We start from the raw sequence: 144,179 nt of genomic DNA, 5'->3' as shown, positions 1-144,179 counted from the left end.
AGCATCTGCAGTTGTCACTTTCTCCAAACTTACTAACTTGCGCATCTACATTTTCATCTAAGTAATTGATCAATCACAAATGTGATGATGCTTCTCCTTTACAAGGTTAGACTGTCCTTGCTCTTTCTCTCAGAGGGTCGTAAATGCATAGATTCTGAAATATCTGGGTGTACCTACTTGAAGAAGCTTTAAAGTTTTTAAGCAAACACTTGTACAATGTAAGGGAAGTGGCTAGTTCTTCCAGCTCAGCTTTTCTCCAGTTTGGTTTGGTTTTATCGAGCAGGCAGTTTTTGAGGCTGTTGTTCAAAGAAACAGCTACATGGAAGAAGGTGTTCCACGCTGAGTCCCTTTGCCATCTCTCTGTCTGTCTGCCTGTCTGTCTGTCTCTCTGTCTGTCTGTCTGTCTCTGTCTCTCTCCTGTAAATCAAACACCAAGGCGTGTTTATGGTGATTGTTTAAGGAAATTGGAACAGCATCATTAAATTGGGATAGACTGTTGTGTTTTGAATAGGTTAAGTTAATCTGAATTCTGTTCTCTTTTGTTTGTGTTTCATTCAGTAATCTGTAAATAAATTCTGTTTTTGTTTAAAACCAGGGGATTTTGACCAGCTGCATCACTCCTAGCATATCCTGCTCAAGCAACTAGAAAAACTAGGGTTTGGGCTACCTTCTTGAAACATTTTGAAGGGGTCTGGCCGGGTCCATAACCCAAACAGCAGAGGTACGGATCCCTGCAGAACACCACTAGTAATGAACCTCCAACCTGGAAAACACTCTTCCACCACTACCCTTTTATGGATCCCGTGCATTTTAATCTTCTGCATGAGTCTACCATGGCAGACCTTGTCAGAAGTCTTACTAAAATTCATGTCAACAACATCCATTGTTCTATCCTCATTGATTCCCTTTGTCACCTCCTTGGAAATTCAATCAAGTTAGTAAGACATGACCTGCCCTGCACAAAGCCATGTTGACTGTCCCTAACCAGGCCATCCTTTTCCAAATCTGTGTAAATCCTATCCATAAGAATTCTCTTCCATAGTTTCCTAACCACTGATCGACTATAGTTTTCTGGATTGTCTGCATTTCCCTCTTGAACAGAAGACCAGTCCTTTGGGGCCTCTCCTGTGTCTAGCGAGGATACAAAGATCTTGTTCAAGGCCACAGCAATCTCCTCTCTTGCCTCTCTCAATAATCGGGGTAGATACTATCACGCCCTGGGGACTTAGCCACCTTAATGCTCTTCAAGAGACCCAACAACACTCCTTTCTTGATCTCAAAAAGTCATAGCATTTTAGCTGCACACAAATCTCACTATACTCCATATCCTTTTCCTGGGTGAATACTGATGCAAAGTACTCAGTTAGGATCTCACCTGGATTTTCTGCCATCAAGCACAAGTGCTCTCCTTTATCCTTGAGTGCTCTTACCTTCTCCCGAGTTTTTTTTACAAAAACATCTTTTTAGAATGCCTTGGGGGTCATCTCAGGGCCCCTTGTTACTGTCCTAATTCCCAGCTTGGGTACTTTCTTGCTTTCTTTATATTCCTCACAGGGTCTGTCGGATTTTAGCTTCCTAAAATTTACATATGCTTCTTTTTACCTTTTGACTAAATTCAGAACCTCCCTCCAAAGGTCTCTTACTTTGCCATCCTTGTCCTTCCTCCTTACCAGAACATGCCAGTCCTGAATTCTTACTAGCAGGTCTTTAAATAATCCCTCCATGCTAGCCAGTTACATCCAGCATGAGGTTTGTGTACTGAAGAAGTGTCAATCAGACTTTCTGGCATCTTGATTGCCTGAGAATGTGCACTATACACCTTCAGCATGGCAACAGTGAATTGTGCTGGCGCAACTGCATTGGATGAATGGAATCCAGCTCATGACCCCATTGGTCAAAGACCACAGAACATTCTGGAAGGGCAGGGGGTGAGGCAAGGATAAGAACACATGCCTTGAACCCACCTTCTCAGTGAAGACTCTGGGGATGGCTTAGCAGCAACACTCTGACCATCTGGAGAGAGAGAGAGAGAGAGAGAGAGTAGAGAGAGAGTAGAGAGAGAGAGAGAGACGAGAGAGAGAGTAGAGAGAGAGAGAGAGAGAGAGAGAGAGACGAGAGAGCGTAGAGAGAGAGAGAGAGGAGAGAGACAGACAGGGAGAGATGAGATCTGTCGGGACCTGTGAGACTCACCTTTGTGGAAGAGGAGCAGAAGGAGATTCCAACAGTCCTGCTCAAACACATGGGTCATTGCAGATAATGTCCTTTCTCAGACAGACAGTGCTAGATAAAAGGCAAACATTATGGCAATGTAGAAAATGCTGACATGATTCTTTTTAATCATGAATATTTTGTTAATAAAATTGAGTTGAACTGTAAACGAACTTGCTGCCTTTGTTTGTCTCACTGACAAGGGCACTCAGTTAAAGTGTTTTCAATAATAAACTGGGCAAAGTGTCCAAAGCACACTGAGGATTCAGGGGTCAGGGAGGTATCCATCAGCCTGGGGCCTCTCCTGAGTTGTGCTACCTTGCCCTGTAATGTGGGAAAGCAAAGGGTGGTGTGTAAAAGCAAGGTGGACATGAGCGCTCATGGAATGTGCATGATACTGCTGGATGCTCAGCCCTCCCCAGTGGGGGAGCAGGCAGCACAGTGCCTGGGACATGTGGTAAGGTTGGCAGTGTGAGGTAGGTGTAGCCTTTCAGAGCACATGCTGAGGTGGGCACGGCCACAGAATTTGACTGAGCGATGGTCCAATGAGTGTTGAGGTTGCAGGAGGAGGATGGTGTCCCTATCCCTGCTGAGGCCAGGCAACCATCCACCTGTTTCCTATCCTGGGCCCTGGTGTTTATCCACTGTACAGAGTGCCCATGTCAGATGGGAGCCATCCCTTCACCCTTCAGAGAGGTTAAGGAACTCCTGTGTGGCCTGAAACATTCAGCAAGTCATCTTGAAGCCACTGGGACATCCCTATAGGGCTGACGTCACCTATATTGAAGGATCATGGTTGGGGAGTGCCCACTGCTTATTTCAGTTGGTGAGGCATATGTTTGACCCAGGAAGCTGCCAATGGGACCTTCAGCCACACAGGATTGGCACGTTAAACAACATTTGTACACGAAGAAATCGGGAATGTGGAAAATTGCTCTGGAAGACACGACATGGGTGGAATGTCAAAGTGTGGAATTGTCAAAGATACCCAGTGTCATACCTCAGCTCCGTGTCATAGTGCAACCAAGTGAGCCCTCACTTCATTGATAACTGAGGAGCGAGACTGTTCAGTTCTGAGCTTAGATTGAAGACATTGGGACAGAAAAACCTGACAGGAGAATTGATAGTTTTCAAAATCATGAGCAGGTTGGATAGTGTAGGTGGAGAGAAAATGTTCCCACTCATAAAAGAAAGAAGGAGAGAGAGAGCAAAGATTTAAAGTAAGGTGGAAATGAACAAGGGTGAGGTGTTTTTTTTGGTATACAATGTGTAGTCAGGATCTGGAATGCACTACTTGGAAATGTATGGAGGCAGGTTCAGTTCAAGAGAGGTACTGGATAGTTATTTATATTGACATGATGTGCAGAAAAATGGGGACAAGGTGCAGGTAATAGATGAGCCATGATGGGCCAAATGGCCTCCTTTGGTGATGTAATCATTCTGTGATTCTCTCTCAATTTCCAGGAACTGCCTGAGAAACATCCTCCAGTGAGTGGGGAATTTGTCCAGAATCGAATTCCTCTGCATCTACCACACACACACACACACACACACACACACACACACACACACACACACACACACACACACACACACACACACACACACACACCCTTTAGACATCTCGATAAGCCTTGAGCAGTTGGATCACTGAGTACAGGAAAATCTGAAAAAATTCCTGATCTGAGGAACAGAGGCGACCAGATCCACAATTAACTGGCCAAAGGCCATGGAAATGTCTACAGATAATGTCTGATGGGGCCTGTCACATAAAGCAGTATTTCATCTCTAAAAGAGACGATGAGGGAGTAGGGAGGTGATGGAAAAGTATTATCATCTGACTGAAATAACAGCAGAAAGTGCCAGAAACACACAGCAGTTTAGGTAGAACCATCATTGAAAGAGAACTAGTGTTAACTGCAGGTCAGTGACCCACCTCATACAGAGCTGAAGCTGCTGGAGTCATTTGTCAGTTCCCATTGCTGGAAGGTTTCTGGGTCTGGAATGTCAGAATGAAATCTGAGAAGGACACAGCACTTTTCCTTGGGTTAATCCTCCCTCCCAGGCTCCTCAGAATGATGATGTTTTTGTCTTTGTTGTTAATAGCTGTGGGACAGCTCCCTATTGATGTGCCCACAGTATTGAGAAGGATCATGGTCTTGTGTTTGTCAGGGGGTGGGTGTATTACATTAAGCCTGATCTTCTTATATATCCGACAGCCTTTACTCTCTCAGTGACTGTGCCCCTGGGATGTGCAGCAGACCTTCCCACATGACGATGCAAGTGAACAGCCATTTGGGGTCTCAGAGAAATGATGTGTAGGAATACAGAGAATGTCAAATCCCTGTGAATTTGTGACCACATGCAAATGTCAGAGTTCTCACAATCAGCTTGTCTCAGTCTCAGCAGTAAATCTCTGGAGAGGAACGCAGAGCAGCACAATACAATCACTGCCTTAACTCTGTGGGAGCAGCTCCACATCTGGATTACAGAAACGCAAAAGCTTTATTTCAGTTGTACACAGTAAGGCTGAAGCCACTCCTGGAGTGCTATGTACAGGTGCTGGTCTCTTTATTTAGGGAAGGGTATAATTGTATTCATACAAGTTCAGAGAATCATTGAATTGTAGAATCCCTACAGTGTGGAAGCAGGCCATTTGGCCCATCGAGTTCACACCAACCCTCCAAAGAGCATCCCACCCAGACCCAATCCCTGTAATCCTGCACATCCCTGCACACTATGGACAATTTAGCACAACTAATCCACCTAATCTCACATCTTTGGACTGATTCTGAGGATTGCGCAGTTATTCTATGAGGAAAGGTTGGGCAGGCTGGACCTGTGTCTGTTGGAGGTGAACGAATTGAGAGGTGATGACATTGGAACAAAGAAGATGTTGAGGTGACTTGACAAAGTGGATGCTGAGAGTATGTTCCTCCTGCTGAGAGAGACTAGAACTAGGGGTACAGATTATGGACATCCAGGGAATAAGGTCAGGGTGCTCAGCCTTTCACACCTGCTCTGCCCCTCAATAAGATTCGATTTGACCCTCAATGTTACATTCCTGTGTATCCCCAGTAATCTTACACCTCCTTGGAAATTACAAACCTATCTCCCTCTGCCTTAAAAATATTCTTGATTGTCTTTTGAGGAAGGGAATACCAGAAACACTCTAACAGAAAAAATATTCCCTTATCTCTGTTTTAAATGGGCACAGTTTTATCTCAGTTTTAAGTTATAACTGACTCCGAGTTCTAAATTCTCCCATCCTTTCTACGTCCTTATGGCCAAGTCCCCTCAGGATCTTGTATGTTTTAATTAAGTGACCTCTGACTATTCCAAACTCCAGAGGATTCAGGTCCCACCTGACTAGCCTTTCCTCATAAGGCAATCCCCTCATTCCAGGTATCAGTCTAGTAAACAAAAACTGAAAAAACTGCAGATACTGTAAATCAGAAACAAAAACAGAAATTGCTGAAAAAGCTCAGCAGGTATGGCAGCATCAGTGATGAGAAATCAGAGTTAACGTTTCAGGTTGAATGACCCCTCCTCAGAACTGCGTTGCCATCCTTCTGTAAGTACTGTGCACAGACCTCCAGATGTCATGTCACTAATGTCCTGTATAACTGAAAACGTAACCTCCCTAGTCAGACCTTTAAGTCCCTTCACAGCATTTTGTTAGTTTTCTGGAGTATTTGCTGTAGCTGCATCCTAACCATCTGTGATTCATGCACTAGGACACCCAGATTCCACTGCATCTCAGATGCTGCAACCCCTTATCATTTCGATAATACGGTTTTTTAAAATATTTCTGATAAAATGGACAATTTCACAGTTTCCTACATTATACTTCATGTACTGGATGTTTGCCCACTCTTTTAACCAAGCTCTATCCTTTTGCAGGCTCCTTATATCCTCTTCAAAAATCACGTTCCTATCTAGCTTTGCGTCTTTTTTTTTAAAATAGAGGGTTCTGCTATTTAAAATTGATTGGAGGAGATTTTGTTTCTCTCTGAGAGAGTTATCTGTGATTTCTCTAGAGAGTTGCTGATGTGAAGTCCCTGACTATAGTTACAGCAGTGATTGATGGATTCTTGACTAGTGAGGGAGACTGACATGATCAGGGAGATAGGCAGCAAAGCAGAGATAGGGCTACAATCGTATTGAATGACAGAGCAGGCTTGAGGGGCTGAATGGCCTACTCCTGCTCCTACTTTGTATGAACCTGAAGACTTTGGTTGAAGCTGAAGTACTTCAAGCCTCAATTGCTGAGTCCAGATCTCACTGTTGTGCAGAAGGAGAGCTGCATTGTAAGAGGTGCAGTTATTTTTGATGAAATATGGAACTATTTTGCTCTCTCTGGCTATCATAACAGATTTTGTTGTAAAGAGCAGGAAAATTCTCACAGTGGGTGCCCTTTATGAAAGTCAGGCAGTCTTTTATTCATTAATGGAATGAGGGTGTCTTTGGCTAGACGAGCATTTATTGTCTATCCCACAGTTAAGAGCAAGCCCACATTACTGCGGGTATGGAATCACATGGAAGATAGACCTAGTAAGGACAGCAGTTTCCGTCTCTAAAAGACATTAGTGGATCAGACATGTTTTTCCAACAATCGTCAATGAATTCATGTTTCATTCAAAGTTAAAAGCTAATTCCAGTTTTTTTAAAAATTGAATTTGATTGTCTGCTATGGCAGGATTTAAACCCCGGTCCCCAGAGCATTATCGGCCTCTGCAGATTAAAAGTCCAGTAATAATATCACTAGGCCACTGTCTTCCCTTACTGTCAGGCCTGAGTATAGATCTTGCTGCTGTTGCATCTGTCTGCACAACTTCAAAGGGCTTCAGGCTCCTAAGGGGGTGGAAGCAGTTTTCATAACTTCCCAAAGTGCCTCACAGGCACTTAAACACTTCAGAAGTGTAGTCACTACAATGTGGCAAAGCAAACTCCGAATGATTCCAGGAAAAGTAATGTCATCAGATTAGCCTTTGCTTGTTTTTTAGTATTGGTTGAGAATGAACATTGGCCAGCACAATGAGGTGGCCTATCCCCACGGAACTGATCTCTACTTTGCACAAAACCTCCCTGGGGTACAATGGAACCTGTAGCCTTACACACGCATCCAGGGAGAGTGGTGCTAGTATCGGTTCAGGGTTGATATGCTTTGTAAATACCTGGTCCTGCTTTAAGAGTTGTTCCACATCGATCCAAGAATTATGAAGGTCGCTCTCACTGGCAATGGCAGCATTCTATTCATTCCATTCAACAGCTTGTGTCCCCCCAAAAAACTTCCCCCAGCCCCTTGAAGCCCAGCCCCCGAACCAGCTTTTTTGTCACTTCTTCTCTTTACTCAGCGAGCCGTGAGTTCATGGGATGCCCTGCCAGTGACAGTGGTGGACTCTCCCTTTTTATGGGCATTTAAACGGGCATTGGATAGGCGTATGGAGGATAGTGGACTAGTGTAGGTTAGGTGGGCTTGGATCGGCGCAACATCGAGGGCCGAAGGGCCTGTACTGTGCTGTATTTTTCTATGTTCTATGTTCTATGTTCTAGGCAACCATTCTAATGCCCCCCATGACCGCACCCCCCTCCCCGAGGGGCAGTTCACCAGGGTTCCCTTCTTGAGATCTCTGCTTTCAGGCAGGTCCAACCCAGACAGCTGTTGGCAAAGCAGGTGCCCACTCCACCCTGGGAGGAAAGGCGCATTGGACGCTATGTCATTAGCACCAATCTGACTCTCACCAGTCGATGGAGCCAACCAGACCCGCTCCCCAACATTTGCTGTGGCAACAGACACTTCCACAGGCATGTTGCAGTCTCCTGTCCTCCTCAGCATCCTCTACCTTCCTATAATGTGGATTCCAGAACACAGTACTTCTTGGAGTCTTGGAGAAACTCAGCAGGTCAGTAGAGAGAGGAAACAGGGTTAATTGTGGGACAGTTTTGAACATGAGTGATTGATATAGAGTGAAAGGAGGTCAGTTCAAAACAGATGAAGAGAAATGACGTCTCTCAGAGGATTGTGAATCTGTAGAAGTCACTGCCTCAGAATGCAGTAGAGGCAGAACCATTCAAGAGACTCAAGAAAGAAATAGATATGTTTCTGATGAAAAGCGTGATAAATGGTGATGGAGAGCAGGCAGGAAAGTGGAGTTGAGACCAGGATAAGATCATGTTAAATGACAGAGTTGACCCCAAGGGCTAACTGCCCTATTTCCACTCCTACATTCTTATATTTATGCTTTGAGTCCAAGAATTCTTCATTTAAATAAATCATATCAATGATTTGGATGAGAATTTAGGAAGATTAGTTGGTAAGTTGTGGATGAGACCAAGATTAGTGGGAAAGTGGCCAGTGAAGGATATTATCTGGGAATGCAGAAAGATATTGATCAACTGGGCCCAATGAGCTGAGGAATGGCAGATGGAGTTTAATTTAGTTCACTGCAAGGTGTTGCAGTCTGGGTGGGTCAAACCAGAACAGGACCGACACAGTCGATCGTTGGACCCTAGAGAGTGTTATAGAACAAAGACGTCAAGGGGTAGACGTTCATAGCTCCTTGTAAGTGGAGTTACAGGTAGACAAGGTGGTGAAGAGGGCTTTCGGCATGCTTGCTTTCATTGGTCAGAGTGTTGAGTATAGCTCGTTGCAGATGGTAAGACCACATTTGGAGTACTGCAAGTGGTTCTGGTGCCATTTATGGAAAAAGTAATTATGAAACTAGAAAAAGCACAGAAAAGATTTACTAGGTTGCTACCCGGAAAGTTTGAGTTATAGAGAGGTTAGATAGACTGGGCCTTCTTTTCCCTGAAATGTAGGAGACTGATCGGTGATTCAGGTTTGTTCAATCTTTCATTTGAATGACACGACACTGTAAACTTTTGCTATAAATTCTGTGTCTTACGTTCTTACTCCACAACCACCCGATGAAGGGGCAGCACTCTGAAAGCTAGTGCTTCCAAATAAACCTGTTGCTCTATAACCTGGTGTTGTGTGAATTTTTTTAAAATTATAAAGTCATGAGAGGGATGGAAAAGGTACATAGACAATATCTTTTCCCTATGGTAGGAGATTCTAAAATTTGAAGGTATAGGTTTAGAGTGAGAGGGGAGAGATACAAAAGGCGTCCAGAAGGGAATCTTTTTCACACACAGTGTGATCAGTGTCTGGATGAGGTGACTGACTCTCTCCTCTGAATATTAGATTTCTAAAGTGAACACTGGGGAGTTTCTGAAAGATGACTTCTGCTGTGACTGAAAGAGTTCAGTTCCCCTCTCAACGCAGTGATTAGTATTCTCAGCTGAAATGCCTCCAATGTTTGACTGTCCTCCTCATGTCAGAGTTAGTCTTCAGATGAAAGCAAAATATTGCAGAGGCTGGAGAACTCAAATGAAGACAGAAAGTGTTGCAAACATTCAGCAGGTCTGGCAGCATCTGTGGAGAGAGAAAACAGAGTTGTCATAGGTAGTGGTGGAAGCCAATACAATTTAGCCATTTAATTAGCCATCAACAGCTGTATACGTGGATGGGCCAGATATGGAGGGATATAGACTAAACACAGATAAATGGGACTAGATTAATTCTGAAAACTGGTCAGCATGGACAAGCTGGTCCGAAGGGCCTGTTTCCATGTTGTAAACCTCTCTGTTAGAGTCATCCCAGACTTGAAACACTAACTCTGTTTTCTCTCTCCACAGATGCTGCCAGACCTGCTGAATGTTTGCAACACTTTCTGTTTTCATTTGAGTTCTCCAGCCTCTGCAATATTTTGCTTTCATCTGAAGACTAACTCTGACATGAGGAGGACAGTCAAACATTGGAGGCATTTCAGCTGAGAATACTAATCACTGCGTTGAGAGGGGAACTGAACTCTTTCAGTCACAGCAGAAGTCATCTTTCAGAAACTCCCCAGTGTTCACTTTAGAAATCTAATATTCAGAGGAGAGAGTCAGTCACCTCATTCAAAAGCAATATTCCTCCCATCATATATTGAAATCTGTCAAGATTATAATATTTTATTAAACATCACAAAGCCCAAAGCAATGCAGTGATTGGAGAGAGATGCCAAATGATATTAATGTTCATATTTAATGTTCATAACTCCAAACCTATACAAAATCCTATCAGAAGAACAGAATCTCATTGAAACAAAGAACAATCCCATGGCACTCGCTCAGTATTTTTCTTTAAGGGCAACCTTCATTTTGTGAAAACCACTCTCCATCACTCCAGTCTGAGGGGGATAGGGATACTAAAGTATCTCAATGTCAAAAAGCTAGTGGAAGTTGGTGGTTTGAGGCCTATTTTCCTGGTGTTCCTTTCGAAGCCTCCCTGGGCCAATACTGATTTTGTACTGCAACGATGCCTCTGCCTTTTTACAGCTCATTTCTGGAGCCTTCTTTGCTTCGCCATGTCCTTGTGATATTGCTGCGCAGGAGAGAGTCCGGCAAAGAAAAAGCTGCAGATGTGGAAAGTCAGAAACCTCAACAGAAATTGTTGGAAAAGTTCAGCAGGTTTGGTAGCATCTATGGAGAGAAAAACAGAGTTAATGTCCTTCTTCAGAACATCCTTTTTCCTTTTGATTTTTGGAGGTGCCATCATTACCTCCCAGGAAAGTGTATGTGGTTGGGCTTGTTGATAGTGGATTAGTGGGCGGCACGGTGGCACAGTGGTTAGCACTGCTGCCTCACAGCGCCAGAGACCGGGTTCAATTCCCGCCTCAGCCGACTGACTGTGTGGAGTTTGCACGTTCTCCCCGTGTCTGCGTGGGTTTCCTCCGGGTGCTCTGGTTTCCTCCCACAGTCCAAAGATGTGCGGGTCAGGTGAATTGGCCATGCTAAATTGCCCGTAGTGTTAGGTAAGGGGTAAATGTAGGGGTATGGGTGGGTTGCGCTTCGATGGGTCGGTGTGGACTTGTTGGGCCGAAGGGTCTGTTTCCACGCTGTAAGTAATCTAATCTAATCTCTCATCCTCGTTGGATCACTGAGCAATTTTATTGTTACAGTTTGGGGTGGATTTTAACTTTTTGGCTAGTGTTAAGGGAAGGCTGGAGGCTGTTGCTCCATGTATAATCCAATGCCTGGGACTGGCCACCAACACTCTATTGGTCAGTGATGCAAGTGAAGCCTGGACTGAATGTGGTAAGGTTCAAAAGTTACTGACTGGCCCTGGAAGAAGGTCATTGCTGGCCACTATGACAGATATCAGGAGGGTTAGTGGACAAATTTGGCTACAAATCTGTGACATCTGATATCTAGAAGAACAGGGAGCCAATATGTGGGAACACCACACTCTGCAAGGTCCTCTCCAATCCACGCACCATCCTGACTTGAAAATACATTTTAAAAAAACAAACAACTGTGAATGTTGGAAATCGGAAACAAAAACGGAAATCGCTGGGAGAAACTCAGCGTGCCTGGCAGTTACTGTGTAGAGACAAAGCAGAACAAACATTTTGGGTCCAATGACCTTTCTTCACAACTGATGGTAGCTATGAAAAGGTTGGTATGTATGAAGAAGATGGGGTGAGTTGGGGGTGGGGTGGGGAGTGGGGGAGCAGTAAATGATAAGTGGAGATAGAGCTCAAAGGGAGAAAAACAGTTGGGCAGACAAAGGAATGGGTAATGGTCAGTCTGGGAGAGTGAATAGCTGCTATGAGTTGCTGACAATACATTGTGTGTGGCAGCAGCCCATGTGATGGCGTGCAGGGGTTAGGGGAAAGATACAGGAGACGATGGCTCAAGCCCCAAAATTATAAACTTGATATTGAATCCAGAAGGCTGTAGGGTTCCCAAGCAGAAAATGTAGTGCTGTTCTTCCACTGCATCAGGTCCAACACTGAGATGTTGGCCAGAGAGCACAGTGATGTGTTAAAGTGGCTGGAAACTGAAAGCGCAGGGTTATTTTTGTGGACAGAATGTAAGCGTTTTGCAAAACGGTCACCCAGTCTGCACTTCATCTCTCCAGGAGAGGAAATCTGTTGCTGTTATTTCAATGTCGCTGGGTCAGAATGCTGAAATTGCCTTCCACGCAGATTGTGGGTCCACCGACAGCACACAGACTGCGGCAGTTATAGAAGTTCAAGTGTGTCTGTTCCCTCGGTTAGATGTGAGATGGTTTATGCCCCTGAACAAGTAACACCGTTTCTTTCTCTATGCTGTTGCTATCTGAGCAGCTAAATGTTTCCGGCACTTTCTGTTGTTAGTTTAGTGAGATGTTAATTCTTTTCCAACACCTCCCCACCCCCTCATCCTCTCTCTTTGAGATAAAATGCAGCTGTTTGACAGACTCCTTCCGACATTGTCTGTGGACGATTTCATGACCCAGGTCCCAGCTAATTGTGGATCTCGCTGTCTCCGTTCCTCAGATAAGGAGCTCTCTCAGATTTTCCAGTATTGAGTAATCCAACTGCTTGAGACTTATTTACATGTCTAAAGGGCATGTGTGTGTCTGTGTGTGTGTGCGCACATGTGTGCACACTTGTGTGTGCGCATGTGTGTGCATGTGTGTGCGTATGTGCATGTGCACATGTGTGTGTGTGTACCTGTGTGTGTGTGTATGTGCATGTGCGTGTGTGTTTGTGCATGCGCGTGTGTGCATGTGTGTGTATGTGCATGTGTGCATGTGTGTGTACGTGTACCTGTGTGTGTGCGCGTGTGTGTGTGCATGTGTGTGTATGTGCATGTGTGCATGTGTGTGTGTATGCCTGTGTGTGTGTACGTGTGTGCATGTGTGTGTACCTGTGTGTGTGTGTGTACCTGTGATGTGCGTGTATACCTGTGTATCTGTGAGTGTGTGTGTGTATCTGTGAGTGTGTGTGTATGTACCTATGTGTGTGTGTGTGTACCTGTGATGTGTGTGTGTGTGTACCTGTGATGTGTGTGTTTGTGTGTGTACCTCTGATATATGTGTGTGTGTGTGTGTGTGTGTGTGTGTGTGTGTATGTGTGTACCTGTGTGTGTGTGTATGTGCAGAGTGGAAGAAGATTCTGGCCAAATTCCCTGCCCATTGGAGTATGTATATGAGACATTCCTTGTATCATGTCAATCTGTGTCACCTTTGAAGTCATGCCAGGGCATCAAGCGAGACCAAGATCTGAGTCACGTGTGGGGTCCCTGCTTGGGCTCACAAATGTGCTGGCTGCAGTGTTGGCCTGTCTCATGGCTGCTTTTATTGTGGGGATGTGTTGTTTGAAAGGTTCAGGCCACATCATCTGATGCTACAGTGGTCAGCTGTGTGACTCCCTTCCAATCCACTTGAACAAGAACATCTTGGGTCACAGGGCACAGCGATGAAAGATTGAAGAGAAAGGAAGACTCACTGGGGGAAAATCCTCTCTCGGTTAGAATCATACCTGACTTGGAAGATGGTTGTGGTTGTTGGAGGTCAATCAGCTCAGCTCCAGGACATCTCTGCAGAAGTGCCTCAGGATAAGCACAACCATCTTCAGCTGCTTCATCAATGACCTTGCCTCCATCAGAAGTTCAGAAGTGGAAATGTTCGCTGATGTTTGCACAATGTTCAGCACCATTCACAACTCCTCAGATACTGAAGCAGGCCATGTTCAAATGGAACATGATCTGGATAATATCCAGGCTTGGACTGACAAGTGGCAACTAACCTTCCCACCACACAAATGCCAGACAATGAGCCAAGACAGAATCTAACCATTATTCAATGGCATTACCATCGCTGAGACCCCCACTAATAACATCCTGGGGTTACCATTGACCTGAAACTGAACTGGTTCAGAAGCTAGAAATGTTTTTTTTAATCCTTTCACAGGGTGTAGGTATAGGCCAGTATTTGTTTTTCATTCTAATTGTCCTTGGGAAGGTGTTGCGTCTTCAACTCAACTCCTGATTCCTCAAAGTCTGTCCACCATCTACAAAGCACCATTCAGGAGTGTGATGGAATACTCCCCATTTGCCTGGATGGGTGAAGCTCCAACAACACGATCCAGGACAAAGCAGCTGGCTTGACTGACGCCACATACCCAAGCATCCACTCTCTTCATCATCAATGCTCAGTAGCAGCAATGCATACTATCTACAAAATGCAATGCAGAAATTCACCAGTGATCCTTCCAAACCCAAGACCACTTCCATCTCGAAGAACAAAGGTAGCACTTACATGGGAACACCACCACATTTTCAAGTTCCCCTCCAAGCTACTCACAATCCTGGCTTGGAAATATATTGTCATTCCTTCATGTCATCCAGTTAAAATCCTGAAATTCCCTCCCTGCCGAACCAGAGGACACAGCTTAAAAATACGGGTAGACCATTTAGGACAGAGATGATGAGAAACTTCTTCATCCAGAGAGTGGTGGCTGTGTGGAATGCCCTGCCCCAGATGGCAGTGGAGGCCCAGTCTCTGGATTCATTTAAGAAAGTGCTCTCAAGGATTGTGGAATCAAGGGTTATCGAGATAAGGCAGGAACAGGATACTGATTGAGGATGATCAGCCTGCACCACCATATTGAATGGTGGTGCAGGCTCGAAGGGCAGAATGGCCTACTCCTGCACCTATTGTCTATTGTCCCTCATGATATTTTGGTCAACTTGCAATATATGGACTGAGGTTGTTCAAAAAGGCAGCTTACCACTACTTTCTCAAGGGCAGCTAGGGACCAGCAGTAAATACTGTCTCACCCGCATCCTGTGAAAGAAATAAAGAAAGCACTTTTGTCCTTCCTTGTCCCACACACTTCACTTCAAGCAGCGCCTTTTGCTTCTTGAGAACCACAGATCATTCGGCTCTTCCGGGACTCGGTGAGTAAAGAAAACCAGGCTCGCAGTTTCATCAAAAGCTGAGTGTTCCACTCATTCCAGGAGTATTCTCAGACACTGACTGCTGAGAGTGGTTAAAGTGGTGGCCAGTGTGCATCAGGTTAATTAATTATTCACAGCAGAAACAGGCCATTCAGCCCAACACCTGTATGCTAGCGCTCAGACTCCACTCAAGCTTCCTAGCAATTTCCAAACAGAATTTCTTAACCACTTCATATTCCCTTTATCATCCTCTCCTATATATTTTAATAGGTTACATTTTATTGGGATACATTTAATGGACTCCATTGCTTTTAAATATTTTCATTGTAGTTTAACTCCATATTTCACAACCACTGTATCACAAAACCTACACAGACCCATGATACACTTAATGTCCCTTCAATCTTCACCTTGATTGTTAGTGCCTGGATATTCTATCACTTACACTGCTCTTCTCTGCCTCCACTTGTAGTTGGTTGTTAAGCTGGCTAAGAAAAGGGTCCTGCACACATCACAAAAAGCTCCGTTCAGTGTTGCCATGTTACCTCTTAACAATTTGTGTTTGGACCAATAAGGTCTCCCTGCTTATTCATCTTGGTTGACATATTGTTATGGTGCTTCTCTTTCTGCTTCCTTTCTGCTGCCTGCAGTGTAGCCCCACTCGCACATTCCCATCTTCACTTTATTCTCTAGTTATACTGAGGGGTGGAATTTGTCTAGCAATGTACATGCAGGTTTTGAAGGTCCTGTAAGATTTACTGAACGCTTGCAATTTACAGCCTGAAAAGACACCCTTCACCCTCATAGTGCAGTGTCCTCCCCCTCTGTCTCTGTGAACCTGTCACAATGTTAGTTAACAAATATTAACTCAATATTAACCCAGACTTAGAGAAAAGAGGATCTGAGGCAACAACTGGGAAATGTCTTTTATTTCATAATGTTTATTAAATTGCAATCTATCTAAAGTACACACCTTTTTTGGAGTTAATGCAGAGCTTTATGATAGAGTCCATTTAATTTGAAGGCTCCTTCCTCGTGTTCATTCTTTAGGCAAGGGTATGACCTTCAAGTCTCTGTTTCCTCAGCTCAGATTTAGCTGGTCTCCTGTCAAGTAGGAATTTAAGCCTCATTTGTTCACCTCAAAGTTTTTCCAACCAGGCCAATTCTTATCTGCTATTTAGGTGCCAATCAACCCTATTTCAACAAGGGAGATACAGCTTAAGTCTGACATTCCTTGCTAATTTATTTTTTCTTTGCTGCCATGTTATTATTCTGAACAATTTTTGATCACATCAGGACTGCCAGTTTTCTGTTTCCACCTGGCGGCTGAAAGTTATTAATCATTATTTTGCAGTTATCCCACAAAAGAGCAATCCCTCGTTCTGACCAATTCACAACTACCACTTTCTGAAATACCACTATTTCAAGGGCATTTAAAGCACAATTGAATGCCTTGTGTGTCAAAAAGACAGCCAATTAAACTTATAGCCCTTCAAGGCTTTCCTTTACCAGTATTGATCCAACCCTCATCTCACAACCTACCTGAAGCTCTTTGCACTGTCCTTTTAGTCAGTGAGGTGCAGAACCTGATGTTCAAAGAGGAAGGCATTGGAACTGGAAGGGAATATTAGATTACAAAGCACAGAATCACACACACACACACACACACACACACACACACACACACACACACACACACACACACTCTCTCTCTCGCTCTCTCTCTCTCTATATATAACTGCCATTCACACTTCAGAATCAGAAACATCCAACTCTCCACTTCTAAGGCACTGATGGCATTTATTATTCAACGTTGATGATATAACCATTCGGCCAGTTAAAAGGTTCTGCTACTGCTTTGCTTAACATATTGACCTTTTTTTAGACCCTGCAAACAAGTTTAGTCAATGATATTTTGGAGATGGCCTCACAATTTTGTGAGGTTTTTATGATTCCCAAGATCTACTGTTGTCCCGCAACAGGATTTCCTTTTAAAGCACTGACTGTTTAAAAGATCATCTTGCAGTCAGCCAGACTAGTCACATTGCTGTAAGAGTGTGTGTGTGTGTGTGAGAGAGTGTGCACACTACAGTCACGCTGTTCTGAGTGTGTGTGTGTGTGTGTGTATGAGAGAGTGTGTACAGGTCTGTGTGTGTTCGTGTGAGAGAGCATGTGTACACTACAATCACACTGCTCTCAGTGTGTGTTTGAGTGAGACAGTGTGTATGTATCTGTGAGTGTGAGAGAATGTATATGTGTGTCTGTGTTTGCATGTGTATTTGAATGAGAATTGTGTGTCAATGTGTGTAGGTGTGTGTGTGAGAGAGAATGTGTGTGTCTGTGTATGTCTGTCTGTGAGAAAGTGTGTTCATGTGCCTGTATGTGTAAGACAGTGTGCATGTGTCTGTGTGTGTGAGAAAGTGTGTTTGTGCGTTCTGTGTGCATGAGAGTATTTGTGTGTATGTATGTGTAAGAGTAAGACAGACTGCGTGTATGTGTGTCTGTGTGTATATGAGAGAATATGTGTGTGTCTGTATGTGTGACAGAGAATGTATGTGGGCGTCTGTGAGTGTACGTGCATTTGTATGTGTGAGCATATGTATAGTGTACACGTGACAGTGTGTAATTGTCTATGTGCCTGCATGTGTGTGTGCGTGTCAGGATGTTTGCATGTGAGTTGTCTGTATATGAATACGTGTTGTAACTGTGTGTGGATGAATATGTGTGTGTATCTGTGTGTGTGTGTGTTTGATTCTGTGCCTGTATGTTTGTGTGCATGTGTGACTAAAAGTGGCAAGTGACTACTCCAGACGCTGGAAATCTCCCGCCCAACTTGGGATCAGAGACTTTCAGCTGGTCAGCCAATTGTGCACATGCACACATTGAACGACCATCCCTCAAGGTCAGACACTGCTGTACCTCCCCCTCCAGGGTCAGGCACTGTCTCCCCACCACCGCCACCCCCCCCCCCAACCTCCACCCTGGGATCAGACACTGCCCACCACCAAACGTCAGACACAATTCCCCCTCTGGATCAGACACTTGCCCACCCCCACCAGAGTCAAACATCGCTCCCTCCCCAAGGGTCAAACAGTGATCCCCTTCACCATCCTTCAGATCCCCAAATTCTCAGTCATGCGTGTGTTGGACACTTCAAGGAGTGGGAGGGGGGTGGTTATGTGGTTTGTTGCAGAGTGACCACTCACAGCACCACCCCATACCCCAGTGTACCCAGGAATACCCTCACACACAGCACCACCACATACCCCAGTGTACCCAGGAATACCCTCTCACACAGCACCACCACATACCCCAGTGTACCCAGGAATACCCTCACACACAGCACCATCACATACCCCAGTGTACCCAGGAATACCCTCTCACACAGCACCACCCCATACCCCAGTGTACCCAGGAATACCCTCACACACAGCACCAACCCGTACCCCAGTGTACCCAGGAATACCCTCTCACACAGCACCACCCCATACCCCAGTGTACCCAGGAATACCCTCACACAGCACCACCCCGTACCCCAGTGTACCCAGGAATACCCTCACACAGCACCACCCCGTACCCCAGTGTACCCAGGAATACTCTCACACAGCACCACCCCATACCCCAGTGTACCCAGGAATACCCTCTCACACAGCACCACCCCGTACCCCAGTGTACCCAGGAATACCCTCACACAGCACCATCCCATACCCCAGTGTACCCAGGAATACCCCCTCACACAGCACCACCCCAAACCCCAGTGTATCCAGGAATACCCTCTCACACAGCACCACCCCATACCCCAGTGTACCCAGGAATACCCTCACACACAGCACCAACCCGTACCCCAGTGTACCCAGGAATACCCTCTCACACAGCACCACCACATACCCCAGTGTACCCAGGAATACCCTCACACACAGCACCAACCCGTACCCCAGTGTACCCAGGAATACCCTCTCACACAGCACCACCACATACCCCAGTGTACCCAGGAATACCCTCACACACAGCACCACCACATACCCCAGTGTACCCAGGAATACCCTCTCACACAGCACCACCCCATACCCCAGTGTACCCAGGAATACCCTCACACACAGCACCAACCCGTACCCCAGTGTACCCAGGAATACCCTCTCACACAGCACCACCCCATACCCCAGTGTACCCAGGAATACCCTCACACAGCACCACCCCGTACGCAAGTGTACCCAGGAATACCCTCACACAGCACCACCCCGTACCCCAGTGTACCCAGGAATACTCTCACACAGCACCACCCCATACCCCAGTGTACCCAGGAATACCCTCTCACACAGCACCACCCCGTACCCCAGTGTACCCAGGAATACCCTCACACAGCACCATCCCATACCCCAGTGTACCCAGGAATACCCCCTCACACAGCACCACCCCAAACCCCAGTGTATCCAGGAATACCCTCTCACACAGCACCACCCCTTACCCCAGTGTACCCAGGAATAGCCTCACAAACAGCATCACCCCGTACCCCAGTGTACCCAGGAATACCCTCTCACACAGCACCACCCTGTACCCCAGTGTACCCAGGAATACCCTCACACAGCACCATCCCATACCCCAGTGTACTCAGGAATACCCTCACACACAGCACCATCCCATACCCCAGTGTACCCAGGAATACCCCCTCACACAGCACCACCCCAAACCCCAGTGTATCCAGGAATACCCTCTCACACAGCACCACCCCATACCCCAGTGTACCCAGGAATACCCTCACACAGCACCACCCCATACCCCAGTGTACCCAGGAATACCCTCACACAGCACCACCCCATACCCCAGTGTACTCAGGAATACCCTCACACAGCACCACCCCATACCCCAGTGTACCCAGGAATACCCTCACACAGCACCACCCCATACCCCAGTGTACCCAGGAATACCCCCTCACACAGCACCACCCTGTACCCCAATGTACCCAGGAATACCCTCACACACAGCACCACCCCATACCCCAGTGTACCCAGGAATACCCTCACACAGCACCACCCTATACCCCAGTGTACCCAGGAATACCCTCTCACACAGCAACACCCCAAACCTCAGTGTACCCAGGAATACCCTCACACAGCACCACCCCATACCCCAGTGTACCCAGGAATACCCTCACACAGCACCACCCCATACGCCAGTGTACCCAGGAATAACCTCACACAGCACCACCCTGTACCCCAGTGTACCCAGGAATACCCTCACACACAGCACCACCCCATACCCAAGTGTACCCAGGAATACCCTCACACAGCACCACCCCATACCCCAGTGTACCCAGGAATACCCCCTCACACAGCACCACCCTGTACCCCAATGTACACAGGAATATCCTCTCACACCGCACCACCCTGTACACCAGTGTACCCAGGAATACCCTCTCACACAGCACCACCCCATACCCCAGTGTACCCATGAATACCCTCTCACACAGCACCACCCCATACCCCAGTGTACCCAGGAAGACCTCCTCACACAGCACCGCCCTGTACCCCAGTGTACCCAGGAATACCCTCTCAACCAGCACCACCCCATACCCCAGTGTACCCAGGAATACCCTCTCACACAGCACCACCCCATACCCCAGTGTACCCAGGAATAGCCTCACAAACAGCATCACCCCGTACCCCAGTGTACCCAGGAATACCTTCACACAGCACCACCCCATACCCCAGTGTACCCAGGAATACCCTCTCACACAGCACCACCCTGTACCCCAGTGTACCCAGGAATACCCTCACACAGCACCATCCCATACCCCAGTGTACTCAGGAATACCCTCACACACAGCACCACCCCATACCCCAGTGTACCCAGGAATACCCCCTCACACAGCACCACCCCAAACCCCAGTGTATCCAGGAATACCCTCTCACACAGCACCACCCCATACCCCAGTGTACCCAGGAATACCCTCACACAGCACCACCCCATACCCCAGTGTACCCAGGAATACCCTCACACAGCACCACCCCATACCCCAGTGTACTCAGGAATACCCTCACACAGCACCACCCCATACCCCAGTGTACCCAGGAATACCCTCACACAGCACCACCCCATACCCCAGTGTACCCAGGAATACCCTCACACAGCACCACCCTATACCCCAGTGTACCCAGGAATACCCTCTCACACAGCAACACCCCAAACCTCAGTGTACCCAGGAATACCCTCACACAGCACCACCCCATACCCCAGTGTACCCAGGAATACCCTCACACAGCACCACCCCATACGCCAGTGTACCCAGGAATAACCTCACACAGCACCACCCTGTACCCCAGTGTACCCAGGAATACCCTCACACACAGCACCACCCCATACCCAAGTGTACCCAGGAATACCCTCACACAGCACCACCCCATACCCCAGTGTACCCAGGAATACCCCCTCACACAGCACCACCCTGTACCCCAATGTACACAGGAATATCCTCTCACACCGCACCACCCTGTACACCAGTGTACCCAGGAATACCCTCTCACACAGCACCACCCCATACCCCAGTGTACCCAGGAATACCCTCTCACACAGCACCACCCCATACCCCAGTGTACCCAGGAAGACCTCCTCACACAGCACCGCCCTGTACCCCAGTGTACCCAGGAATACCCTCTCAACCAGCACCACCCCATACCCCAGTGTACCCAGGAATACCCTCTCACACAGCACCACCCCATACCCCAGTGTACCCAGGAATACCCTCACACAGCACCACCCCATACCCCAGTGTACCCAGGAATACCCTCACACAGCACCATCCCATACCCAGTGTACCCAGGAATACCCCCTCACACAGCACCACCCCGTACCCCAATGTACCCAGGAATACCCTCTCACACAGCACCACCCTGTAAACCAGTGTACCCAGGAATCCCCTCTCACACAGCACCACGCCATACCCCAGTGTACCCAGGAATACCCTCTCACACAGCACCACCCCATACCCCAGTGTACCCAGCAATACCCCCTCACACAGCACCACCCTGTACCCCAGTGTACCCAGGAAGACCTCCTCACACAGCACCGCCCTGTACCCCAGTGTACCCAGGAATACCCTCTCAACCAGCACCACCCCATACCCCAGTGTACCCAGGAATACCCTCTCACACAGCACCACCCCATACCCCAGTGTACGCAGGAAGACCTCCTCACACAGCACCGCCCTGTACCCCAGTGTACCCTGGAATACCCTCACACACAGTACCACCCCATACCCCAGTGTATCCAGGAATACCCTCTCAACCAGCACCACCCCATACCCCAGTGTACCCAGGAATACCCTCACACAGCACCACCCCATACCCCAGTGTACCCAGGAATACCCTCTCACACAGCACCACCCCATACCCCAGAGTACTCAGGAATACCCCCTCACACCACCTCCCCATATGCCAGTGTACCCAGGAATACCCTCTCACACAGCACTATCCCATACCCCAGTGTACCCAGGAACACCCCCTCACACAGCACCACCCCGTACCACAGTGTACCCAGGAACACCCCCTCACACAGCACCACCCCATACCCCAGAGTACCCAGGAATACCCTCACACAGCACCACCCTGTACCCCAGTGTACCCAGGAATACACTCACACTGCACCACCCTGTAAACCAGTGTACCCAGGAATACCCTCACACACAGCACCACCCCGTACCCCAGTGTACCCAGGAATACCCTCTCACACAGCACCACCCCGTACCCCAGTGTACCCAGGAATACCCTCACACAGCACCACCCCATACCCCAGTGTACCCAGGAATACCCTCTCACACAGCACCATCCCATACCCCAGTGTACCCAGGAATACCCTCACACACAGCACCATCCCATACCCCAGTGTACCCAGGAATACCCTCACACAGCACCACCCCATACCCCAGTGTAACCAGGAATACCCTCTCACACAGCACCACCCTGTAAACCAGTGTACCCAGGAATCCCCTCTCACACAGCACCACGCCATACCCCAGTGTACCCAGGAATACCCTCTCACACAGCACCACCCCATACCCCAGTGTACCCAGCAATACCCCCTCACACAGCACCACCCTGTACCCCAGTGTATCCAGGAAGACCTCCTCACACAGCAGCGCCCTGTACCCCAGTGTACCCAGGAATACCCTCTCAACCAGCACCACCCCATACCCCAGTGTACCCAGGAATACCCTCTCACACAGCACCACCCCATACCCCAGTGTACCCAGGAATACCCCCTCACACAGCACCACCCTGTACCCCAGTGTACCCAGGAAGACCTCCTCACACAGCACTGCCCCATACCCCAGTGTACCCTGGAATAACCTCACACACAGTACCACCCCATACCCCAGTGTATCCAGGGATACCCTCTCAACCAGCACCACCCCATACCCAAGTGTACCCAGGAATACCCTCACACAGCACCACCCCATACCCCAGTGTACCCAGGAATTCCCTCACACAGCATCACCCTGTACCCCAGTGTACCCAGGAATACCCTCTCAACCAGCACCACCCCATACCCCAGTGTACCCAGGAATACCCTCTCACACAGCACCACCCCATACCCCAGTGTAGGGCGGCACGGTGGCACAGTGGTTAGCACTGCTGCCTCACAGCGCCGGAGACTCGGGTTCAATTCCTGACTCAGGCGACTGACTGTGTGGAGTTTGCACGTTCTCCCCGTGTCAGCGTGGGTTTCCTCCGGGTGCTCCGGTTTCCTCCCACAGTCCAAAGATGTGCGGGTTAGGTGAATTGACCATGCTAAATTGCCCATAGTGTTAGGTAAGGGGTAAATGTAGGGGTAAGGGTGGGTTTCGCTTCGGTGGGTCGGTGTGGACTTGTTGGGCCGAAGGGCCTGTTTCCACACTGTAATTCTAATCTAATCTAATCACACACAGCACCACCCCGTACCCCAGTGTACCCAGGAATACCCTCTCACACAGCACCACCCCGTACCCCAGTGTACCCAGGAATACCCTCACACAGCACCACCCCATACCCCAGTGTAGACAGGAATACCCTCTCACACAGCACCATCCCATACCCCAGTGTACTCAGGAATACCCTCTCACACAGCACCATCCCATACCCCAGTGTACCCAGGAATACCCTCACACAGCACCACCCCACACCCCAGTGTAACCAGGAATACCCTCTCACACAGCACCACCCCGTACCCCAGTGTACCCAGGAATAGCCTCACACAGCACCACCCCATACCCCAGTGTACCCAGGAATACCCTCACACCGCACCACCCCATACCCCAGTGTACCCAGGAATACCCTCACACAGCACCACCCCATACCCCAGTGTACCCAGGAATACCCTCACACAGCACCACCCTATACCCCAGTGTACCCAGGAATACCCTCTCACACAGCACCACCCCGTACCACAGTGTACCCAAGAATACCCTCTCACACAGCACCACCCCGTACCCCAGTGTACCCAGGAATACCCTCTCACACAGCAACATCCCATACCCCAGTGTACCCAGGAATACCCCCTCACACAGCACCACCCCATACCCCAGTGTACCCAGGAATACCCCCTCACGCAGCACCACCCCATACCCCAGTGTACCCAGGAATACCCTCTCACACAGCACCACCCCGGAGCCCAGTGTACCCAGGAATACCCTCACACAGCACCACCCCATACCCCAGTGTACCCAGGAATACCCTCACACAGCACCACCCCATACCGCAGTGTACCCAGGAATACCCTCACACAGCACCACTCCATACCCCAGTGTACCCAGGAATGCCCTCACACAGCACCACCCCATACCGCAGTGTACCCAGGAATACCCCCTCATACAGCACCACCCCATACCCCAGTGTACCCAGGAATACCCCCTCACACAGCACCACCCCATACCCCAGTGTACCCAGGAAGACCCCCTCACACAGCACCACCCCATACCGCAGTGTACCCAGGAATACCCCCTCATGCAGCACCACCCCATACCGAGTCTACCCAGGAATACCCCCTCACACAGCACCACCCCGCACGCCAGTGTATGCAGGAATACCCTCACACACCTTCATCAGACTATTTCCCCCTCTCTCCCCTGTGAGGTGGTGGGAAGTGTATGGTGAAAGTGTTTGCTCTCTCCTTGTTGGTCTGTGAGTGTAGAAGACAGCAACAGTTGAAATATAGTTTGCTCATTTCATGAGTAAGGCTTTATTTTAATTATTTCCAATATACAGGGAGAACACTTATAAACCACTGATATTCCTCAGGTCAACGGCTTGCTCATTGATGGGATCTGGTCACTCCCACCAACACTTTACTGCTCAGCCACAGAATGTCTCTGGAGAAGGTGTTGAGGAGTTGCCTCTGAAACCCAGCTTCGGTGTGGACAAGGGTTTGGGACAGTTGGGATGAAAGTGTGTGACTCCCCCACCATCTCACAGGGCAGTTACAAGTTAACCATATTTCTGTGGGTCAGGAATGATGTTATGTCAGACTCGGTAAGGATGGCAACTTCCCTTCCTAGAGGAAGAGCATTCGCAGATGTACTGGGTTTTTAAAATAAATATGATAAATCATCATTTTATTAGCCACCATTACCAAGACCAGCTTTTTATTCCCAATTTAATGATCTACATTTAAAATTTCCCAGCTTTCTTGAGGAGGCTTTGACTATGTGGGTTACTGGCCCAGAAACATTCCCATTAGGGACCAATTGCATGAGCTGATATCAAGCCTGTGTGCACTCGCCCTCACTATAATTGACAAGCTGAAGGTGGCAAGCTTTAACCATTAAGGGTGATTTAGCCAAGGTTGACCAATGCCTCACCAGGCCAACACCCTCCTGCAATGTCACTCCCCATGCCAACACCCCTGCCCACCCCTGCCCACCCCTGCCCACCCCCTGACGGTCACTGCTTCTTCCTTTGTTCTTCAGAACCAAAGAAGTTCATGTGTTCACAAAGTCACCTTCTTCTCAGTATACCCTGTCCATCCTCTTCAGAATCTTGTACGTTTCAGCAAGATCTCTCCTCATTCTTCTAAACTCTAATAAATAAAAGACCAACCTGTGTTAAAAAGTCAACCCCTTTAGCAGAGAATTCAGCCGAGTGAACCTGCGTTGAACTGTTCAGTGCCAGTACATTCCTTTCAAATTCCTTTCAAATTAGAGAAGATCTCATCCAGTTGTAACTAGACTGTCCATTCCAGTGTCCTCCTCAATCCAACAGCCCCAAGCCTGTGACATCACTTGTCCCCCCTCCCCTCCCCATGGCATCACTGGATCCTCTCAATGATGTCACTGACCCAACCAATGTTATCCCTGCCCAAAACCATGACATAATTGTCTCAGCCTTAATGACATTACTGTTCCTTCCCATTCCATCATGGCCCGTTTCCCTCCAATGTGTCTGATTTACTCCCTCTCTGTCAGATTTGTAAATATAATGGAATGAAACTCCCATAGCAAGGTATAGCCTGGGTTGAGCGGAAACCTCCACATGAAGCTGATCCAGCTAGCTTACAATTTACTTCCTGAATGCTATCGAGTATGTCAGGGCCTCGAGGAAGCAGGCGTGATGTGAGTGAGCTGGTCATTTCCTGTGCACAGTCAGTGTCTCAGACTGCAATCCCCCCGAACCACATGGGTTCATGTAAACACCACACAAAACTTTACAGCTAATAGCTTACAGACAGGAATACACAACACAACAAGTACACACACAGCATTGCTGCCAAGGGGCACAATCCTCCATCCCTATACCCACCTCCACTTCCCCACTAGCTATGCCACCAATGTAGGCAGGTAAGAGGCAGTAGCCTGGCATTGCACAGGAAGCTAGACAAATACACAAGGCATTCAGGTAATGTAAGCTTCACACTGAGCTGCTATCAAATCTCTCACCCACTCCGTGACCTCCACACCTGAGCCCTTTATATCCTGTCGGCATGTTGTCACTCTCTTTCTCTCTCTCTTTCTGTGCATCCATTCCTCCCTCCTCTCTCTCTCTCTCTCTCTCTCCCCCTCTCATTTCTTTTACTTGTTGCCACTGGAACCCTTCACCTTGTTGTTGGAACAAGTTAGAGCCTCGTTGAGCTGAGGATCAGGAGACTTTGGTGAGAGTTGAGCAGGGAGTCTGTTGCGCGGAGACAGTGGGGAGCTGACCCTCGGTGTTGTCCTCTCCCTCTGGTTGTTGCTCCCCTGGGTCCCCGCGGAGCCGCAAGTCTGGGACATGTCCGTTCTGCTGGGGATCTTTCTCCAACACGTCTTGGGAGCAGGCGTTCACCAGATCAAAAACTCCCCCATTGAGTTGAGTCCCCCCACCGCCTCCATGGGTGGAGCTTCGTGTACTAGGCGTTTGCAGCACCTGGTCTGGCTTCCTCAGGATGTGCTTCCTCAGAATCTTGCGGAATGTCTGGCGGAACTCTCGGATGCGGTACGCGTAAATGAGAGGGTTGACCACAGAGTTGGCATGGGACAGGATGATGGCAAAGTACATGATCCAGGCTGGGGGGCGACAGTTCTCACAGAAGAGGTTGACGCAGTTAATGATGTGAAGGGGCAACCAGCAGACAGCGAAGAGACCCACGATGATGGCCAAGGACTTGGCAGCGTGCACCTCCTTCTGAAGGGTGGACCTGCTCTTCTCAACGGCTGTGATCTTAAACTCCATCTGCTGGAGCTGATGGCGGGCGGCCATGAAGATTCTCAAGTAAATGCCAAACATGATGAGCAAGGGCATCAAGACACAGGCAAAGAAGTTATAATACACCATGTAGTCCATGGTGACCACCTCCTCGAACAGGCAGGAGACCATGCCATCCCTGCAGCCTTCCGTCCCGTTCAGCTTCATGGTGAGCTCGCAGTTGGACTGATTCCAGCCCAGCATCGGGGTCAAGCCGATCATGACGGACAGGATCCAGCAGACACAGATGATTGCCCTGGCCCGCTGGCCAGTCACCAGGCTGTTGTACCTGCAACGACAAGCGATTGGGTAGCTTAGCATCGAGTCTGCTTGGAAACCGGTGCAACTGAGAAGTGAGATCAACCGCGGTTTCTTAACAAGTGAAAATGGAATGTTTTGTACCTTGCTGTTGAGAGCTCTCCTTCACAGTGGATTGATAACTCTTTGAATGGTGCTGCCCCATTGTTGGATGGAGTCAAAGCCACCACAATGTACCCAACACCCCTTACCATAGCTGTTTCCTGGCCTGGGGGGATGGGCTGGGAGGTAGGGAAAGGTGAAGGCAGGGTCCAGATAGCTTTGAAGGAAGGAGAGATGTTTGACAAGGACAGGGAGCTGAAGGGTACTGTTCCCTTGCTGCTCCATGCTATCTGTCAGGTGACAGGGTAACTGTCCCACCAGCTTCCTGGGTTCAGAAAGGGATGACCATCCCAAATGGCACTCTGTGGATCATTGAGGACACCTCCCCCTGCCCTCTATGCCAGGGTTTGCTTGACTGACCTTGGCCAACTCCAGACTTCACTGACCTGGTTGAGAGGACAAGCACCTTCTCAGTTAGCCGCAATCCCAGCAGTGACCACTGTTCTTGGAGAGAACTGTGCTGCCTCTCTCTGATAGGAAGCAACTCTTCGAGATGGGAACCCACTGTTAAAAGGGACAGGAATTCAGCAACAGGAAAATGTGGAACCATTACCCCTGCTGATTGGATCAGGATTCGAATCTTTCACAAACTTCTTCTGGGACTTGGATATTAGAACGCAAATTTGAAAACTCCCCAAGGATACCAAATGGGGAGGTAGGGGAAAACAGTGAGGATTGTAAGAATCAGGACACAGAGAGGCTAGCAGACTTGTGGGAGAAGAACTAAGACAAAAGAGTGAAGTGGTCCAGTTTGGCATAACTGACAGGGAAATCCGACATAGACTTAACAACACGGTTCAAAGGTGTGTGCAGGGTCAGAGGGATCTGGGTGCAGATCTTTGCAGGGAGCAGGGCAGAGAGGGAAAGTGGATAGCAAAGCATATGGGATCTTCAGCCTCATAAATATAGACATAAAAGCAGATATGTTACATTGAATCTTCATAAAGCTCTGGTTGGACCACATCTATAGGATTTTAAAAACCTTTATTCATGGGATGAGAATGTCACTGGCGACGCCAACATTTATTGCCAATCCCAAATCACCCAGAGGGCAGTTAAAGAGCCAATGAATCATAGAGATGTACAATTCATCCATGCTGACCAGATATCCCAACCTAATCTAATACTATTTGCCAGCACTTGGCCCATATCCCTCCAAACCCTTCCTATTCATATACACATCCAGATGCCTTTTAAATATAATAATTGTACCAGCCTCCACCACATCCTCTGGCAGCTCATTCCATACACGTACCACCCTCTGTGTGAAAAAGTTGCCCCTTAGGTCCTTTTTATATCTTTCTCCTCTCACCCTAAACCAATGCCCTCTAGACCTGGACGTTCCCAACCCAGGGAAAGGACCTCGTCTATTTACCCTATCTATGCTCCTCAGGATTTTATAAACCTCCACAAGGCCTCCGATGTTCCTGGGAAAACAGCCCCAAACTACTCGGCCTCTCCCTATTGCTGTGGGCCTGGAATCACATTTAGGCCAAACTGGGCAATGACGGCAGTTTCCTTCCCTATAGGACATTACAATCATAGAATCCCACAGTTTGGAGCAGGCCTTTTGGCCAATCAAGTCCATGCTGACCACCCTAAGAGCATCCCACCAAGACCCACCCCATTCTTGTAACCCTGCATTTTCGGTGGCTAATCCACTTATCCCTGAACACTATGGGGCAGTTTAGCGTGGCCAATCCATCTAACTCATGAATCTTTGGACTGTGGGAGGAAACCGGAGCATCCAGAGGAAACCCAAGTAGACACAGGGAGAATGTGCAAACTCCACACAGACAGTTGACTGAGACTGGAATCAAACCCGGGTCTCTGGTGCTGTGTGGCTAACCACTGAGCCACCATGTTATCTCATGAGTGAACCACACGGGTTTTCTGACAATTGCCAATGGATTCATGCTCATCATTATGCTCTTAATTCTAGATTTTTAAAAATGAATACTAATTCCACCATCTGCTGTAGCACGATTCGAACCCAGGTCTGTAGGATAGTACCCAGGTTTCTGGATCAACAGTTTGGTGATAATAGCACTCAGCCGTTGCCTCCACTAATTATACTTTTTATATTAAATAAGTATTATATCCATTATCAGCATCTTTAGGGTTACTATTGACCAGGAACGCAACTGAACTAGCCCTATAAATACAATGGCTACAACAGCAGGCCAGAGGCTAGGAACACTGCAGCAACATTTATTCTAAAAGGACTGGATAATAAAAATGAGAAGTGTTGCTACCATTATATAAGGCACTGGTGAGACCACACTGGGAGCAGTGTCCAGTTTTGGTCTTCTTACTTGAGGAAGGACGTGATGGCACTGGAAGCAGTTCAGAGGAAGGTCACCACATTGATCCCAGGGATGGAAGGGCTGGTGGGTGAGGAGGGGTTGAACAGCTCAGGCCTATACTCACTGGAGTTCAGGAGAATGGGGAGGGGTGGGGGGGTGGGAGGTGATTGAGGGGTATAAAATACAAAAGGGAACTGGCAAGGGGGTTCTTGAACAGATGTTGTGGGACAGTCTTGAACATGAGGTCATGGATATCGAGTGAGAGGAGGGATGTTCAACACTGAAAGGAGGAGGGGTGGGAATCTATGGAGCTCACTGTCCCAGGGTGGGGTGCAGGAAGAATCAATCCACAGATTCAAGAGAGAAATCGACATGGGGAGTAGGCAGGAGAGAGGAATTCAGTTCAGCCATGATCACATGACGTGGCAGAGTGGCTCAAAGGGCTGCATTACCTACTCTCGCTCCTAATTTCTATGTTGCCAAGAGTAACTCCCTTCCTGTCTCCCCAAAGCCTGTCCACTATCTAAAAGGCACAGGTCAGGGTGTGTTGGACCACGCCCCAGGATGGGGGCAGCTCCAACTGTACTCAAGAAACACGACACCATCCAGGAGAAAGCAGTCACCTCAACTGGCATCACAGCCACAAATACCGTTATCGCCATCACCAGCTCAGTAGCAGCATTGTGTACTGTCCATAAGGTAATTCAGCATCTTCCAAACCCATGACCACTTCCATCCAGAAGGATAAATGTTGGGAGTGGGTTCTAGTGTAATGGGCAGTCTGGGGAGTGGGCTGTAGTGTAAGGGGTGGTGCGTACTCTGGGGAGTGGGATATAGTGTAAGGGGTGGTGTGTACTCTGGGGAGTGGGTTGTAGTGTAAGGGGTGGTGTGTATCTGGGCAGTGGGCTGTAGTGTAAGGGGCAGTGTGTAGTCTGGGCAGGGAGCTGTAGTGTAAGGGGTGGTGCGCAGTTTGGGGAGTGGGCTGTAGTGTAAGGGGCGGTGTGTAGTCTGTGGAGTGGGCTGTAGTCTAAGGAATAGTGCGTACTCTGGGGAGAGGGCTGTAGTGTAACGGGTATATTGTACTGTGGAGAGTGGCTGTAGTGTAAGGAGTGGTGTGTACTCTGGGGAGTGGGCTGTAGTGTAAGGAGTGGTGTGTACTCTGGGGAGGGGGCTGTAGTGTAAGGGGCGGTGTGTAGTCTGGGGAGTGGGCTGTAGTGTAAGGGGTGGTGCGCAGTTTGGGGAGTGGGTTGTAGTGTAAGGGGTGGTGTGTATCTGGGCAGTGGGCTGTAGTATAAGGGGTGGTGCGCAGTTTGGGGAGTGGGCTGTAGTGTAAGGGGTGGTGTGTATCTGGGCAGTGGGCTGTAGTGTAAGGGGTGGTGCGCAGTTTGGGGAGTGGGCTGTAGTGTAAGGGGTGATGTGTACTCTGGGGAGGGGGCTGTAGTGTAAGGGGCGGTGTGTAGTCTGTGGAGTGGGCTGTAGAGTAAGGGGTGGTGTGTACTCTGGGGTGTGGGCTGTAGTGTAAGGGGTGGTCTGTACTCTGGGGAGGGGGCTGTAGTGTAAGGGGTGGTGTGTACTCTGGGGAGTGGGCTGTAGTGTAAGGGGTGGTGTGTACTCTGGGGAGTGGGCTGTAGTGTGGGTGACAATGTTCCTCTGCTCTTGCTCTGGCAGATTGATGTGAGGGGGTGAGTCAGTGAGCTGTGACGTTCTGTCCTTCACTGTCTGTATGATCTTGTGCTGGTCATTGTTTGATTGACGAATTTGAACTGTGACCTCCACTTGTCCGTCTCTCACACTGAAAGCTAATTCCATTCAATTGGAGACAGCTGCAGGTACCTGAACATGCAGAGCACTGGCTCAGTGAGAAAGACCCTCACAATTCTCTATAACAGTCTGCACAGGACCAAACTGGCTACATTGCTTTAAACAACCATCGAGAAACCACTTCCTGTTAAACCTCACTGTTCAAAGCCATGAGCTCACTGGTTATTTGCAACTGAAATAGATGCTGCTTGAGCTGTTGTCAGGTTCTAATTATGATTCTAATTCAGCTTCTAATTTTAAATCATCAAGAAAATCCATTAACACTGAAGACATCCTGAACAGTATAAATAACGAACAGTCAAAAACGATTTCACATCTTTGGACAATCGTATCTGAAAAAACACTGTCGTTTCTTCCAGATTTAAACAATTCCACATGGAGAAATTTGATTCAGTTCCCATCAGAAATAAGATTGGCTCATCTGACCAGACCAATGTGTTCACCAGGCTGATCATCTTCACACCAATAACCCCCAAAAAACAAATTCTTCACACCAGCAATGAGTAATTTCTCAAGTGTCACACACTGTTTCTCATTACCATATTGCAGTGTCCTTTCTCCCTAACTTTCTCGAGCTCACCTCATGTAAGTACTGGGGAGGCCATTCAGCTCATTGAGCTTGCTCTGTTCCACAATGCATTCATGGCTGATTGAACACTACAATGTGTGTCAGCCCATAACCCTGTACCTCACTGATAATCAGCAATCTACCAATCCCTCCCTTACACGTACTCAAAGACTCCCACCCTTCTGTGGTAGAGAATTCCAAAGGTTCACAAATCTCTGAATAAAATCACTTCTTTGCATCTTGGACCCAAGTGGCATTGCCCTTTTTTTAAAGATTTGTACCCGCTGGTCTGAGATTTAGCCAACTGGGGGAACATCTTACCTGCATCTACCCCATCTATCCCTTTAAGCATTTTGTAGGTTTTCGCAAGATCACCTTTCATTCTTTAAAACGCTAGGGAATACACTCTCAGTTTGTCCCTCTGTAGGACAGTCCTCCTACCATCCCTGGGACAAGTCTGGTAAATCTTTGTTGTACTCCCTTTCTGGCAATAATATATTTCCTGATGGAAAGTGATCAGAACTGCACAGTCTGACCAAGCTCCGATACATTTAAAGCAAGACTTCACTACGTGTGACTCAAATATTCTTGCCATAAATACTAATATTCTGCCAACCTTCCTAACAGCTTACTGCTTCTGTATGTTAGCCTTCAAGGATTAATTCCTTCGTCTCCACCGCATCTGCTCCCAGGCGGACCAGTTCCAACACCGTACAGCCCAGATGGCCTCCTTCTTCAAAGACCGCAGATTCCCCCCAGACGTGATCGACGATGCCCTCCACCGCATCTCCTCCACTTCCCGCTCCTCCGCCCTTGAGCCCCACTCCTCCAACCGCCACCAAGACAGAACCCCACTGGTTCTCACCTACCACCCCACCAACCTCTGTATACAGCGTATCATCCGCCGTCATTTCCGCCAACTCCAAACGGACCCCACCACCAGGGATATATTTCCCTCCCCTCCCCTATCAGCGTTCCGCAAAGACCACTCCCTTCGTGACTCCCTCGTCAGGTCCACACCCCCCACCAACCCAACCTCCACTCCCGGCACCTTCCCCTGCAACCGCAGGAAATGCAAAACTTGCACCCACACCTCCTCCCTCACTTCTCTCCAAGGCCCCAAGGGATCCTTCCATATCCGCCACAAATTCACCTGCACCTCCACACACATCATCTATTGCATCCGCTGCACCCGATGTGGCCTCCTCTATATTGGGGAGACGGGCCGCCTACTTGCGGAACGCTTCAGAGAACACCTCTGGGACGCCCGAACCAACCAACCCAACCACCCCGTGGCTCAACACTTTAACTCTCCCTCCCACTCCACCAAAGACATGCAGGTCCTTGGACTCCTCCATCGCCAGAACATAACAACACGACGGCTGGAGGAAGAACGCCTCATCTTCCGCCTGGGAACCCGCCAACCACAAGAGATGAACTCAGATTTCTCCAGTTTCCTCATTTCCCCTCCCCCACCTTGTCTCAGTCGATTCCCTTGGACTCAGCACCGCCCTCCTAACCTGCAATCCTCTTCCTGACCTCTCCGCCCCCACCCCCTCTTCGGCCTATCACCCTCACCTTGACCTCCTTCCACCTATCACATCTCCATCGCCCCTCCCCCAAGTCCCTCCCCACTACCTTTTATCTTAGCCTGCCTGGCACCCTCTCCTCATTCCTGATGAAGGGCTCTGGCCCGAAACATCGAATTTCCTGTTCCTTGGATGCTGCCTGACCTGCTGCGCTTTAACCAGCAACACATTTTCAGCTTCAAGGATTAATTGACAAGAACTTCTACGTCCCTTTGTACATCTATCCTGCATCATTTAAACCATTTTACAATAACTCTGTGCACCTGTTCTCCTGACGAAAGTGGATCACCTAGCGTCGCTCCATGATATTATTCCATCTGTCACCTTCCTGCCCGTTCATTAACCCTGTCCAAATTCTCCTGAAACTGCTTTACACCTTCCTCACAACACAAATTTCCACGTAGCTTTGTTCCGTTCACCAATTCGGAAATTTTAGGTTCGATCTTCATCTCCGAATCATTTTGACAGAATGTATAGCTGGGGTGAGGGTGCTGATCTTTACAGTGCCCCCCTACATAGTCACTGCCTGCCAACACGAAAATGATCCATTTACAGGCAGTTCCTGATTTATGAATGTCTGAATCCTATATTAAAATTACTTTTAAAGATCTGACGTGAATGTTTGCTTGTATTTCCAAATTGCTATTTTATACTGGACTGCATTGTGTCCCGACTTGTGTATAAAATGACTTACAAATATACTCAGGAATGGAACTCATAGATAATCCGAGGAATGCCTGCATTCCGAATGTTTTCTGTCCATTAGCCAATCATTACTCCATGCTGTGAAGCTGAATAGGCTGGGGCTGTTTTCCCTGGAATGTCAGAGGCTGAGGGGTGATCTTATAGAGGTTTATAATATCATGAGGGGCATAGATTGGGTAAATAGACAAGGTCTTTTCCCTGGGGTGGGGGAGTTCAGAATGAGAGTGAGAGGTGAGTGGGTTTAGGGTGAATGGGGGAAAGATAGAAAAGGGACCTGAGGGGCAACATCTTCACACAGAGGGTGGTACGTGTATGGAATGAGCTGCCAGAGGAACTGATGGAGGCCGGTACAATTACAATATTTAAAAGGCATCTGGATGGGTATATGAATAGGAAGGGTATCGGCCAAACGCTGGCAAATGGGACGAGGTTGGAATATCTGGTCAGCATGGATGAGTTGGACTGAAGGCTGTGTTTTCAGGCTGTACATCTCTAAGACTCAGTACATTATCTCTTGTCCAATGTTCTTTAATATTTCTAACCAGCCACCTGTTGGGAACTTTATCTGGAAATCTACAATATCCATTGGCTCTCCTTTATCAGTTTTGTTAATAACATCTTCAGACACCTCCAGCAGGTTTATCAGACATGAGTTTCTATTTGCATGCTATGCTGACCATATCTAATCAGATCATTATCAACCAGGTAACTATTGATGCCACCCTTTGTTTTCTCTAATACTGATGTGAATAGTGGGTGACATTTGTTACCTTCCAATCTGCAGGAATCATTCCAGAATTTACGGAGAGTAGCTCCAGGGGTATTAGAGAGGAGTTACAGGGAGGTAATCTCACCTCAGGTACAGGAAAAAGGTTACAATCAGGGGACGAATAGGGAACAGGCAGATAGTGCAGGGATCCCCTGCGACCATTCCCGTCAATAATACCGTTTTGGTTACTGTTGTGGGGGGCCGTGGGGGGTTGGGGGCGATCTACCAGGAGCTAGCCACAGCAGCCAGGTCTCTAGCACTGGTTCAGAAGGGAAGCAGGGAGAATAGAAAAGTGGTAGTGGGAGTAGACTCAATAGTTAGAGGAACAGAAAGGAGATTCCGTGGTCGCAAATAGGACTCCCGGAAGGCGTGTTGCTTCCCAGGTGCTAGAATCTGGGATGTCTCTGATCGAGTCTACAGGATTCTGAAGGGGGAGGATGAGAAGCCAAAAGTTGGAGTATACATTGGCACCGATGACACCGATGAAAAGGGGTGAGGATCTAACAAGTGATTTCAGGGAGTTAGAGTGAAAGCTAAAAAGCAGGACAAGCAGAATAGTAATCTCAAGATTACTACTGGTGCCACGTGATACTGAGGGAGGAACAGGGAGTGAGTGCAGCTAAACATGTGGCTACAGGGCTGGTGCAGGAGGGAGGGCTTCAGATACGTAGATCATTGGGGAAGGTAGGACCTGTAAGTGAAGGACAGGTTGCACCTAAACCGTACGGGCACCAATGTCCTGGGTGGGGGATTTGCTAGAGCACTTTGGGAGGGTTTAAACTAGTTTGGCAGGGGGAATGGGAACCAGAGCCAGAGATCAGAGGAGAGAATAATTGTTGAATGGGTAGAAATAGAATGCAGGGAGTCTGTCAGGAAGGATACACAGTTGATAGGGCAAAGGGATGGGTTAACATGTGTCTGTTTTAATGCAAGGAGTGTCAGGAATAAGAATGATGAACTTAGAGCATGGATCAGTACTTGGAACTACGATGTTGTGGCCATAACGAGACATAGATTTCACAGGGGCAAGAACGGTTGCTGGATGTTCTAGGGTTTAGATCTCTTAAAAACAAAGCGTGCGGGAGGATGGGGGGTTGGGGGGAGTGGTGGGGAAGTGGGTAAAAGGGGAGGGGGGAGGAGGGTATTGAGGAGGGTTGTCTATTGAGTCAGTGAGGGTGGAAGTCAGTATCAGGAAAGGAGCAGTCACATTATTGGGTCTTTTCTATAGACACCCCAGTAGCAGCAGAGATAGAAGAATGGATTGGACAGCAGATCTCGGAAAGGTGCAGATGTAACAGAGTTGTTGTTATGGGTGACTTCAACTTCCCCAATATTGATTGGAACCTCCTTAGTGCAGATGGTCTGGATGGAGCCGATTTTGTCAGGTGTTTCCAGGAAGGATTCCTGACTCAATACATAGATAGGCCGACTAGGGGGAGGCCATATTGGATTTGGTGGTAGGCAATGAGCCAGGCCAGGTGTCGGACCTCTCGGTGGTAGAGCATTTTGGAGACAGTGACCACAACTGCCTCATCTTTACCATAGTTACAGGAAGGGATAGGAACAGACAGTATGGGAAGGTATTTAATTGGGGGAGGGGAAATTAACCACTATTAGGCAGAAGCTATGGAATATAAATTGGGAACAATTGTTCTACGAGAAATGCATGACAGAAATGTGGAGGCTGTTTTAAGGAGCACTTGTTGCGAGTGTTGGATAACTTTGTCCCACTGAGACAGGCAAGGAATGGTAAGGTGAAGGAGCCTTAGATGACAAGAGAAGAGGAGCCTCTCGTCAAGAGGAAGTAGGAAGCAAGGCTCTGGCACAGCTTTAGAGAATTACAAGGTGATTACAAGGAAAGAACTCAAAAATGGAAAATTGACTGAGGAGTGCGAGGAGGGGGCATGAAAAAGCCTTGGCAGGAAGGATTAGGGAAAAACCAAAGGCTTTCTACACTTATGTGAGGAATAGGAGCCTGATCAGAGAGAGGGTAGGACCGATCAGGGATAGTGGAGGGAACCTGTGCCTGGAATCTGAAGAGGTAGGAGAGGCCCTAAATGAGTTTTGTGCTTCAGTATTCACTAGAGAGAGGGACCTTGTTGATAGTGAGAACACTGTGGACCAGGTTAATAGGCTTGAACAGATTGGTATTTAGAAACCGGATGTGTTGAAAATTCTGGGAAGCATCAAAGTAGATAAGTCTCAAGTCTGGACCAGATATATCCAAGGTTATTATGGGAAGTGAGGAATGAGATTGCTGCACCTCTGGCGATGATCTTTGTATCCTCGCTCTCCACGAGAGTAGTACTGGATGATTGGAGGGAGGTGAATGTTGTTCCTCTGTTCAAGAAAGGGAATAGGGAAATGTGTCAGAGAATTGGCTGGCTGCAGGAAGACAGTGAGTGGGAGTGGATGGAACGCATTCTGCCTTAAGATCGGTGATCAGTGGTGTCCCGCAGAGATCTGTTTTTGGGCCCCTGCTCTTTGCAGTTTTTATAAATGACTTGGATAGAGAAGTGGAAAGGTAGGTTAGTAAGTTTTTCGATGACACAAAGGCGTTGTAGATAGTGTCGAGGGCTGTTGCAGGCGACAACAAGACATTGACAGGATACAGAGATGGGCTGAGAAGTGGCAGATTGAGTTCAACCTGGATAAACGTGAAGTGATTCAATTTGGAAGGTTGAATTTGAATACTGAATGCAGAGTTACCAGATTCGTAGCAGTGTGGAGGAATAGTGGGATCTTGGGGTCCCTCAAAGTTGCCATCCAAGTTGATAGAGTTCAGAAGTGTTTTGACTTTCATTAACAGGGGAAGTGAGCTTCAGAGCTGCAAGGTTTTGCTGCAGCTCTATAAAAACCTGGTTAGACCACATTTGGAATATTGTGTCCAGTTCTGGTCACCTCATTATTGGAAGGATGTAGATAATTTAGAGAGATTTACCAGGATGCTGCCTGGATTGGAGGGTCTGTCTTATGAAGAGAGATTCAGTGAGCTCGGGCTTTTCACACTGGAGGAGGAGGAGGAAGAGAGGCGACTTGATAGAGGTGTACACGGTAATGAAAGGCATAGATAGAGTAGATAGCCAGAGACCTTTCCCCAGGGCAGAAATGACTGTCACGAGGGGTCATAATTACAAGATGATTGGACGAAGGTTTATGGGACATATCGGAGGAAGGTTCTTTATTCAGAGAGTGGTGGGTGCGTGGAATACACAGCTAGTGGTGGTAGTAGACTCAGATACATTAGAGACATTTAAGCAACTACTGAACAAGCACATGGACAGCAGTAAGTTGAGGGGTGTGTGGGTTAGGTTGATCTTAGATTAAGGTAAATGCTCGGCAAAACATTGTGGGCCAAAGGGCGGTACTGTGTTGTACTGTTCTATGTCCTATGTATAGAATTTGGAAGATAAACACCAATGCATTGACTATTTCTATAGGTAATTCCTTGAGCATTCAGGGATGTAGACCATCAGGTGTTAGGGTTACAAACATAGAAGATAGGAACAGGTGGAGGCCATTCGGCCCTTTGAGCCTGCTCCACCATTCAATATGATCGCGGCTGATCATCCAACTCAATAGTCTAATCCTGCTTTCTCCCCATAATCTTTGTTCCCGTTTACCTCAAGCCCTATAGCTAACTGTCTCTTGAATACATTCAATGTTTTGGCATCAACCACTTCCTGTGGGGCTGAATTCTACAGGCTCACCAGTCTTTGGGTGAAGAAATGTCTCCTCCCCCTGTCCTAACTGAGCCACCCTGAATCCTCGGGCTGTGACCCCTGGTTCTAGATGCACCCAACGTTGCAAACATCTTCCCTGCATCTACCCTGTCTGGTCCTGTTAGAATTTTATAAGGCTCTATGAGATTCCCCCCTCATTCCTCTGGGAACCCCAGAGAAATCACTTTCCGCCCATTAATTTCCCCAGTACAATTTTTGCAGTGATGTTAATTTCCTTCAATCCCTCATTCTCCCTAATGACTTGGATTTCTAGTTCTGGGAGATTTTTATATCTTCCTCAATGTAAAAAAAGACAACCTAAGCATCTCGCTTCTCTTACCATTTTTCTTGGTTGACCCAAAGTTGACTCAAAACATTGACTTCTCCACCTCCTGACGCTGCCTGGCTGTCTGTGTACTTTCAGCCTCCTGCTCATCTACCTTGATTCCCAGCATCTGCGTTTTTATTTGTCTCTTCATCATTATCCTGTCAACCTGTGACTCCACTTACAAGGAACAGTGAAAATGCACACCGAGGTCTCTTTGTCCATCAGCACTGGCTGTATATGACAGGATCAGTGCTGAGGCCATCATTATTGACAGTATATATCAATGTCTTGAATGAGGAAAATGAATATACTATAGCCATTGCAGATGGCACAACAATACAGAGGAAGGAAAGTGGTGAGGATTACACAATGAATCAGTAGAGGGATACAGACAGGTTAAGTGAGTGGGCAAAAATGTGACAAATGAAATATAATGGGGATATAATGTGCCCACAACACTTTTCCATGTAAGTAAGGAGGTGAATACCTATTCTTTTGCCTTCTGTTTGCTCACTACCAAAGGCCCTAAAGCCCCCTTCAAATTGAAATTGAAATTTGCTCATACTTTCAATTTTATATTTTCTGCTCATGATAATGATGACAAGAGTGTTTTAAGCTTCTGGTTTCCAGTGTTCTGAATTCTCCACCCCCTGCACTCTCTCTTCAGCTTCCTATACCGACCTCATTAAGTTCAATGCAAGTTTGAGGAACAATGCTTTTATCTTTTGTTTAAATATCAACCTCTAGAAATCAATTTCAGATCATCACAGTTGCTCAATGATTTTGCAGTAAGATGATTTGTTGATGATTTTGCTTTTTAAAGTTTACTCTTTTATTTCTTTACTTGCCCGTTGTCATCTCTGGCTGCCTTGCATTGTTGTGCTGTTTGTCATTGTCGTGCTGTTCTTCTCCACCCTGTTACTGAGTAGCCCTCTGTCCGTTACCTGCTGTAAACCCAGTCCATTGTGGAGTTTCCTGTTCTGAGCCAACCTGATACTATCTGCTCAGTTTCTCTCTCCACATGTCCAGCTCATGAATCACAGAATCCCTACAGCAGGTCATTCCAACCATCGAGTCTCCAAACAGCATCCCACCCAGACCCACCACATCCCTCTAACCCTGTGGCTAAACCACCTAAATTGCCCGTAGTGTTAGGTGCGCTAGTCAGGGGCAAATGTAGGGGAATGGGTCTGGGTGTGTTGCTGTTCAGAGGGTCAGTGTGGACCTGTTGGGCCGAAGGGCCTGTTTCCACACTGTAGGGAATTTAATCTAATCTAATCTACACATCCCAGGACACTATGGGCAATTTAGCCTGGCCAATCCACCTATCCTGCACATCTTTGGACTATGGGAAGAAACTGAACCACCCAGAGGAATCCCACGCACACATGGGGAGAATGTGCAAACTCCACATAGCGAATTGCCCAAGGGTAGAATTGAACCTGAGTCCCTGGAGCTGTGAGGCAGCAGTGCTAACCACTGAGCCACCGTGCCACCTCCAGGACTTGTGGTAAATCCAGTAAACAGCTGGTGGATCTGTCTGCCCTGCCTGTAAGAGATTGTTTGAAGGCAGCCAGTCCCTGCCTTCCGATCCCAGTTCTAAACCCTGTCACTGTTAGGTGGAAAATTAATGTGCTCCCTAACACAAGTTGCCATTAATGATGCGGGGCCCTTGGGAAATATGACTGAATATCAGTGTGCACTAGCTGAGTTAACTGTATGCCCTTGCTCTCAAAGCAAGCTCAGACCAAAGCCATCCTGCAGCAAAGCCATCCTGATCAAGACTCAGTCTACTGGTTCATTCTGGTAGGTTAAACAAACACAATTTCATTCTAATAATCTAATCGGAATCCTTGCGAGAGTGTCCCTGTCCTGTGCCTCATAATGTTCTGCAGAGTCAGTGACAGTACAGCCGGTACAAACAGAAATCAATAAGGAACACAATCAGCCCCAAGCAGCAAGTTGCAGACTTTGATCACAGAGGCAATCACTACTCAGCTTTGGTGGAATCAATCATTAACCACAGACTGGCCTCAATTAACAGTTCCTCAAACAAACTGATCCAGGTGAAGTCTGGGAGAATCAGACACAGTGTGAAGTGAAGCCCACCTCATTCCTGTTCAATAACCATCAGATCAAAGCTTTGTCAGCTCCTGACCCTGATCCAGCCAGTGACAGCTGCATAATCCAGTCACAACATCTCTCCCCCAACCTTCCCCAACTTCATTCCATTCCTGCTGACATTTATGAATGAGATGTGGGCTTCACTTACATGGCCAGCCCGCATCACCCATCTGGAACTACCCTTGAGTCACTCATCCAGGCAAGAGGGGAGTATTCCATCACACTCCTAACATGTGTCTTGTAGATGGTTACAGGCTTTGGGAGTCAGGAGGTGTGTTGTCATTTTCGGATTGATAGTCTCTGATCTGCTCTTTTAGCCACTGTATTTATACAGCAAATCTAGTTCACCAAGGCTAGTTCACCAAGGCTAGTTCTGCCAAGGCTAGTTCACCAAGTCTAGTTCACCAAGTCTCGTTCAGCCAAATCTAGTTCAGCCAAGGCTAGTTCAACCAAGGCTAGTTCACCAAGTCTAGTTCACCAAGTCTAGTTCTGCCAAGGCTAGTTCTGCCAAGGCTAGTTCAGCCAAGGCTAGTTCACCAAGTCTTGTTCAGCCAAGTCTAGTTCAGCCAAGGCTAGTTCAGCCAAGTCTAGTTCACCAAGTCAGTTCTGCCAAGGCTAGTTCAGCCAAGGCTAGTTCACCAAGTCCAGTTCACCAAGTCTCTTCAGCCAAGTCTAGTTCAGTCAAGGCTAGTTCAACCAAGGCTAGTTCACCAAGTCTAGTTCACCAAGTCTAGTTCTGCCAAGGCTAGTTCAGCCAAGGCTAGTTCAGCCAAGGCTAGTTCACCAAATCTCGTTCAGCCAAGGCTAGTTCAATTGCTGGTCAATGGTAACCCTGAGGATGTTGATTGTGCAGGGGACTCAGAGATGGAACTGACCCTGAAATGTCATGAGGTGGTGGTTAGATTGTCTCTTGCTGGTGATGGTCATTTCCTGGCACTTGTGTGGCACAAATGTTACTTGCCAATTATCAGCCCAGACCTGGATATTGTCCACATCTTATTGCATTTGAACATGATCTGCTTCAGTACCTGAGGTGTCGCGAATGTAGCTGAACATTGTGGAATCATCAGTGAGTATCCCCATTGCTGAACTTATGATGGAGAGGAGGTCATTGATAAAGCAGCTGAAGATGTTTGGGCCTAGGACACTACTCAGAGATGTCCTTGACTGACCTCCAGCAACCACAAACACCTTCCGATGTGTCAGGTCTGATTTCAACTAGCGGAGAGTTTGTCCCTTGGTTCCCACTGACTCCAGTTTTGTAGGGACTTCTTGACACTACACTCAGTTACAAGTGATTTTGATGTTAAAGACAGTCATTGTCAACTCCCCTTTGGAATTCAGCTCTTTTGTCCATGTTTGAGCCAAGGCCAAACATGAGGTCAGCAGCTGAGTGACCCTGGTCGAATTCAAATTGAGCGTCACTGAGCAGGTTATCGCTGAGCAGGTTATCGCTGAGCAGGTTAGCGCTGAGTAGGTTGTTACTGAGCAGGTTATCGCTGAGTAGGTTATCACTGAGCAGGTTAGCGCTGAGTAGGTTATTGCTGAGTAGGTTATTGCTGAGCAGGTTATCGCTGAGCAGGTTATTGGTGAGCAGGTTATTACTGAGCAGGTTATTACTGAGCAGGTTATTGGTGGGCAGGTTATCGCTGAGCAGGTTATTGGTGAGCAGGTTATTGCTGAGCAGGTTATTGGTGGGCAGGTTATCGCTGAGCAGGTTATTGGTGAGCAGGTTATTGGTGAGCAGGTTATCGGTGAGCAGGTTATTGGTGAGCAGGTTATTGGTGAGCAGGTTATCGCTGAGCAGGTTATTGGTGGGCAGGTTATCGCTGAGCAGGTTATTGGTGAGCAGGTTATTGGTGAGCAGGTTATTGGTGAGCAGGTTATCGCTGAGCAGGTTATTGGTGAGCAGGTTATTGGTGAGCAGGTTATTGCTGAGCAGGTTATTGGTGGGCAGGTTATCGCTGAGCAGGTTATTGGTGAGCAGGTTATTGCTGAGCAGGTTATTGGTGGGCAGGTTATCGCTGAGCAGGTTATTGGTGAGCAGGTTATTGGTGAGCAGGTTATCGGTGAGCAGGTTATTGGTGAGCAGGTTATTGGTGGGCAGGTTATCGCTGAGCAGGTTATCGCTGAGCAGGTTATTGGTGAGCAGGTTATTGCTGAGCAGGTTATTGGTGGGCAGGTTATCGCTGAGCAGGTTATTGGTGAGCAGGTTATTGGTGAGCAGGTTATCGCTGAGCAGGTTATTGGTGGGCAGGTTATCGCTGAGCAGGTTATTGGTGAGCAGGTTATTGGTGAGCAGGTTATCGCTGAGCAGGTTATCGCTGAGCAGGTGCTGTTTGATAGCACTGTTGATAATACCTTCCATCACTTTCCTGATGATTGAGAGGGGACTGATGGGGGTGGTAATTGGCTGGGTTGAATTTGTCCTGCTTTTTGTGTACAGGACATACCTAGGCAATTTTCCACATTGTTGGGTAGATGCCAGTGTTGTAACTGTATAAGAACAGCTTGGCTAGGAGTGTGTGGCAATTTTAGGAGCACAAGTTTGCAGTGGTTGTGCCAACATAGTCTCAGTGCCCATAATCTTTGTAGTGTCCAATTTCTCCAGCCGTTTCTTGCTATCACATGGAGTGAATCAAATTGGCTGAAGACCAGTATCTGTAACGGTGGAGACCACTGCAGGAGGATGAGATGGTTGATCCGCTCAGCACGTCTTGGTTAATGATTGATGCCAATGCTTCCGCTGTATCTTTTGCACTGTTGTGTTGAGCACTTTCATTATTGACAATGCAGATATGTGTGGAGCCTTGTATTCCAGTGAGTTGCTGAATTGTCCACCACCATTCACAACTGGATGTGGCAGAACCGCAGAGCTTTGGTCTGAAGTGTTGCTTGTGGGCTCGCTTACCTCTGTCTATGACTTGCTGCTTATGCTGTTTGGCAGGTGGTAGACCACACGTCTCGAGAAAGGTCCGCCAACATGTGGCCCTTGACCTGTCACACACGTGCAGCGCTCGACCTATCAGTATCCAGCCAGAGATGGATGGTTCATAGAACGTAGAACATAGAACATTACAGCTCAGTACAGGCCCTTCAGCCCTCAAAGTTGCGCCGACCTGTCATACCAATCTGACGCCCATCTAACCTACACTATTCCATGTACGTCCATATGCTTTTCCTGCTCGTCATGGATATCTCCCTATCCTGTTGGCGCTGGATATTTCACTATTTGACTGTCCTGTCGGAGATTGATATCTCACTGTCCTGCTGGAGAGTGATATCCCACTATCCTGCCGGAAATTGTTATCCTACTGTCCTGGAGATTGCGATCCCACTGTCCTGGAGATTGTTATCCCAGTATCCTTCCCGAGATTGATATCACACTATCCTGCCGGATATTGCTATCCCACTGTCCTGTTGGAGATTGCTATCCCACTGTCCTACTGGAAAGTGATATCCCACAGTCCAGCCGGAGATTGCTATCCCACTGTCCTGGAGATAGATATCCCAGTGGAGGGAGGAAGAGCGGATGTAGTAAATGATGTGTGTGGAGGCGCAGGTGAATTTGTGGCGGATATGGAAGGATCCCTTGGGGCCTTGGAGAGAAGTAAGGGAGGAGGTGTGGGCGCAAGTTTTACATTTCCTGCGGTTGCAGGGGAAGGTGCCGGGAGTGGAGGTTGGGTTGGTGGGGGGTGTGGACCTGACGAGGGAGTCACAGAGGGAGTGGTCTTTTCGGAACGCTGATAGGGGAGGGGAGGGAAATATATCCCTGGTGGTGGGGTTCGTTCGGAGGTGGCGGAAATGACGGCGGATGATACGCTGTATACGGAGGTTGGTGGGGTGGTTGGTGAGAACCAGTGGGGTTCTGTCTTGGTGGCGGTTGGAGGGGCAGGGCTCAAGGACGGAGGAGCGGGAAGTGGAGGAGATGCGGTGGAGGGCATCGTCGATCACGTCTGGGGGGAATCTGCGGTCCTTGAAGAAGGAGGCCATCTGGGCTGTGCGGTGTTGGAACTGGTCCTCCTGGGAGCAGATGCGGCGGAGACGAAGGAATTCGGAATATGGGATGGAGTTTTTACAGGGGGCAGGGTGGGAGGAGGTGTAGTCCAGGTAGCTGTGGGAGTCAGCCGGTTTATAGTAGATGTCTGTGTTGATTCGGTCGCCCGAGATAGAAATGGAAAGGTCTAGGAAGGGGAGGGTGAGACAGTCCAGGTGAATTTGAGGTCGGGGTGGAAGGTGTTAGTAAAGTGGATAAACTGTTCAACCTCCTCATGGGAGCACGAGGCAGCGGTAATACAGTCAGCGATGTAGCGGAGGAAAAGGTGGGGGGTGGTGCGACTGATGCAATAGATGATGTGTGTGGAGGTGTAGGTGAGCGGATGCAATAGATTGCTATCCCACTGTCCTGTCGGAGATTGCTATCCCACTGTCTGACCGGAGATTGCTATCCCACTGTCCTGTCGGAGATTGCTATCCCACTGTCCTGGAGATTGCTATCCCACTGTCCTACTGGAGATTGTTATCCCAAGGTACTGTCGGAGATTGCTATCTCACTCTCCTGTCGGAGATTGCTATCCCACAATCCTACTGGAGATTGTTATCCCAGTGACCTGTCAGAGAATGATATCCCATTGTCCTGGAGATTGCTATCCCACTGTCCTGCTGGAGAATGCGATCCTACTGTCCTGTCGGAGATTGATATCCCACTGTCCTGTCGGAGATTGATATTCCACTGTCCTGGAGATTGTTATCCCACTGTCCTAGAGATTGCGATCCCACTGTTCTACTGGAGAGTGATATCCCACTGTCCTGCAGGCGATTGTAATCCCACTGTCCTGGAGATTGTGATCCCACTGTCCTGGACATTGCTATCCCACTGTCCAGCAGAGATTGCTATCCCACTGTCCTGTCAGAGATTGCTATCCCACTGTCCTGTCAGAGATTGCTATTCCACTGTCCTACCGGAAAGAGATATCCCACTATCCTGTCAGAGATGGCTATCCCTCTGTCGGGTCGGAGATTGCTATCCCACTGTTCTACCGGAGATTGATATTCCACTGTCCTGGAGATTGTTATCCCACTGTCCTAGAGATTGCTATCCCACTGTTCTACTGGAGAGTGATATCCCACTGTCCTGTCAGAGATTGCTATTCCACTGTCCTACCGGAAAGAGATATCCCACTATCCTGTCGGAGATTGCTATCCCACTGTCCTGTCGGAGATTGCTATCCCAGTGTCCTGCCGGAGATTGCTATCCCACTGTCCTGTCGGAGATTGTTATCCCACTGTACTACTGGAAAGTGATATCCCACTGTCCTGTCAGAGATTGCTATCCCAGTGTCCTGTCGGAGATTGCTATCCCACTGTCCTGTCGGAGATTGCTATCCCAGTGTCCTGTTGGAGATTGCTATCCCACTGTCCTGTTGGATATTGCTATCCCACTGTGCTACCGGAGATTGCTATCCCACTGTCCTGGAGATTGCTATCCCACTGTTCTACCAGAAATTGCTATCCCACTGTCCAGCCGGAGATTGTTATCCCAGTGGCCTGTCAGAGAATGATATCCCATTGTCCTGGAGATTGCTATCCCACTGTCCCACCGCTGATTGCTATCCCACTGTCCTGCTGGAGAATGCGATCCCACTGTTCTGTCGGAGATTGATATCCCACTGTCCTGGAGATTGTTATCCCGCGGTCCTGGAGATTGCTATCCCACTGTTCTACCGGAGAGTGATATCCCACTGTCCTGCCGGAAATTGTTATCCTACTGTCCTGCAGGAGATTGCTATCCCACTGTCCTGTCGGAGATTGCTATCCCACTGTCCTGTCGGAGATTGCTATTCCACTGTCCTACCGGAGAGTGATATCCCACTGTCCTGGAGTTTGCTATCCCACTGTTCTTCTGGAGATTACTATCCCACTATCCTGTCGGAGATTGTTATCCCACTGTCCTGCCGGAGATTGCTATCCCATTGTCCTGTCGGAGATTGCTATCCCACTGTCCTGCCGGAGATTGCTATCCCAATCTCCTGGAGATTGCTATCCCAAGGTACTGTTGGAGATTGCTATCTCACAATCCTGCCAGAGATTGTTATCCTACTGTCCCACTGCTGACTGCTATCCCACTGTCCTGTCGGAGATTGCTATCTCACTGTCCTGTCGGAGATGAAAATCCTACTGTCTTGCCGAAGATTGCTATCCCATTGTCCTGTCGGAGAGTGATATCCCACAGTCCTACCAGAGATTGTCATCCCACTGACCTGCCGGATATTGCTATCCCATTGTCCTGTCGGAGATTGCTATCCCACTGTCCTGGAGATTGCTATCCTACTGACCAGCCGGAGATTGCTATCCCACTGTCCTGGAGATTGCTATCCCACTGTCCTGGAGATTATTATCCCACTGTCCTGTCGGAGATTGCTTTCCCAATATCCTGCCAGAGATTGTTATCCCAGGATCCTTCCAGAGATTGATATCACACTATCCTGGAGATTTCTATCCCACTGTCCTGCTGGAGAATGCGATCCTACTGTCCTGTCAGAGATTGTTATCCCACTGTCCTAGAGATTGCTATCCCACTGTTCTACTGGAGAGTGATATCCCACTGTCCTGTCGGAGATTGTTATCCTACTGTCCTGCAGGCGATTGTAATCCCACTGTCCTGGACATTGCTATCCCACTGTCCAGCGGAGATTGCTATCCCACTGTCCTGGAGATTATTATCCCACTGTCCTGTCGGAGATTGCTTTCCCAATATCCTGCCAGAGATTGTTATCCCAGGATCCTTCCAGAGATTGATATCACACTATCCTGGAGATTTCTATCCCACTGTCCTGCTGGAGAATGCGATCCTACTGTCCTGTCAGAGATTGTTATCCCACTGTCCTAGAGATTGCTATCCCACTGTTCTACTGGAGAGTGATATCCCACTGTCCTGTCGGAGATTGTTATCCTACTGTCCTGCAGGCGATTGTAATCCCACTGTCCTGGACGTTGCTATCCCACTGTCCAGCGGAGATTGCTATCCCACTTTCCTGTCAGAGATTGCTATTCCACTGTCCTACCGGAAAGAGATATCCCACTATCCTGTCGGAGATTGCTATCCCACTGTCCTGTCGCAGATTGCTATCTCACAGGGGGCAGGGTGGGAGGAGGTGTAGTCTAGGTAGCTGTGGGAGTCAGTTTATAGTAGATGTCTGTGTTGATTCGGTCGCCCAAGATAGAAATGGAAAGGTCTAGGAAGGGGAGGGAGGAGTCTGAGACGGTCCAGGTGAATTTGAGGTCGGGGTGGAAGGTGTTAGTAAAGTGGATAAACTGTTCAACCTCCTCATGGGAGCACGAGGCAGCGGTAATACAGTCAGCGATGTAGCGGAGGAAAAGGTGGGGGGTGGTGCGACTGATGCAATAGATGATGTGTGTGGAGGTGTAGGTGAGCGGATGCAATAGATTGCTATCCCACTGTCCTGTTGGAGATTGCTATCCCACTGTCCTGTGGGAGATTGATTTCCCACTGTCCTGTCGGAGATTGCTATCCCACTGTCCTGTCGGAGATTGCTATCCCACTGTCCTGTCGGAGATTGCTATCCCAAGGTACTGTCGGAGATTGCTATCTCACTTTCCTGTCGGAGATTGCAATCCCACAATCCTACCGGAGATTGTTATCCCAGTGGCCTGTCAGAGAATGATATCCCATTGTCCTGGAGATTGCTATCCCACTGTCCTGCTGGAGAATGCTATCCCACTGTCCTGTCGGAGATTGCTATCCCACTATCCTGCCGGAGATTGATTTTCCACTGTCCTGTCAGAGAATGATATCCCATTGCCCTGGAGATTGCTATCCCACTGTGCTGTCGGAGATTGCAATTCCACTGTCTGGTCGGAGATGTAAATCCTACTGTCTTGCCGGAGAGTGATATCCCACTGTCCTGTTAGAGATTGAAATCCCACTGTCCTGTCGGAGATTGCTATCCCACTGACCAGCTGGAGATTGCTATCCCACGGTCCTGTCGGAGATGAAAATCCTACTGTCTTGCCGGAGATTGCTATCCCACTGTCCTGTCAGAGATTGCTATCCCACTATCCTGTCGGAGATTGCTTTCCCAATATCCTGCCAGAGAATGTTATCCCAGTATTCTTCCGGAGATTGATATCACACTCTCCTGCCAGAGATTGCTATCCCACTGTCCTGGAGATTGCTATCCCACTGTCCTGTCGGAGATTGCTTTCCCACTGTCCTGGAGATTGCTATCCCACTGTCCTGCCAGAGATTGTTATCCCAGGATCCTTCCAGAGATTGATATCCCACTGTCCTGGAGATTGCTATCCCACTGTCCTACTGGAGATTGTTATCCCAAGGTACTGTCGGAGATTGCTATCCCACAATCCTACTGGAGATTGTTATCCCAGTGACCTGTCAGAGAATGATATCCCATTGTCCTGGAGATTGCTATCCCACTGTCCTGCTGGAGAATGCGATCCTACTGTCCTGTCGGAGATTGATATCCCACTGTCCTGTCGGAGATTGATATTCCACTGTCCTGGAGATTGTTATCCCACTGTCCTAGAGATTGCTATCCCACTGTTCTACTGGAGAGTGATATCCCACTGTCCTGCAGGCGATTGTAATCCCACTGTCCTGGAGATTGTGATCCCACTGTCCTGGACATTGCTATCCCACTGTCCAGCAGAGATTGCTATCCCACTGTCCTGTCAGAGATTGCTATCCCACTGTCCTGTCAGAGATTGCTATTCCACTGTCCTACCGGAAAGAGATATCCCACTATCCTGTCGGAGATTGCTATCCCTCTGTCGGGTCGGAGATTGCTATCCCACTGTCCTGGAGATTGCTATCCCACTGTTCTACCAGAGATTGATATTCCACTGTCCTGGAGATTGTTATCCCACTGTCCTAGAGATTGCTATCCCACTGTTCTACTGGAGAGTGATATCCCACTGTCCTGCAGGCGATTGTAATCCCACTGTCCTGGAGATTGTGATCCCACTGTCCTGGACATTGCTATCCCACTGTCCAGCGGAGATTGCTATCCCACTGTCCTGTCAGAGATTGCTATCCCACTGTCCTGTCAGAGATTGCTATTCCACTGTCCTACCGGAAAGAGATATCCCACTGTCCTGTCGGAGATTGCTATCCCACTGTCCTGTCGGAGATTGCTATCCCAGTGTCCTGCCGGAGATTGCTATCCCACTGTCCTGTCGGAGATTGTTATCCCACTGTCCTGTCGGAGAATGTTATCCCACTGTACTACTGGAAAGTGATATCCCACTGTCCTGTCAGAGATTGCTATCCCAGTGTCCTGTCGGAGATTGCTATCCCAGTGTCCTGTTGGAGATTGCTATCCCACTGTCCTGTTGGATATTGCTATCCCACTGTGCTACCGGAGATTGCTATCCCACTGTCCTGGAGATTGCTATCCCACTGTTCTACCAGAAATTGCTATCCCACTGTCCAGCCGGAGATTGTTATCCCAGTGGCCTGTCAGAGAATGATATCCCATTGTCCTGGAGATTGCTATCCCACTGTCCCACCTCTGATTGCTATCCCACTGTCCTGCTGGAGAATGCGATCCCACTGTTCTGTCGGAGATTGATATCCCACTGTCCTGGAGATTGTTATCCCGCGGTCCTGGAGATTGCTATCCCACTGTTCTACCGGAGAGTGATATCCCACTGTCCTGCCGGAAATTGTTATCCTACTGTCCTGCAGGAGATTGCTATCCCACTGTCCTGTCGGAGATTGCTATTCCACTGTCCTGCCGGAGAGTGATATCCCACTGTCCTGGAGTTTGCTATCCCACTGTTCTTCTGGAGATTACTATCCCACTATCCTGTCGGAGATTGTTATCCCACTGTCCTGCCGGAGATTGCTATCCCATTGTCCTGTCGGAGATTGCTATCCCACTGTCCTGCCGGAGATTGCTATCCCAATCTCTTGGAGATTGCTATCCCAAGGTACTGTTGGAGATTGCTATCTCACAATCCTGCCGGAGATTGTTATCCTACTGTCCCACTGCTGACTGCTATCCCACTGTCCTGTCGGAGATTGCTATCTCACTGTCCTGTCGGAGATGAAAATCCTACTGTCTTGCCGAAGATTGCTATCCCATTGTCCTGTCGGAGAGTGATATCCCACAGTCCTACCAGAGATTGTCATCCCACTGACCTGCCGGATATTGCTATCCCATTGTCCTGTCGGAGATTGCTATCCCACTGTCCTGGAGATTGCTATCCTACTGACCAGCCGGAGATTGCTATCCCACTGTCCTGGAGATTGCTATCCCACTGTCCTGGAGATTATCATCCCACTGTCCTGTCGGAGATTGCTTTCCCAATATCCTGCCAGAGATTGTTATCCCAGGATCCTTCCAGAGATTGATATCACACTATCCTGGAGATTTCTATCCCACTGTCCTGCTGGAGAATGCGATCCCACTGTTCTGTCGGAGATTGATATCCCACTGTCCTGGAGATTGTTATCCCGCGGTCCTGGAGATTGCTATCCCACTGTTCTACCGGAGAGTGATATCCCACTGTCCTGCCGGAAATTGTTATCCTACTGTCCTGCAGGAGATTGCTATCCCACTGTCCTGTCGGAGATTGCTATCCCACTGTCCTGTCGGAGATTGCTATTCCACTGTCCTGCCGGAGAGTGATATCCCACTGTCCTGGAGTTTGCTATCCCACTGTTCTTCTGGAGATTACTATCCCACTATCCTGTCGGAGATTGTTATCCCACTGTCCTGCCGGAGATTGCTATCCCATTGTCCTGTCGGAGATTGCTATCCCACTGTCCTGCCGGAGATTGCTATCCCAATCTCTTGGAGATTGCTATCCCAAGGTACTGTTGGAGATTGCTATCTCACAATCCTGCCGGAGATTGTTATCCTACTGTCCCACTGCTGACTGCTATCCCACTGTCCTGTCGGAGATTGCTATCTCACTGTCCTGTCGGAGATGAAAATCCTACTGTCTTGCCGAAGATTGCTATCCCATTGTCCTGTCGGAGAGTGATATCCCACAGTCCTACCAGAGATTGTCATCCCACTGACCTGCCGGATATTGCTATCCCATTGTCCTGTCGGAGATTGCTATCCCACTGTCCTGGAGATTGCTATCCTACTGACCAGCCGGAGATTGCTATCCCACTGTCCTGGAGATTGCTATCCCACTGTCCTGGAGATTATCATCCCACTGTCCTGTCGGAGATTGCTTTCCCAATATCCTGCCAGAGATTGTTATCCCAGGATCCTTCCAGAGATTGATATCACACTATCCTGGAGATTTCTATCCCACTGTCCTGCTGGAGAATGCGATCCTACTGTCCTGTCAGAGATTGTTATCCCACTGTCCTAGAGATTGCTATCCCACTGTTCTACTGGAGAGTGATATCCCACTGTCCTGTCGGAGATTGTTATCCTACTGTCCTGCAGGCGATTGTAATCCCACTGTCCAGCGGAGATTGCTATCCCACTGTCCTGTCAGAGATTGCTATCCCACTGTCCTGTCAGAGATTGCTATTCCACTGTCCTACCGGAAAGAGATATCCCACTATCCTGTCGGAGATTGCTATCCCACTGTCCTGGAGGTTGCTATCCCACTGTCCTGTCGCAGATTGCTATCTCACAGGGGGCAGGGTGGGAGGAGGTGTAGTCTAGGTAGCTGTGGGAGTCAGTTTATAGTAGATGTCTGTGTTGATTCGGTCGCCCAAGATAGAAATGGAAAGGTCTAGGAAGGGGAGGGAGGAGTCTGAGACGGTCCAGGTGAATTTGAGGTCGGGGTGGAAGGTGTTAGTAAAGTGGATAAACTGTTCAACCTCCTCATGGGAGCACGAGGCAGCGGTAATACAGTCAGCGATGTAGCGGCGGAAAAGGTGGGGGGTGGTGCGACTGATGCAATAGATGATGTGTGTGGAGGTGTAGGTGAGCAGATGCAATAGATTGCTATCCCACTGTCCTGTCGGAGATTGCGATCCCACTGTCCTGTCGGAGAATGATATCCCACTGTCCTGGAGATTGCTATCCCACTGTCCTTGAGATTGCTATCCCACTGTCCTGCTGGAGATTGCTATCCCACTGTCCTGTCGGAGAATGATATCCCACTGTCCTGGAGATTGCTATCCCACTGTCCTGGAGATTGCTATCCCACTGTCCTGTCAGAGATTGCTATCCTACTGTCCTGCTGGAGATTGCTATCTCACTATCCTGTCGGAGATTGATATCCCTCTGTCCGGCCGGGGAGTGATATCCCACTGTCCTGCAGGAGATTGCGATCCCACTGCCCTGGATATTGCTGTCCCACTGTCCTGGAGATTGCTATCCCACTGTTATACCGGAGAGTGATATCCCACTGTCCTGTCGGAGATTGATATCCCACTGTGCTGTCGGAGATGAAAATCCTACTGTCTTGCCGGAGATTGCTATCACACTGTCCTCTCAGAGATTGCTTTCCCAATATCCTGCCAGAGATTGATATCACACTATCCTGCCGGACAGTGATATCCCACTGTTCTACCGGAGATTGCTATCCCACTGTCCTGTTGGAGATTGATATCCCACTGTCCTGTCAGAGATTGATATCCCACTGTCCTGGAGATTGCTATCCCACTGTTCTACCGGAGAGTGATATCCCACTGTCCTGTCGGAGATTGCTATCCCAGTGTCCTGCCGGAGATTGCTATCCCACTGTCCTGTCGGAGATTGTTATCCCACTGTCCTACCGGAAAGTGATATCCCACTGTCCTGTCGGAGGTTGCTATCCCAGTGTCCTGTCGGAGATTGCTATCCCACTGTCCTGTTGGATATTGCTATCCCACTGTGCTACCGGAGATTGCTATCCCACTGTTCTACCAGAGAGTGATATCCAACTGTCCGGCTGGAGATTGCTACCCCACTATCCTCTCGGAGATTGCTTTCCCAATATACTGCCAGAGATTGTTATCCCAGTATCCTTCTGGAGGTTGATATCCCACTGTCCTGTCGGAGATTGCTATCCCACATTCCTGCCGGAGATTGTTATCCCAGTGACCTGTCAGAGAATGATATCCCATTGTCCTGGAGATTGCTATCCCACTGTCCCACCGCTGATTGCTATCCCACTGTCCTGCTGGAGAATGCGATCCCACTGTCCTGTTGGAGATTGATATTCCACTGTCCTGGAGATTGTTATCTCACTGTCCTGGAGATTGCTATCCCACTGTTCTACCGGAGAGTGATATCCCACTGTCCTGTCGGAGATTGTTATCCCACCGTCCAGCCGGAGATTGCTATCCCACTGTTCTACCGGAGAGTGATATCCCACTGTCCTGCCAGAAATTGTTATCCTAATGTACTGCAGGAGATTGCTATCCCAATGTCCTGTTGGAGATTGATATCCCTCTGTCCTACCGGAGATTGCTATCCCACAGTCGTGTCGGAGATTGTTATCGCACTGTCCTGTCGGAGATGAAAATCCCACTGTCTTGCCGGAGATTGCTATCTCACCGTCCAGCCGGAGATTGCTATCCCACTGTCCTGTCGGAGATTGCTATCCCACTGTCCAGCCAGAGATTGCTATCCCACTGTCCTGTCAGAGATTGCTATCCCACTGTCCTGGAGATTGCTATCCCACAATCCTGCCGGAGATTGTTATCCCAGTGGCTTGTCAGAGAGTGATATCCCACTGTCCTGTCGGAGATTGATATCCCACTGTCCTGTCGGAGATTGCTATCCCAATGTCCTAGAGATTGCTATCCCACTGTCCTGTCGGATGTTGTTATCCCACTGTACTGTCGGAGATTGCTATCCCACTGTCCTACCGGAGATTGTTATCCCACTGTTCTGCCGGAGAGTGATATCCCACTGTCCTGGAAATTGTTATCCTACTGTCCTGCAGTAGATTGCTATCCCACTGTTTGTCGGAGAGTGATATCCCACCGTCCTGCAGGACATTGCGATCCCACTGTCCTGGAGATTGTGTTCCCACTGTCCTGGAGATTGCTATCCCACTGTTCTTCCGGAGAGTGTTATCCCACTGTCCTACCGGAGATTGATATCGCACTGTCCCGTCAGAGAATGATATCGCATTGTCCTGGAGATTGCTATCCCACTGTCCTGTTGGAGATTGTTATCCCACAGTCGTGTCTGAGATTGATATCCAACTGTCCTACCGGAGAGTGATATCCCACTGTTTTGCAGGAGATTGCTATCCCACTGTTCTACTGGAAAGTGATATCCCACTGTCCTGCCGGAAATTGTTATCCCACTGCCCTGCAGGAGATTGATATCCCACTGTCCTGCCGGAGATTGCTTTCCCAATATCCTGCCGGAGATTGTTATCCCAGTATCCTTCCAGAGATTGATATCCCACTGTCCTGTTGGAAATTGCTATCCCATGGTACTGTCGGAGATTGCTTTCCCACTATCCTGCCGGAGATTGTTATCCCACTGTCCTGAGAATTGCTATCCCACTATCCTGTCGGAGATTGCTATCCCACTGTCCTGCCAGAGATTGATATCCCATTTCCTGTCGGAGATTGCTATAAGACCATAAGACCATAAGACATAGGAGTGGAAGTAAGGCCATTCGGCCCATCGAGTCCAATCCGCCATTCAATCATGGCTGATTGGCATTTCAACTCCACTTACCAGCGTTCTCCCCATAGCCCTTAATTCCTCGAGACAACAAGAATCGATCAATCAATCTATCCCACTGTCCTGTCGGAGAGTGATATCCCACTGTCCTGCCGGAAATTGTTATCCTACTGTCCAGCCGGAGAGTGATATCCCACTGTCCTGTTGGAGATTGCGATCCCACTGCCCTGGAGATTGCGATCCCACTGTCCTGCTGGAGAGTGATATCCCACTGTCCTGTCGGAGATTGCTATCCCACTGTCTTGCTGGAGATTGCGATCCCACTGTCCTGGAGATTGCTATCCCACCGTCCTGCCGGGGAGTGATATCCCACTGTCCAGGAGTTTGCTATCCCACTGTCCTACTGGAGATTATTATCCCAATGTCCTGCCGGAGATTGCTTTCCCAATATCCTGCTGGAGATTGTTATCCCAGTATCCTTCCAGAGATTGATATCCCACTGTCCTGTCGGAGATTGCTATCCCACGGTCCTGGAGATTGCTATCACACTGTTCTACCGGAGAGTGATATCCCACTGTCCTGCCAGAAATTGTTATCCTACTGTCCGGCCGGAGAGTGATATCCCACTGTCCTCTTAGAGATTGCGATCCACTCTCCTGGAGATTGATATCCAAATGTCCTGTCGGAGAGTGATATCCCACTGTCCTGCAGGAGATTGTGATCCCACTGTCCTGTCGGAGATTGTTGTCCCACTGTCCTGTCGGAGATTGATATCCACTGTCCTGTCAGAGAATGGTATCCCATTGTCCTGGGGATTGCTATCCCACTATCCTGTCGGAGATTATTATCCCACTGTCCTGCCGGAGATTGCTTTCCAACTATACTGCCGGAGATTGTTACCCCAGTAGCCTACCGGAGATTGCTATCCCACTGTCCTGTCAGAGATTGTTGTCCCACTGTCCTGTCGGACATTGATATCCCATTGTCCTGGAGATTGCTATCCCATTGTCCTGTCGGAGATTGCTATCCCACTGTCCTGCTGGAGAATGTAATCTCCGGCACGACAGTGGAATTGCAATCTCCAGGACGGTGGGATAGCAATCTGCGGCAGGACGGTGGGATAGCAATCTTCAGGACAATGGGATAGCAATCTGCGGCAGGACGGTGGGATATCACTCTCCGGCAGGACAATGGGATAGCAATCTCCAAGACAGTGGGATATCACTCTCCAGGACACTGGGATTTCAATCTCCAGCAGGACAGTGGGATAGCAATCTGCGGTAGTGCAGTGGGATTGCAATCTCCAGGACAGTGGGATAGCAATCTCTGACAGTACAGTGCGATAGCAATCTCCGGTAGGACAGTGGGATAGCAATCTCCGGTAGGACAGTGGGATATCACTCTCTGGTAGAACAATGGGATAGCAATCTTCAGGACAATGGGATAGCAATCTCCGACAGGACAGTGGGATAGCTGTCTCCGACAGGACAGTGGGATAGCATTCTCCAAGACAGTGGGATAGCAATCTCCAATAGGCCAGTGGGATAGCAATCACCGACAGGATAGTGGGATAGCAATCTCCAGGACAGTGGGATAGCAATCTCCGTCGCGACAGTGGGATAGCAATCTCCGGCTGGACTTTGGGATAGCAATCGCCGACCGGACAATGGGATATCACTTTCTGGTAGGACAGTGGGATAGCAATCTCTGACAGGACAGTGGGATAGCAATCTCCGACAGGACAGTGGGATATCATTTTCCAGGACAATGGGATATCAATCTCCGACAGGACAGTGGGGTAGCAATCTCCAGCAGGACAGTGGGATATCACTCTGCAAAAGGACTGTGGGATAGCAATCTCCAGGACAGTGGGAGAGCAATCTCCGACAGGACTGTGGGATAGCAACCTCCGGTAGAAAAGTGGGATATCAATCTCCTGCAGGACAGTGGGATATCACTCTGCGGCAGGACAGTGGGATAACAATCTCCAGTAGGACAGTGGGATATCACTCTCCGATAGGACAGCAGAATTGCTATCCCACAGTCGTGTCGGAGATTGCGATCCCACTGTCCTGGAGATTGCTATCCCACTGTTCTACCGGAGAGTGATATCCCACTGTCCTGCCAGAAATTGTTATCCCACTGTCCTGTCGGAGATTGGTATCCCACTGTCCTGTCGGAGATTGCTATCCCACTGTCCCACTGGAAGTTGCTATCCCACTGTCCCACTGGAAATTGCTATCCCACTGTCCTGCTGGAGATTGCTATCTCACTGTCTGACCGGAGATTGCTATCCCACTGTCCTGTCGGAGAGTGATATCCCACTGTCCTACTGGAGATTGCCATCCCATTGTCCTGTCAGAGATTGCTATCCCACTGTCCTGCCAGAGATTGATATCCCATTGTCCTGTCGGAGTTTGTTAACCCAATGTACTGCTGAAGATTGTTATCCCAATGTTCTGTCGGAGATTGATATCCCACTGTCCTACCGGAAATTGCTATCCCACTGTCCTGGAGATTGCTATCCCACTGGCCTGTCGGAGATTGTTTTCCCAATATCCTGCCCTGGAGATTGCTATCCCAGTATCCTTCCGGAGATTGATATCACACTATCCTGCTGGAGATTGCTATCCCACTGTCCTGCCGGAGATTACTATCCCACTGTCCTGTTGGATATTGAGATCCCACTGTCCTACCGGAGAGTGATATCCCACTGTCCTGTCAGAGACTGATATCCCACTATCCTGTCGGAGATTGATATCCCACTGTCCTGTCGGAGATTACTATCCCACTGTCCTGATAGTGAGTGATATCCCACTGTCCATCGGAGATCGATATCCCACTATCCTGCTGGAGATTGATTTCCCACTATCCCGTCGGAGATTGATATCTCATCATCCTGGAGATTGATATCCCACTGTCCTTCAGAGTTTGATTTCCCATTATCCTGGAGATTGATATCCCACTATCCTGTCGGAGTTTGCTATCCCACTGTCCTGCTGGAGAGTGTTATCCCACTATCCTGACAGAGATTGCTATCCTTCAGTCCTGCCGGAGAATGTCGTCCCACGGAGATTGCTATCCCACTCTCCTGCTGGCGATTTCTATCCTACTGTCCTCCTGGAGATTGATATCCCATTATCCTGCCAGAGATTGATATCCCACTATCCTGCCGGAGATTGATATCACACTATCCTGCTGGAGATTGCTATCCCACTGTCCTGCCGGAGAATGACGTCCCACTATCCTCTCGGAGCTTGCTATCTTACTGTCCTTCCGGAGAATGATATCCCACTGTCCTCCTGGAGATTGATATCCCACTGTCCTGTCGGAGATTGCTATCCCACTGTCCTGTCGGAGATTGATATCCCACTGTCCTGTCGGAGAGTGATATCCCACTATCCTGTCGGAGATTGCTATCCCACTATCCTGTCGGAGATTGATATCCCACTGTCCTGTCGGAGATTACTATCCCACTGTCCTGATAGTGAGTGATATCCCACTGTCCATCGGAGATCGATATCCCACTATCCTGCTGGAGATTGATTTCCCACTATCCCGTCGGAGATTGATATCTCATCATCCTGGAGATTGATATCCCACTGTCCTTCAGAGTTTGATTTCCCATTATCCTGGAGATTGATATCCCACTATCCTGTCGGAGTTTGCTATCCCACTGTCCTGCTGGAGAGTGTTATCCCACTATCATGACAGAGATTGCTATCCTTCAGTCCTGCCGGAGAATGTCGTCCCACGGAGATTGATATCCCACTCTCCTGCTGGCGATTTCTATCCTACTGTCCTCCTGGAGATTGATATCCCATTATCCTGCCAGAGATTGATATCCCACTATCCTGCCGGAGATTGATATCACACTATCCTGCTGGAGATTGCTATCCCACTGTCCTGCCGGAGAATGACGTCCCACTATCCTCTCGGAGCTTGCTATCTTACTGTCCTTCCGGAGAATGATATCCCACTGTCCTCCTGGAGATTGATATCCCACTGTCCTGTCGGAGATTGCTATCCCACTGTCCTGTCGGAGATTGATATCCCACTGTCCTGTCGGAGAGTGATATCCCACTATCCTGTCGGAGATTGCTATCCCACTATCCTGTCGGAGATTGATATCCCACTGTCCTGTTGGAGATTGAAGTCCTACTGTCCCACCAGAGATTGATATCCCATTGTCGTGCCAGAGTGTGATATCCCACTGTCCTGTCGGAGATTGATATCCCGCTGTCTGGCTGGAGAGGGATATCCCACTATCCTGTCGGACATTGCTATCCCACTGTCCTGCCGGAGATTGCTTTCCCACTATCCTGCCGGAGATTGTTACCCCAGTATCCTACCGGAGATTGATATCCCTCTGTCCTGTCGGAGATTGTTGTCCCACTGTCCTGTCGGACATTGATATCCCATTGTCCTGGAGATTGCTATCACATTGTCCTGTCGGAGATTGCTATCCCATTGTCCTGCTGGAGAATGTAATCCCACTGTCCTGTGGAAGATTGCTATCCCATTGTCCTGTCGGAGATTGCTATCCCACTGTCCTGTTGGATATTGAGATCCCACTGTCCTACCGGAGAGTGATATCACACCATCCTGTCAGAGATTGCGATACCACTGTCCTGTCGGAGTTTCCTATCCCAATGTTCTGCCGGAAAGGGATATCCCACTGTCCTGCTGGAGATTGCTATCTCACTGTCTGACCGGTGATTGCTATCCCACTGTCCTGTCGGAGATTGATATCCCACTGTCCTGTCGGAGATTGATATCCCATTGTCCTGTCGGAGTTTGTTAACCCAATGTACTGCTGAAGATTGCTATCCCATTGTCCTGTCGGAGATTGCTATCCCACTGTCCTGTCGGAGATTGCTATCCCACTGTCCTGCTGGAGAATGTAATCTCCGGCACGACAGTGGAATTGCAATCTCCAGGATAGTGAGATAGCAATCTCCGACAGGACAGTGCGATAGTAATCTCCGGTAGGACAGTGGGATATCTCTCTCCGGTAGAACTGTGTGATAGCAATCTCCAGGACAGTGGGATAGCAATCTGCGGTAGTGCAGTGGGATAGCTGTCTCCGACAGGACAGTGGGATAGCAATCTGCGGTAGTGCAGTGGGATAGCTGTCTCCGACAGGACAGTGGGATAGCATTCTCCAAGACAGTGGGATAGCAATCTCCGACAGGATAGTGGTTTAGCAATCTCCAGGACAGTGGGATAGCAATCTCCGGCTGGACTTTGGGATAGCAATCTCCGACCGGACAGTGGGATATCAGTCTCTGACAGGACAGTGGGATCGCAATCTCTGACAGTATAGTGGGATAGCAATGTCCAGGACAGTGGGATAGCAATCTACAGCAGGACAGTGGGATAGCAATCTCCGGCAGGACAGTGGGATAGCAATCTCCGACATGATAGTGGATAGCAATGTCCAGGACAGTGGGATAGCAATCTCCAGCAGGATAGTGTGATATCAATCTCCGGAAGGATACTGGGATAGTAATCTCCAGGGCAGGATATTGGGAAAACAATCTCTGACAGGACAGTGGGATAGCAATCTCCAGGACAGTGGGATATCACTCGCCGACAGGACAGTGGGATATCAATCTCCGACAGGACAGTGGGGTAGCAATCTCCAGCAGGACAGTGGGATATCACTCTGCAAAAGGACTGTGGGATAGCAATCTCCAGGACAGTGGGAGAGCAATCTCCGACGGGACTGTGGGATAGCAACCTCCGGTAGGAAAGTGGGATATCAGTCTCCGACAGGGCAGTGGGATAGCAACCTCCGGTAGAAAAGTGGGATATCAATCTCCTGCAGGACAGTGGGATATCACTCTGCGGCAGGACAGTGGGATAACAATCTCCAGTAGGACAGTGGGATATCACTCTCCGACAGGACAGCAGGATTGCTACCCCACAGTCGTGTCGGAGATTGCGATCCCACTGTCCTGGAGATTGCTATCCCACTGTTCTACTGGAGAGTGATATCCCACTGTCGTGCCAGAAATTGTTATCCCACTGTCCTGTCGGAGATTGGTATCCCACTGTCCTGTCGGAGATTGCTATCCCACTGTCTCACTGGAAATTGCTATCCCACTGTCCTGCTGGAGATTGCTATCCCACTGTCTGACCGGAGATTGCTATCCCACTGTCCTGTCGGAGACTGATATCCCACTATCCTGTCAGAGATTGATATCCCACTGTCCTGTCGGAGATTACTATCCCACTGTCCTGATAGTGAGTGATATCCCACTGTCCTGTCGGAGTTTGTTAACCCAATGTACTGCTGAAGATTGTTATCCCAATGTTCTGTCGGAGATTGATATCCCACTATCCTGTCGGAGTTTGCTATCCCAGTGTCCTCCTGGAGAGTGATACCCCACTGTCCTGCTGGAGAGTGTTATCCCTCTATCCTGACAGAGATTGCTATCCTTCAGTCCTGCCGGAGAATGTCGTCCCACGGAGATTGATATCCCACTATCCTGCTGGCGATTTCTATCCTACTGTCCTCCTGGAGATTGATATCCGATTATCCAGCCGGAGATTGCTATCCCACTATCCTGCTGGAGATTGATATCCCACTGTCCTGTCAGTGATTGCTATCCCACTGTCCTGCCGGAGATTGCTATCCCACTGTCCTACCGGAGAGTGATATCACACCATCCTGTCAGAGATTGCTATACCACTGTCCTGTCGGAATTTCCTATCCCAATGTTCTGCCGGAAAGGGATATCCCACTATCCTGTCGGAGATTGATATCCCATTGTCCTGCTGGAGATTGCTATCTCACGGTCTGACCGGAGATTGACGTCCTACTGTCCCACCAGAGATTGATATCCCATTGTCGTGCCAGAGTGTGAAATCCCACTGTCCTGTCGGAGATTGATATCCCGCTGTCTGGCTGGAGAGTGATATCCCACTATCCTGTCGGAGTTTGCTACCCCACTATCATGTCGGATATTGCTATCCCACTGTCCTGCCGGAGATTGCTACCCTATTGTCCTGGAGATTGATATTCCACTGTTCTGCCAGAGAATGATATCCCGCTGTCCACCCGGAGATTGCTATCCCAGTATCCTGTCAGAGATTGCTATCCCACTGACCTGTCGGAGATTGATATCCCACTGTCCTGTCGGAGATTGCTATCCCACTATCCTGTCAGAGATTGCTATCCCACTGTCCTGTTGGAGATTGATATCCCACTGTCCTGCTGGAGATTGATATCCCACTGTCCTGTCGGAGATTGCTATCCCACTATCCTGTCAGATTTTGCTATCCCACTGTCCTACCGGAGATTGCTATCCCATTGTCTTGCGGAGATTGCTATCCCACTGATCTGCCAGAGACTGATATCCCACTGTCCTGCCAGAGAGTGATATCCCACTATCCTGACAGAGATTGATATCCCAATGTTCTGCCGGAAAGGGATATCCCACTGACCTGCCAGAGAATGAATTCTCACTGTCTACCCGGAGGTTGCCATCCCAGTATCCTGTCAGAGATTGCTATCCCACTGTCCTGTCAGAGTTTCCTCTCCCAATGTTCTGCCGGAAAGGGATATCCCACTGTCCTGTCGGAGATTGATATCCCACTATCCTGCCAGAGAGTGATATCCCACTGTCCTGCTGGAGATTGATATCCCACTATCCTGCCAGAGTGTGATATCCCACTATCCTGTCAGATTTTGCTATCCCACTGTCCTGCCGGAGATTGATATCCCATTGTCCTGGAGATTCATATCCCATTGTCCGGGAGATTAACATGCCACTGTCCTACCGGAGATTGCTATCCCATTGTCTTCCGGAGATTGCTATCCCACTGATCTGTCAGAGACTGATGTCCCACTGTCCTGCCAGAGAGTGATATCCCACTATCCTGACAGAGATTGATATCCCACTGTTCTGCTGGAGAGTGATATCCCACTGTCCTCCCGGAGATTGATATCCCACTATCCTGACAGTGATTGCTATCCCACTGTCCTGTCGGAGTTTCCTATCCCAATGTTCTGCCGGAAAGGGATATACCACTGTCCTGCCGGAGATTGATATCCCACTGTCCTGCTCGAGATTGATATCCCACTATCCTGTCAGATTTTGCTATCCCACGGTCCTGCCGGAGATTGATATCCCATTGTCCTGGAGATTCATATCCCATTGTCCGGGAGATTAACATGCCACTGTCCTACCGGAGATTGCTATCCCATTGTCTTCCGGAGATTGCTATCCCACTGATCTGTCAGAGACTGATATCCCACTGTCCGGCCAGAGAGTGATATCCCACTATCCTGCCGGAGATTGATATCCCACTGTCCTGTCGGAGATTGATATCCCACTGCCCTGTCGGAGATTGCTATCCCACTGTCCCACTGGAAATTGCTATCCCTCTATCCTGCCGGAGAATGATATCCCACTGTCCTGCTCGAGATTGCTATCCTAATGTACTGTCGGAGATTGCCATCCCACTGTCCTGTTGGATATTGAGATCCCACTGTCCTATCAGAGAGTGATATCACACTATCCTGTCAGAGATTGCTATCCTACTGTCCTATCGGAGTTTCCTATCCCAATGCTTTGCCGGAAAGGGATATCCCACAGTCCTGCCGCAGATTGCTATCCAATTGTCCTGAAGATTGCTATCCCACTGTTCTACCGGAGAGTGATATCCCACTGTCCTGTCGGAGATTGCTATCCCACTGTCCTGGAGAGTGATATCCCACTGTCCTGGAGATTGCTATCCCACTGTCCTGTCGGAGATTGTTTTCCCAATATCCTGCCCTGGAGATTGCTATCCCAGTATCCTTCCGGAGATTGATATCACACTATCCTGCTGGTGATTGCTATCCCACTGTCCTGTTGGATATTGAGATCCCACTGTCCTTCCGGAGATTGCTATCCCACTGTCGTACCGGAGTTTGCTATCCCACTGTCCTGCAGGAGAGTGATATCCCACTGTCCTGCCGGGGATTGATATCCCATTGTCCTGGAGAATGATACCCCACTGTCCTGTCGGAGATTGATATCCCACTGTCCTGTGGGAGATTGCTATCCCACTGTCCCACTGGAAATTGCTATCCCACTGTCCTGCCGGAAATTGATATCCCGTTGTCCTGCCGGAGAATGATATCCCACTTTCCTGCTGGAGATTGCTATCCTACTGTACTGTCGGAGAATGCTATCCCACTGTCCTGTTGGATATTGAGATCCCACTGTCCTACCGGAGAGTGATATCACACCATCCTGTCAGAGATTGCGATACCACTGTCCTGTCGGAGTTTCCTATCCCAATGTTCTGCCGGAAAGGGATATCCCACTGTCCTGCTGGAGATTGCTATCTCACTGTCTGACCGGAGATTGCTATCCCACTGTCCTGTCGGAGATTGATATCCCACTGTCCTGTCGGAGTTTGTTAACCCAATGTACTGCTGAAGATTGTTATCCCAATGTTCTGTCGGAGATTGATATCCCACTGTCTTATCGGAGATTGCCATCCCACTGTCCTGGAGATTGCTATCCCACTGTCCTGTCGGAGATTGTTTTCCCAATATCCTGCCCTGGAGATTACTATCCCAGTATCCTTCCGGAGATTGATATCACACTATCCTGCTGGAGATTGCTATCCCACTGTCCTGTTGGAATTTCCTATCCCAATGTTCTGCCGGAAAGGGATATCCCACTATCCTGTCGGAGATTGATATCCCATTGTCCTGCTGGAGATTGCTATCTCACGGTCTGACCGGAGATTGCTATCCCACTGTCCTGTCGGAGATTACTATCCCACTCTCATCCCGGAGATTGATATCCTACTGTCCTCCCGGAGATTGATATCCCATTGTCGTCCCGGAGATTGCTGTCCCAGTGTCCTGCTGGAGAGTGATATCTCACTGTCCTGCCGGAGATTGCTATCCCGCTGTCCTGTCGGAGATCGCAGTCCCATTGTTCTTCCGAAGAGTGATATCCCGCTGGCCTGCTGGAGACTGATATCCCACTAACCTGTCGGAGAGTGAGATCCCACTGTCCTGTCGGAGATTGCTATCTCACCTTCCTGCTGGAGATTGCTATCCCACTGTCCTCCCGGAGAGTAATATCCCGCTGTCCTGTTGGAGATTGCTATCCCAATCCCTGCCGGAGATTACTATCGCACTCTCCTCCGGGAGATTGATATCCCACTGTCCTCCCGGAGATTGCTATCCCATTGTCTTCCGGAGATTGCTATCCCACTGATCTGTCAGAGACTGATGTCCCACTGTCCTGCCAGAGAGTGATATCCCACTATCCTGACAGAGATTGATATCCCACTGTTCTGCTGGAGAGTGATATCCCACTGTCCTCCCGGAGATTGATATCCCACTATCCTGACAGTGATTGCTATCCCACTGTCCTGTCGGAGTTTCCTATCCCAATGTTCTGCCGGAAAGGGATATACCACTGTCCTGCCGGAGATTGATATCCCACTGTCCTGCTCGAGATTGATATCCCACTATCCTGTCAGATTTTGCTATCCCACGGTCCTGCCGGAGATTGATATCCCATTGTCCTGGAGATTCATATCCCATTGTCCGGGAGATTAACATGCCACTGTCCTACCGGAGATTGCTATCCCATTGTCTTCCGGAGATTGCTATCCCACTGATCTGTCAGAGACTGATATCCCACTGTCCGGCCAGAGAGTGATATCCCACTATCCTGCCGGAGATTGATATCCCACTGTCCTGTCGGAGATTGATATCCCACTGCCCTGTCGGAGATTGCTATCCCACTGTCCCACTGGAAATTGCTATCCTAATGTACTGTCGAAGATTGCCATCCCACTGTCCTGTTGGATATTGAGATCCCACTGTCCTATCAGAGAGTGATATCACACTATCCTGTCAGAGATTGCTATCCTACTGTCCTATCGGAGTTTCCTATCCCAATGCTTTGCCGGAAAGGGATATCCCACAGTCCTGCCGCAGATTGCTATCCAATTGTCCTGAAGATTGCTATCCCACTGTTCTACCGGAGAGTGATATCCCACTGTCCTACCGGAGATTGCTATCCCACTGTCCTGGAGAGTGATATCCCACTGTCCTGGAGATTGCTATCCCACTGTCCTGTCGGAGATTGTTTTCCCAATATCCTGCCCTGGAGATTGCTATCCCAGTATCCTTCCGGAGATTGATATCACACTATCCTGCTGGTGATTGCTATCCCACTGTCCTGTTGGATATTGAGATCCCACTGTCCTTCCGGAGATTGCTATCCCACTGTCGTACCGGAGTTTGCTATCCCACTGTCCTGCAGGAGAGTGATATCCCACTGTCCTGCCGGGGATTGATATCCCTCTGTCCTGGAGAATGATACCCCACTGTCCTGTCGGAGATTGATATCCCACTGTCCTGTGGGAGATTGCTATCCCACTGTCCCACTGGAAATTGCTATCCCACTGTCCTGCCGGAAATTGATATCCCGTTGTCCTGCCGGAGAATGATATCCCACTTTCCTGCTGGAGATTGCTATCCTACTGTACTGTCGGAGAATGCTATCCCACTGTCCTGTTGGATATTGAGATCCCACTGTCCTACCGGAGAGTGATATCACACTATCCTGTCAGAGATTGCGATACCACTGTCCTGTCGGAGTTTCCTATCCCAATGTTCTGCCGGAAAGGGATATCCCACTGTCCTGCTGGAGATTGCTATCTCACTGTCTGACCGGAGATTGCTATCCCACTGTCCTGTCGGTGATTGATATCCCACTGTCCTGTCGGAGTTTGTTAACCCAATGTACTGCTGAAGATTGTTATCCCAATGTTCTGTCGGAGATTGATATCCCACTGTCTTATCGGAGATTGCCATCCCACTGTCCTGGAGATTGCTATCCCACTGTCCTGTCGGAGATTGTTTTCCCAATATCCTGCCCTGGAGATTACTATCCCAGTATCCTTCCGGAGATTGATATCACACTATCCTGCTGGAGATTGCTATCCCACTGTCCTGTTGGAATTTCCTATCCCAATGTTCTGCCGGAAAGGGATATCCCACTATCCTGTCGGAGATTGATATCCCATTGTCCTGCTGGAGATTGCTATCTCACGGTCTGACCGGAGATTGCTATCCCACTGTCCTGTCGGAGATTACTATCCCACTCTCATCCCGGAGATTGATATCCTACTGTCCTCCCGGAGATTGATATCCCATTGTCGTCCCGGAGATTGCTGTCCCAGTGTCCTGCTGGAGAGTGATATCTCACTGTCCTGCCGGAGATTGCTATCCCGCTGTCCTGTCGGAGATCGCAGTCCCATTGTTCTTCCGAAGAGTGATATCCCGCTGGCCTGCTGGAGACTGATATCCCACTAACCTGTCGGAGAGTGAGATCCCACTGTCCTGTCGGAGATTGCTATCTCACCTTCCTGCTGGAGATTGCTATCCCACTGTCCTCCCGGAGAGTAATATCCCGCTGTCCTGTTGGAGATTGCTATCCCAATCCCTGCCGGAGATTACTATCGCACTCTCCTCCGGGAGATTGATATCCCACTGTCCTCCCGGAGATTGATATCCCACTGTCCTGCTGGAGAGTGATATCCCACTGTCCTCCCGGAGATTGATATCCCACTGTCCTCCCGGAGATTGATATCCCACTGTCCTGCTGGAGAGTGATATCCCACTGTCCTCCCGGAGAGTGATATCCCACTGTCCTGTCGGAGATTGCTATCCCACTGTCCTGTCTGAGATTGCCATCCCACTGTCCTGTCGGAGATTGATATCCCGCTGTCCTGTCGGAGATCGCAATCCCATTGTTCTTCCGAAGAGTGATATCCCGCTGGCCTGCTGGAGACTGATATCCCACTAACCTGTCGGAGAGTGAGATCCCACTATCCTGTTGGAGCATGCTATGCCCCTGTCCTGCCGGAGATTGCTATCCCACTGTCTGTCGGAGATTGCTATCTCACCTTCCTGCTGGAGATTGGTATCCCACTATCCTGTCAGAGATTGCTATCCCATTATCCTGTCGGAGATTGCTATCCCCTTGTCCTGTCGGAAATTGCTATCTCACCTTCCTGCTGGAGATTGCTATCCCACTATCCTGTCGGAGATTGCTATCCCACTGTCCTGCCGGAGATTGCTATCCTCCTGTCCTGCCGGAGATTACTATCCCACTATCCTGTCGGAGATTGCTATCCCATTATCCTCTCGGAGATTGATGTCCCACAGTCCTGCCGGAGAGTGATATCCCACTATCCTGTAGGAGATTTCTATCCCACTGTCCTGTCGGAGATTGCTGTCCCAATCCCTGCCGGATATTACTATCCCACTTTCCTCCCAGAGATTGATATCCCACTGTCCTCCCGGAGATTGCTATCCCACTGACCTTTTGGAGAGTGATATCCCACTGTCCTCCCGGAGAGTGATATCCCACTGTCCTGTCGGAGATTGATATCCCACTGTCCTGCTGGAGAGTGATATCCCACTGTCCTCCCGGAGAGTAATATCCCACTGTCCTGTCGGAGATTGCTATCCCACTGTCCTGTGGAAGATTGCTATCCCATTGCCCTGCTGGAGAATGTAATCCCACTTTCCTGCCAGAGATTGCTCTCCCACTGTCCTGTCGGAGATTGCTATCCCATTGTCCTGCCAGAGATTGATATCCCACTGTCCTGTCGGAGATTGCTATCCCACTGTCCTGCTGGAGAATGTAATCTCCGGAACGACAGTGGAATTGTAATCTCCAGGACAGTGGGATAGCAATCTCCGACAGGACAGTGGGATAGCAATCTCCGACAGTACCGTGCGATAGAAATCTCCGGTAGGACAGTGGGATATCTCTCTCCGGTAGAACTGTGTGATAGCAATCTCCAGGACAGTTGGATAGCAATCTCCTGCAGGACAGTGGGATAGCAATCTCCGGTAGAACAGTGGGATAGCAATCTTCAGGACAATGGGATAGCAATCTCCAGCAGGACAGTGGGATATCACTCTCCAGCAGGACAATGGGATAGCAATCTCCGGTAGAACAGTGGGATAGCAATCTTCAGGACAATGGGATAGCAATCTCCGACAGGACAGTGGGATAGCTGTCTCCGACAGGACAGTGGGATAGTATTCTCCAAGACAGTGGGATAGCAATCTCCGACAGGACAGTGGGATAGCAATGTCCAGGACAGTGGGATAGCAATCTGCAGCAGGACAGTGGGATAGCAATCTCCGGCAGGACAGTGGGATATCAATCTCCGACAGGACAGTGGGATAGCAATCTCCGGCAGGATAGTGGGATATCAATTTCCGGAAGGATACTGGGATAGTAATCTCCAGGGCAGGATATTGGGAAAACAATCTCCCACAGGACAGTGGGATAGCAATCTCCAGGACAGTGGGATATCACTCGCCGACAGGACAGTGGGATATCAATCTCCGACAGGACAGTGGGGTAGCAATCTCCAGCAGGACAGTGGGATATCACTCTGCAAAAGGACTGTGGGATAGCAACCTCCGGTAGGAAAGTGGGATATCAGTCTCCGACAGGACAGTGGGATAGCAACCTCCGATAGAAAAGTGGGATATCAATCTCCTGCAGGACAGTGGGATATCACTCTGCGGCAGGACAGTGGGATAACAATCTCCAGTAGGACAGTGGGATATCACTCTCCGACAGGACAGCAGGATTGCTATCCCACCGTCGTGTCGGAGATTGCGATCCCACTGTCCTGGAGATTGCTATCCCACTGTTCTACCGGAGAGTGATATCCCACTGTCCTGCCAGAAATTGTTATCCCACTGTCCTGTCGGAGATTGGTATCCCACTGTCCTGTCGGAGATTGCTATCCCACTGTCCCACTGGAAATTGCTATCCCACTGTCCTGCTGGAGATTGCTATCTCACTGTCCTGTCGGAGAGTGATATCCCACTGTCCTACTGGAGATTGCCATCCCATTGTCCTGTCAGAGATTGCTATCCCACTGTCCTACTGGAGATTGCCATCCCATTGTCCTGTCAGAGATTGCTATCCCACTGTCCTACCGGAGATTGCTATCCCACTGTCCTGGACATTGCTATCCCACTGTCCTGTCAGAGATTGATATCTCACTGTCCTGCCAGAGATTGCTATCCCACTGTCCTGTTGGATATTGAGATCCCACTGTCCTACCGAAGAGTGATATCACACCATCCTGTCAGAGATTGCTATCCCACTGTCCTGTCGGAGTTCCCTATCCCAATGTTCTGCCGGAAAGGGATATCCCACTGTCCTGCTGGAGATTGCTATCTCACTGTCTGACCGGAGATTACTATCCCACTGTCCTGTCGGAGAGTGATACCCCACTGTCCTGTCGGAGTTTGTTAACCCAATGTACTGCAGAAGATTGTTATCCCAATGTTCTGTCGGCGATTGCTATCCCACTTTCCTACCGGAGATTGCTATCCCACTGTCCTGGAGATTGCTATCCCACTGTCCTGTCGGAGATTGTTTTCCCAATATCCTGCCCTGGAGATTGCTATCCCAGTATCCTTCCGGAGATTGATATCACACATCCTGCCGGAGATTGCTATCCCACTGTCCTGTTGGATATTGAGATCCCACTGTCCTACCGGAGAGTGATATCACACCATCCTGTCAGAGATTGCTCTACTACTGTAATGTCGGAATTTCCTATCCCAATGTTCTGCCGGTAAGGGATATCCCACTATCCTGTCGGAGATTGATATCCCATTGTCCTGTCGGAGATTGATTTCCCATTATCCTGGAGATTGATATCACACTATCCTGTCGGAGTTTGCTATCCCAATGTTCTGCCGGACAGGGATATCCCACTGTCCTCCCGGAGATTGCTATCCCAGTGTCCTGCTGGAGAGTGATATCCCACTGTCCTGCTGGAGATTGAAATCCCACTGTCCTGTCGGAGATTGTTGTCCCACTGTCCTGTCGGAGATTGATATCCACTGTCCTGTCGGAGAATGGTATCCCATTGTCCTGGAGATTGCTATCCCACTGTCCTGTCGGAGATTGCTATCCCACTGTCCTGTGGAAGATTGCTATCCCATTGTCCTGCTGGAGAATGTAATCCCACTTTCCTGTGGGAGATTGCCATCCCACTATCCTGTCGGAGATTGCTATCCCACTGTCCTGTCGGAGATTGCTCTCCCACTGTCCTGTCGGAGATTGCTATCCCATTGTCCTGTCGGAGATTGCTATCCCACTGCCCTGCTGGAGAATGTAATCCCACTGTCCTGTGGAAGATTGCTATCCCATTGTCCTGCCAGAGATTGATATCCCACTGTCCTGTCGGAGATTGCTATACCACTGTCCTGCTGGAGAATGTAATCTCCGGAACGACAGTGGAATTGCAATCTCCAGGACAGTGGGATAGCAATCTCCGACAGTACCATGCGATAGAAATCTCTGGTAGGACAGTGGGATATCTCTCTCCGGTAGAACTGTGTGATAGCAATCTCCAGGACAGTGGGATAGCAATCTACTGCAGGGCAGTGGGATAGCAATCTCCGGTAGAACAGTGGGATAGCAATCTTCAGGACAATGGGATAGCAATCTCCGGTAGAACAGTGGGATAGCAATCTTCAGGACAATGGGATTGCAATCTCTGACAGTACAGTGCGATAGCAATCTCCGGTAGGACAGTGGGATAGCAATCTTCAGGACAATGGGATAGCAATCTCCGACAGGACAGTGGGATAGCTGTCTCCAACAGGACAGTGGGATAGCAATCTCCGATAGGCCAGTGGGATAGCAATCTCCGACAGGCCAGTGGGATAGCAATCTCCGACAGGACTGTGGGATAGCAACCTCCGGTAGGAAAGTGGGATATCAGTCTCTGACAGGACAGTGGGATAGCAATCTCCAGCAGGATAGTGTGATATCAATCTCTGGAAGGATACTGGGATAGTAATCTCCAGGGCAGGATATTGGGAAAACAATCTCCGACAGGACAGTGGGATAGCAATCTCCAGGACAGTGGGATATCACTCGCCGACAGGACAGTGGGATATCAATCTCCGACAGGACTGTGGGATAGCAACCTCCGGTAGAAAAGTGGGATATCAATCTCCTGCAGGACAGTGGGATATCACTCTGCGGCAGGACAGTGGGATGACAATCTCCAGTAGGACAGTGGGATATCACTCTCCGATAGGACAGCAGGATTGCTATCCCACAGTCGTGTCGGAGATTGCGATCCCACTGTCCTGGAGATTGCTATCCCACTGTTCTACCGGAGAGTGATATCCCACTGTCCTGCCAGAAATTGTTATCCCACTGTCCTGTCGGAGATTGGTATCCCACTGTCCTGTCGGAGATTGCTATCCCACTGTCCCACTGGAAATTGCTATCCCACTGTCCTGCTGGAGATTGCTATCTCACTGTCTGACCGGAGATTGCTATCCCACTGTCCTGTCGGAGAGTGATATCCCACTGTCCTACTGGAGATTGCTATCCCATTGTCCTGTCGGAGAGTGATATCCCACTGTCCTGCCAGAGATTGATATCTCACTGTCCTGTCGGAGTTTGTTAACCCAATGCACTGCTGAAGATTGTTATCCCAATGTTCTGTTGGAGATTGATATCCCACTGTCCTACCGGAGATTGCTATCCCACTGTCCTGGAGATTGCTATCCCACTGGCCTGTCGGAGATTGTTTTCCCAATATCCTGCCCTGGAGATTGCTATCCCAGTATCCTTCCGGAGATTGATATCACACTATCCTGCTGGAGATTGCTATCCCACTGTCCTGTCAGAGATTGTTATCCCACTGTCCTGCCGGAGATTGCTATCCCACTGTACTGTTGGATATTGAGATCCCACTGTCCTACCGGAGAGTGATATCACACTATCCTGTCAGAGATTGCTATACCACTGTCCTGTCGGAGTTTCCTATCCCAATGTTCTGCCGGAAAGGGATATCCCACTGTCCTGCTGGAGATTGCTATCTCACTGTCTGACCGGAGATTGCTATCCCACTGTCCTGTCGGAGACTGATATCCCACTATCCTGTCGGAGATTGATATCCCACTGCCCTGTCGGAGATTACTATCCCACTGTCCTGATAGTGAGTGATATCCCACTGTCCATCGGAGATCGATATCCCACTATCCTGCTGGAGATTGATATCCCACTATCCCGTCGGAGATTGATATCTCATCATCCTGGAGATTGTTATCCCACTGTCCTGTTGGAGATTGCTATCCCACTGTCCTTCCGGAGATTGATATCCCACTGTCCTGTCGGAGATTGCTATCCCAATGTCCTGCTGGAGATTGATATCCCACTGTCCTGTTGGAGATTGCTATCCCACTGTCCTGCTGGAGATTGATATCCCACTGTCCTGTCGGAGATTGCTATCCCACTATCCTGTCAGATTTTGCTATCCCACTGTCCTACCGGAGATTGCTATCCCATTGTCTTGCGGAGATTGCTATCCCACTGATCTGCCAGAGACTGATATCCCACTGTCCTGCCAGAGAGTGATATCCCACTATCCTGACAGAGATTGATATCCCAATGTTCTGCCGGAAAGGGATATCCCACTGACCTGCCAGAGAATGAATTCTCACTGTCTACCCGGAGGTTGCCATCCCAGTATCCTGTCAAAGATTGATATCCCACTGTCCTGCTCGAGATTGATATCCCAATATCCTGTCAGATTTTGCTATCCCACGGTCCTGCCGGAGATTGATATCCCATTGTCCTGGAGATTCATATCCCATTGTCCGGGAGATTAGCATGCCACTGTCCTACCGGAGATTGCTATCCCATTGTCTTCCGGAGATTGCTATCCCACTGATCTGTCAGAGACTAATATCCCACTGTCCGGCCAGAGAGTGATATCCCACTATCCTGACAGAGATTGATATCCCACTGTTCTGCTGGAGAGTGATATCCCACTGTCCTCCCGGAGATTGATATCCCACTATCCTGTCAGTGATTGCTATCCCACTGTCCTGTCGGAGTTTCCTATCCCAATGTTCTGCCGGAAAGGGATATACCACTGTCGTGCTAGAGAGTGATATCCCACTATCCTGCCGGAGATTGATATCCCACTGACCTGCTGGAGAGTGATATCCCGCAGTCCTGTCGGAGATTGCTATCCCACTGTCCCACTGGAAATTGCTATCCCACTGTCCTGACGGAGATTGATATCCTACTGTACTGTCAGAGATTGCTATACCACTGTCCTGTCGGAATTTCCTATCCCAATGTTCTGCCGGAAAGGGATATCCCACTATCCTGTCGGAGACTGATATCCCATTGTCCTGCTGGAGATTGCTATCTCACGGTCTGACCGGAGATTAAAGTCCTACTGTCCCACCAGAGATTGATATCCCATTGTCGTGCCAGAGTGTGATATCCCACTGTCCTGTCGGAGATTGATATCCCGCTGTCTGGCTGGAGAGTGATATCCCACTATCCTGTCGGAGTTTGCTATCCCACTATCCTGTCAGATATTGCTATCCCACTGTCCTACTGGAGATTGCTATCCCACTGTCCTGTCGGAGATTGTTTTCCCAATATCCTGCCCTGGAGATTGCTATCCCAGTATCCTTCCGGAGATTGATATCACAGTATCCTGCTGGAGATTGCTATCCCACTGTCCTGTCGGAGATTGCTATCCCACTGTCCTGTCGGAGATCGCAATCCCATTGTTCTTCCGAAGAGTGATATCCCGCTGGAGACTGATATCCCACTAACCTGTCGGAGAGTGAGATCCCACTGTCCTGCCAGAGATTGTTATCCCACTGTCCTGTCGGAGATTGCTATCCCACGGTCCTGTTGGATATTGAGATCCCACTGTCCTACCGGAGAGTGATATCACACCATCCTGTCAGAGATTGCTATACCACTGTCCTGTCAGAGTTTCCTATCCCAATGTTCTGCCGGAAAGGGATATCCCACTATCCTGTCGGAGATTGATATCCCATTGTCCTGCTGGAGATTGCTATCTCACGGTCTGACCGGAGATTGCTATCCCACTGTCCTGTCGGAGATTGATTTCCCATTATCCTGGAGATTGATATCCCACTATCCTGTCAGAGATTGATATCCCACTATCCTGTCGGAGTTTGCTATCCCAATGTTCTGCCGGAAAGGGATATCCCACTGTCCTGCTGGAGATTGCTATCCCACTGTCCTGTCGGAGATTGATTTCCCATTATCCTGGAGATTGATATCCCACTATCCTGTCAGAGATTGCTATCCCAATGTTCTGCCGGAAAGGGATATCCCACTGTCCTGCTGGAGATTGCTATCCCACTGTCTTGTCGGAGTTTGTTAACCCAATGTACTGCTGAAGATTGTTATCCCAATGTTCTGTCGGAGATTGATATCCCACTGTCCTTCCGGAGATTGCTATCCCACTGTCCTGGAGATTGCTATCCCACTGTCCTGTCGGAGATTGCTATCCCACTGTCCTCCCGGAGAGTAATATCCCACTGTCCTGTTGGAGATTGCTATCCCAATCCCTGCCGGAGATTACTATCCCACTCTCCTCCGGGAGATTGATATTCCACTGTCCTCCCGGAGATTGATATCCCACTGTCCTGCTGGAGAGTGATATCCCACTGTCCTCCCGGAGAGTGAAATCCCACTGTCCTGCCGGAGATTGCTATCCCACTGTCCGGTCGGAGATTGCTATCCCACTGTCCGAATGAGTTTGCTATCCCACTGTCCTGTCGGAGATTGTTATCCCACTGTCCGAATGAGTTTGCTATCCCACTGTCCTGTCGGAGTTTGCTATCCCACTGTCCTGTCGGAGAGTGATATCCACCTGTCCTCCCGGAGACTGATATCCCACTGTCCTCCCAGACATTGATATCCCACTGTCCTACCAGCGAATGTTATCCCATTGTCCGGTTGGAGATTGCTATCTCACCTTCCTGCTGGAGATTGCTATCCCACTATCCTCTCGGAGATTGCTATCCCAATGTCCTGTTGGAGATTGATATCCCTCTGTCCTACCGGAGATTGTTATCGCACTGTCCTGTCGGAGATGAAAATCCCATTGTCTTGCCGGAGATTGCTATTTCACCGTCCAGCTGGAGATTGCTATCCCACTGTCCTGTCAGAGATTGCTATCCCACAATCCTGCCGGAGATGGTTATCCCAGTGGCTTGTCAGAGAGTGATATCCCACTGTCCTGTCGGAGATTGTTATCCCACCGTCCAGCCGGAGATTGCTATCCCACTGTTCTACCGGAGAGTGATATCCCACCGTCCAGCCGGAGATTGCTATCCCACTGTCCTGCCGGAGAGTGATATCCCACTGTCCTGATGGAAATTGCGATCACACTGTCGTAGAGATTGCTATCCCACTGTCCTGTCGGATGTTGTTATCCCACTGTACTGTCGGAGATTGCTATCCCACTGTCCTACCGGAGATTGTTATCCCACTGTTCTGCCGGAGAGTGATATCCCACTGTCCTGGAAATTGTTATCCTACTGTCCTGCAGTAGATTGCTATCCCACTGTTTGTCGGAGAGTGATATCCCACTGTCCTGCAGGACATTGCGATCCCACTGTCCTGGAGATTGTGTTCCCACTGTCCTGGAGATTGCTATCCCACTGTTCTTCCGGAGAGTGATATCCCAGTGTCCTGCCGGAGATTGTTATCCCACTGTCTTGCCGGAGATTGCTATCGCACTGTCCCGTCAGAGAATGATATCGCATTGTCCTGGAGATTGCTATCCCACTGTCCTGCTGGAGATTGTTATCCCACTGCCCTGGAGATTGCTATCCCACTGTCCTGTTGGAGATTGCTATCCCACAGTCGTGTCCGAGATTGATATCCAACTGTCCTACCGGAGAGTGATAGCCCACTGTCTTGCAGGAGATTGCTATCCCACTGTTCTACTGGAAAGTGATATCCCACTGTCCTGCCGGAAATTGTTATCCTACTGCCCTGTCGGAGATTGTTATCCCACTGTCCTGTCAGAGAATGATATCCCACTGTCCTGAGAATTGCTATCCCACTATCCTGTCGGAGATTGCTATCCCACTGTCCTGCCAGAGATTGATATCCCATTTCCTGTCGGAGATTGCTATAAGACCATAAGACCATAAGACATAGGAGTGGAAGTAAGGCCATTCGGCCCATCGAGTCCACTCCGCCATTCAATCATGGCTGATTGGCATTTCAACTCCACTTACCAGCGTTCTCCCCATAGCCCTTAATTCCTCGAGACAACAAGAATTGATCAATCAATCTATCCCACTGTCCTGTCGGAGAGTGATATCCCACTGTCCTGCCGGAAATTGTTATCCTACTGTCCAGCCGGAGAGTGATATCCCACTGTCCTGTTGGAGATTGCGATCCCACTGCCCTGGAGATTGCGATCCCACTGTCCTGGAGATTGCTATCACACTGTCCTGGAGATTGCTATCCAACTGTCCTGTCGGAGATTGCTATCCCACTGTCTTGCTGGAGATTGCGATCCCACTGTCCTGGAGATTGCTATCCCACTGTCCTGTCAGAGAGTGATATCCCACTGTCCTGTCGGAGGTTGCTATCCCACCGTCCTGCCGGAGAGTGATATCCCACTGTTCAGGAGTTTGCTATCCCACTGTCCTACTGGAGATTATTATCCCACTGTCCTGCCGGAGATTGCTTTCCCAATATCCTGCTGGAGATTGTTATCCCAGTATCCTTCCAGAGATTGATATCCCACTGTCCTGTCGGAGATTGATACCCCATTGTCCTGGAGATTGCTATCCCACTATCCTGTCGGAGATTGCTATCCCACGGTCCTGGAGATTGCTATCACACTGTTCTACCGGAGAGTGATATCCCACTGTCCTCTTAGAGATTGCAATCCCACTCTCCTGGAGATTGATATCCCACTGTCCTGTCGGAGAGTGATATCCCACTGTCCTGTCAGAGAATGGTATCCCATTGTCCTGGAGATTGCTATCCCACTGCCCTGTCAGAGATTGCTATCCCACTGTCCTGTCAGAGATTGATATCCCACTGTCCTGTCGGAGATTGCTATCCCAAGGTACTGTCGGAGATTGCTATCTCACTCTCCTGTCGGAGATTGCTATCCCACATTCCTGCCGGAGATTGTTATCCCAGTGACCTGTCAGAGAATGATATCCCATTGTCCTGGAGATTGCTATCCCACTGTCCCACCGCTGATTGCTATCCCACTGTCCTGCTGGAGAATGCGATCCCACTGTCCTGTTGGAGATTGATATTCCACTGTCCTGGAGATTGCTAGCCCACTGTTCTACCGGAGAGTGATATCCCACTGTCCTGCCAGAAATTGTTATCCTAATGTACTGCAGGAGATTGCTATCCCAATGTCCTGTTGGAGATTGATATCCCTCTGTCCTGTCGGAGATGAAAATCCCACTGTCTTGCCGGAGATTGCTATCTCACCGTCCAGCCGGAGATTGCTATCCCACTGTCCTGTCGGAGATTGCTATCCCACTGTCCAGCCAGAGATTGCTATCCCACTGTCCTGTCAGAGATTGCTATCCCACTGTCCTGGAGATTGCTATCCCACAATCCTGCCGGAGATTGTTATCCCAGTGGCTTGTCAGAGAGTGATATCCCACTGTCCTGTCGGAGATTGTTATCCCACCGTCCAGCCGGAGATTGCTATCCCACTGTTCTACCGGAGAGTGATATCCCACTGTCCTGCCGGAAATTGATACCCCATTGTCCTGGAGATTGCTATCCCACGGTCCTGGAGATTGCTATCACACTGTCCTGGAGATTGCTATCCCACGGTCCTGGAGATTGCTATCCCACGGTCCTAGAGATTGCTATCACACTGTCCTGGAGATTGCTATCCCACGGTCCTGGAGATTGCTATCCCACGGTCCTGGAGATTGCTATCACACTGTTCTACCAGAGAGTGATATCCCACTGTCCTCTTGGAGATTGCGATCCCACTCTCCTGGAGATTGATATCCCACTGCCCTGTCGGAGAGTGATATCCCACTGTCCTGCAGGAGATTGTGATCCCACTGTCCTGTCGGAGATTGCTTTCCCAATATCCTGCTGGAGATTGTTATCCCAGTATCCTTCCAGAGATTGATATCCCACTGTTCTGTCGGAGATTGATATCCCACTATCCTGTCGGAGATTGATATCCCACTGTCCTGTCGGAGATTGATATCCCACTATCCTGTCGGAGATTGCTATCCCACGGTCCTGGAGATTGCTATCACACTGTTCTACCGGAGAGTGATATCCCACTGTCCTGCCAGAAATTGTTATCCTACTGTCCGGCCGGAGAGTGATATCCCACTGTCCTCTTAGAGATTGCGATCCCACTCTCCTGGAGATTGATATCCCACTGTCCTGCAGGAGATTGTGATCCCACTGTCCTGTCGGAGATTGATATCCACTGTCCTGTCAGAGAATGGTATCCCATTGTCCTGGGGATTGCTATCCCACCATCCTGTCGGAGATTATTATCCCACTGTCCTGCCGGAGATTGCTTTCCCACTATACTGCCGGAGATTGTTACCCCAGTAGCCTACCGGAGATTGAAATCCCACTGTCCTGTCAGAGATTGTTGTCCCACTGTCCTGTCAGAGAATGGTATCCCATTGTCCGGGAGATTGCTATCCCACTATCCTGTCGGAGATTGTTATCCCACTGTCCTGGAGATTGATATCCCATTGTCCTGGAGATTGCTATCCCATTGTCCTGCCAGAGATTGATATCCCACTGTCCTGTCGGAGATTGCTGTCCCACTGTCCTGCTGGAGAATGTAATCTCCGGAACGACAGTGGGATAGCAATCTCCGACAGTACAGTGCGATAGAAACCTCCGGTAGTACAGTGGGATATCTCTCTCCGGTAGAACTGTGTGATAGCAATCTTCAGGACAATGGGATATCACTCTCCGGCAGGACAGTGGGATAACAATCTCCGGTAGAACAGTGGGATAGCAATCTTCAGGACAATGGGATATCACTCTCCGGCAGGACAGTGGGATAGCAATCTCCAAGACAGTGGGATATCACTCTCCAGGACACGGGGATTTCAATCTCCAGCAGGACAGTGGGATAGCAATCTGCGGTAGTGCAGTGGGATTGCAATCTCCAGGACAGTGGGATAGCAATCTCTGACAGTACAGTGCGATAGCAATCTCCGGTAGGACAGTGGGATAGCAATCTCCGGTAGGACAGTGGGATATCACTCTCTGGTAGAACAGTGGGATAGCAATCTTCAGGACAATGGGATAGCAATCTCCGACAGGACAGTGGGATAGCTGTCTCCGACAGGACAGTGGGATAGCATTCTCCAAGACAGTGGGATATCACTCTGCAAAAGGACTGTGGGATAGCAATCTCCGACAGGGCTGTGGGGTAGCAATCTCCGACAGGACAGTGGGATATCATTCTCCAGGACAATGGGATAGCAATCACCGACAGGATAGTGGGATAGCAATCTCCAGGACAGTGGGATAGCAATCTCCGTCCCGACAGTGGGATATCACTTTCTGGTAGGACAGTGGGATAGCAATCTCTGACAGGATAGTGGGATATAAATCTCCGACAGGACAGTGGGATAGCAATCTCCAGCAGGATAGTGTGATATCAATCTCCGGAAGGATACTGGGATAGCAATCTCCAGGGCAGGATATTGGGAAAACAATCTCCGACAGGACAGTGGGATAGCAATCTCCAGGACAGTGGGATATCACTTGCTGACAGGACAGTGGGATATCAATCTCCGACAGGACAGTGGGGTAGCAATCTCCAGCAGGACAGTGGGATATCACTCTGCAAAAGGACTGTGGGATAGCAATCTCCATGACAGTGGGAGAGCAATCTCCGACAGGACTGTGGGATAGCAACCTCCGGTAGAAAAGTGGGATATCAATCTTCTGCAGGACAGTGGGATATCACTCTGCGGCAGGACAGTGGGATAACAATCTCCAGTAGGACAGTGGGATATCACTCTCCGATCGGACAGCAGGATTGCTATCCCACAGTCGTGTCGGAGATTGCGATCCCACTGTCCTGGAGATTGCTATCCCACTGTTCTACCAGAGAGTGATATCCCACTGTCGTGCCAGAAATTGTTATCCCACTGTCCTGTCGGAGATTGGTATCCCACTGTCCTGTCGGAGATTGCTATCCCACTGTCCCACTGGAAGTTGCTATCCCACTGTCCCACTGGAAATTGCTATCCCACTGTCCTGCTGGAGATTGCCATCTCACTGTCTGACCGGAGATTGCTATCCCACTGTCCTGTCGGAGATTGATATCCCATTGTCCTGTCGGAGTTTGTTAACCCAATGTACTGCTGAAGATTGTTATCCCAATGTTCTGTCGGAGATTGATATCCCACTGTCCTACCGGAGATTGCTATCCCACTGTCCTGGAGATTGCTATCCCACTGGCCTGTCGGAGATTGTTTTCCCAATATCCTGCCCTGGAGATTGCTATCCCAGTATCCTTCCGGAGATTGATATCACACTATCCTGCTGGAGATTGCTATCCCACTGCCCTGTCAGACATTGATATCCCACTGTCCTGTCGGCGAGTGATATCCCACTGTCCTCCCAGACATTGATATCCCACTGTCCTGTCAGAGATTGATATCCCACTGTCCTGCCGGAGATTGCTATCCCACTGTCCTGTCGGAGATTGTTTTCCCAATATCCTGCCCTGGAGATTGCTATCCCAGTATCCTTCCGGAGATTGATATCACACTATCCTGCTGGAGATTGCTATCCCACGGTCCTGTTGGATATTGAGATCCCACTGTCCTACCGGAGAGTGATATCACACTATCCTGTCAGAGATTGATATCCCACTGTCCTGCTGGAGATTGCTATCCCACTGTCCTGTCAGAGACTGATATCCCACTGTCCTGTCGGAGATTACTATCCCACTGTCCTGATAGTGAGTGATATCCCACTGTCCATCTGAGATCGATATCCCACTATCCTGCTGGAGATTGATTTCCCACTATCCCGTCGGAGATTGATTTTCCATTATCCTGGAGATGGATATCCCATGATCCTGTCGGAGATTGATATCCCATTGTGCTGCTGGAAATTGCTATCTCACGGTCTGACCGGAGATTGCTATCCCACTATCCTGTCGGAGTTTGCTATCCCACTGTCCTGCTGGAGAGTGATATCCCACTGTCCTGCCGGAGAATGACGTCGCACTATCCTCTCGGAGCTTGCTATCTTACTGTCCTGCCGGAGCTTGCTATCCCACTGTCCTCCCGGAGAGTGATATCCCACTGTCCTCCCGGAGAGTGATATCCCACTGTCCTGCCGGAGATTGCTATCCCACTATCCTGTCGGATATTGCTATCCCACTATCCTGCCGGAGATTGCTATCCCATTGTCCTGGAGATTGATATTCCACTGTCTGGCTGGAGAGGGATATCCCACTATCCTGTCGGACATTGCTATCCCACTGTCCTGCCGGAGATTATTATCCCACTATCCTGCCGGAGATTGTTACCACAGTATCCTACCGGAGATTGATATCCCACTGTCCTGTCGGACATTGATATCCCATTGTCCTGGAGATTGCTATCCCATTGTCCTACTGGAGAATTTAATCCCACTGTCCTGTGGAAGATTGCTATCCCATTGTCCTGCCAGAGATTGATATCCCACTGTCCTGTCGGAGATTGCTATCCCACTGTCCTGCTGGAGAATGTAATCTCTGGCACGACAGTGAAATTGCAATCTCCAGGATAGTGAGATAGCAATCTCCGACAGGACAGTGCGATAGCAATCTCCGGTAGGACAGTGGGATAGCAATCTCCGGTAGGACAGTGGGATATCACTCTCTGGTAGAACAGTGGGATAGCAATCTTCAGGACAATGGGATAGCAATCTCTGACTGTACAGTGGGATAGCTGTCTCTGACAGGACAGTGGGATAGCATTCTCCAAGACAGTGGGATAGCAATCTCCGATAGCCCAGTGGGATAGCAATCTCCGACAGGATAGTGGGATAGCAATCTCCAGGACAGTGGGATAGCAATCTCCGTCCTGACAGTGGGATAGCAATCTCCGGCTGGACTTTGGGATAGCAATCTCCGACTGGACAGTGGGATATCACTTTCCGGTAGGACAGTGGGATAGCAATCTCCGACATGATAGTGGATAGCAATGTCCAGGACAGTGGGATAGCAATCTGCAGCAGGATAGTGTGATATCAATCTCCGGAAGGATACTGGGATAGCAATCTCCAGGGCAGGATATTGGGAAAACAATCTCTGACAGGACAGTGGGATAGCAATCTCCTGGACAGTGGGATATCACTCGCCGACAGGACAGTGGGATATCAATCTCCGACAGGACAGTGGGGTAGCAATCTCCAGCAGGACAGTGGGATATCACTCTGCAAAAGGACTGTGGGATAGCAATCTCCAGGACAGTGGGAGAGCAATCTCCGACAGGACTGTGGGATAGCAACCTCCGGTAGGAAAGTGGGATATCACTCTCCGACAGGACAGCAGGATTGCTATCCCACAGTCGTGTCGGAGATTGCGATCCCACTGTCCTGGAGATCGCTATCCCACTGTTCTACCGGAGAGTGATATCCCACTGTCGTGCCAGAAATTGTTATCCCACTGTCCTGTCGGAGATTGGTATCCCACTGTCCTGTCGGAGATTGCTATCCCACTGTCCCACCGGAAATTGCTATCCCACTGTCTGACCGGAGATTGCTATCCCACTGTCCTGTCGGAGACTGATATCCCACTATCCTGACGGAGATTGATATCCCACTGTCCTGTCGGAGATTACTATCCCACTGTCCTGATAGTGAGTGATATCCCACTGTCCATCGGAGATCGATATCCCACTATCCTGCTGGAGATTGATTTCCCACTATCCTGTCGGAGATTGATATCTCATCATCCTGGAGATTGATATCCCACTATCCTGTCGGAGTTTGCTATCCCACTGTCCTCCTGGAGAGTGATACCCCACTGTCCTGCTGGAGAGTGTTATCCCACTATCCTGACAGAGATTGCTATCCTTCAGTCCTGCCGGAGAATGTCGTCCCACGGAGATTGATATCCCACTCTCCTGCTGGCGATTTCTATCCTACTGTCCTCCTGGAGATTGATATCCCATTATCCTGCCGGAGATTGATATCCCACTATCCTGCTGGAGATTGATATCCCACTGTCCTGTCAGTGATTGCTATCCCACTGTCCTGCCGGAGAATGACGTCCCACTATCCTCTCGGAGCTTGCTATCTTACTGTCCTTCCGGAGATTGATATCCTAGTGTCCTGTCGGAGCTTGCTATCCCACTATCCTGTCAGAGATTGATATCCCGCTGTCTGGCTGGAGAGTGATATCCCACTGTCCTGCCGGAGATTGCTACCCTATTGTCCTGGAGATTGATATTCCACTGTTCTGCCAGAGAATGATATCCCGCTGTCCACCCGGAGATTGCTATCCCAGTATCCTGTCAGAGATTGCTATCCCACTGACCTGTCGGAGATTGCTATCCCACTGTCCTGTCGGAGATTGCTATCCCACTATCCTGTCAGATTTTGCTATCCCACTGTCCTACCGGAGATTGCTATCCCATTGTCTTGCGGAGATTGCTATCCCACTGATCTGCCAGAGACTGATATCCCACTGTCCTGCCAGAGAGTGATATCCCACTATCCTGACAGAGATTGATATCCCAATGTTCTGCCGGAAAGGGATATCCCACTGACCTGCCAGAGAATGAATTCTCACTGTCTACCCGGAGGTTGCCATCCCAGTATCCTGTCAAAGATTGATATCCCACTGTCCTGCTCGAGATTGATATCCCACTATCCTGTCAGATTTTGCTATCCCACGGTCCTGCCGGAGATTGATATCCCATTGTCCTGGAGATTCATATCCCATTGTCCGGGAGATTAACATGCCACTGTCCTACCGGAGATTGCTATCCCATTGTCTTCCGGAGATTGCTATCCCACTGATCTGTCAGAGACTGATATCCCACTGTCCGGCCAGAGAGTGATATCCCACTATCCTGACAGAGATTGATATCCCACTGTTCTGCTGGAGAGTGATATCCCACTGTCCTCCCGGAGATTGATATTCCACTATCCTGACAGTCATTGCTATCCCACTGTCCTGTCGGAGTTTCCTATCCCAATGTTCTGCCGGAAAGGGATATACCACTGTCGTGCTAGAGAGTGATATCCCACTATCCTGCCGGAGAATGATATCCCACTGTCCTGCTCGAGATTGCTATCCTACTGTACTGTCGGAGATTGCCATCCCACTGTCCTGTTGGATATTGAGATCTCACTGTCCTACCGAAGAGTGATATCACACTATCCTGTCAGAGATTGCTATCCTACTGTCCTATCGGAGTTTCCTATCCCAATGCTTTGCCGGAAAGGGATATCCCACTGTCCTGCTGGAGATTGCTATCTCACTGTCTGACCGGAGATTGCTATCCCATTGTCCTGTCGGAGATTGATATCCCACTATCCTGTCGGAGATTGCTATCCCACTGTGCTGCTGGAGATTGCTATCCCACTGTCCTGGAGATTCCTATCCCACTGTCCTACCGGAGATTGCTATCCCACTGTCCAGCCGGAGATTGATATCCCATTGTCCTGGAGAATGATATCCCACTGTCCTGTCGGAGATTGCTATCCCACTGTTCCGCTGGAAATTGCTATCCCACTATCCTGCCGGAGAATAATATCCCACTATCCTGTCAGAGATTGCTATCCCACTATCCTGTCGGAGTTTCCTATCCCAATGTTCTGCCAGAAAGGGATATCCCACTATCCTACCGGAGACTGCTATCCCACTGCCCTGGAGATTGCTATCCCAGTATCCTTCCGGAGATTGATATCCCACTGTCCTGCTGGAGATTGCTATCCCACGGTCCTGTTGGATATTGAGATCCCACTGTCCTACCGGAGAGTGATATCACACTATCCTGTCAGAGATTGATATCCCACTGTCCTGCTGGAGATTGCTATCCCACTGTCCTGTCAGAGACTGATATCCCACTGTCCTGTCGGAGATTACTATCCCACTGTCCTGATAGTGAGTGATATCCCACTGTCCATCTGAGATCGATATCCCACTATCCTGCTGGAGATTGATTTCCCACTATCCCGTCGGAGATTGATTTTCCATTATCCTGGAGATGGATATCCCATGATCCTGTCGGAGATTGATATCCCATTGTGCTGCTGGAAATTGCTATCTCACGGTCTGACCGGAGATTGCTATCCCACTATCCTGTCGGAGTTTGCTATCCCACTGTCCTGCTGGAGAGTGATATCCCACTGTCCTGCCGGAGAATGACGTCGCACTATCCTCTCGGAGCTTGCTATCTTACTGTCCTGCCGGAGCTTGCTATCCCACTGTCCTCCCGGAGAGTGATATCCCACTGTCCTCCCGGAGAGTGATATCCCACTGTCCTGCCGGAGATTGCTATCCCACTATCCTGTCGGATATTGCTATCCCACTATCCTGCCGGAGATTGCTATCCCATTGTCCTGGAGATTGATATTCCACTGTCTGGCTGGAGAGGGATATCCCACTATCCTGTCGGACATTGCTATCCCACTGTCCTGCCGGAGATTATTATCCCACTATCCTGCCGGAGATTGTTACCACAGTATCCTACCGGAGATTGATATCCCACTGTCCTGTCGGACATTGATATCCCATTGTCCTGGAGATTGCTATCCCATTGTCCTACTGGAGAATTTAATCCCACTGTCCTGTGGAAGATTGCTATCCCATTGTCCTGCCAGAGATTGATATCCCACTGTCCTGTCGGAGATTGCTATCCCACTGTCCTGCTGGAGAATGTAATCTCTGGCACGACAGTGAAATTGCAATCTCCAGGATAGTGAGATAGCAATCTCCGACAGGACAGTGCGATAGCAATCTCCGGTAGGACAGTGGGATAGCAATCTCCGGTAGGACAGTGGGATATCACTCTCTGGTAGAACAGTGGGATAGCAATCTTCAGGACAATGGGATAGCAATCTCTGACTGTACAGTGGGATAGCTGTCTCTGACAGGACAGTGGGATAGCATTCTCCAAGACAGTGGGATAGCAATCTCCGATAGCCCAGTGGGATAGCAATCTCCGACAGGATAGTGGGATAGCAATCTCCAGGACAGTGGGATAGCAATCTCCGTCCTGACAGTGGGATAGCAATCTCCGGCTGGACTTTGGGATAGCAATCTCCGACTGGACAGTGGGATATCACTTTCCGGTAGGACAGTGGGATAGCAATCTCCGACATGATAGTGGATAGCAATGTCCAGGACAGTGGGATAGCAATCTGCAGCAGGATAGTGTGATATCAATCTCCGGAAGGATACTGGGATAGCAATCTCCAGGGCAGGATATTGGGAAAACAATCTCTGACAGGACAGTGGGATAGCAATCTCCTGGACAGTGGGATATCACTCGCCGACAGGACAGTGGGATATCAATCTCCGACAGGACAGTGGGGTAGCAATCTCCAGCAGGACAGTGGGATATCACTCTGCAAAAGGACTGTGGGATAGCAATCTCCAGGACAGTGGGAGAGCAATCTCCGACAGGACTGTGGGATAGCAACCTCCGGTAGGAAAGTGGGATATCACTCTCCGACAGGACAGCAGGATTGCTATCCCACAGTCGTGTCGGAGATTGCGATCCCACTGTCCTGGAGATCGCTATCCCACTGTTCTACCGGAGAGTGATATCCCACTGTCGTGCCAGAAATTGTTATCCCACTGTCCTGTCGGAGATTGGTATCCCACTGTCCTGTCGGAGATTGCTATCCCACTGTCCCACCGGAAATTGCTATCCCACTGTCTGACCGGAGATTGCTATCCCACTGTCCTGTCGGAGACTGATATCCCACTATCCTGACGGAGATTGATATCCCACTGTCCTGTCGGAGATTACTATCCCACTGTCCTGATAGTGAGTGATATCCCACTGTCCATCGGAGATCGATATCCCACTATCCTGCTGGAGATTGATTTCCCACTATCCTGTCGGAGATTGATATCTCATCATCCTGGAGATTGATATCCCACTATCCTGTCGGAGTTTGCTATCCCACTGTCCTCCTGGAGAGTGATACCCCACTGTCCTGCTGGAGAGTGTTATCCCACTATCCTGACAGAGATTGCTATCCTTCAGTCCTGCCGGAGAATGTCGTCCCACGGAGATTGATATCCCACTCTCCTGCTGGCGATTTCTATCCTACTGTCCTCCTGGAGATTGATATCCCATTATCCTGCCGGAGATTGATATCCCACTATCCTGCTGGAGATTGATATCCCACTGTCCTGTCAGTGATTGCTATCCCACTGTCCTGCCGGAGAATGACGTCCCACTATCCTCTCGGAGCTTGCTATCTTACTGTCCTTCCGGAGATTGATATCCTAGTGTCCTGTCGGAGCTTGCTATCCCACTATCCTGTCAGAGATTGATATCCCGCTGTCTGGCTGGAGAGTGATATCCCACTGTCCTGCCGGAGATTGCTACCCTATTGTCCTGGAGATTGATATTCCACTGTTCTGCCAGAGAATGATATCCCGCTGTCCACCCGGAGATTGCTATCCCAGTATCCTGTCAGAGATTGCTATCCCACTGACCTGTCGGAGATTGCTATCCCACTGTCCTGTCGGAGATTGCTATCCCACTATCCTGTCAGATTTTGCTATCCCACTGTCCTACCGGAGATTGCTATCCCATTGTCTTGCGGAGATTGCTATCCCACTGATCTGCCAGAGACTGATATCCCACTGTCCTGCCAGAGAGTGATATCCCACTATCCTGACAGAGATTGATATCCCAATGTTCTGCCGGAAAGGGATATCCCACTGACCTGCCAGAGAATGAATTCTCACTGTCTACCCGGAGGTTGCCATCCCAGTATCCTGTCAAAGATTGATATCCCACTGTCCTGCTCGAGATTGATATCCCACTATCCTGTCAGATTTTGCTATCCCACGGTCCTGCCGGAGATTGATATCCCATTGTCCTGGAGATTCATATCCCATTGTCCGGGAGATTAACATGCCACTGTCCTACCGGAGATTGCTATCCCATTGTCTTCCGGAGATTGCTATCCCACTGATCTGTCAGAGACTGATATCCCACTGTCCGGCCAGAGAGTGATATCCCACTATCCTGACAGAGATTGATATCCCACTGTTCTGCTGGAGAGTGATATCCCACTGTCCTCCCGGAGATTGATATTCCACTATCCTGACAGTCATTGCTATCCCACTGTCCTGTCGGAGTTTCCTATCCCAATGTTCTGCCGGAAAGGGATATACCACTGTCGTGCTAGAGAGTGATATCCCACTATCCTGCCGGAGAATGATATCCCACTGTCCTGCTCGAGATTGCTATCCTACTGTACTGTCGGAGATTGCCATCCCACTGTCCTGTTGGATATTGAGATCTCACTGTCCTACCGAAGAGTGATATCACACTATCCTGTCAGAGATTGCTATCCTACTGTCCTATCGGAGTTTCCTATCCCAATGCTTTGCCGGAAAGGGATATCCCACTGTCCTGCTGGAGATTGCTATCTCACTGTCTGACCGGAGATTGCTATCCCATTGTCCTGTCGGAGATTGATATCCCACTATCCTGTCGGAGATTGCTATCCCACTGTGCTGCTGGAGATTGCTATCCCACTGTCCTGGAGATTCCTATCCCACTGTCCTACCGGAGATTGCTATCCCACTGTCCAGCCGGAGATTGATATCCCATTGTCCTGGAGAATGATATCCCACTGTCCTGTCGGAGATTGCTATCCCACTGTTCCGCTGGAAATTGCTATCCCACTATCCTGCCGGAGAATAATATCCCACTATCCTGTCAGAGATTGCTATCCCACTATCCTGTCGGAGTTTCCTATCCCAATGTTCTGCCAGAAAGGGATATCCCACTATCCTACCGGAGACTGCTATCCCACTGCCCTGGAGATTGCTATCCCAGTATCCTTCCGGAGATTGATATCACACTATCCTGCTGGAGATTGCTATCCCACTGTCCTGTTGGATATTGAGATCCCACTGTCCTACCGGAGAGTGATACCATTGTCCTGCTGGAGATTGCTATCCCACTGTCCTGTCGGAGATTGATATCCAACTATCCTGTCGGGGATTGATATCCCATTGTCCTGGAGAATGATATCCCACTGTCCTGCCGGAGATTGATATCCCACTGTCCTATCGGAGAGTGATATCACACCATCCTGTCAGAGATTGCGATACCACTGTCCTGTCGGAGTTTCCTATCCCAATGTTCTGCCGGAAAGGGATATCCCACTGTCCTACTGGAGATTGATATCCCACTGTCCTGTCGGAGTTTGTTAACCCAATGTACTGCTGAAGATTGTTATCCCAATGTTCTGTCAGAGATTGATATCCCACTGTCCTACCGGAGATTGCTATCCCACTGTCCTGGAGATTGCTATCCCACTGTCCTGTCAGAGATTGTTTTCCCAATATCCTGCCCTGGAGATTGCTATCCCAGTATCCTTCCGGAGATTGATATCACACTATCCTGCTGGAGATTGCTATCCCACTGTCCTGTCAGAGATTGTTATCCCACTGTCCTGTTGGATATTGAGATCCCACTGTCCTACCGGAGAGTGATATCACACCATCCTGTCAGAGATTGCTATACCACTGTCCTGTCGGAATTTCCTATCCCAATGATCTGCTGGAAAGGGATATCCCACTATCCTGTCGGAGATTGATATCCCATTGTCCTGTCGGAGATTGCTATCTCACTATCCTGCCAGAGATTGATTTCCCATTATCCTGGAGATTGATATCCCACTATCCTGTCGGAGATTGATATCCCACTATCCTGTCGGAGTTTGCTATCCCACTGTCCTGCTGGAGAGTGATACCCCACTGTCTTGCTGGAGAGTGTTATCCCACTATCCTGACAGAAATTGCTATCCTTCAGTCCTGCCGGAGAATGTCGTCCCACGGAGATTGATATCCCACTCTCCTGCTGGCGATTTCTATCCTACTGTCCTCCTGGAGATTGATATCCAATTATCCTGCCGGAGATTGATATCCTAGTGTCCTGCCGGAGCTTGCTATCCCACTATCCTGTCAGAAATTGCTATCCCACTGTCCTGCCGGAGATTGATATCCCACTGTCCTGTCGGAGATTGAAGTCCTACTGTCCTGCTGGAGATTGCTAGCCCACTGTCCTGTCAGAGATTGCTATCCCACTATCCTGCCGGGGATTGATATCCCACTGTCCTGGAGAATGATATCCCACTGTCCTGTCGGAGATTGATATCCCACTGTCCTGTCGGAGATTGCTATCCCACTGTCCTGCCGGAGATTGATATCCCGTTGTCCTGCCGGAGATTGCTATCCCACTGTCCTGCCAGAGTTTGATATCCCGTTGTCCTGCCGGAGAATGATATCCCACTTTCCTGCTGGAGATTGCTATCCTACTGTACTGTCGGAGATTGCTATCCCACTGTCCTGTTGGATATTGAGATCCCACTGTCCTACCGGAGAGTGATATCACACCATCCTGTCAGAGATTGCGATACCACTGTCCTGTCGGAGTTTCCTATCCCAATGTTCTGCCGGAAAGGGATATCCCACTGTCCTACTGGAGATTGATATCCCACTGTCCTGTCGGAGTTTGTTAACCCAATGTACTGCTGAAGATTGTTATCCCAATGTTCTGTCGGAGATTGATATCCCACTGTCCTACCGGAGATTGCTATCCCACTGTCCTGGAGATTGCTATCCCACTGTCCTGTCAGAGATTGTTTTCCCAATATCCTGCCCTGGAGATTGCTATCCCAGTATCCTTCCGGAGATTGATATCACACTATCCTGCTGGAGATTGCTATCCCACGGTCCTGTCAGAGATTGTTATCCCACTGTCCTGCCGGAGATTGCTATCCCACTGTCCTGTCAGAGATTGTTATCCCACTGTCCTGCCGGAGATTGCTATCCCACTGTCCTGTTGGATATTGAGATCCCACTATCCTGTCGGAGTTTGCTATCCCACTGTCCTGCTGGAGAGTGTTATCCCACTATCCTGACAGAAATTGCTATCCTTCAGTCCTGCCGGAGAATGTCGTCCCACGGAGATTGATATCCCACTCTCCTGCTGGTGATTTCTATCCTACTGTCCTCCTGGAGATTGATATCCGATTATCCAGCCGGAGATTGCTATTCCACTATCCTGCTGGAGATTGATATCACACTGTCCTGCCGGAGAATGATATCCCACTGTCCTGTCAGAGCTTGCTATCCCACTGTCCTTCTGGAGATTGATATCCCACTGACCTGCCGGAGCTTGCTATCCCACTGTCCTGTCGGAGATTGCTATCCCATTGTCCTGGAGATTGATATTCCACTGTTCTGCCAGAGAATGATATCCCACTGTCCACGCGGAGATTGCTATCCCAGTATCCTGTCAGAGATTGCTATCCCAGTATCCTGTCAGAGATTGCTATCCCACTGTCCTGTCAGAGATTGCTATCCCACTGTCCTGTCGGAGATTGCTATCCCATTGTCCTGAAGACTGATATCCCACTGTCCTGTCGGACATTGCTATCCCATTGTCCTGGAGATTGCTATCCCATTGTCCTGTCGGAGATTGCTCTCCCACTGTCCTGTCGGAGATTGCTATCCCATTGTCCTACTGGAGAATTTAATCCCACTGTCCTGTGGAAGATTGCTATCCCATTGTCCTGCCAGAGATTGATATCCCACTGTCCTGTCGGAGATTGCAATCCCACTGTCCTGCTGGAGAATGTAATCTCCGGCACGACAGTGAAATTGCAATCTCCAGGATAGTGAGATAGCAATCTCCGACAGGACAGTGCGATAGCAATCTCCGGTAGGACAGTGGGATAGCAATCTCCGGTAGGACAGTGGGATATCACTCTCTGGTAGAACAGTGGGATAGCAATCTTCAGGACAATGGGATAGCAATCTCTGACTGTACAGTGGGATAGCTGTCTCCGACAGGACAGTGGGATAGCATTCTCCAAGACAGTGGGATAGCAATCTCCGATAGCCCAGTGGGATAGCAATCTCCGACAGGATAGTGGGATAGCAATCTCCAGGACAGTGGGATAGCAATCTCCGTCCCGACAGTGGGATAGCAATCTCCGGCTGGACTTTGGGATAGCAATCTCCGACTGGACAGTGGGATATCACTTTCTGGTAGGACAGTGGGATAGCAATCTCCGACTTGATAGTGGATAGCAATGTCCAGGACAGTGGGATAGCAATCTGCAGCAGGATAGTGTGATATCAATCTCCGGAAGGATACTGGGATAGCAATCTCCAGGGCAGGATATTGGGAAAACAATCTCTGACAGGACAGTGGGATAGCAATCTCCAGGACAGTGGGATACCACTCGCCGACAGGACAATGGGATATCAATCTCCGACAGGACAGTGGGGTAGCAATCTCCAGCAGGACAGTGGGATATCACTCTGCAAAAGGACTGTGGGATAGCAATCTCCAGGACAGTGGGAGAGCAATCTCCGACAGGACTGTGGGATAGCAACCTCCGGTAGGAAAGTGGGATATCACTCTCCGACAGGACAGCAGGATTGCTATCCCACAGTCGTGTCGGAGATTGCGATCCCACTGTCCTGGAGATCGCTATCCCACTGTTCTACCGGAGAGTGATATCCCACTGTCGTGCCAGAAATTGTTATCCCACTGTCCTGTCGGAGATTGCTATCCCACTGTCCTGTCGGAGACTGATATCCCACTGTCCTGCTGGAGATTGCTACCCCACTGTCCTGTCGGAGATTGATATCCCATTGTCCTGTCGGCGAGTGGTATCCCACTGTCCTGGAGATTGCTATCCCACTGTCCTGTCAGAGATTGTTTTCCCAATATCCTGCCCTGGAGATTGCTATCCCAGTATCCTTCCGGAGATTGATATCACACTATCCTGCTGCAGATTGCTATCCCACTGTCCTGGACATTGCTATCCACTATCAAGTCGGAGATTGCTATCCCACTGTCCTACCAGAAAGTGATATCCCACTGTCCTGTTGGAGATTACTATCCCACTGTCCTGATAGTGAGTGATATCCCACTGTCCATCGGAGATCGATATCCCACTATCCTGCTGGAGATTGATATCCCACTATCCTGTCGGAGATTGCTATCCCACTATCCTGTCCGAGTTTGCTATCCTAGTGTCCTCCTGGAGAGTGATACCCCACTGTCCTGCTGGAGAGTGTTATCCCACTATCCTGCCGGAGATTGATATCCCACTGTCCTGTCAGTGATTGCTATCCCACTGTCCTGCCGGAGAATGACGTCCCACTATCCTCTCGGAGCTTGCTATCTTACTGTCCTTCCGGAGATTGATATCCTAGTGTCCTGCCGAAGCTTGCTATCCCACTATCCTGTCAGAAATTGCTATCCCACTGTCCTGTCGGAGAGTGATATCCCACTGACCTGTCAGAGATTGATATCCCGCTGTCTGGCTGGAGAGTGATATCCCACTATCCTGCCGGAGATTGCTACCCTATTGTCCTGGAGATTGATATTCCACTGTTCTGCCAGAGAATGATATCCCGCTGTCCACCCGGAGATTGCTATCCCAGTATCCTGTCAGAGATTGCTATCCCACTGTCCTGTCGGAGATTGCTATCCCACTGTCCTGTTGGAGATTGATATCCCACTGTCCTGTTGGAGATTGCTATCCCACTGTCCTGTTGGAGATTGATATCCCACTGTCCTGTCGGAGATTGCTATCCCACTATCCTGTCAGATTTTGCTATCCCACTGTCCTACCGGAGATTGCTATCCCATTGTCTTGCGGAGATTGCTATCCCACTGATCTGCCAGAGACTGATATCCCACTGTCCTGCCAGAGAGTGATATCCCACTATCCTGACAGAGATTGATATCCCAATGTTCTGCCGGAAAGGGATATCCCACTGACCTGCCAGAGAATGAATTCTCACTGTCTACCCGGAGGTTGCCATCCCAGTATCCTGTCAAAGATTGATATCCCACTGTCCTGTCAGATTTTGCTATCCCACGGTCCTGCCGGAGATTGATATCCCATTGTCCTGGAGATTGCTATCCCACTGTCCTGTCAGAGATTGTTTTCCCAATATCCTGCCCTGGAGATTGCTATCCCAGTATCCTTCCGGAGATTGATATCACACTATCCTGCTGGAGATTGCTATCCCACTGTCCTGTCAGAGATTGCTATCCCACTGTCCTGTCGGAGATTGCTATCCCACTGTCCTGTTGGATATTGAGATCCCACTGTCCTACCGGAGAGTGATATCACACCATCCTGTCAGAGATTGCTATACTACTGTCCTGTCGGAATTTCCTATCCCAATGTTCTGCCGGAAAGGGATATCCCACTATCCTGTCGGAGATTGATATCCCATTGTCCTGCTGGAGATTGCTATCTCACGGTCTGACCGGAGATTGCTATCCCACTGTCCTGTCGGAGATTGATTTCCCATTATCCTGGAGATTGATATCCCACTATCCTGTCGGAGATTGATATCCCACTATCCTGTCGGAGATTGCTATCCCACTGTCCTGCCGGAGTTTGATATCCCGTTGTCCTGCCGGAGTTTGATATCCCACTGTCCTACCGGAGAGTGATATCACACCATCCTGTCAGAGATTGATTTCCCATTATCCTGGAGATTGATATCCCACTATCCTGTCGGAGATTGATATCCCACTATCCTGTCGGAGTTTGCTATCCCACTGTCCTGCTGGAGAGTGTTATCCCACTATCCTGACAGAGATTGCTATCCTTCAGTCCTGCCGGAGAATGTCGTCCCACGGAGATTGATATCCCACTCTCCTGCTGGCGATTTCTATCCTACTGTCCTCCTGGAGATTGATATCCGATTATCCAGCCGGAGATTGCTATCCCACTATCCTGCTGGAGATTGATATCCCACTGTCCTGTCAGTGATTGCTATCCCACTGTCCTGCCGGAGAATGACGTCCCACTATCCTCTCGGAGCTTGCTATCTTACTGTCCTTCCGGAGATTGATATCCTAGTGTCCTGCCGGAGCTTGCTATCCCACTATCCTGTCAGAAATTGCTATCCCACTGTCCTGCCGGAGATTGATATCCCACTGTCCTGTCGGAGATTGATATCCCACTATCCTGTCGGAGAGTGATATCCCACTGTCCTGCCGGAGATTGATATCCCGCTGTCTGGCTGGAGAGTGATATCCCACTATCCTGTCAGAGTTTGCTATCCCACTATACTGTCGGATATTGCTATCCCACTGTCCTGCCGGAGATTGCTATCCCATTGTCCTGGAGATTGATATTCCACTGTTCTGCCAGAGAATGATATCCCACTGTCCACACGGAGATTGCTATCCCAGTATCCTGTCAGAGATTGCTATCCCACTGTCCTGTCGGAGATTGATATCCCACTATCCTGCCAGAGATTGATATCCCAATATCCTGTCAGATTTTGCTATCGCACTGTCCTGCTGGAGATTGCTATCCCGCTGTCCTGTCGGAGATCGCAATCCCATTGTTCTTCCGAAGAGTGATATCCCACTGGCCTGCTGGAGACTGATATCCCATTAACCTGTCGGAGAGTGAGATCCCACTATCCTGCCAGAGCTTGCTATCCCACTATCCTGTCGGAGATTGCTATCCCACTATCCTGCTGGAGAGTGATATCTCAGTGTCCTGTCGGAGATTGATATCCCCCTGGCCAGTCGGAGATTGCTATCCCACAGTCCTCCTGGAGATTGATATTCCACTGTCCTGCTGGAGAGTGATATCCCACTGTCCTCCCGGAGAGTAATATCCCACTGTCCTGTCGGAGATTGCTATCCCATTCCCTGTCGGAGATTGATATCCCACTGTCCTCCCGGAGATTGATATCCCACTGTCTGTTGGAGATCGCAATTCCATTGTCCTTCCGAAGAGTGATATCCCACTCTCCTGCCAGAGCTTGCTATCCCACTGTCCTGTCGGAGATTGCTATCCCACTGTCCTGTCGGAGGTTGCTATCCCACTGTCCTGCCAGAGTGTGATATCCCACTGTTCTGTCGGAGATTGCTATCCCACTAACCTGCTGGAGAGTGATTTCTCAGTGTCCTTTCGGAGATTGATATCCCCCTGGCCAGTCGGAGATGGCTATCCCACTGTCCTGCTGGAGAGTGATATCCCACTGTCCTCCCGGAGAGTAATATCCCACTGTCCTGTCGGAGATTGCTATCCCATTCCCTGCTGGAGATTACTATCCCACTCTCCTCCTGGAGATTGATATCCCGCTGTCTGTCGGAGATCGCAATTCCATTGTCCTTCCGAAGAGTGATATCCCACTCTCCTGCCAGAGATTGCTATCCCACTGTCCTGTCGGAGATTGCTATCTCACCTTCCTGCTGGAGATTGGTATCCCACTATCCTGTCAGAGATTGCGATCCCATTATCCTGTCGGAGATTGCTATCCCCTTGTCCTGTCGGAAATTGCTATCTCACCTTCCTGCTGGAGAATGCTATCCCACTATCCTGTCGGAGATTGATGTCCCACAGTCCTGCTGGAGAGTGATATCCCACTGTCCTGTCGGAGATTGCTGTCCCAATCCCTGCCAGATATTACTATCCCACTTTCCTCCCAGAGATTGAAATCCCACTGTCCTGTCGGAGAGTGATATCCCACTGTCCTGTGGAAGATTGCTATCCCATTGTCCTGCTGGAGAATGTAATCCCACTGTCCTGTGGAAGATTGCTATCCCATTGTCCTGCCAGAGATTGCTCTCCCACTGTCCTGTCGGAGATTGCTATCCCACTGCCCTGCTGGAGAATGTAATCCCACTGTCCTGTGGGAGATTACCATCCCACTATCCTGTCGGAGATTGCTATCCCAGTGTCCTGTCGGAGATTGCTATCCCACTGTCCTCCCAGACATTGATATCCCACTGTCCTACCAGCGAATGTTATCCCATTGTCCGGTTGGAGATTGATATCTCACCTTCCTGCTGGAGATTGCTATCCCATTATCCTGTCGGAGATTGCTATCCCCTTGTCCTGTCGGAGATTGCTATCTCACCTTCCTGCTGGAGATTGCTATCCCACTGTCCTGTTGGAGATTGCTATCCCACTGTCCTGTTGGAGATTGATATCCCACTGTCCTGTCGGAGATTGCTATCCCACTATCCTGTCAGATTTTGCTATCCCACTGTCCTACCGGAGATTGCTATCCCATTGTCTTGCGGAGATTGCTATCCCACTGATCTGCCAGAGACTGATATCCCACTGTCCTGCCAGAGAGTGATATCCCACTATCCTGACAGAGATTGATATCCCAATGTTCTGCCGGAAAGGGATATCCCACTGACCTGCCAGAGAATGAATTCTCACTGTCTACCCGGAGGTTGCCATCCCAGTATCCTGTCAAAGATTGATATCCCACTGTCCTGTCAGATTTTGCTATCCCACGGTCCTGCCGGAGATTGATATCCCATTGTCCTGGAGATTGCTATCCCACTGTCCTGTCAGAGATTGTTTTCCCAATATCCTGCCCTGGAGATTGCTATCCCAGTATCCTTCCGGAGATTGATATCACACTATCCTGCTGGAGATTGCTATCCCACTGTCCTGTCAGAGATTGATATCCCACTGTCCTGTCGGAGATTGCTATCCCACTGTCCTGTCGGAGATTGCTATCCCACTGTCCTGTTGGATATTGAGATCCCACTGTCCTACCGGAGAGTGATATCACACCATCCTGTCAGAGATTGCTATACTACTGTCCTGTCGGAATTTCCTATCCCAATGTTCTGCTGGAAAGGGATATCCCACTATCCTGTCGGAGATTGATATCCCATTGACCTGCTGGAGATTGCTATCTCACGGTCTGACCGGAGATTGCTATCCCACTATCCTGCCAGAGATTGATTTCCCATTATCCTGGTGATTGATATCCCACTATCCTGTCGGAGATTGATATCCCACTGTCCTGTCGGAGCTTGCTATCCCACTGTCCTCCTGGAGAGTGATACCCCACTGTCTTGCTGGAGAGTGTTATCCCACTATCCTGACAGAAATTGCTATCCTTCAGTCCTGCCGGAGAATGTCGTCCCACGGAGATTGATATCCCACTCTCCTGCTGGCGATTTCTATCCTACTGTCCTCCTGGAGATTGATATCCAATTATCCTGCCGGAGATTGATATCCTAGTGTCCTGCCGGAGCTTGCTATCCCACTATCCTGTCAGAAATTGCTATCCCACTGTCCTGCCGGAGATTGATATCCCACTGTCCTGTCGGAGATTGAAGTCCTACTGTCCTGCTGGAGATTGCTAGCCCACTGTCCTGTCAGAGATTGCTATCCCACTATCCTGCCGGGGATTGATATCCCACTGTCCTGGAGAATGATATCCCACTGTCCTGTCGGAGATTGATATCCCACTGTCCTGTCGGAGATTGCTATCCCACTGTCCTGCCGGAGATTGATATCCCGTTGTCCTGCCGGAGATTGCTATCCCACTGTCCTGCCGGAGTTTGATATCCCGTTGTCCTGCCGGAGTTTGATATCCCACTGTCCTACCGGAGAGTGATATCACACCATCCTGTCAGAGATTGATTTCCCATTATCCTGGAGATTGATATCCCACTATCCTGTCGGAGATTGATATCCCACTATCCTGCCGGAGATTGCTATCCCACCTGTCCTCCCGGAGAGTAATAATCCACTGCCCTGTTGGAGATTGCTATCCCAATCCCTGCCGGACTTTACTATCCCACTCTCCTCCGGGAGATTGATATCCCACTGTCCTCCCGGAGAGTGATATCCCACTGTCCTGTCGGAGATTGATATCCCACTGTCCTCCCGGAGATTGCTATCCCACTGTCCAGGAGATTGCTATCCCACTGTCCTGTCGGAGATTGCTATCCCACTGTCCTGTCGGAGTTTGTTAACCCAATGTCCTGCTAAAGATTGTTATCCCAATGTTCTGTTGGAGATTGATATCCCACTGTCCTACCGGAGATTGCTATCCCACTGTCCTGGAGATTGCTATCCCACTGTCCTGTCGGAAATTGTTTTCCCAATATCCTGCCCTGGAGATTGCTATCCCAGTATCCTTCCGGAGATTGATATCACACTATCCTGCTGGAGATTGCTATCCCACTGTCCTGTCAGAGATTGTTATCCCACTGTCCTGCCGGAGATTGATATCCCACTGTCCTGTCGGAGATTGCTATCCCACTGTCCTGTTGGATATTGAGATCCCACTGTCCTGTTGGATATTGAGATCCCACTGTCCTACCGGAGAGTGATCCCATTGTCCTGCTGGAGATTGCTATCTCACGGTCTGACCGGAGATTGCTATCCCACTGTCCTGTCGGAGATTGATATCCAACTGTCCTTCCGGAGATTGCTATCCCACTGTCCTGCCGGAGAGTGATATCCCACTGTCCTGCCGGAGATTGATATCCCGTTGTCCTGCCGGAGAATGATATCCCACTGTCCTGCTCGAGATTGCTATCCTACTGTACTGTCGGAGAATGCTATCCCACTGTCCTGTTGGATATTGAGATCCCACTGTCCTACCGGAGAGTGATATCACACCATCCTGTCAGAGATTGCGATACCACTGTCCTGTCGGAGTTTCCTATCCCAATGTTCTGCCGGAAAGGGATATCCCACTGTCCTGCTGGAGATTGCTATCTCACTGTCTGACCGGTGATTGCTATCCCACTGTCCTGTCGGAGATTGATATCCCACTGTCCTGTCGGAGATTGATATCCCATTGTCCTGTTGGAGTTTGTTAACCCAATGTACTGCTGAAGATTGTTATCCCAATGTTCTGTCGGAGATTGATATCCCACCGTCCTACCGGAGATTGCTTTCCCACTGTCCTGGAGATTGCTATCCCACTGTCCTGTCAGAGATTGTTTTCCCAATATCCTGCCCTGGAGATTGCTATCCCAGTATCCTTCCGGAGATTGATATCACACTATCCTGCTGGAGATTGCTATCCCACTGTCCTGTCAGAGATTGATATCCCACTGTCCTGTCGGAGATTGCTATCCCACTGTCCTGTCGGAGATTGCTATCCCACTGTCCTGTTGGATATTGAGATCCCACTGTCCTACCGGAGAGTGATATCACACCATCCTGTCAGAGATTGCTATACTACTGTCCTGTCGGAATTTCCTATCCCAATGTTCTGCCGGAAAGGGATATCCCACTATCCTGTCGGAGATTGATATCCCATTGTCCTGCTGGAGATTGCTATCTCACGGTCTGACCGGAGATTGCTATCCCACTATCCTGCCGGAGATTGATTTCCCATTATCCTGGAGATTGATATCCCACTATCCTGTCGGAGATTGATATCCCACTATCCTGTCGGAGATTGCTATCCCACTGTCCTGCCGGAGTTTGATATCCCGTTGTCCTGCCGGAGTTTGATATCCCACTGTCCTACCGGAGAGTGATATCACACCATCCTGTCAGAGATTGATTTCCCATTATCCTGGAGATTGATATCCCACTATCCTGTCGGAGATTGATATCCCACTATCCTGTCGGAGTTTGCTATCCCACTGTCCTGCTGGAGAGTGTTATCCCACTATCCTGACAGAGATTGCTATCCTTCAGTCCTGCCGGAGAATGTCGTCCCACGGAGATTGATATCCCACTCTCCTGCTGGCGATTTCTATCCTACTGTCCTCCTGGAGATTGATATCCGATTATCCAGCCGGAGATTGCTATCCCACTATCCTGCTGGAGATTGATATCCCACTGTCCTGTCAGTGATTGCTATCCCACTGTCCTGCCGGAGAATGACGTCCCACTATCCTCTCGGAGCTTGCTATCTTACTGTCCTTCCGGAGATTGATATCCTAGTGTCCTGCCGGAGCTTGCTATCCCACTATCCTGTCAGAAATTGCTATCCCACTGTCCTGCCGGAGATTGATATCCCACTGTCCTGTCGGAGATTGATATCCCACTATCCTGTCGGAGAGTGATATCCCACTGTCCTGCCGGAGATTGATATCCCGCTGTCTGGCTGGAGAGTGATATCCCACTATCCTGTCAGAGTTTGCTATCCCACTATACTGTCGGATATTGCTATCCCACTGTCCTGCCGGAGATTGCTATCCCATTGTCCTGGAGATTGATATTCCACTGTTCTGCCAGAGAATGATATCCCACTGTCCACACGGAGATTGCTATCCCAGTATCCTGTCAGAGATTGCTATCCCACTGTCCTGTCGGAGATTGATATCCCACTATCCTGCCAGAGATTGATATCCCAATATCCTGTCAGATTTTGCTATCGCACTGTCCTGCTGGAGATTGCTATCCCGCTGTCCTGTCGGAGATCGCAATCCCATTGTTCTTCCGAAGAGTGATATCCCACTGGCCTGCTGGAGACTGATATCCCATTAACCTGTCGGAGAGTGAGATCCCACTATCCTGCCAGAGCTTGCTATCCCACTATCCTGTCGGAGATTGCTATCCCACTATCCTGCTGGAGAGTGATATCTCAGTGTCCTGTCGGAGATTGATATCCCCCTGGCCAGTCGGAGATTGCTATCCCACAGTCCTCCTGGAGATTGATATTCCACTGTCCTGCTGGAGAGTGATATCCCACTGTCCTCCCGGAGAGTAATATCCCACTGTCCTGTCGGAGATTGCTATCCCATTCCCTGTCGGAGATTGATATCCCACTGTCCTCCCGGAGATTGATATCCCACTGTCTGTTGGAGATCGCAATTCCATTGTCCTTCCGAAGAGTGATATCCCACTCTCCTGCCAGAGCTTGCTATCCCACTGTCCTGTCGGAGATTGCTATCCCACTGTCCTGTCGGAGGTTGCTATCCCACTGTCCTGCCAGAGTGTGATATCCCACTGTTCTGTCGGAGATTGCTATCCCACTAACCTGCTGGAGAGTGATTTCTCAGTGTCCTTTCGGAGATTGATATCCCCCTGGCCAGTCGGAGATGGCTATCCCACTGTCCTGCTGGAGAGTGATATCCCACTGTCCTCCCGGAGAGTAATATCCCACTGTCCTGTCGGAGATTGCTATCCCATTCCCTGCTGGAGATTACTATCCCACTCTCCTCCTGGAGATTGATATCCCGCTGTCTGTCGGAGATCGCAATTCCATTGTCCTTCCGAAGAGTGATATCCCACTCTCCTGCCAGAGATTGCTATCCCACTGTCCTGTCGGAGATTGCTATCTCACCTTCCTGCTGGAGATTGGTATCCCACTATCCTGTCAGAGATTGCGATCCCATTATCCTGTCGGAGATTGCTATCCCCTTGTCCTGTCGGAAATTGCTATCTCACCTTCCTGCTGGAGAATGCTATCCCACTATCCTGTCGGAGATTGATGTCCCACAGTCCTGCTGGAGAGTGATATCCCACTGTCCTGTCGGAGATTGCTGTCCCAATCCCTGCCAGATATTACTATCCCACTTTCCTCCCAGAGATTGAAATCCCACTGTCCTGTCGGAGAGTGATATCCCACTGTCCTGTGGAAGATTGCTATCCCATTGTCCTGCTGGAGAATGTAATCCCACTGTCCTGTGGAAGATTGCTATCCCATTGTCCTGCCAGAGATTGCTCTCCCACTGTCCTGTCGGAGATTGCTATCCCACTGCCCTGCTGGAGAATGTAATCCCACTGTCCTGTGGGAGATTACCATCCCACTATCCTGTCGGAGATTGCTATCCCAGTGTCCTGTCGGAGATTGCTATCCCACTGTCCTCCCAGACATTGATATCCCACTGTCCTACCAGCGAATGTTATCCCATTGTCCGGTTGGAGATTGATATCTCACCTTCCTGCTGGAGATTGCTATCCCATTATCCTGTCGGAGATTGCTATCCCCTTGTCCTGTCGGAGATTGCTATCTCACCTTCCTGCTGGAGATTGCTATCCCACTGTCCTGTTGGAGATTGATATCCCACTGTCCTGTTGGAGATTGCTATCCCACTGTCCTGTTGGAGATTGATATCCCACTGTCCTGTCGGAGATTGCTATCCCACTATCCTGTCAGATTTTGCTATCCCACTGTCCTACCGGAGATTGCTATCCCATTGTCTTGCGGAGATTGCTATCCCACTGATCTGCCAGAGACTGATATCCCACTGTCCTGCCAGAGAGTGATATCCCACTATCCTGACAGAGATTGATATCCCAATGTTCTGCCGGAAAGGGATATCCCACTGACCTGCCAGAGAATGAATTCTCACTGTCTACCCGGAGGTTGCCATCCCAGTATCCTGTCAAAGATTGATATCCCACTGTCCTGTCAGATTTTGCTATCCCACGGTCCTGCCGGAGATTGATATCCCATTGTCCTGGAGATTGCTATCCCACTGTCCTGTCAGAGATTGTTTTCCCAATATCCTGCCCTGGAGATTGCTATCCCAGTATCCTTCCGGAGATTGATATCACACTATCCTGCTGGAGATTGCTATCCCACTGTCCTGTCAGAGATTGATATCCCACTGTCCTGTCGGAGATTGCTATCCCACTGTCCTGTCGGAGATTGCTATCCCACTGTCCTGTTGGATATTGAGATCCCACTGTCCTACCGGAGAGTGATATCACACCATCCTGTCAGAGATTGCTATACTACTGTCCTGTCGGAATTTCCTATCCCAATGTTCTGCTGGAAAGGGATATCCCACTATCCTGTCGGAGATTGATATCCCATTGACCTGCTGGAGATTGCTATCTCACGGTCTGACCGGAGATTGCTATCCCACTATCCTGCCAGAGATTGATTTCCCATTATCCTGGTGATTGATATCCCACTATCCTGTCGGAGATTGATATCCCACTGTCCTGTCGGAGCTTGCTATCCCACTGTCCTCCTGGAGAGTGATACCCCACTGTCTTGCTGGAGAGTGTTATCCCACTATCCTGACAGAAATTGCTATCCTTCAGTCCTGCCGGAGAATGTCGTCCCACGGAGATTGATATCCCACTCTCCTGCTGGCGATTTCTATCCTACTGTCCTCCTGGAGATTGATATCCAATTATCCTGCCGGAGATTGATATCCTAGTGTCCTGCCGGAGCTTGCTATCCCACTATCCTGTCAGAAATTGCTATCCCACTGTCCTGCCGGAGATTGATATCCCACTGTCCTGTCGGAGATTGAAGTCCTACTGTCCTGCTGGAGATTGCTAGCCCACTGTCCTGTCAGAGATTGCTATCCCACTATCCTGCCGGGGATTGATATCCCACTGTCCTGGAGAATGATATCCCACTGTCCTGTCGGAGATTGATATCCCACTGTCCTGTCGGAGATTGCTATCCCACTGTCCTGCCGGAGATTGATATCCCGTTGTCCTGCCGGAGATTGCTATCCCACTGTCCTGCCGGAGTTTGATATCCCGTTGTCCTGCCGGAGTTTGATATCCCACTGTCCTACCGGAGAGTGATATCACACCATCCTGTCAGAGATTGATTTCCCATTATCCTGGAGATTGATATCCCACTATCCTGTCGGAGATTGATATCCCACTATCCTGCCGGAGATTGCTATCCCACCTGTCCTCCCGGAGAGTAATAATCCACTGCCCTGTTGGAGATTGCTATCCCAATCCCTGCCGGACTTTACTATCCCACTCTCCTCCGGGAGATTGATATCCCACTGTCCTCCCGGAGAGTGATATCCCACTGTCCTGTCGGAGATTGATATCCCACTGTCCTCCCGGAGATTGCTATCCCACTGTCCAGGAGATTGCTATCCCACTGTCCTGTCGGAGATTGCTATCCCACTGTCCTGTCGGAGTTTGTTAACCCAATGTCCTGCTAAAGATTGTTATCCCAATGTTCTGTTGGAGATTGATATCCCACTGTCCTACCGGAGATTGCTATCCCACTGTCCTGTCGGAGATTGCTATCCCCTTGTCCTGTCGGAGATTGCTATCTCACCTTCCTGCTGGAGATTGCTATCCCACTATCCTGTCAGAGATTGCTATCCCACTATCCAGGAGATTGCTATCCCACTGTCCTGTCGGAGATTGCTATCCCACTGTCCTGTCGGAGTTTGTTAACCCAATGTCCTGCTAAAGATTGTTATCCCAATGTTCTGTTGGAGATTGATATCCCACTGTCCTACCGGAGATTGCTATCCCATTATCCTGTCGGAGATTGCTATCCCCTTGTCCTGTCGGAGATTGCTATCTCACCTTCCTGCTGGAGATTGCTATCCCACTATCCTGTCAGAGATTGCTATCCCACTATCCTGTCAGAGATTGCAATCCCCTTGTCCTGTCGGAGATTGCTAACTCACCTTCCTGCTGGATATTGCTATCCCATTATCCTCTCGGAGATTAATATCCCACTGCCCTCCCGGAGAGTGATATCCCACTGTCTTGTCGGAGAATGATATCCCACTGTCCTGTCGGAGGTTGCTATCCCACTGTCCTGCCAGAGTGTGATATCCCACTGTTCTGTCGGAGATTGCTATCCCACTAACCTGCTGGAGAGTGATATCTCAGTGTCCTTTCGGAGATTGATATCCCCCTGGCCAGTCGGAGATGGCTATCCCACTGTCCTGCTGGAGAGTGATATCCCACTGTCCTCCCGGAGAGTAATATCCCACTGTCCTGTCGGAGATTGCTATCCCATTCCCTGCTGGAGATTACTATCCCACTCTCCTCCTGGAGATTGATATCCCGCTGTCTGTCGGAGATCGCAATTCCATTGTCCTTCCGAAGAGTGATATCCCACTCTCCTGCCAGAGATTGCTATCCCACTGTCCTGTCGGAGATTGCTATCTCACCTTCCTGCTGGAGATTGGTATCCCACTATCCTGTCAGAGATTGCGATCCCATTATCCTGTCGGAGATTGCTATCCCCTTGTCCTGTCGGAAATTGCTATCTCACCTTCCTGCTGGAGAATGCTATCCCACTATCCTGTCGGAGATTGATGTCCCACAGTCCTGCTGGAGAGTGATATCCCACTGTCCTGTCGGAGATTGCTGTCCCAATCCCTGCCAGATATTACTATCCCACTTTCCTCCCAGAGATTGAAATCCCACTGTCCTGTCGGAGAGTGATATCCCACTGTCCTGTGGAAGATTGCTATCCCATTGTCCTGCTGGAGAATGTAATCCCACTGTCCTGTGGAAGATTGCTATCCCATTGTCCTGCCAGAGATTGCTCTCCCACTGTCCTGTCGGAGATTGCTATCCCACTGCCCTGCTGGAGAATGTAATCCCACTGTCCTGTGGGAGATTACCATCCCACTATCCTGTCGGAGATTGCTATCCCAGTGTCCTGTCGGAGATTGCTATCCCACTGTCCTCCCAGACATTGATATCCCACTGTCCTACCAGCGAATGTTATCCCATTGTCCGGTTGGAGATTGATATCTCACCTTCCTGCTGGAGATTGCTATCCCACTATCCTGTCAGAGATTGCTATCCCATTATCCTGTCGGAGATTGCTATCCCCTTGTCCTGTCGGAGATTGCTATCTCACCTTCCTGCTGGAGATTGCTATCCCACTATCCTGTCAGAGATTGCTATCCCACTATCCTGTCAGAGATTGCAATCCCCTTGTCCTGTCGGAGATTGCTAACTCACCTTCCTGCTGGATATTGCTATCCCATTATCCTCTCGGAGATTAATATCCCACTGCCCTCCCGGAGAGTGATATCCCACTGTCTTGTCGGAGAATGATATCCCACTGTTCTGTCAGAGATTGCTATCCCACTGTCCGGTCGGAGATTGCTATCCCACTGTCCGAATGAGTTTGCTATCCCACTGTCCTGTCGGAGAGTGATATTCCACTGTCCTGTCGGGGATTGCTATCCCACTGTCCTGTCGGAGATTGATATCCCACTGTCCTCCCAGACATTGATATCCCACTGTCCTACCAGCGAATGTTATCCCATTGTCCGGTTGGAGATTGATATCTCACCTTCCTGCTGGAGATTGCTATCCCACTATCCTGTCAGAGATTGTTTTCCCAATATCCTGCCCTGGAGATTGCTATCCCAGTATCCTTCCGGAGATTGATATCACACTATCCTGCTGGAGATTGTTATCCCACTGTCCTGTCAGAGATTGTTATCCCACTGTCCTGTCGGAGATTGCTATCCCACTGTCCTGGACATTGCTATCCCACTGTCCTGTCAGAGATTGCCATCCCACTGTCCTGTTGGATATTGAGATCCCACTGTCCTACCGGAGAGTGATATCACACTATCCTGTCAGAGATTGCTATACCACTGTCCTGTCGGAGTTTCCTATCCCAATGTTCTGCCGGAAAGGGATATCCCACTATCCTGTCGGAGATTGATATCCCACTGTCCTGCTGGAGATTGCTATCTCACTGTCTGACCGGAGATTGCTATCCCACTGTCCTGCCGGAGATTGATATCCCACTGTCCTGCCGGAGATTGATATCCCACTATCCTGTCGGAGTTTGCTATCCCACTGTCCTCCTGGAGAGTGATACCCCACTGTCCTGCTGGAGAGTGTTATCCCACTATTCTGACAGAGATTGCTATCCTTCAGTCCTGCTGGAGAATGACGTCCCACGGAGATTGATATCCCACTCTCCTGCTGGCGATTTCTATCCTACTGTCCTCCTGGAGATTGATATCCCATTATCCTGCCGGAGATTGATATTCCACTGTCCTGTCGGAGATTGATATCCCGCTGTCCTGTCGGAGATCGCAATCCCATTGTTCTTCCGAAGAGTGATATCCCGCTGGCCTGCTGGAGACTGATATCCCACTAACCTGTCGGAGAGTGAGATCCCACGATCCTGTTGGAGCATGCTATCCCACTGTCCTGCCAGAGTGTGATATCCCACTGTCCTGTCGGAGATTGCTATCTCACCTTCCTGCTGGAGATTGCTATCCCACTGTCCTGTCGGAGATTGATATACCCCTGGCCAGTCGGAGATGGCTATCCTACTGTCCTGCTGGAGAGTGATATCCCACTGTCCTGTCGGAGATTGATATCCCATTCCCTGTCGGAGATTACTATCCCACTCTCCTCCCGGAGAGTGATATCCCGCTGTCCTGTCGGAGATTGCTATCTCACCTTCCTGCTGGAGATTGCTATCCCACTATCCTGTCGGAGATTGCTATCCCACTATCCTGCTGGAGAGTGATATCTCAGTGTCCTGTCGGAGATTGATATCCCCTTGGCCAGTCGGAGATTGCTATCCCACTATCCTGTCGGAGATTACCATCCCAATGTCCTCCCGGATATTGATATCCCACTGCCCTCCCGGAGATTGATATCCCACTGTCCTACCGGAGATTGATATCCCGCTGTCTGTTGGAGCTCGCAATTCCATTGTCCTTCCGAAGAGTGATATCCCACTCTCCTGCCAGAGCTAGCTATCCCACTGTCCTGTCGGAGATTGATATACCCCTGGCCAGTCGGAGATGGCTATCCCACTGTCCTGCTGGAGAGTGATATCCCACTGTCCTGTCGGAGATTGCTATCCCATTCCCTGTCGGAGATTACTATCCCACTCTCCTCCCGGAGAGTGATATCCCGCTGTCCTGTCGGAGATTGATCTCTCACCTTCCTGCTGGAGATTGCTATTCCACTGTCCTGTCGGAGATTGATATCCCACTGTCCTATCGGAGATTGCTATGCCATTTCCTGCCGGAGATTACTATCCCACTCTCCTCCCGGAGATTACTATCCCACTGTCCTCCCGGAGATTGATATTCCACTGTCGTCCTGGGGATTGATATCCCACTGTCCGGTCGGAGATTGCTATCCCACTGTCCGAATGAGTTTGCTATCCCACTGTCCTGTCGGAGAGTGATATTCCACTGTCCTGTCAGAGATTGATATCCACCTGTCCTCCCGGAGACTGATATCCCACTGTCCTACCAGTGAATGTTATCCCATTGTCCGGTTGGAGATTGATATCTCACCTTCCTGCTGGAGATTGCTATCCCACTATCCTGTCAGAGATTGTTTTCCCAATATCCTGCCCTGGAGATTACTATCCCAGTATCCTTCCGGAGATTGATATCACACTATCCTGCTGGAGATTGTTATCCCACTGTCCTGTCAGAGATTGTTATCCCACTATCCTGTCGGAGATTGCTATCCCACTGTCCTGGACATTGCTATCCCACTGTCCTGTCAGAGATTGCTATCCCACTGTCCTGTCGGAGATTGTTATCCCACTGTCCTGTCGGAGATTGCTATCCCACTGTCCTGTTGGATATTGAGATCCCACTGTCCTACCGGAGAGTGATATCACACTATCCTGTCAGAGATTGCTATACCACTGTCCTGTCGGAGTTTCCTATCCCAATGTTCTGCCGGAAAGGGATATCCCACTATCCTGTCGGAGATTGATATCCCACTGTCCTGCTGGAGATTGCTATCTCACTGTCTGACCGGAGATTGCTATCCCACTGTCCTGTCGGAGATTGATATCCCACTGTCCTGCCGGAGATTGATATCCCACTATCCTGTCGGAGTTTGCTATCCCACTGTCCTCCTGGAGAGTGATACCCCACTGTCCTGCTGGAGAGTGTTATCCCACTATTCTGACAGAGATTGCTATCCTTCAGTCCTGCCGGAGAATGACGTCCCACGGAGATTGATATCCCACTCTCCTGCTGGCGATTTCTATCCTACTGTCCTCCTGGAGATTGATATCCCATTATCCTGCCGGAGATTGATATCCCACTGTCCTGTCGGAGATTGATATCCCGCTGTCCTGTCGGAGATCGCAATCCCATTGTTCTTCCGAAGAGTGATATCCCGCTGGCCTGCTGGAGACTGATGTCCCACTAACCTGTCGGAGAGTGAGATCCCACTATCCTGTTGGAGCATGCTATGCCACTGTCCTGCCGGAGCTTGCTATCCCACTGTCCTGTCAGAGAGTGAGATCCCACTATCCTGCCAGACCTTGCTATCCCACTGTCCTGCCAGAGTGTGATATCCCACTATCCTGTCGGAGATTGCTATCCCACTATCCTGCTGGAGAGTGATATCTCAGTGTCCTGTCGGAGATTGATATCCCCTTGGCCAGTCGGAGATTGCTATCCCACTATCCTGTCGGAGATTGCCATCCCAATGTCCTCCCGGATATTGATATCCCACTGCCCTCCCGGAGATTGATATCCCACTGTCCTACCGGAGATTGATATCCCGCTGTCTGTTGGAGCTCGCAATTCCATTGTCCTTCCGAAGAGTGATATCCCACTCTCCTGCCAGAGCTAGCTATCCCACTGTCCTGTCGGAGATTGATATACCCCTGGCCAGTCGGAGATGGCTATCCCACTGTCCTGCTGGAGAGTGATATCCCACTAACCTGTCGGAGAGTGAGATCCCACTATCCTGTTGGAGCATGCTATGCCACTGTCCTGCCGGAGCTTGCTATCCCACTGTCCTGTCAGAGAGTGAGATCCCACTATCCTGCCAGACCTTGCTATCCCACTGTCCTGCCAGAGTGTGATATCCCACTGTCCTGTCGGAGATTGCTATCTCACCTTCCTGCTGGAGATTGCTATCCCACTATCCTGTCGGAGATTGCTATCCCACTATCCTGCTGGAGAGTGATATCTCAGTGTCCTGTCGGAGATTGATATCCCCTTGGCCAGTCGGAGATTGCTATCCCACTATCCTGTCGGAGATTGCCATCCCAATGTCCTCCCGGATATTGATATCCCACTGCCCTCCCGGAGATTGATATCCCACTGTCCTACCGGAGATTGATATCCCGCTGTCTGTTGGAGCTCGCAATTCCATTGTCCTTCCGAAGAGTGATATCCCACTCTCCTGCCAGAGCTAGCTATCCCACTGTCCTGTCGGAGATTGATATACCCCTGGCCAGTCGGAGATGGCTATCCCACTGTCCTGCTGGAGAGTGATATCCCACTGTCCGAATGAGTTTGCTATCCCACTGTCCTGTCGGAGAGTGATATTCCACTGTCCTGTCAGAGATTGCTATCCCATTCCCTGTCGGAGATTACTATCCCACTCTCCACCCGGAGAGTGATATCCCGCTGTCCTGTCGGAGATTGATCTCTCACCTTCCTGCTGGAGATTGCTATCCCACTATCCTGTCAGAGATTGCTATCCCACTATCCTGTCGGAGATTGCTATCCCACTGTCCTGTCGGAGATTGATATCCCACTATCTTGCCGGAGATTGCCATCCCACTATCCTGTCGGAGAGTGATATCCCACTGTCCTCCCGGAGATTGATATCCCGCTGTCCTGTCGGAGATCGCAATCCCATTGTTCTTCCGAAGAGTGATATCCCGCTGGCCTGCTGGAGACTGATATCCCACTAACCTGTCGGAGAGTGAGATCCCACGATCCTGTTGGAGCATGCTATCCCACTGTCCTGCCAGAGTGTGATATCCCACTGTCCTGTCGGAGATTGCTATCTCACCTTCCTGCTGGAGATTGCCATCCCACTGTCCTGTCGGAGATTGATATACCCCTGGCCAGTCGGAGATGGCTATCCTACTGTCCTGCTGGAGAGTGATATCCCACTGTCCTGTCGGAGATTGATATCCCATTCCCTGTCGGAGATTACTATCCCACTCTCCTCCCGGAGAGTGATATCCCGCTGTCCTGTCGGAGATTGCTATCTCACCTTCCTGCTGGAGATTGCTATCCCACTATCCTGTCGGAGATTGCTATCCCACTATCCTGCTGGAGAGTGATATCTCAGTGTCCTGTCGGAGATTGATATCCCCTTGGCCAGTCGGAGATTGCTATCCCACTATCCTGTCGGAGATTACCATCCCAATGTCCTCCCGGATATTGATATCCCACTGCCCTCCCGGAGATTGATATCCCACTGTCCTACCGGAGATTGATATCCCGCTGTCTGTTGGAGCTCGCAATTCCATTGTCCTTCCGAAGAGTGATATCCCACTCTCCTGCCAGAGCTAGCTATCCCACTGTCCTGTCGGAGATTGATATACCCCTGGCCAGTCGGAGATGGCTATCCCACTGTCCTGCTGGAGAGTGATATCCCACTGTCCTGTCGGAGATTGCTATCCCATTCCCTGTCGGAGATTACTATCCCACTCTCCTCCCGGAGAGTGATATCCCGCTGTCCTGTCGGAGATTGATCTCTCACCTTCCTGCTGGAGATTGCTATTCCACTGTCCTGTCGGAGATTGATATCCCACTGTCCTATCGGAGATTGCTATGCCATTTCCTGCCGGAGATTACTATCCCACTCTCCTCCCGGAGATTACTATCCCACTGTCCTCCCGGAGATTGATATTCCACTGTCGTCCTGGGGATTGATATCCCACTGTCCGGTCGGAGATTGCTATCCCACTGTCCGAATGAGTTTGCTATCCCACTGTCCTGTCGGAGAGTGATATTCCACTGTCCTGTCAGAGATTGATATCCACCTGTCCTCCCGGAGACTGATATCCCACTGTCCTACCAGTGAATGTTATCCCATTGTCCGGTTGGAGATTGATATCTCACCTTCCTGCTGGAGATTGCTATCCCACTATCCTGTCAGAGATTGTTTTCCCAATATCCTGCCCTGGAGATTACTATCCCAGTATCCTTCCGGAGATTGATATCACACTATCCTGCTGGAGATTGTTATCCCACTGTCCTGTCAGAGATTGTTATCCCACTATCCTGTCGGAGATTGCTATCCCACTGTCCTGGACATTGCTATCCCACTGTCCTGTCAGAGATTGCTATCCCACTGTCCTGTCGGAGATTGTTATCCCACTGTCCTGTCGGAGATTGCTATCCCACTGTCCTGTTGGATATTGAGATCCCACTGTCCTACCGGAGAGTGATATCACACTATCCTGTCAGAGATTGCTATACCACTGTCCTGTCGGAGTTTCCTATCCCAATGTTCTGCCGGAAAGGGATATCCCACTATCCTGTCGGAGATTGATATCCCACTGTCCTGCTGGAGATTGCTATCTCACTGTCTGACCGGAGATTGCTATCCCACTGTCCTGTCGGAGATTGATATCCCACTGTCCTGCCGGAGATTGCTATCCCACTATCCTGTCGGAGTTTGCTATCCCACTGTCCTCCTGGAGAGTGATACCCCACTGTCCTGCTGGAGAGTGTTATCCCACTATTCTGACAGAGATTGCTATCCTTCAGTCCTGCCGGAGAATGACGTCCCACGGAGATTGATATCCCACTCTCCTGCTGGCGATTTCTATCCTACTGTCCTCCTGGAGATTGATATCCCATTATCCTGCCGGAGATTGATATCCCACTGTCCTGTCGGAGATTGATATCCCGCTGTCCTGTCGGAGATCGCAATCCCATTGTTCTTCCGAAGAGTGATATCCCGCTGGCCTGCTGGAGACTGATGTCCCACTAACCTGTCGGAGAGTGAGATCCCACTATCCTGTTGGAGCATGCTATGCCACTGTCCTGCCGGAGCTTGCTATCCCACTGTCCTGTCAGAGAGTGAGATCCCACTATCCTGCCAGACCTTGCTATCCCACTGTCCTGCCAGAGTGTGATATCCCACTATCCTGTCGGAGATTGCTATCCCACTATCCTGCTGGAGAGTGATATCTCAGTGTCCTGTCGGAGATTGATATCCCCTTGGCCAGTCGGAGATTGCTATCCCACTATCCTGTCGGAGATTGCCATCCCAATGTCCTCCCGGATATTGATATCCCACTGCCCTCCCGGAGATTGATATCCCACTGTCCTACCGGAGATTGATATCCCGCTGTCTGTTGGAGCTCGCAATTCCATTGTCCTTCCGAAGAGTGATATCCCACTCTCCTGCCAGAGCTAGCTATCCCACTGTCCTGTCGGAGATTGATATACCCCTGGCCAGTCGGAGATGGCTATCCCACTGTCCTGCTGGAGAGTGATATCCCACTGTCCGAATGAGTTTGCTATCCCACTGTCCTGTCGGAGAGTGATATTCCACTGTCCTGTCAGAGATTGCTATCCCATTCCCTGTCGGAGATTACTATCCCACTCTCCACCCGGAGAGTGATATCCCGCTGTCCTGTCGGAGATTGATCTCTCACCTTCCTGCTGGAGATTGCTATCCCACTATCCTGTCAGAGATTGCTATCCCACTATCCTGTCGGAGATTGCTATCCCACTGTCCTGTCGGAGATTGATATCCCACTATCTTGCCGGAGATTGCCATCCCACTATCCTGTCGGAGAGTGATATCCCACTGTCCTCCCGGAGAGTGATATCCCACTGTCCTCCCGGAGATTGATATTCCACTGTCGTCCTGGGGATTGATATCCCACTGACCTACCGGACATTGCTATCCCACTGTCCTACTGGAGATTGCTATCCCACTGTCCGGTCGGAGATTGCTATCCCACTGTCCGAATGAGTTTGCTATCCCACTGTCCTGTCGGAGAGTGATATTCCACTATCCTGTCGGGGATTGCTATCCCACTGTCCTGTCGGAGAGTGATATTCCACTGTCCTGTCGGAGATTGCTATCCCACTGTCCGAATGAGTTTGCTATCCCACTGTCCTGTCGGAGATTGATATCCACCTGTCCTCCCGGAGACTGATATCCCACTGTCCTCCCAGACATTGATATCCCACTGTCCTACCAGCGAATGTTATCCCATTGTCCGGTTGGAGATTGATATCTCACCTTCCTGCTGGAGATTGCTATCCCACTATCCTGTCAGAGATTGTTTTCCCAATATCCTGCCCTGGAGATTACTATCCCAGTATCCTTCCGGAGATTGATATCACACTATCCTGCTGGAGATTGTTATCCCACTGTCCTGTCAGAGATTGTTATCCCACTGTCCTGTCGGAGATTGCTATCCCACTGTCCTGGACATTGCTATCCCACTGTCCTGTCAGAGATTGCTATCCCACTGTCCTGTCGGAGATTGTAATCCCACTGTCCTGTTGGATATTGAGATCCCACTGTCCTACCGGAGAGTGATATCACACTATCCTGTCAGAGATTGCTATACCACTGTCCTGTCGGAGTTTCCTATCCCAATGTTCAGCCGGAAAGGGATATCCCACTATCCTGTCGGAGATTGATATCCCACTGTCCTGCTGGAGATTGCTATCTCACTGTCTGACCGGAGATTGCTATCCCACTGTCCTGTCGGAGATTGATATCCCACTGTCCTGCCGGAGATTGATATCCCACTATCCTGTCGGAGTTTGCTATCCCACTGTCCTCCTGGAGAGTGTTATCCCACTATTCTGACAGAGATTGCTATCCTTCAGTCCTGCCGGAGAATGACGTCCCACGGAGATTGATATCCCACTCTCCTGCTGGCGATTTCTATCCTACTGTCCTCCTGGAGATTGATATCCCATTATCCTGCCGGAGATTGATATCCCACTGTCCTGTCGGAGATTGATATCCCACTGTCCTGTCGGAGATCGCAATCCCATTGTTCTTCTGAAGAGTGATATCCCGCTGGCCTGCTGGAGACTGATATCCCACTAACCTGTCGGAGAGTGAGATCCCACTATCCTGTTGGAGCATGCTATGCCACTGTCCTGCCGGAGCTTGCTATCCCACTGTCCTGTCAGAGAGTGAGATTCCACTATCCTGTCGGAGATTGCTATCTCACCTTCCTGCTGGAGATTGCTATCCCACTATCCTGTCGGAGATTGCTATCCCACTATCCTGCTGGAGAGTGATATCTCAGTGTCCTGTCGGAGATTGATATCCCCTTGGCCAGTCGGAGATTGCTATCCCACTATCCTGTCGGAGATTGCCATCCCAATGTCCTCCCGGATATTGATATCCCACTGCCCTCCCGGAGATTGATATCCCACTGTCCTACCGGAGATTGATATCCCGCTGTCTGTTGGAGCTCGCAATTCCATTGTCCTTCCGAAGAGTGATATCCCACTCTCCTGCCAGAGCTAGCTATCCCACTGTCCTGTCGGAGATTGATATACCCCTGGCCAGTCGGAGATGGCTATCCCACTGTCCTGCTGGAGAGTGATATCCCACTGTCCGAATGAGTTTGCTATCCCACCGTCCTGTCGGAGAGTGATATTCCACTGTCCTGTCGGAGATTGCTATCCCATTCCCTGTCGGAGATTACTATCCCACTCTCCTCCCGGAGAGTGATATCCCGCTGTCCTGTCGGAGATTGATCTCTCACCTTCCTGCTGGAGATTGCTATCCCACTATCCTGTCAGAGATTGCTATCCCATTATCCTGTCGGAGATTGCTATCTCACATTCCTGCTGGAGATTGCTATCCCACTATCCTGTCGGAGATTGCTATCCCACTGTCCTGTCGGAGATTGATATCCCACTATCTTGCCGGAGATTGCCATCCCACTATCCTGTCGGAGAGTGATATCCCACTGTCCTCCCGGAGAGTGATATCCCACTGTCCTATCGGAGATTGCTATGCCATTTCCTGCCGGAGATTACTATCCCACTGTCCTCCCGGAGATTGATATTCCACTGTCGTCCTGGGGATTGATATCCCACTGACCTACCGGACATTGCTATCCCACTGTCCTACTGGAGATTGCTATCCCACTGTCCGGACGGAGATTGCTATCCCACTATCCTGTCAGAGATTGCTATCCCACTATCCTGTCAGAGATTGCTAACTCACCTTCCTGCTGGATATTGCTATCCCACTATCCTGTCGGAGTTTGCTATCCCACTGTCCTCCTGGAGAGTGATACCCCACTGTCCTGCTGGAGAGTGTTATCCCACTATTCTGACAGAGATTGCTATCCTTCAGTCCTGCTGGAGAATGACGTCCCACGGAGATTGATATCCCACTCTCCTGCTGGCGATTTCTATCCTACTGTCCTCCTGGAGATTGATATCCCATTATCCTGCCGGAGATTGATATCCCGCTGTCCTGTCGGAGATCGCAATCCCATTGTTCTTCCGAAGAGTGATATCCCGCTGGCCTGCTGGAGACTGATATCCCACTAACCTGTCGGAGAGTGAGATCCCACTATCCTGTTGGAGCATGCTATCCCACTGTCCTGCCGGAGATTGCTATCCCACTGTCCTGTCGGAGATTGCTATCTCACCTTCCTGCTGGAGATTGCTATCCCACTATCCTCCCGGAGATTGATATCCCACTGTCCTGCCAGAGTGTGATATCCCACTGTCCTGTCGGAGATTGCTATCTCACCTTCCTGCTGGATATTGCTGTCCCACTATCCTGTTGGAGATTGCTATCCCACCATCCTGTCAGAGATTGAAATACCACTGTTCTGTCGGAGATTGCTATCCCACTGTCCTGCTGGAGATTGTTATCCCACTGTCCTACTGGAGAGTGATATCCCACCGTTCTGTCGGAGATCGCAATCCCATTGTCCTTCCGAAGAGTGATATCCTACTGTCCTGCCAGAGAGTGATATCCCACTGTCCTGTCGGAGATTGATATCACACTATCCTATCGGAGATTGCTATCCCACTGTCCGGCCGGTGATTGCTATCCCACTGTCCTACTGGAGAGTGATATCCCAATGTCCTGTCGGAGATTGCTATCTCACCTTCCTGCTGGACATTGCTATCCCACTATCCTGTTGGAGATTGCTATCCCATTGTTCTGTCGAAGATTGCTATCCCACTATCCTGTCGGAGATTGAAATCCCACTGTTCTGTCGGAGATTGCTATCCCACTATCCTGTTGGAGATTGCTATCCCATTGTCCTGCCAGAGAATGATATCCCACTGTCCTGTCGGAGATTGCTATCTCACCTTCCTGCTGGAGATTGCTATCCCATTATCCTGTCGGAGATTGCTATCCCCTTGTCCTGTCGGGGATTGCTATCTCACCTTCCTGCTGGAGATTGCTATCCCATTATCCTGTTGGAGATTGCTATCCCACTGTCCTGCCGGAGATTGCTATCCCACTATCCTGTCGGAGATTGCTATCCCATTATCCTCTCGGAGATTAATATCCCACTGTCCTGTCGGAGATTGCTATCTCACCTTCCTGCTGGAGATTGCTATCCCACTATCCTGTCAGAGATTGCTATCCCATTATCCTGTCGGAAATTGCTATCCCACTGTCCTGTCGGAGATTGCTATCTCACCTTCCTGCTGGAAATTGCTATCCCACTATCCTGTCGGAGATTAATATCCCACTGTCCTGCTGGAGATTGATATCCCACGATCCTGTTGGAGATTGCTATCCCACTGTCCTCCCGGAGAGTGATATCCCACTGTCCTGTCGGAGAGTGATATCCCACTGTCCTGTCGGAGATTGCTATCCCACTATCCTGTCGGAGATTGAAATCCCACTGTTCTGTCGGAGATTGCTATCCCACTGTCCTGTCGGAGATTGCTATCCCACTGTCCTGTCGGATATTGCTATCCCACTATCCTTCCAGAGAGTGAGATCCCACTGTCCTGTCGGAGATTGCTATGCCATTCCCTGCCGGAGATTACTATCCCACTCTCCTCCCGGAGATTGATATCCCACTGTCCTCCTGGGGATTGATATCCCACTGACCTACCGGACATTGCTATCCCACTGTCCTACTGGAGATTTCTATCCCACTGTCCTGCCGGAGTTTGCTATCCCAATATCCTGTCAGATATTGCTATCCCACTATCGTGTCGGAGATTGATATCCACCTGTCCTCTCGGAGACTGATATCCCACTGTCCTCCGGACATTGATATCCCACTGTCCTACCAGCGAATGTTATCCCATTGTCCGGTTGGAGATTGCTCTCCCACTGTCCTGCTGGAGACTGATATCCCACTGTCCTGTTGGAGAGTGATATCCTATTGTCCTGCCGGAGATTGCTATCCCGCTATCCTTCCAGAGGGTGATATCCCATTGTCCTGTTGGAGATTGCTATCCCACTATCCTGTCAGAGATTGCTATCCCACTGTCCTGTTGGAGATTGCTATCCCATTGTCCTGTCAGATATTGCTATCCCACTATCCTGTCGGAGAGTGATATCCCACTGTCCTGCCGGATTGCTATCCCATTGTCCTGCTGGAGATTGCTATCCCACTGTCCTGTCAGAGATTGCTGTCCCACTGTCCTGTTGGAGATTGCTATCGCACTGTCCTGTCGGAGATTGCTATCCCACTGTCCTGTTGGAGATTGCTATCCCACTGTCCTGTCGGAGATTGTTATCCCACTTTCCTGCCGGAGATTGCTATTCCACTGTCCTGCTGGAGATTGCTATCCCGCTGTCCTGCTATGGATGGACAGCTCTAGGCCATGGAGAGGGCTTTACTCTCTGCCCCTCTTCTGTGGTTACATCTGTGTTGGGATTCCCCCTGGCACAGTAAGAGGCCTTTTGTGATGGATGGGCACCACAAGATTGGAGAAAGGTTGTATACTTTTGTTAAGTTTAGATTTGTTGTTACCGTGCAGTACCAGGAACTGTTTACATTGTTATTGCTTTATCGTATGAGAGCAGACAGCAGGATGGGTGACAGTTGTCTGCCCCCACCTTCAGCTGGTCATGGTAGCTCCACACCTTGTGCAACAGCTGGTCCCAGCCCTCCTATAACTGACCCAGTCTGACCGCCTTCGGGATTCAGCCAACTCTCTGTCATGGCTCCTCCCATCCCCACCATCATAAACACGCGTGGTGCTGTTGTTATCCTCCGTACCTCCTCAAGCATTGTTCAACAAGTACCAATTCATTAGCCTCAGGAGGACAGTCCATACTAACCAGCAGGAGATTCCATTGCCAATGTTTAACCTGAAGCCATGAGATTTCATGGAGTCTGGAGTCACTGTTGAGGACTCCCAGGGCAACTCCGTCCCAACTGCATACCCCTGTGCTGCCACCTCTGCTGGGACTGTCCTGCTGATGGGACAGCACATATTTAGAGATGGTGATGGTGGCAATTGTAACGTATGATTCCACGTCAACCGCTCAATGACAATGATCTGTCTGGGTTTATATGAAATCAGCTATTTCAGAGGGAGGATAACGGTCAGTTACATTGCTGTGGGTGTGGAGTCACATGGAGCCAGACCAGGTGAGGATGGCAGATTTCCATCTCTGAAGGACATTAGTGAACCAGATGGGATTTAATAACAACTCAGTACTTTCATTATCACCAGGACTGAGATTAGCTTTTTATTCCAGACTAATTAATTAATTGTATTTGAATTCCACCGTGGTGCCATGTGGAATTTGAACCTTTGTCCCCAGTGTATTAGCCTGGCTCTCTCAATTCCTGGTCCAGTGATGGTCCATCCTTCACCTGAGTCTCGGCCAGGTGAGGAAAGGATCAAGGTTGCCTTCCAAGGTCAAACAGTCTGCTACCTATCAAATGGCCACTTGGACGATGTATAAGAACCAGCACCAATCACAGTCTTGTGGTTAAAGGGCTATATTTGAAATATACTCTAATAATGATTACTGAAATAAAGTCATTTGTAGAGCCCTTTGCAGAAAGTAGTGATAAATGGAAAGAGATTTGTGGAATTGGTGAATATTTTAGAAGTTCATCATTCTTCACTGTCTAACTTTCGAAGGAAGATGAGGCTGGTTCAGGAACTGCAGCTCACTTTCAGGTAATAGACCATTGATTGAAGGAGAGCGACAGGTTGTCTCATGTACACAGACAGTTGTATCGATCCAACTGTACAAATACTGGTGTTGTCACAACTTCAATTCCTGTTCAGACAGCTGTACAAATTGCCAAGTCATTTACTAAATGCCAGGAACAAGTGAACTACGAGGAGCTCAGTTGTTATGTTACAGGGGCTCAGAGAAACCACACAGGATTTACTCTGCTCTCACACCTTCAGTTATTGAGCACCTCCTGATAAACTGCAGGAGATTGAGTTTCCTCACCTATCCCCACTAGGACTCTTCAAGGAATTTATCACACAGAAAGAAAAATATAGTTTAGCACAAAATAGCAAGTACCTTGCACTGGGTCCAGTCCTGCCAAGATCTGTACTTTATCTTATCCTGCCTGGTCTATTTTAATTATCCCATTTTCCAGAGAATTTCTTGCACTCATTGTTCTACTCTCTGTTTATCTTGTGGAAGTTCAAGTAATCAGGGTATCATGCTCAAACTCTCTCTGTACAGGCGTTTCCCTCTGTATTTGGCTTTTCTATCGTCTAGTTATTTTACATCTCTGGTTAACTCTCTTTGTATATCGCACTGTCAGAATGGTTAGAACATGGCAGCTCTTTAAATGAGCAATGTGCTTAAAACCATTTCCCTGCCTTCTCTGCACAGCCCTGCACATTCCTTCTACAATTCCCTCTTAAATGTCTCAATTGAACCAGCCTCCTCTACTCCAACAATGCATTCTAGATCAGAAGCACCCATGTTATCAAATCATTTTCCTGTTCTTTTTTCTCATCACCTTCAATCAGTGTTCTCTGGTTCTCAATCCTTCCACCAACAGCAACAGTCTTTCCCTATCTTATTCTGTACAGGTTGGACATTTCAAACTGTTCCAAGGAGAAGTAGACCTTCCAACTTAGTTAGTTGGCTGAAATCCCTCATCGCCAGAACTACTCTCATGAATCTTTTTTTACATTCCCTTCCAATGCCCTCACATCCTTCCTAAAACTCAGCGTTCCGCAATAATCTCATGTCTTATGTTATTAATCTAACCTCCTTGCTCCTGTTCTCTCTACCTTATGAGTACGGCTTAGGATACTTTCCATTTTATGAACTGAACTCTCAACCTGTCCAGGCATCTCACACACATACATACACACACACATACACACATTTCAAAGTTTGGGAGAAGATTTGTAGCTCGGGTGCTAGTTGTTGTGGTTCTGTTCGCCGAGCAGTCCCAGCAAAACCAATGTAGTGTACAAAATCCCATGCAAGGACTGCACAAAACACTACATAGGACAAACAGGAAGACAGCTAACGACCCGCATCCATGAACACCAACTAGTCACGAAACGACACGACCAGCTATCCTTAGTAGCCACACACTCAGATGACAAGCAACATGAATTCGACTGGGACAACACTACTATTATAGGGCAAGCCAAACAGAGAACAGCCAGGGAATTCCGAGAGGCATGGCATTCATCCACAGATTCAATCAATCAGCACATCGACCTGCACCCAATATACAGGCCACTGCAGCGGACAGCAACTGACAACCGGAAGCGGCAGAGACAAATCACTATAAATGCCGGAGGAAACATCACAGAAGCGCTTCACAGGAGGCTCCCAAGCACTGAGGATGTCACATAGACAGGGGACGAAACGTCTGCAACACAGATTCCCAGCTCGGCGAACAGAACCACAACATACACACATTTTGCAGACCCTTCCCTCTCTATTTACATTTTAACATTAGCATTTGGTAAAAAAAAAGGAAGCAGTTTGAGGTTCCTAACTTTTCGCAGGAGAGATGAATCACCTGACCTGGATAAAATGTGTCTTAGGATTCCTGAAGAAGGGCTCATGCCCAAAACGTCGATTCTCCTGCTCCTTGGATACTGCCTGACCTGCTGCGCTTTTCCAGCAACACATTTTCAGCTAAAATGTGTCTTACACTGTTTGTGGGAAACAAGGGAGGAAGAGGCTCTCATTTGGGAGGGGCAATTTTGAGTTAATGACATGGTTCAAAGGCATGTGCAGAGATAGAGTAACCTGGGCATTCATACACTGCAATCTCTGAAGGTGACAAGACATGTTGAAGGTGAGTTTCATGAATACCGACACTAAGCACAAAAGCAGTGAAAGTTACTGATCCTGTAGTAAGCTCTGGGGAGGTGACAGGGAGAGAACTCTGCTTTCGGGTGTGTGGTCACCACACTTCAGGAAGGATGTGAGGGTGCAGTCCTTGACTGGGTGCAGAAGAGATTGAACAGAATGGTTCCAGGAATGAGGGATTTTAGTTGCAAGGTGAGGTTAGAGAAGCTGGGGTTATTTTGTTTGGAGCAACTAAAGTGTGAGGGAAGATTTGATAGAAATACAGAATGATGTTCGGTTTGAATAAATTATACAAAGGAAACTTCACAGTAGCCTCACAGTATAGAGGCGAGAGGAAGCGGTATTAAGGCTTGGCCAGAGATACAAGGGAAACGAGAGGATGCTATCTTCATGCAGTGAGGATAATGACTTGGAGCTCAATGCCAGTGAAGGTGGCAGAACGAGCCAAGCAATTTCAAAAGGAAATTTGATGAGTTATGTGAGGAAATTAGCCTCGGGCCTATAGAGAGGAGTGGGATCGATTGGACTGCTTCAGAGAGAGTCATCATCGACCTAAAGGGCTGATTGGCCTCTTTTTGTGCTCATTATAAATCTCAGCTTCTCCAACCCCATCTTACAACTAAAATCCCTCATTCCTGGAACCATTCTGTTCAATCTCTTCTGCACCCAGTCAAGGACTGCACCCTCACATCCTTCCTGAAGTGTGGTGACCACACTCCCGAAACCAGAGCTCTCTCCCTGTCACCTCCCCACAGCTTACTAGAGGATCAGTATACAGCAGCGCCTCGACATACGAACAACCCTGTTCACGAACAAATCGGTTTACGAACAGGATTGTACATAAAATGTTGCTTCGTCCGTACGAAATTCAAGGTACGAACGCAAAAAGCCCGTGTGCGACCACGTGGTTTCATTGTTCTGCTTTGCTCCGCGCGCTTTGAACGCAAAAGCTCTCGGGCCCCGCATGATCTCATTCAGTTCGCCTTTGGCGTGCACGCTGTGAACATCGTTAGTTGCTACGTCCAAGCATTCTTACGCTTTTTTTTGTTTTTTGCATTAAATTAGCTCTCATTATGGCTCCCAAGACAGTGAAAAGTGGTAGTGATAGTGGTGTTAAGAAGCCTAAATGTATTACTGTGGAAATGAAGAAGGAAATAATAGCTAAACACGAGAATGGTGCTCGCGTATCTGATCTCGCTAAGCAGTACGACGTGGTGAAACGGATCAATTGGAATTACATTAATTCAAACGGGAAAAATTGATTCAGTTCGCGAACTTTTCGGTTTGCGAACTGGGTCCCGGAACGGATTAAGTTCGTAAGTCGAGGCACAACGGTACTTTCACTGCTTTTGTACTTAGTGCCAGTGTTCATGAAACTCTTCTAATATAGGGGCTGAATCATGTCCTCAGGCCCATTCTGCTATTCATTAAAATCAACATAGAAACCTGAAAATGATCTATTCAACCCAACTCTGTCTCCTGTCAGCCAGTCCTCTATCCATGTTCATGTATCACACCCAATGCCATGGGCTCTTACCTTGTGTAATACCCTTATAAATGGAACCTTATTGAATGCCTTTTTGAAATGTCAGCATACCACATCTAACCATTCCAATTAGAAGGAGGAAGTGAGGTCTGCAGATGCTGGAGATCAGAGCTGAAAATGTGTTGCTGGAAAAGCGCAGCAGGTCAGGCAACATCCAAGGAACAGGAAACTCGACGTTTCAGGCATAAGCCCTTCATCAGGGCTTATGCCCAAAACGTCGAGTTTCCTGTTCCTTGGATGCTGCCTGACCTGCTGCGCTTTTCCAGCAACACATTTTCAATTCCAATTATAAACCAAGCAAGAACAATTATAAATTTGTCAAACATGATTTTCTCTTTCATAAAACAATCTCTACTGTACTTGATTGCATTATGATTTTCTAAATGTCCTGCTATAATCAACTTTACAATAGATTCCAGCATATTCACAATAACAGATGCTAGGATAACTGGTTTAACGTTTCCTACTTTCTGTCTCTCTCTTTTCCTGAATATGTTTCCAGTTTTCCAATCTACTTGGATTTTTCCAGAATCTCAGCAATTTTGGAAGATGATAACGAAAGCATCCATTACCTCTGCAGCCACTTGCACTAAGACCCTAGGATGCAGGCCATCTGGTGCCAGTGACCTGACAGCTTCTCCTTCCATTGGTTTTCCTGACTCCTTTACTCCAGCACTCAAGATTATATGAGGTTCCTTGCTTGCTCTTGACCCTTGCTACTCTTTTGTCCCTGGGATGTTTTCTGTGTGAAGATAGATACTATGTTCTGTTCAGCATTCAGGATCACACAGTTAGCAACCAGAGCTTTAACAGAGTTCATTGAGAACACTGCAGAAACTCCAATTATAATCTCCCCAGTAGCCTAGGTTCAGAAACCACAGCGTTAGATTGGAAAATTGCACATATCACTCTTCTAAGAAAGGTGAGAGATAGAAACTAGAGAATGATCGAGCTGTTAGCTTCAATTGGAAAATTACTGGAGTCTGAACACTTTCGCATTTTTTGCTGGTCAGCAAGTTAGCATGGATTTGTTCAGGGTAAGTCATATCTGACAAATGGTTATGTTTTTTGAAGAGATAACTGAAGTGCTGCATGGGAAAAGGTGTGCTTGAAATTATATAAACTTTCAGAAGACTTTAGATATATTTCTCATAAAGACACTGTTTAGATATATTCCTCATAAAGACACCGTTTAGCGAACAATGAAGATAAAGGGATTGAAGGGGATTTGGCCGAACATCATGAGACACAGAACAGGAATGGCCAGGCACTCTCGTTATCATCTTGTGGCTAGTGGTGGCCTGCAAGGATCTGTGTTGGGATCTTAACTATTGACCATGTTATGAACAATTTAGATGACGGGACATAAAAACTATAATCCAAATTCACCATAGACAGTTTTGTAAGTATAGTGGGTGGGAGTATAGTCATTGTAATGAGGTAAACCAGCTGGGCCTCATAGAATATGAGTTCCCTGATTGGGGCTGTTAATTTGGTCCTATCAGGGAGTCCTGGCTGACAGACATAAAGGATGACTGACAGAGATACTGATTTTCTGGTCCCCAAGTTTGTATTACGTAGTACTACGGTCAAGGACGATTTAAGTGTAAATGAAGGGTGACTTGCTGGCCTCTGTGGAGTTATTTCATAAAGCATAACATTACAAAGAAATACTGACAGATTACGATAATCGGTGAATGTGGATCTCAATGTGAATGAGCAAACAGGTTTCAATATAAGCAAATGCAAGGTCACCGTTTTAGAACTGAAAAGGACAGGACAGAATATTTTGAAATGATGGGAGGTTATTAACAGCACAGGTCCAAAGGCACTTATTAAACTATCGTGAATGAATGCAGAAAATGATCAGAATGACAAATGGAATGCTGGCTTATATTGAGAAGACTAGAATACAAGGGGTTAGAAGTGATGCCTTGAGTGTAAACAGCCCTGGTTAGACTATACCTGTTGTCACTGTGAGCTGTACTAGGTACTAAATTTAGATCTCATTTTGACAGATTTCTGTTCCCTAAATGTATAAATGGACATGGAGTAAAAACAGGTATGTGGACTTTGGTTATATATCAGTTGCGATCTCATTCAGTGGAGGAACTGGCTCAAGGGGCAACACGTGGAATGGACTACATGTTGCTACTTTAGTCTCTCTATCTACCAACCAAGTGTATTGCAGAGTCTGAGTCAGTATTGTACGTGTTTGGACATGGAGTGGACGGCCATTTCCTGTCAGGCTCCCCAGGGCAGCTGCAGTTGCTGGATATTTGTTAGTGGGTAACAGTGTAAATGACTCAGTGTCAACACAAGGGAGACTCAGTGGGCATTACTGTCAATTATTCACCATCCGATCTCTATTTCCCACAACACCGTGTCCAATCCATCCTCATCGGGACCTTTCTGTGCATGACAGGCAAAAGCAGCACACTGTTTCAACCCTCCTCACCCTCGTACACTCGCTTCCCCCACCACACACTGGACCCACACCACCCTCGTACACTCGCCTCCTCCACCACACACTGGACCCACACCACCCTCCTACACTCGCCTCCTCCACCACACACTGGACCCACACCACCCTCGTACACTCGCCTCCTCCACCACACACTGGACCCACACCACCCTCCTACACACGCCTCCTCCACCACACACTGGACCCACACCACCCTCCTACACTCGCCTCCTCCACCACACACTGGACCCACACCACCCTCCTACACTCGCCTCCTCCACCACACACTGGACCCACACCACCCTCCTACACTCGCCTCCTCCACCACACACTGGACCCACACCACCCTCCTACACTCGCCTCCTCCACCACACACTGGACCCACACCACCCTCCTACACTCGCCTCCTCCACCACACACTGGACCCACACCACCCTCGTACACACGCTTCCCCCACCACACACTGGACCCACACCACCCTCCTACACTCGCCTCCTCCACCACACACTGGACCCACACCACCCTCCTACACACGCCTCCTCCACCACACACTGGACCCACACCACCCTCGTACACTCGCCTCCTCCACCACACACTGGACCCACACCACCCTCGTACACTCGCCTCCCCCACCACACACTGGACCCACACCACCCTCGTACACTCGCCTCCTCCACCACACACTGGACCCACACCACCCTCCTACACACGCTTCCCCCACTACACACTGGACCCTCCACACCCTCCCTCACTTGCTTCCTCCATCACACACTGGACCCTCCTCACCCTCCTACACACGCTTCCCCCACCACACACTGGACCCTCCACACCCTCCCTCACTTGCTTCCTCCATCACACACTGGACCCTCCTCACCCTCCTACACTCACTTCCTCCCACACACACTGGACCCTCCTCACCCTCCTACACTCGCTTCCTCCATCACACACTGGACCCTCCTCACCCTCCTACACTCGCTTCCTCCATCACACACTGGACCATCCTCACCCTCCTACACTCGCTTCCTCCATCACACACTGGATCCTCCTCACCCACCTACACTCACTTCCTCCCACACACACTGGACCCTCCTCACCCTCCTACACTCGCTTCCTCCATCACACACTGGACCCTCCTCACCCTCCTACACTCGCTTCCTCCATCACACACTGGACCCTCCTCACCCTCCTACACTCGCTTCCTCCATCACACACTGGACCATCCTCACCCTCCTACACTCGCTTCCTCCATCACACACTGGATCCTCCTCACCCACCTACACTCACTTCCTCCCACACACACTGGACCCTCCTCACCCTCCTACACTCGCTTCCTCCATCACACACTGGACCCTCCTCACCCTCCTACACTCGCTTCCTCCATCACACACTGGACCATCCTCACCCTCCTACACTCGCTTCCTCCATCACACACTGGATCCTCCTCACCCACCTACCCTCACTTCCTCTCTCACACACACACAGGACCCTCCACACTCACCCTCACTCACTTCCTCCCCCACACACAGGACCCTCCACACCCTCCCTCATTCACTTCCTCCCACACACACTGGACCCTCCACACCCTCCCTCACTCAATTCCTCCCACACACACTGGACCCTCCACACCCTCCTACACTCGCTTCCTCCATCACACACTGGACCCTCCTCACCCTCCTACACTCGCTTCCTCCATCACACACTGGACCCTCCCACACTCACTTCCTCTCACACACACAGGACCCTCCACACCCTCCCTCACTCACATCCACCCACACACACTGGACCCTCCACACCCTCCCTCACTCACTTCCTCCCACACACACTGGACCCTCCACACCCTCCCTCACTCACTTCCTCTCACACACACACAGGACCCTCCACACCCTCCCTCACTCACATCCACCCACACACACTGGACCCTCCTCACCCTCCCTCACTCACTTCCCCCATCACACACTGGACCATCCTCACCCTCCTACACTTGCCTACTCCATCACACACTGGATCCTCCTCACCCACCTACCCTCACTTCCTCTCACACACACACACACAGGACCCTCCACACTCACCCTCACTCACTTCCTCTCACACACACACACAGGACCCTCCACACTCACCCTCACTCACTTCCTCCCCCACACACAGGGCCCTACACACCCTCCCTCACTCAATTCCTCCCACACACACTGGACCCTCCACACCCTCCTACACTCGCTTCCACCATCACACACTGGATCCTCCACACCCTCCCTCACTCACTTCCTCCCACACACACTGGATCCTCCACACCCTCCCTCACTCACTTCCTCCCACACACTGGATCCTCCACCCCCTCCCTCACTCACTTCCTCCCCCACACACTGGACCCTCCACACCCTCCCTCACTCACTTCCTCCCACACACACAGGACCCTCCACACCCTCCCTCACTCACTTCCTCCCACACACACTGGACCCTCCACACCCTCCCTCACTCACTTCCTCCCACACACACTGGATCCTCCACACCCTCCCTCACTCCACCCTCACAAACTGGAATGTCCATAACCTCCCTTACTTATTCCTTCACACTTTCCACATTCACCCTCCTTTACTGTCAAAGCCTCCTCACCCTCCCTCTATCACAAACTGGACACACATCTTCCTTTCCTCACAGACTGGCCCCTCCCTCACAAACTGGATCCTTTCTCCCTTGTAAATTGGACCTACACCTCCCTCGTTCACAAACAAGATCCTCCTCACCCTCCTTCCTCCCTCCCTCATAAACTAGACCCTCCTCACTCTCTGCTCTTTCACAAACTGGACCCTCACCTTGTATCATCACAACCCAGACCCCTCTCACCATCACTCTTCCCTCACAAACTAGACCCTCCTTGATCCCTCCCTCACAAACTGAATCTTTTCATTCTTCCTCCCTCGCAAACACAACTTCATTCATCTTTTATGCATTTTAGAAAATTATTAATTTAGCTTTTTTAAAGAGAGGAAAATAAACCTAGAAGTAATCTGAATAAAACCTTTGTAGGCTTCCTGAGATTATGGGCTTTGGTTTTGTTATTACTGCTGAAGGATTTTGTGTGTCAGTGTGAGCCTCAAACAACTAGGATTTAGGGCCAGTGCTCAGCTCTTCCTCAATACCACAGGAACAATGTGTCAGGAGGATGTCACTGCTCCAAACTCATCTTACACCGGAGCCCTCACAGATTGAGACTGGGATGACTGAATTCAGAATTGAGCAAAGATAATTCCCGAGTCATTGTGTCAACCAATTTCCCCTTTCTCCAGAGATACCAATTTTCAGGTCCCCCTCCAGTTGGTAGTGAGGGTTATCAATCAAACATTACCCCATACAGAGAGATGTTGGTGATCCTTCTTACCTCAGTGGGATTTTGATGCAAATGTACCGGTCAATGGCGATGGCCAGCAGGCTGAAGATGGAGCTCTGAGTTAATACTAACACAAAACAGGCGATGAAGAGGCAGCCATAGAAAAGGGAGCAGAAACCAGTGCTGATGGTGATGGCAAAGGGAATGGCCAGTACCCCGACAGCAATGTCTGCCACAGCCAAGGACACCACAAAGAAGTTTGTGACGTTTTGCAAGTTGCTGTTTAGGTAGACGGCCCAACACACCAGGACATTCCCCAGTACAGCTAAGACTGCGATGACAAGCTCAAACACTATGTAGGTCACAATCTCCAAACTTTGCCTCCCAGTTGTTAGCATGATGGAGTGGGCAAGATGTGCTGTGGCGAAACACCGGGCATATCGGCAACTCAGAACCAGTCACCTCCTGCCAACCAGAAACAGCTTCGGTACAGCCCAAGTTAAGAGATGAAAGCTAGGGGGATGGGTGAGTTCCACCGATATTAACTTCCGTTCCCCCACTCCCACACACATTTGCAACTTCCTTTTCTGAGGTCTTTACAACTTTTTCATTCCTCCAGATCAAACTGATGAAACGTCTCACTGAAACTCAGCGGTGGCTGTTATCTCAACAGTGGTATTTCTCCATCACACCCAGGTTCGGCTTTCTGAGAGAGGCTGGCACCTTCAGTTCATTATCTGCTGTCTCTTCAGATTATCTGTCATTGGCACCCAGGTCCACCGCCTCACCGTGATCAGCCTTTCAGCACTGTGTGTCTTGGCACTGCAATAGTTAAACACATAATATTACTGCATGGAAGATCCATGCAAAACATCAGTGTGACCAGCCTGTTGCTGCTACTGATCTGAAACAGCTGGAAAGACACAGAGGTGTCCTCATCTCCAGACAGTCCCATTTGTAACGTTTTCATACAGACAGTGGAGTATACAGAGAATCCCTACATTGGCCTATCGAGTCCACACCAACCCTGTAAACAGCATCCCATTCAGACCCACCCCACCCAATTCTATTGCTGTCGTTCCATATTTTCCACAACTAACCCGCATAGCCTGTACATCCCGAGATACTACAAGGCATGGCCAATCCACCGAACCTGCACACCGTGACACTGAGCACCCAGAGGCTGCCCTCACTGACACGGGGAGAACGTGCAAACTCAACATAGACAGTTGCCTGAGGCTGGAATCAACCCCAGGTCCCTGGTACTGGGAGACAGCAGTACTAACCACTGAGTTACCAGGCCAACCCTAAGGAACAAGTTGCCAGAGGAAGTGGCAGAGATGGGTACAATTACAGCATTTAAAAGACATTTAGATAGGTATGTGGATATAAAAGATTTAGAGGGATATGCAAACAGAATTGGTTCAGGTAAGGAAATCAGGTCGGCATGGACAAGTTGGGCTGAAGGGCTTGTACATTGTATGACTCTAAGCACGGGATGGGCTGAATGGCCTCTTTCTGTGTCAGTAGAATTTTAATCAGAGTCAAACAGATTGAATTAATGATCAATAAGGAATGGATGAGATCCTCCTCCCTGTGTAAAACTAAAATGCCACAGATGTTGAAATAAGAACCCAAGAGTCTGGTATGCAGATGGTCTAATGCTGTCTGTGGATCGGGGGACAGAGTTAATGTTTCACCCTCTGGCCAGTTACTAGAATTTCATCACGAACAGTCACAACCCGAGACGTTAACAGTGTCTTTCTCTCTCCCTCCCTCCTTCCTATTATCCAGAGACACTGTCTGACCTGCTGACGACCTCTAGGGTTTACATCTTGTGGCTTGTTGTTGCTGTGCCCTCCCCCAGCCTCGCTGTGACCCCTGGACTCTGAACTGATCCCAACTGTCCCTCGTGTCTCCTCCCTATTCCTTCATGAGTTTTAGATCCCCATCTGCCCGTCTAAGCTGAGACCCTCCAATATCCCACACCCATTGATAGCCCCAGACCCTCTAATACACCAGACCCTCTAATACCCCAGACCCTCTAATACACCAGACCCACAATAACCCAGACCCTCTAATACCCCAGACCCTCAATACCCCAGACCCTCTAATACACCAGACCCTCAATACCCCAGACCCTCTAATACACCAGACCCTCAATACCCCAGACCCTCAATACCCCATACCCTCTAATACCCCAGACTCTCTAATACCCCAGACCCTCTAATACCCCAGACCCTCTAATACACCAGACCCTCAATACCCCAGACCCTCATTACCCCAGACCCTCTAATACACCAGACCCTCTAATACCCCATACCCTCTAATACCCCAGACCCTCTAATACCCCAGACTCTCGAATACACCAGACCCTCTAATACCCCAGACCCTCAATACCCCAGACCCTCATTACACCAGACCCTCTAATACACCAGACCCTCTAATACACCAGACCCTCTAATACCCCAGACCCTCTAATACCCCAGATCCTCTAATACCCCAGACCCTCTAATACACCAGACCCTCTAATACCCCAGACCCTCTAATACACCAGACCCTCAATACCCCATACCCTCTAATACCCCAGACCCTCAATACCCCAGACCCTCTAATACCCCATACCCTCTAATTCCCCAGACCCTCTAATACCCCAGACTCTCTAATACCCCAGACCCTCTAATACCCCAGACCCTCAATACCCCAGACCCTCTAATACACCAGACCCTCTAATACCCCAGACCCTCTAATACTCCATACCCTCTAATACCCCAGACCCTCTAATACCCCAGACCCTCTAATACACCAGACCCTCTAATACCCCATACCCTCTAATTCCCCAGACCCTCTAATACCCCAGACTCTCTAATACCCCAGACCCTCTAATACCCCAGACCCTCTAATACACCAGACCCTCAATACCCCATACCCTCTAATACCCCAGACCCTCATACCCCAGACCCTCTAATACTCCATACCCTAATACCCCAGACCCTCTAATACCCCAGACCCTCAATACCCCAGACCCTCTAATACACCAGACCCTCTAATACTCCATACCCTCTAATACCCCAGACCCTCAATACCCCAGACCCTCTAATACACCAGACCCTCTAATACCCCAGACCCTCTAATACCCCAGACCCTCTAATACCCCAGACTCTCTAATACCCCAGACCCTCTAATACCCCAGACCCTCTAATACCCCCGACTCTCTAATACCCCAGACTCTCTAATACCCCAGACCCTCTAATACCCCAGACCCTCAATACCCCAGACCCTCTAATACACCAGACCCTCTAATACCCCAGACCCTCTAATACCCCAGACCCTCTAATACCCCAGACTCTCTAATACCCCAGACCCTCTAATACCCCAGACCCTCTAATACCCCCGACTCTCTAATACCCCAGACTCTCTAATACCCCAGACCCTCTAATACACCAGACCCTCAATACCCCATACCCTCTAATACCCCAGACCCTCATACCCCAGACCCTCTAATACTCCATACCCTAATACCCCAGACCCTCTAATACCCCAGACCCTCAATACCCCAGACCCTCTAATACACCAGACCCTCTAATACTCCATACCCTCTAATACCCCAGACCCTCAATACCCCAGACCCTCTAATACACCAGACCCTCTAATACCCCAGACCCTCTAATACCCCAGACCCTCTAATACCCCAGACTCTCTAATACCCCAGACCCTCTAATACCCCAGACCCTCTAATACCCCCGACTCTCTAATACCCCAGACTCTCTAATACCCCAGACCCTCTAATACCCCAGACCCTCAATACCCCAGACCCTCTAATACACCAGACCCTCTAATACCCCAGACCCTCTAATACCCCAGACCCTCTAATACCCCAGACTCTCTAATACCCCAGACCCTCTAATACCCCAGACCCTCTAATACCCCCGACTCTCTAATACCCCAGACTCTCTAATACCCCAGACCCTCTAATACCCCAGACCCTCAATACCCCAGACCCTCTAATACACCAGACCCTCTAATACCCCAGACCCTCTAATACTCCATACCCTCTAATACGCCAGACCCTCTAATACCCCAGACCCTCAATACCCCAGACCCTCTAATACACCAGACCCTCTAATACCCCAGACCCTCTAATACTCCATACCCTCTAATACCCCAGACCCTCTAATACACCAGACCCTCTAATACCCCATACCCTCTAATTCCCCAGACCCTCTAATACCCCAGACTGTCTAATACCCCAGACCCTCTAATACCCCAGACCCTCTAATACACCAGACCCTCAATACCCCATACCCTCTAATACCCCAGACCCTCAATACCCCAGACCCTCTAATACTCCATACCCTCTAATACCCCAGACCCTCAATACCCCAGACCCTCTAATACACCAGACCCTCTAATACTCCATACCCTCTAATACCCCAGACCCTCAATACCCCAGACCCTCTAATACACCAGACCCTCTAATACCCCAGACCCTCTAATACCCCAGACCCTCTAATACCCCCGACTCTCTAATACCCCAGACCCTCTAATACCCCAGACCCTCTAATACCCCCGACTCTCTAATACCCCAGACCCTCTAATACCCCAGACCCTCTAATACCCCAGACACTCTAATACACCAGACCCTCAATACCCCAGACCCGCAATACTCCAGACCCTCTAATACCCCAGACCCTCAAATACTCCAGACCCACTAATACTCCAGACCCTCAATACCCCAGACCCGCAATACCCCAGACCCTCTAATACCCCAGACCCTCTAATACCCCAGACCCTCTAATACACCAGACCCTCTAATACCCCATACCCTCTAATTCCCCAGACCCTCTAATACCCCAGACTGTCTAATACCCCAGACCCTCTAATACCCCAGACCCTCTAATACACCAGACCCTCAATACCCCATACCCTCTAATACCCCAGACCCTCAATACCCCAGACCCTCTAATACTCCATACCCTCTAATACCCCAGACCCTCAATACCCCAGACCCTCTAATACACCAGACCCTCTAATACACCAGACCCTCTAATACTCCATACCCTCTAATACCCCAGACCCTCAATACCCCAGACCCTCTAATACACCAGACCCTCTAATACCCCAGACCCTCTAATACCCCAGACCCTCTAATACCCCCGACTCTCTAATACCCCAGACCCTCTAATACCCCAGACCCTCTAATACCCCCGACTCTCTAATACCCCAGACCCTCTAATACCCCAGACCCTCTAATACCCCAGACACTCTAATACACCAGACCCTCAATACCCCAGACCCGCAATACTCCAGACCCTCTAATACCCCAGACCCTCAAATACTCCAGACCCACTAATACTCCAGACCCTCAATACCCCAGACCCGCAATACCCCAGACCCTCTAATACCCCAGACCCTCTAATACCCCAGACCCTCAAATACTCCAGACCCTCAAATACCCAGACCCTTTAATGACTCCAGCAGCTATAGCGATCCTTCAGTCCTGCCCCATTTTAACTCAGAGTCATACCCCACATGGATAAGGCAGTTTTACCTCCTGGAGGAGTCCCGCTCCAAGTCGCCCGATAATGTCAGTAAATCCCGAGGAGAGCGGAGCTCGGGAAAAATCCCCAAGGAGCGGAGCCGGGAGAGAGCGGGGCAGCGTCCAGCAAGTCCAGTGTCCGGAGCTCAGTGTCCGGAGCTCAGTGTCCGGAGCCCAGTGTCCGGAGCCCAGTTCCCAGTGTCCGGAGCCCAGTGTCCAGTGTCCGGAGCCCAGTGCCCAGTGTCCGGAGCCCAGTTCCCAGTGTCCGGAGCCCAGTGTCCGGAGCCCAGTGCCCAGTGTCCGGAGCCCAGTGCCCAGTGTCCGGAGCATTCGCCAGCCTCACATTGACGGTGTGTTTCTCTCCTTCTGGAGAACTTCCCTCTCCCTGACTTCTCCCTGTTACTGATTCTCCCCTGTATCTCTCTACTTCCCAGCTCTCCGCCCCCCGTTTCTCTCTCACTGTCTGTTAGATTTTCTCTCTCTCTCCTTTTCTCCCGTATCTCTGGTTCTCTCTCTCTCTCTCTCCCGATGTTTCTCTCTCCCACTACGTTTATCTCTCTCTGTCTGTCTGTCTGGTTTTGTTGAAGAGTCTAGTTCCTTCACTTCACACCAGCAGCAGGGACAGGGCTGTGGATCTGCCTGGAGCCCATCACATACTGTCATCATGCGGTGTGTTCCTGCTCCAAGCCCGCCCCGCCCCACTACTCCCGCCCGCCCTCCCTCCGTCTGACCCCACTCCCCTCCCTGTGTGTGCCCCCACTCCCCTCCCTCCCTCTGTCTGACCCCACTCCCCTCCCTCCCTCTCTCTGCCCCCACTCCCCTCCCTCCCTCTGCCCCCACTCCCCTCCCTCCCTCCCTCTGTCCCCCACTCCCCTCCCTCCCTCCCTCCCTCTGTCCCCCACTCCCCTCCCTCCCTCTGTCCCCCACTCCCCTCCCTCCCTCTGTCCCCCACTCCCCTCCCTCCCTCTGTGCCCACTCCCCTCCCTCCCTCTGTGTGCCCCCACTCCCCTCCCTCCCTCTGTCTGACCCCACTCCCCTCCCTCCGTCTGACCCCACTCCCCTCCCTCCGTCTGACCCCACTCCCCTCCCTCCGTCTGACCCCACTCCCCTCCCTCCCTCTGTCTGACCCCACTCCCCTCCCTCCGTCTGACCCCACTCCCCTCCCTCCGTCTGACCCCACTCCCCTCCCTCTGTCCGACCCCACTCCCCTCCCTCTGTCCCACCCCACTCCCCTCCCTCTGTCCCCACTCCCCTCCCTCCGTGTGCCCCCACTCCCCTCCCTCCCTCTGTCTGCCTCTCTCTGTCCCCACTCCCCTCCCTCCCTCCCTCTGTCCCCACTCCCCTCCCTCCCTCCCTCTGTCCCCACTCCCCTCCCTCCCTCTGTCCCCACTCCCCTCCCTCCCTCTGTCCCCACTCCCCTCCCTCCCTCTGTCCCCACTCCCTCTGTCCCCACTCCCCTCCCTCCCTCTGTCCCCACTCCCCTCCCTCCCTCTGTCCCCACTCCCCTCCCTCCCTCTGTCCCCACTCTCCTCCCCGCCCTCTCTCTCTCTCTCTCCCTCTTTCCCTCTCACTCCGCCGTCCCTCTTTCCTTTCCCTTCCTCTCCCTCAGTCTGACTCTTCCCTCCCTCCTCCCATCTCTCCTTCTCTCTCCCCTGCCACTTTCCATCTCTTTTCCCCTTCCCTGCATACCCCTGTGTCCCCTCTCCCCCACACGGCCTCATTGTCCCCCTCCCTCACTCTTCACCCCTCTCTTCAACTTTCCCTGTCCCCTTCTTTCCTCTGTCTCCACTTTCCCTGTCCCATCTCCCTATTCCCTCTCCTCCTCTTTCCCATTCCCTCCCTCCTCCTTCAAGAGATGCTGGAGTAGAGGTATTTGGTTGTAAATATAATGAAGGCAGAACAATTAATAAACCGTACAGTGCCCTGAGCTTTGGGCTGAGGGGGAAAGGGCTTGTGGGCGACTCTTGTCAGATATCAGCTGCAGTATTGTGTACAGTTGTGGACGGATGTGAATGAAGCAAGTACAGAAGTGGTTTACAAAAATTGTTTTGGGAATGCGAAACTTCATTTCTGAGGATAGATTGACGAAGCTGGGATTGTTCTCTCTGGAGACAAGAAGCTGAGAGGAGATTTAATCGAGGTTTTCAAAATCATGAGTGGGCTAGCCAGAGTTGTTCCTGTTTGTACATGGAATTTAAAGTGATCCACAAACAAAATAAGGAAGGTGTGAGAAAACACTTTCTCACATGGCAATACTTCGGCTGTGGAATGCACTACCTGGAATCGTAGAGGAGGCAGGTTCAGCTGAGGCTTTCAGGAAGGTGAGCAGGGAAATGGGGGGAAAATGGGGGGAAAGCAGGAACCTGGCCCCAGGTATTGGTGCCGGTTTGGCGGAGCCCCAAGCGCCGAACGGTCTCCCCCCCAGCCCGGGACAGTTCCGTGAGTCTGTGATAATCAAACAGCGGGGGGGGGGGGGGTCTGAGAAACAGAGGGGGGGGGATCTGAGAAACAGCCGGGGGGGTCTGAGAAACAGCCGGGAGGGGGGTCTGAGAAACAGCCGGGAGGGGGGTGTGAGAAACAGCCGGGAGGGGGGTGTGAGAAACAGCCTGGGGGGGGTCTGAGAAACAGCCGGGAGGGGGGTGTGAGAAACAGCCGGGGGGGGGTCTGAGAAACAGCCGGGAGGGGCGTGTGAGAAACAGCCGGGGGGGGGTCTGAGAAACAGCCGGGAGGGGGGTGTGAGAAACAGCCTGGGGGGGGTCTGAGAAACAGCCGGGAGGGGGGTGTGAGAAACAGCCGGGAGGGGGTGTGTGAGAAACAGCCGGGGGGGGGTCTGAGAAACAGCCGGGGGGGTGTGTGTGAGAAACAGCCGGGGGGGGGGTGTGAGAAACAGCCGGGAGGGGGTGTGTGAGAAACAGCCGGGGGGGGGTGTGAGAAACAGCCGGGGGGGGGGGGTGTGTGAGAAACAGCCGGGGGGGGGGGTGTGTGAGAAACAGCCGGGAGCAATTCATCCCGCTTTGGAAATCTTGGTTGGCAATTCAAAAACGTTCATTTACATAGCACCTGTCACAGCCTTTGGTCGTTTTAGCCCAAGAACCCAACTGCTGGGTTGAAGGAAATAAAGGGACTCAGTCAGCGCACAGCAAGATCCCACAAACAGCAACTGGCTTGTGACATGAAGAATCGGGTTCAGTGCTGCGGACTGTCTGGGGACTGCTCCCATCTGCAGCCGAGATGCCCCGGGGTGATCGCACCCTCCAGCGGGAACCCTGGCCCAGCGCCACGGGGAGCTCTGCCTGTGCCAGCCCCAGCCTGTCCTGCCTGGCCCCGCTGGGCAGGCGCCTTACCCTCACTCTGAGTACAGGTCAATAATGATGCCACTGGCTGGCACTGCAGGAATTCTCGTTCAATCGCAAACCATCCACAATAAAATAGCTGCTGTCAACAAACCAAAACAAAAACAGAACAAATTTACACCCCACTTTCAGAGAGGATGCTTTTTTCTCTTTATGTCGGGCAGATCCTCACTGTATTTCTGGGGGATTGTAACAGTGAGATTCTCAGTCTATCTCTGGGAGTCTCTCGCTCTGTATCGTGGGTAGGCGATGTTTTTCAGGGAGATCCCACTCTGTATCTTCAGGAGATCCTCCCTGTATATCAGGAATTCCTCAAACCAGATCTCCAGGAGACCATCTGCATTTCAGGAAGACTCTCTCTCTATATCTCAGGGAGCATCTCTGTGCCTCGGGGAAGTTTGTCTGTATCCCAGGGAGAGTCTCTCTCTGTCTCAGGGAGAGTCCCTCTGTATATCAGGGAGAGTCTCTCTCTCTCTCTGTCTCAGGGAGAGTCTCTCTCTCTGTCTCAGGGAGAGTCTCTCAGTATCCCAGGGAGAGTCTCTCTCTGTCTCAGGGAGAGTCCCTCTGTATGTCAGGGAGAATCTCTCTCTCTCTCTGTCTCAGGGAGAGTCTCTCTCTCTCTGTCTCAGGGAGAGTCTCTCTCTGTCTCAGGGAGAGTCCCTCTGTATATCAGGGAGAGTCTCTCTCTCTCTCTCTCTCTCTCTGTCTCAGGGAGAGTCTCTCTCTCTGTCTCAGGGAGAGTCTCTCAGTATCCCAGGGAGAGTCTCTCTCTGCCTCAGGGAGAGTCCCTCTGTATGTCAGGGAGAATCTCTCTCTCTCTCTGTCTCAGGGAGAGTCTCTCTCTGTCTCAGGGAGAGTCCCTCTGTATGTCAGGGAGAATCTCTCTCTCTCTCTGTCTCAGGGAGATTCGTTCTCTGTATCTCAGGAAAAGTCTCTGTATATCAGGAGATTTCTAGTCTTGTAAATCTGGGCGTTTCTAACTCTTTATGCCAGAAGATTGCTCAATGTGCATTTCTGGTCAAATTCTCATTCTGTACTGAGGAACTTTAACTGTGCTGTAAAGTGTGGGAGTGAGCTGATTGAATCACATTTGGAACACAGTGCCTTACACTTGCCTTTCAATAAGATAAAATTTGGGGTCTAAGCTACCTCCTTGATATATTTTGAGGGGTTTGGTTAGGTCGCTAACAGTGGTCTAATTAAATATAGAGCAATACATGACTTCCCTGACTGATGAAGTCAAACCTACCATAAGCCTTCTTGACGACCTTATCCACTTGTGTTGCCGCTTTCAGGGAACTGAGGACCTGTCACCTAGATCTCTCTGTATATTGATGCTATTAAGGGAACTGCCAGTTATTGTAAACTTTCCTCTTGCATTAGATCTCTCAAAATGCATCACCTCACATTTGTCTGGACTAATTTGGGCGGCACAGTGGCACAGTGGTTAGCACTGCTGCCTCACAGCGCCTGAGACCTGGGTTCAATTCCCAACTCAGGTGACTGACTGTGTGGAGTTTGCACATTCTCCCCGTGTCTGCGTGGGTTTCCTCCCACAGTCCAAAGATGTGTGGGTCAGGTGAATTGGCCATGCTAAATTGCCCGTAGTGTTAGGTAAGGGGTAAATGTAGGGGTATGGATGGGTTGCGCTTCGGCGGGTCGGTGTGGACTTGTTGGGCCGAAGGGCCTGTTTCCACACAGTAAGTAATCTAATCTAAATCTAAATTCCAGAGTACAGTCAGGGATAACGCAAGGAACTTGTGCCTGGAGCTGGAGGAGGTAGGGGGGATTCTTAGTGAATACTTTGCTACCATATTCACTAGTGAGAGGGATCTTGTTGTTTGTGAGGACAATATACAATAGGTGCAGGAGTAGGCCATTCTGCCCTTTGAGCCTGCACCACCATTCAATATGATTATGGCTGATCATTCCTAATCAGTATCCTGTTCCTGCCTTATCTCCAAAACCCTTGATTCCACTATCCTTGAGAGCTCTATCCAACTCTTTCTTAAATGAATCCAGAGACTGGGCCTCCACTGCCCTCTGGGGCAGAGCATTCCACACAGCCACCACTCTCTGGGTGAAGAAGTTTCTCCTCATCTCTGTCCTAAATGGTCTACCCCGTATTTTTAAGCTGTGTCCTCTAGTTCGGCACTCACCCATCAGCGGAAACATGTTTCCTGCTGCCAGAGTGTCCAATCCTTTCATAATCTTATATGTCTCAATCAGATCCCCTCTCAGTCTTCTAAACTCAAGGATATACAAGCCCAGTCGCTCCAGTCTTTCAGCGTAAGATAGTCCCGCCATTCCAGGAATTGACCTCGTGAACCTATGCTGCATTCCCTCAATAACCAGAATGTCTTTCCTCAAATTTGGAGACCAGAACTGCACACAGTACTCCAGGTGTGGTCTCACCAGGGCCCTGTACAGCTGCAGAAGCACCTCTTTGCTTCTATACTCAATCCCTCTTGTTATGAAGCCCAGCATGCTATTAGCCTCCTTCACCACCTGCTGTACCTGCATGCTTACCTTCATTGACTGGTGTACAAGAACACCCAGATCTCTCTGTACTGCCCCTTTACCTAAATTGATTCCATTGAGGTGGTGATCTGCCTTCCTGTTCTTGCCACCAAAGTGGATAACCATACATTTATCCACATTAAACTGCATCTGCCATGCATCTGCCCACTCACCTAACCTGTCCAGGTCACCCTGTAATCTCCTAACATCCTCCTCAAATTTCACCCTGCCACCCAGCTTTGCATCATCAGCAAATTTGCTAATGTTATTGCTGATACCATCTT

At 49.6% G+C, this 144,179-nt stretch overlaps 1 protein-coding gene across 1 annotated transcript; it reads right to left on the bottom strand.

Annotated features, from left to right (window-relative positions):
• Positions 1–25,896: 25,896 nt before the first annotated feature.
• adora2aa (adenosine A2a receptor a) lies at positions 25,897–138,583 on the bottom strand. Its single transcript, XM_060844089.1, has 3 exons — positions 138,035–138,583; positions 132,535–133,305; positions 25,897–27,957 (listed from the first exon to the last, which is right to left on the bottom strand). The coding sequence occupies exons 2-3, from the start codon at positions 132,879–132,881 to the stop codon at positions 27,087–27,089; spliced, it is 1,218 nt and encodes a 405-aa protein (XP_060700072.1). The 5' UTR covers positions 132,882–133,305; positions 138,035–138,583; the 3' UTR covers positions 25,897–27,086.
• Positions 138,584–144,179: the final 5,596 nt, after the last annotated feature.

The sequence above is a fragment of the Hemiscyllium ocellatum genome, chromosome 24, assembly GCF_020745735.1.
Source record: "Hemiscyllium ocellatum isolate sHemOce1 chromosome 24, sHemOce1.pat.X.cur, whole genome shotgun sequence".
Lineage (NCBI taxonomy): Eukaryota > Metazoa > Chordata > Chondrichthyes > Orectolobiformes > Hemiscylliidae > Hemiscyllium > Hemiscyllium ocellatum.
This window is presented reverse-complemented; position numbering and strand designations above follow the sequence as displayed.

Bases quoted from the DNA above. Each gene is read 5' to 3' on its own strand.
- adora2aa (XM_060844089.1), bottom strand. From the start codon at position 132,881: ATGCTAACAACTGGGAGGCAAAGTTTGGAGATTGTGACCTACATAGTG. The intron at 27,958-132,534 runs GTAAGAAGGATC...TTGTCGTTGCAG, and splicing joins TGCATCAAAATCCCACTGAG to GTACAACAGCCTGGTGACTG.